A 144179-nucleotide genomic window follows, 5' to 3' on the forward strand; every position below is an offset into this window, starting at 1 on the left:
CCTTACATGGCAGGCGCCGCCGGCTGGAAGGACGATGGTGCACGCTGCGGGGGTAGGCGGAGGCTGAAGCGGCGCAGCGTGCCAGGTTCCAAGATGGCGGATTTACCACTTCCGGTTCCGCGTATCGTCACTTCCGCCCGCCGGAAATAAGAAGCAGCGGCGTTCCTCGCGTCTCTGCACTCGTGCAGGACGCATTATGGACACACAGTCAGCGGTGGGATCTGGAGTGAGCCAGGCGGCGACTCAAGATGATCCGAAGGGACAGGAGCCAAAACTGGATTCCAGTAAGGTATTCTTTCACTAACAAACGGTGGTTTATGTGATGCCTGTCTAGCAAACTTTGTCTAAAGCTGACTGTGGCTAGAGAAACTGATGGATAGTGATTAACTTGGTATTGAAAGTTTTATATCACTGTTTTTTATACCAGAGGGTTTGGAGCATTTGCCTATGAGGTTTATTTGGTTTTTGTGTTCCAGGCAACTGCAACTGCAACTTCAGCTTCAGCATCTTCAGCTACTGAGGGCTCGTTTCCACTATTGCGGTGCAGAATCGCCTGGATTCCACCGCTGTTGAAATTCCATGAATTAGCATGCGGATGCGAATTTTTGCGCGTTTTTTGCCGCGAATTCGCATGCGAATTCGCATAGGTGAGGGTATATGCGAAATTAACCATGTCACTGCCTGTTTGAATTACATTGGTACCTATGCGAATTCGCATGAAAATTCGCATACCATAGCCGCATGCGAATTTCCTATTAAATACATTAGCGGCAATTCGCATGCATTCCACTCGCAGGCGAATTCGTTGGCTCTTTTGTGCGTTTTTTTACCGCTGAAAAAAACGCACCTCAACAACGCTACAGTGGAAACAGGCCCATCCACTTGCATTACATGTGCGAATCTGCATGTGTTGGACGCATGCAGATTCGCGATAGTGGAAACGAGCCCTGAAGCACCAGAAGCTGCTAGGCCTAAAAAGCGCTGTCCCTCCTGTAATATAAAACTGCCAGTGCCTTGGAGCAAATTATTATGCCAAGCATGCGCAACCAGAGTATTAAATGAAGAATCAGCAGTTGCTTATAAGGATTTCCTTAGGATGGTCCGAAAGGAAATGACTGAATCAATGAAAGTTTTCAGGGAATCTATGTCTGCACAGACAGTAGTTAACCAGCCACCTATTGTAATTACTCAGGTACCCAGTGGATCTGGAACAGTGTTTCCATCCAACCCAGGGTCGCAAACACTGTTACAGCAACCTATGATTATTGATCAAGCTGTATCGGCTTCAAAGGATATCGCACAGCCATCAGTTATACCTCAGACAGGTGATCAACCTGGGGGGATTTCAAATCCTATTGAGGATTCGATTCCATCTGGAACGATTCGTAAAAAAGCTACTACTAAAACAGATTGTCCAGTGTTGTCAGATTCAGAACCCGATAAATATTCAGATGAAATTTCTGAGTGTGATTCAGAAGAGGAGCAGTCTGACAAAGATCAAGACAAACCATCTAAATTTTAGATTTTCGGCCAACGAAACAGATGAGCTTTTAAAAGCTATTTATGATTCATTGGGACTTAAAGATGACTCTCCCTCATCCATGTCCACTCACGATGCCTTGTATGCAGGGATGGAAGGAGATAAACCAATGGTATTTCCAGTTCATCCATCAACAAAACAGCTGATTGATAGCCAGTGGAAAAATCCTGATAGAAAAGTTTTTCTGTCTAGGGGTTTTAAGAGGAGGTTTCCATTTGCCGATGATGACTGCAAACAATGGGATAAATGTCCTAAATTGGATGCAGCCTTTTCGCAAGTGCAAAAAGAAAACGAATTATCCTTTGAGGATCTGGGGTTTCTAAAGGATCAATCAGACAAGAAGGCAGAATTCGCACTAAAAAAGACATGGTCAGCGATCTGTGCGAACTTCCGCCCTGCTGCTGCCACTACATGTGTAGGACGTACATTAGACATGTGGATGCATCAAGTGATGCGTCACATTAAAATGGGGTCCAGTAAGGAAATTATCCTTAATTCTTTCACTGTTATGTTTAAAGCTATAAATTTCATTATTGATGCGGCAACGGAATCAATCCGGTTAACCGCTAGAGCAGCAGCTTTGTCCAACGTAGCTAGGCGTAATATTTGGATTAAGACCTGGGAAGGTAGTAATGTGTCCAAAAATAAATTGTGTACCATTCCTTTTACGGGGGACCTACTATTTGGGCCACAACTTGATGAAATATTAGAAAGGTCCTCGGATAAAAAGAAAGGATTTCCCAAGAAAAGTCAGTTCAGACAGGGAAAGAAGTTTTTTCGTAGAAACCGACAAGGGAATAGACCGAAGCCACAAAATAAGCGTAAGCCATGGTCCTTCTCAAGGGAACAGAACAAACCAAACGCCTTGTTTGGGAGTTCAGACCCATCTTCAAAAAGACAACAGTGACAACGAACTCGCGGTGGGGGGAAGGCTGGCCCTTTTTTATCAGCAATGGCAGGAATTTGCAACAAGTCCTTTTATCCTCAATCTAATCGAGATAGGATATCACATTGTGTTCCATCAAAGACCCCCAGCGAGATTTATAATTACGAAGGAATTTCAAGCAGCCGAAGAACAAAGGGCCATAAATTCCATTCTGCAAGACATGCTAGTAAGAAAGGTAGTCACTTTGGTACCGATCCTGGAGCAGGGCAGAGGATTTTACTCAAAAATCTTTCTGGTAAGGAAACCGTCAGGAAATTTCCGTCTGATATTAAATCTCAAACCCTTGAATCCATTCATAAAACATCAGAAATTCAGAATGGAGTCGATTTTTTTCTCTGAGAAACCTTTTGACAGCCAATTGTTTCATGATCAGCATCGACCTCAAAGATGCATATTGGCATGTCCCAATCGAGAGGAAATCTCAAAGATTTCTCAGGTTTGCGGTGAGGGAAGTCACGGGAGTGACTCATTATCAGTTCCGCTGCCTCCCGTTTGGCATAAAATCCGCTCCACGAATCTTCACCAAAGTGATTCTCGAAGTAGTAGCAGACTTACACAAGAAAGGGATTATGATTGTCCCATACTTGGACGACCTGTTAATATTTGCAGAATCGAGACAGATCCTGTTAAACCACAAACAGATAGTATTAGAATCCCTCCAGCAATCAGGTTGGATAATAAGTCTGGACAAATCACAGCTAGAACCCACTCAAAGGATACTGTTTTTGGGTTTTTTGATAGACTCGATTCAACAAAAGATGTTTCTTCCAGAGACAAAAATTTTGAAAATTGTTCAAGTCCAGAATTTCAGAAAACTGGAGAGAATTTCAATCCGAGATGCAATGAGACTTCTGGGACTGTTGAATTCAGTGGCTCCAGCGGTACAATGGGCAATGAAGCATGCTCGACTGATGCAAGCTTGGATCCTAAACAACTGGAACAAATCAATCCAGTTTTTGGATCAAACAATATTGATACCAGAGTCAGTGAAGGAGGACCTGGCATGGTGGACAATGCCCCAAACATTAATACTAGGAAAGTCGTGGAATTTTCCAACTCAACTGATCTTAACTACAGATGCAAGTATGTCAGGTTGGGGGGGCCATGTGCAGGATTTCAGGGTACAGGGTCTCTGGCAACATCATATGGAAGGTCAGTCTTCAAATTACAGGGAGTTGATGGCAGTAAAACTAGCGCTAGTAGCGACAAGACACATTGTAAATTCAAAACATGTGCAAATAAGAACAGACAATTCCACAGTGGTGGCGTACATAAATCGTCAAGGTGGAACGAAGTCTCGGAAACTAATGACTCTGGCACTAGAAATACTAGATTTAGCAGAAAGAGATCTCTTGTCACTTACAGCAATTCATCTGAAAGGGTCTTTGAATACGCTAGCAGATCTTCTCAGTCGCAAACAACTGTCAAACATGGATTGGGAATTGAATTTGGAAGTGTATCAGTGGATAATGACAATTTGGGGCAATCCTGTGATAGACTTGTTCGCCAACAGGGAAAACACCAAATGTCACCAGTTTTTTTCCCTGAATGCCAGAGACGATCCAACAGCGATCGACGCCCTTGCTCAGACATGGGATTTCAAACTAGCTTTTGCATTCCCACCTCTGAACATTCTACCGCTAGTGCTGAGAAAGATAGCGGTGTCCAAATCTACAATGATTCTTATTGCGCCAAATTGGCCAAGAAGGTCATGGTATCCTCTGCTTCTCAGGTTGAAGATAGCGGAACCATTACTACTTCCTTGTCTAGAGAAGTTAGTGTCAGTTCAGGGTCAAGTTGTTCCTCAACTAGACAAATGGAAGCTAACAGCCTGGCTACTGAAGAACTAATTCTTAAGAGCTATGGACTTTCAGATAAGGTAGTAGACACTTTAATTAAAAGTCGTAAAAAGAATACAAGGTCGATATATATGAAATACTGGAAAACCTTTAATCCGTGGAAAGAACAGACGGGATTTAAATCAAACGAAATTGCTACAGTATTAGAATTTCTCCAGAGTGGAGTGGACAAAAAATTGGCCTTGAGCACAATTAGAGTCCAGATTTCAGCGCTGTCGGTGTTTTTAGACAGGCAATTATCTGTACACCCTTTAATTTCTCGTTTTGTTAGGTCAATTGAGAGAAATAGACCGATTTGTATTAAGCCATTTCCAAAATGGGACTTGTCATTAGTTCTAAAAGCCCTGACGAAGCAACCGTTTCAGACTTCAGGAGATAATGAGTTACGTTTGCTCACTTTTAAAACGGTATTCTTAGTAGCAATTACGTCCGCAAGAAGGGTCAGTGAATTGGAAGCATTATCGCGCAAAGAGCCTTACTGTATTTTTTACGAAGACAGGGTAGTATTGAGAACCAGTTCAGAATTTATTCCGAAAGTAGGAGACATTTTTTACCGTTCTCAAGAAATAATATTACCGACTTTCTATCCAAAACCATCAAACGATAAACAGAAAGAATGGCATTTATTAGATGTGAGACAAGTCTTATTGGACTATTTACAACGAGTAAAAGACATCAGGAAAACCGAAGGATTGTTCGTTAACTTCACAGGCAAATTAATAGGGCAAAGGGCTTCAAAGAGAACTATAGCTAACTGGATTAAATTATGCATTTTGGAAGCCTACAAGATTATGGAGGTGACACCTCCTAAAGATCTTAAAGCGCATTCCACTAGGGGGACAGCGACAACTTGGGCCTTCAGAGCTGGTGCTTCTCCGGTGGAAATCTGTAAAGCGGCAACGTGGAAGAATTTGGGAACGTTTATGCGACACTACAGATTGGATCATATATCATCATCTGACCAGGACTTCGGTAGAAAAGTCTTACAGGCGGTCAGCCCACCCTGAGGTTAGTGTTGTTTCTTGATCATCATCTCGATGTATACCTGTCCTGGAGGGTTAATGGAAAAAACTAAACATTAGCTTACCTGGTAATTTTATTTTAGGTAACCCTCCAGGACAGGTGGGGTAACCCACCCTGTACATTGATAACTGTATAAGTATGTATAATCTATAAATTATATATGTGTAGAACATAGATATATATAAATGTCTTATGATACACTGAGTTTGTAGTTAGGTGTTTGGTAGTTGAGACCTGTTTGGTTATTTTCTTTATCTAATACTGCCGACCACCTGATGGATTTTTTTATTTATAGAGAGGCTTGTGGATGTTTCCTGTTTCCTGGGAGGGGCCAAGTCTCAATGTATACCTGTCCTGGAGGGTTACCTAAAATAAAATTACCAGGTAAGCTAATGTTTAGTTTTCTAAGCAAAAAACACTCAAAATAGCCCTATAAATCGCTCAGCGCTTGCGATAGCGCTGGCAATTTATGTGAACAAGGCTTAAGTCCTCATTTACATTAGGCAACGCATATGGCCGTGCGTTCGGGACGCAAGCGCACCTGATCACACGCCATACGCGTTGCCATGTTGCTGATCCCAATTATGACAGTGAATGGGATCAGCGATGCGCTTTGCCAAAAATGTATGCAGCAGTGCGATTAATGTCTTATTCACTCTACGGCCTGGTGCACACCAAAAAACGCTAGCAGATCCGCAAAATGCTAGCAGATTTTGAAACGCTTTTTTTTTCTTTTTCTGTAGCGTTTCAGCTAGCATTTTGCGGTTTTGTGAAGCGTTTTTGGTGTAGTAGATTTCATGTATTGTTACAGTAAAGCTGTTACTGAACAGCTACTGTAACAAAAAAACGCCTGGCAAACCGCTCTGAAGTGCCGTTTTTCAGAGCGGTTTGCGTTTTCCTATACTTAACATTGAGGCAGAAACGCATCCGCAATCCAAAATCTGCAGCAGCCCGGGAGTATGCGTTTCTGCAAAACGCCTCCCGCTCTGGTGTGCACCAGCCCATTGAAATACATTACCCTAGCGGATCCGCACCCGCAAGCGGATCGCAAAACGCAACAGAACCGCTCTGGTGTGCACTAGGCCTAAAAGAGCTTTTTTAAGTGCTAGTGATTTTTGAAAAGATCTTGCTAATGCAATGTTATAGGGGATTTTTACAAAATCACATCGCTCCAGTGAGAACACACACATTGGATAACTTTAGCAAGAGCTTTTAAAATCACAAAGCGCTTAGAAAAGCTCTCATAGTGTGAACCAGCCCTAAGTTTGCAAGCTGCGGCTGGGTCGGGATCTTCTGTGTGGGCTCGTGATCGCACTCCTGTAACTGTAAGCGCTCTGTGCTTGAGCCGTTTGTTGTGAACTGGGTAAACGCGGTGCGGACCTACAGGAGTGCGGTCACGAGGGGCGTGCCCACGCATGTGCAGGAGATCCCGACCCTGCCGCAGGTTCTGCTGCTAGAGGGCACAGTGGCGGCGGGGGCACTGATACACTTCTAGGGATTGGAAGAAGCCCCAGGTAAGTCAAACTTTTTTCTTTATTTTCTGACCTCATCTATCTATTATGCAGCCACTAGAAAGTCAATGAGATGCAAATTTATTGTACAGTACATTGTATGCAGCTTGGAATTGAGACAATCAAAATTAGTAAGGAGTGCTTTTAATTGTCGAAATTAGCCAGCCATGAGCCAGAATTATGTACATCTTATTGACCATCTGTAGACGCCACTAGGATTGGTCAATTGAATGCTAATAATTCCGAACTGATGCAAATTATTGTGGGGGAGTGAGGGGAGAGAGACTGCATGGACTTTCTGCATAGAGCAACCTGAAAGGATACCCGAAGTCAGGGTCGGACTGGGACACTAAGGGCCCACCAAGGAAGTTTCAGCCTGGGGCCCCCCCCCCCGATCCCCTCCTCCTCGCCACCCCCCCCCCCCCCCCATTTTGGGCTCACATACACATGTACTCTAGAAATTTTGCATGAGTTTATGGTAGGGAAAAGATTGTGAGCACTTCTGAGGACAGTCTCCAATAGGGATATGTCCACATGCGGCGCGCGCAGCGCGCCGCAGCGAAAGTAAATGGGTGTCACCACGCACTGGAACATCGGCGTGGTCACGATGAGTCATGGGCAGACTTAAAAAAAAAAAAAAAAAACACAACATAAGTAGCGGTGTTATTCACAGAGATTAGGTCCGACCAGATACATTTTAGATAAAATATTCAAGTAGTTACATGCCTCATGATAATTCATCAAGTAGTCAAATCGCAGCAGATTTTCCGACAAAATGCAATCAGATTGGCGGCAGATACCCCCCAAAATGCAATCAGGTTGGTGCCAGATACCCCCCCCAAAAGTGGGCAGCAGTGACCAGAAAATCGTAATGTGGGCAGCAGACACCTGAAAATCGCAATGTGGGCAGCAGTGACCAGAAAATCGTACTGTGGGCAGCAGACACCAGAAAATCGTAATGTGGGCAGCAGACACCTGAAAATCGTAATGTGGGCAGCAGACACCAGAAAATCGCAATGTAGGCAGCAGTGACCAGAAAATCGTAATGTGGGGAGCAGACACCTGAAAATCGTAATGTGGGCAGCAGTCACCAGAAAATCGCAATGTGGACAGCAGTCACCTGAAAATCGTAATGTGGGCAGCAGACACCTGAAAATCGCAATGTGGGCAGCAGACACCTGAAAATCGTAATGTGGGCAGCAGACACCTGAAAATCGCAATGTGGGCAGCAGTGACCAGAAAATCGTACTGTGGGCAGCAGACACCAGAAAATCGTAATGTGGGCAGCAGACACCTGAAAATCGCAATGTGGGCAGCAGTCACCAGAAAAGCGTAATGTGGGCAGCAGACACCTGAAAATCGTAATGTGGGCAGCAGACACCAGAAAATCGCAATGTAGGCAGCAGTGACCAGAAAATCGTAATGTGGGGAGCAGACACCTGAAAATCGTAATGTGGGCAGCAGTCACCAGAAAATCGCAATGTGGACAGCAGTCACCTGAAAATCGTAATGTGGGCAGCAGACACCTGAAAATCGTAATGTGGGCAGCAGACACCGGAAAATCGTAATGTGGGCAGCAGACACCGGAAAATCGTAATGTGGGCAGCAGACACCTGAAAATCGTAATGTGGGCAGCAGACACCTGAAAATCGTAATGTGGGCAGCAGACACCTGAAAATCGCAATGTGGGCAGCAGACACCTGAAAATCGCAATGTGGGCAGCAGACACCAGAAAATCCTAATGTGGGCAGCAGTGACCAGAAAATCCTAATGTGGGCAGCAGTGACCAGAAAATCGTAATGTGGGCAGCAGTGACCAGAAACCCCCCTCCCTCACCTAGGGGCCCCCCCTCCAGAATTGCAGCCAGCGGCAAATAATCACTTACCAGCATGACGGAGATGAGATCCGTAGCTCTGCGTGCCGCTGGCTGGTCTGCTCTCTGCTTCCTGAACTGACTGTCCAATCACGCTCTCGCAGTACTTCCTGCGAGAGCGTGATTGGACAGTCAGTTCAGGAACCAGAGCAGACCAGCCAGCGGCACGCAGAGCTACGGATCTCATCTCCGTAACTCATGCCGTTAAGTGATTCTTCCCCGCTGGCTGCAATTCTGGAGAGGGGGGGGAGCGCGGAAGGGGGGCCCCTAGGTGAGGGAGGGGGGGGGAGGCTTCCGCCCCTCCCCGCCGATCTGTGCACAATGTCCCCCCTTCCTGCGCTTAGCCCCCCTCCTTTTTAGCACTGGGGCCCCCAGGAGGCGGGACGGCCGGGGCCCACCGATGGGACCATCGGTGGTTCGGTGGGCCTGTCCGAGGCTGCCCGAAGTGACATGTGACATGATGAGATATACATGTGTATGTGCAGTGCCTAGCACACAAATAACTATGCTGTGTTCCTTTTTTTTTCTTTCTCTGCGTGAAAGAGTTAAATATCAGGTATGTAAGTGGCTGACTCAGTCCTGACTGAGGGCTGGGGCACACCGAGCGGCTTTTCGAGCGTTTTTGCAGCCGCTTGCGGCTGCGGATACGCTAGGGTAATGTATTTCAATGGGGGTGTGCACACCACAGCGGGAGGCGTTTTGCAGAAACGAATCCTCCCGGGGTGAGGCATTTTTTGCATTGCGGAGGGGTTTCTGCCTCAATGTTAAGTATAGGAAAAACGCAAACCGCTCTGAAAAACGGCAGATCAGAGCGGTTTGCCAGGCGGTTTTGTTACAGAAGCTGTTCAGTACCAGCTTTACTGTAACAATATATGAAATATGTTGCACTGAAATCCGCAGCAGCAATCCGCAAAACGCCTCATAAAAATAAAAGCGTATAAAAATCTGCTAGCATTTTGCGGATCTGCTAGCGGGTTTTGGTGTGCATCGGGCCTCAGACAGGAGCTGACTACAGTGTGACCCTCACTGATGAGAAATTCCAACTGTAAAACACTTTCCTAGCATAAAATGGCTTCTGAGAACAAGAAAGCGATAAAAAGGGGAAAATCTTATCAGTGAGGGTCACACTGTAGTCACTTCCTGTCTGAGTCAGCCACCTACATACCTGATATTTAACTCTTTCAGGCAGAGAAAGAAAAAAAAAAAGGAACACAGCATAGTTATTTGTGTGCTAGGCACTGTACATACACATGTCTATCTCATCATGTCACATGTCAGTTCGGGTATCCTTTAACTCTGCTTCAACCTACTACCTGTATGGTCCAGAGGTCCTTCTTCAATAACTATATTAACATTTAAACAAATGAAATTTGCAATAATTTTAAATGTATAACTTAAAGCTATGGGCTTGCTATAAACCAGTGGTTCTGGATGCTTGCTTGGCTTAACAAGGGCGAAAAGGGATAATTTGCATATTTAGTAGTAGTGCATTGTGGGTAACCACAAATGTTCATTTATAACTGAATTATTGCAAATTTCCTTCTGTTTTAAGAAGGCAATTACAACAAGCTTTGCTTTTTTAGTAGGAGGGCTTTTTGGTTCCTTTTATCCCCCTATACATTCCTAGTAGTTTGGGTCACCCTGAGCTGCTTGGTTACTCTGTTAAACAAATAATCGATTGACTTCCTGATCAGAAATCGATATTGGAACCGGAATCAACCTGCACAGGCTTTGTCAACCCTTTCAAGGAAAAAATGCCTCAGATAAGTTATAAGTAGGCTTAGTACTATATGCTCCCATGTCTCATTGTGTCACATGTTAGTTCAGGCACCCTTTAAGGACTTTAACCTGGCCCTTCACCCAACTCTTATGGTGCGTACACACATGCGACTATAGTCGTTTGTAACGATCGTTCCCCGATCTTTACCAACGACGATCGTTACAAAAAACGAACCAACGACTATTAAGGCAAACGACGAACGAGGCAAATCGCTACAAAACAAAGTTCTGTCTTGGCGGATTTTTACCACCGACGATCGTTTGCAAAAGTAGTACATCGTTGGAAACGATCGTTCGTACTAGGCTTGACATGCGCATTTCACTATTTCTCCATGGAACTTCTCATTTTTATGCGCAGGCGCAATAGTTGCTTTCTGTGATGTAACGTTCGTTCTAACGATCAGATCGTTACACACATTTTAAAACTACCTTTACTTAGGTCGTTCTTTCATCAATTAAAAGTTCGTTCGTCGTTCTTAACGAACGATCGTTGTCGCATGTGTGTACGTAGCATTAGGCTGGGACCCACTAGAGCGGTTTTTGAGCGTTAAGGGATCTCTTTTAATCGCTAGCGATTTCCCTAAATGCTCTCCTAATGTAAATGGATGGGGCAGATTCCACTAGAACGATTGCGATTGGGCAAATCGCAATCACAGGACATGCAGCATTTTGGAAGAGTTTCCATTCCAATGTATTGTATAGGAGCAGGGAAATCGCTCCCAAAATCGCTTGCAAAGTGCTACCACAAATCACTAGCGATATCGCTTTTTTTTTTTTTTTTTTTTTTTAATGGGTCCCAGGCCTTAACCATAGGCAAACATTTTAAAGTGGACCTGAACTCAGCTCTTCCTCTCTACTCTAAAAGATAAGCAACAGCATAATAACCTTTAAAGAAAAAACAGTTTTGTTACAGCTGATACAAAACCTAAAACAAATCTGCAGTGTTTTTACTTCCTGCTTTCATGGAAACAGACAACATTGTTAACATCCTGTGCTTTCAAATGAGCTTATCTGCCAAGGCAATCAGCTGACACGGGGAGAGATCAAATAACAACTTGTGATTAGACACAGATGAGGGGGAATTAGACAGGCTTAAATACATACAGGGTGCATATCTCTGTTTTCCATCTGTCCTGTGCAAGCGTTCAGCTCAACTTTAACCTACTGTAAGGACTAAAATCTAGACCTGTAACTGAGCTAGGGGAGCAGTACTTTTATTAAACAGGGACAGTACCGTATGTGCAGAGACAATGCTAAGAGCTCAGTGGCAGTTTTGTATCTGTTTCCATAACCGTATTTGCACATAGACATTTGTTTTTATTGCTATGAGAAGTATCTGTTCAACTGGTACCTCTTTCAGCAAGATATGCAAATTTCACAAATGCGTTCCTGATATGAAATTGGGCACACAGCTGCTGTTTGAATAGCTTGCTTGCAGAAGTGTTCCTATTCTCTGAATTGTGGAAAAAGCTCAAGGTAAATAATGTGCAAAGTTTTGATTTAAAAAGAAAGGGGGGCAGGAAAGTATTTTATAATACAGCGCTCTGTCAGAACGGAAAACACTTCCTCCCTCCTTTGCCTCGATAGCAAACATCATCCACTGACTCGCCGGGACACTGTGTGCATATGGAAGTGCGACCTCATAATAATATTGTGCGGGTATAACTTAGCAGAACGAATGGCCTGTTACTGCGGCGGCCACGGGTGGGGGAGCCAGGGAATAGCCTGCAATGCTGTTATACACCTGGCGTCACCTGTCACCATGGACTGTTCCAGTACCCCGTCGCCGTCATTGTGTCCTCAGGGCACACTGTTACACACACATGTTGAAAAAAAATTACAGCACAGAAAAAAATATATGCTGATTTCTGTATTTACATTTATTTTACATTGATTAAAGATGTTTTCTCAAAAATTGAATCTTTGATGGAATTCCTTTAAGCAATTCGGCCAGCGGCACCATTATCCTCTATGGCAGAGGTTCCCCGCGCGAAACTAGGGATTTGACCCGATTTCTGCTATAGTGGAAATGGGCCCTTGCGCCTCGTTCACTTTGCGTTCCGGTTGCGTTGGGCATTTTTTGACACTTTTTTTTTTTTTTGTTTTTTTTCACTTGCTGGCAATTTCTGTGAGTTGGGCAGTTTTGGTAAGCACTTTTGTAAATGTTTTTTGCAGAGTGATTCCGTTTTCACTCAGGAAGTGAACTCTTTGATCCAGAAAAGAATAAATACAATTTATTCTTAAATGCTCACGCAATCGCTGCACAAAAGATTTTGTGAACATTTTGCGTTTTCCTATACTTTCCATGCAGGCGGAACCGCTTTAAAAATGGTCCATGCAGCGCTTCTCTGAGGGGATCGGAAACAAACCGCTCAGATGTGAACTCTCATAGAGAATCATTGCACAAGTGCATTCAGGGCGATTTGGAAAAATCGCCAGCACTTAAAAAAAAAAAAAAAACTCCAAAAGCACCTCCAGTGTGACCGAGCCCTAACACACACTTTCTGCTGTTGCTGAAGGAACACTTTGTCCCAGTGCACACCAAAACAGCTAGCAGATCTGCAAAATGCTAGCGGTTTTGGGAGCAGATTTCAGAGCGATTTCTAGGCATGTTTAGAGCAGATTTCTAAACATGCCTAGCGGTTTTGGCTGCGTTTTTGTGTAGCAATTACACAAATTGTTACAGTAAAAGCTGTACCGAACAGCTTCTGTAAAAAAAAAACGCCTGGCAAACCGCTCTGAAGTAGCGTTCAGAGCGGTTTACGTTTTTCCTATCCTTTACATTGAGGCAGAAACGCTTCTGCAAACCGCAAACGTGCAGCAGGAGGCACGTTTGCGAGTTTGCTACAATCCTCAAACCGCCGGTGTGCACCATCTCATTGAGATACATTAACTGAGCGGTTTGACAGGCGGATGCGGCCGGCGGTTCGCATCAAAAACCGCTCAGTGTGCACTGGGCCTATCTCTTGTTTTTGTTTTAATGCAGAGGCTAGCCTAGTACTTCTGCCACCAGTCTTGTGTGATCGTTTATTTGTCTCACACATGAAGTTGATACACAAATCAGCTCAACCCACACACCCTTGGTATTGGCCAATAGGGATAATTTGGCATCCTCAAGCCAAATATTCAACCCTTTGCTGCTGCACTTGCCGACAAGCTATGTGCTCAGTCCAGTGGCTGTAGCTCTCTGGACTGAGCACATCGCTTGTTGGCGAGTGCAGTGGCAAAGTGTCATGTGAGACTGCATTTGATGCTATTGACAGACCTGTTTGTCCTGAAGGTTGGCTGACTGCATCAATAAAAGTTAATGAAAACTGAGGAAGTCCCAGCCTTGTTGTAGTACATATGAAGTCAGATTTATTTATTTATTTTATCACCTTGAGGGCTCGTTTCCACTATTGCGGTGCGGAATTGCCTGGATTCCACCGCTGATGAAATCGCATGCGGATGCGATTCCCCATGCGGTTTTGCCGCGAATTCGCATGAGAATTCGCATAGGTGAGGGTATATGCGATTTTAACCATGTCACTGCCTGTGTGAATTTACATTGGTACCTATGCGAATTTGCGGCAAAAAAAATGCATGCGATTTCCCTATTAAATACATTGTGTGCGATTCACCTGCATTCCACACGCAGGCGAATTCTGCGGCTCTTTTGTGCGTTTTTCACCGCTGAAAAAAATGCACAACAACGCTACAGTGGAAACAGGCCCATCCACTTGCATTACATGTGCGAATCCGCATGCGTTGGACGCATGCGGATTCGCGATTGTAGAAACGAGCCCTGAGTGAAAATTTTCAATAGTGAACAGAAAAATATCAGTAAAATTTTATAAGCAAATTTCAAGTTTCCATCTTCATGTAGTCGGTGAAGTCAGATTTTTTTAGGTAGAATGACAATGCTTTTTCAGTTTTCCTGTACTTCCATGTCATAGCACTCTGCCCTTTTAATAAATGCAAGAATTTAAAGGGCAATTATTAAAAACTACAATATTCAAATACTCTATGGGTGTCTTGTATAATCAACTTTACTTTCGTATGTGACTATCTTCTCTGACAACATGTAACTTTAAAAGGTGAACAGGGCAGTTTCTAGGCTAAAGTGCACCCAGGGCGAGGGTGTAAAAATCCTTTCCCCCACCTGTGGAGCCAGGTATAGGTTAGCAGGTCTAGTTGCCACTAGTATAATTAGACAGCTATAGGTCCTCCTAGTATAGGTTAGCTAGGTAGGTGCCTCCAGTATAGGGTAGCCCGTATAGTTGCCACCAGTATAGGTTAGATAGGTAGGTGCCCTAAGTACTGGTTCGGGGTCATGCTGGCGCTGTGGTGCTGGCCTTGCCGACTTAGTGTATTTTAGGATGCGCTACCTCGTTGGCGAGGACAAGCCCCCAAAGATCATTGGTTGGCATGTTGCTATTTTACTATCGGAAAGCTATGAGCCCACTGACGCAGTTGTGTACACTTTTCAGTTACATATCAATGTTAGAGATGCAGAAAAGCGAACAGAAGTAGATACAACTGCGTTAGTGGGCTTAGGCCCTTATCACTGGCGTAACAATAGGGGATGCAGCCCCTTTCCCCGCGGGGGGCCCTCAGGTCCGTTTTGGGGGGCTGGAGGGGTCGCAGCACGACAGGAAAGCATGGCCGCATATCGGTGGGGACGGGGGACAGTTCCCCCCCCCCCCCCCCCCTCACTTCAGGCTCTCCTCTCTGTGCTCCCCTCCAGCATCTATCATCAGTGGCATCAGGTGGGCAGCAGCTGCACATACCTCCATTGCGGAGGTCTCTGATCTTTCAGTGCTTCACGCTACTTCCTGTTTAAGTGACCCCTCCAGCCCCATAATACGGACCTGGGGGTCCCATTTTTGCAGGGGGGCCCAGTGATTTCTAGTTGTGCCCCTGGCCCTTATAATTAAATGGAAGCACACTGAACCACCCTCGCCCTTATATCTGTCACGCATGCTATTGATGCGGATAGCGGCGCAGCCGCCGCTTCCGCATCTGACATCGCGGCAGCTCTCGCTGCAGCGTCTCCGGGCCTCCCGGTGTCAGGGAGGTCTGGTCTGCTGGGGGATGTTGGGAAGCGTCAGGCTCGCGCGCGCGGATTGCCAGCGTATTTATTGTCTTTGGAGATGTTAGCTGACCTGGTGGTCAGCTGACAGCTGCCTGCCCGATCCTGCATTCTGATTTGTTGGGCTTCTGGTTATTTCCTCAAAAATTTAAGCCCAAAAACCTCACTGTCTAGTCCAATCCACTGACAGCCATACCATGTAAGGAACAATAATCTCTAGGGACTAGGATCATCTATCCAAGGACAATCTATTCACAAATAAAAGAGAAAGTAGTCCCCTAGGGGGACTACTTTCTCTTTTGGTCGGGCTTCTGCGGCGCCGTTTGGATTATCCATAGTATATCAGGACCTGCCTGTCATTTGCTCTTTGTCTGTTGTTGCAAAAACTTCACAGTGATAGCTCTCAGACCTTAGTCAGATCCTGGTGTGTTTGAACCGGCAGGACGCCGGGGATTCACACATAGCTTAGGAATATCATTATTATTGTGGTATTGATTATTTTCTGTGTATGACCGTTTGCCTGAACCTCTGATTACTCTCTGCCTGCTGATTCTGTACCATACCAATCTGATCTGTTGCCGACCCTCTGCCTGAATATCGACCCTGATTTCTGCCTTACAATTCTGTACCTCTGCCAATCTGATCTGTTGCCGACCGTTGCCTGTTTACCGACTCCGATTTCTGTTTGACGATTCTGTACCTCTGATTGACCGATCTGTTACCGACTTTGCCTGTACGACTACTCTCTGTGATTGATAACCCCTGTCACTTTGGGCTATCACTCACCAGTCCTCTGGGTTATTACTGTGCACCCAAATACGTGTAATCACACATTTGAATAAATTGACTATTGTTCTGATAGAGCTCATTCTGGTCATCCGATACGTCACTGTTTGTTACAATATCCTTGTAAAAAAAAAAATATATATAGATAATGGAAGTTTCTTAAATAAGATCTCCATACAAAAAATAATCTGTCAGCGCTGCTGTAATGAAAAGTTATATTTACCTACGGAGTCTTGTCCCACGAAGCCGCGCCGAACACCCCACATCACTAAACTTCTGAGCTATTTACTTCATTAAATTGCTGGGTGTTTTTCTCGGAGGAGAGAGGGGAGGCGGGGCCAATCGGTGGAAGTGTAATGGAAGTGTAATGATGCGGGGTCTTAGGCGTGGCTTTGTGGAACAAGACTCCAGAGGTAAATATAACTTTTCATTACAGCAGCCCTGACGGATTTTTATTTTTTGTATGGAGGTCCTCTTTAAAGTGAACCTAAAGCCTACCAAAAAAAATGAGATTAACTCACCTGGGGCTTCCCTCAGCCCCCTGCAGCCGATCATTGCCCTCGCAGCTCCGGTCCGATGCTTCTGGACCCGCCGGCGACGACTTCTGGTTTGGCCGTCACTGGCCGACAGGCATGGGAACGCGAGTGATAGTTCGCGTTCCCAGCCTGTATATCGCCCCCTATGCTGCTATTGCGGGCAGGAGGTCGCAATAGCAGCATAGGGGGCGATATACAGGCTGGGAACGGGAAGAATCACTCGCGTTACCATGCCTGTCGGCCGGTGACGGCCAAACCGGAAGTGTTCGCCGGCGGGTCCTGGAGCGTCAGAGCGGGGCTGCGAGGGCACCGATCGGCTGCAGGGGGCTGAGGGAAGCCCCAGGTGAGTTAATCTCATTTTTTTTTGGTAGGCTTTAGGTTCATTTTAACTCTTCCTGTACTGGAAACATTATGAGACTCTCTTTTCTTTGCTACTTTTCTATTTCTTAGCTGTACTACACGTACAATTCATTACGTTTATTTTCACTTCAGATTCTCTGTAAAAGGAACTCAAGGTGAGGGGATATGGAGGCTGCTATATTTATTTCCTTTTAAACTATACCAGTTGCCTGGCAGTCCTCCTGATCCTGCGTTTCTAATGCTTTTAGCCATAGACTCTAAACAAGCATGCAGCAGATCAGGTACTCTGACTCGGGTTTTACTAGATTAGATATATGCTTGTTTCAAGATTTTGACACACACTATGTATGCCAGAAGATTAGCAGGGCTGCCAGGTAACTGGCATTGTTTCAAAGGAAATAAATATGGCAGCCTTCATATCCCTCTCATCTCGGATTCAACAATTTTGGTTATGAAAGTTACAGTTAGTGGCGTACCTACCATAATTCTGCAGGTGCTCACAGCATCGGATGTCGCCATGGCTAGAGTTGCTGCTTTGGGGCTCAGTCACTGTTCTTTCACCTAAGACCTTTTTTTCAATCATTTGGGCAACATTCAGGAAAATAACAGCAGGCAGTTTAGGGGACTATACTACTTCCTGCACTAGATGTAGCACCCCACCCACTTCCTGTCCCATGGGCAATGTGTCTCCTTGCTCTCTACACACAGCCTGCAGTGAGTGAATGTGCAGAGCAGCAGGGTGAGTAGAGAGAATGATTGCTGTGCTGCAGTAGGGACACATTAGCAGGGGGAGGTGGCAGGACGTGTTTAGTGCTTCAGAAGTTGCCTGTCATTAGTAGACATGTGCACTGGCTGCTGTAATACCAGAGTGCCCAAGGAATGGATCTAGACCAAGTTGCGCCTGGGGCAAGGTCAGGTTCTGGCGCCTAAACTGACATTCCCCATCCAAATCTTGCTGCCTTTTTAAGAATTCAACAAACTGCGCCTGGGGCAAGATACTCGCCTGACTCCTCCCCCCCCCCCCCCATCCGTCCCTGCAGACTTTGAGGTTTGCCTGGTCAGGTTTTACTGGAAAGCCTTAGTAATAGAGCTGATCGCTCTGGCCAAATAATCTGCAGAGGAGGGATTTCCACTGTCTATTATTATTGCTCTAGTCTAGAGGCAGGTACATGGCCAGGTCAGATGTTTGAGGCACAGTGTGTCATAGCACTAGTGTAAATTCAAATGCCTACTAACATAGCACATTTAAATGCATGGTATGTGTATTAAGCAACAACAGGAACCAAGTGCTGTGTGTCATAAAAGCATTGCAGCAAGTATATGCTTGCAGTATGGCAGCAGCTTAATGCAAGGTCTATAAGAGTGACTCATGTCTGGGAACTCAAGACCTGCTGAAGCCTGCTTTTCATTGCCTATCCTGACAAGACCAAATAACAAGGCTGTAGATACACTCTGTGCTGAGGAGGGGTAGTCATATGTAAATTCACTGAGGCGTAATATTTGCTCTTACATCACTTTGCCATCTCTGGGTTTGCTTTTATAATCTATAAAAAAAAAATCACATTGTTGTGGTAGCAAATTGTAGAAACAATTTACATGTAGTCCTTTTCTAGTATAATTAAGTTCAGTAATATACAATATTCAGTAATAAAAACCTGATTAACAACTGATCAAAAAACAATTTTCAATGAAATTACTGTTAATATTAACTAAGGAATATGGTTAAAGCATAGCTCCCAACTGTCCCTCTTTCGGAGGGACAGTCCCTCTTTGAGAGCCCTGTCCCTCTGTCCCTCTCTCTTCCTCATTTGTCCCTCTTTCAGGACTTTGTCCCTCTTTGTATGTAAATATATATATTTCTCTACTGAAAAATGTGTTTGACTCTAAACTTTATTCCCATCCTTTAAATTAATATATTTCTAATTTTAAAATGTTAATATGAAGGAAAAATGAACCAGGATAGAGAGGACCAGTGTTGTTTGAATTCTAAAACCACATATTTTTCTTATGACATCTTTATGGTATGTGTGATTAGGGGGTGTCACGGGGGCGTGATCATGGGTGTGGCAGGGGTGTGGCTTTTAAGTTTCCCTCTTTCTCATCTCAAAAAATTGGGCGGTATGGTTAAAGGTGTTGAAAAATGTAGACAGGAAGTAGAGACACTGCAGATTTATTGCAAAGTTTGCATCCTCTGTAACAAAGAAGTGTTTTTCTTTAAAGGTTATTATATTGTTGATTATCTTTTAGAGCAGAAAGGAAGTTCTGAGTTCAGGTCCACTTTAATATGAGTTAACTGTTTTAGTACATTACTTCATGTTATGTGTGTCTTACAGCTGTAAGCTGCACTAGGATTTCTTTTGGCATGGTTAACACACAGATGTAAAACCTCCTACGTCCCCTTAGGTCCCAGTAAATCAGTAATTGACTGTCAAAGACACTATATAAATGTTAACCAATATATCATATACATCTCTACAGGGCCTATAAACCATATGTAAACATTAGTATTTATAAAAGGACTATCTTTGGCCCTTGTCACAGATTGATTTCACTTGTGGCTGCATTTTCTAGCTAATGATATAAGCAATAAATGCTGCATTTTTTGGACAGCACATGGTGTAATCATAGACGGCAAGTGTGCAATATTTACAATGCCAGCAATTACATAAACCTTTGAAGCCATTGTACCTAATAATAAAGTAGTACAAAGAACCACATGGTTTTGGAATATGTATCAACTCATAGTAAACCAGCCAGGAGTCCTCTCTTAGGCCCAGTGCACACCAAAACCGTTAGCAGATCGTCAAACGCTAGCGGTTTTGGGAGCAGAGAGATGATATTTGCCGGGTGCACACGAGCGGATTTTGTATGCGATCCGCCGGCCGCCTCAGCATCCGCATGGCTAATGTATCTCTATGGGCTGGTGCACATCGGCGGTTTGAGGTTTTAAGCAAACCGCAAACGTGCAGCAAGAGGCACGTTTGCGGCTTGCTAAAAACCTCAAACCGCTGGTGTGCACCAGCCCATAGAGATACATTAGCCACGCTGATTTTCAAGCGGATGCGGCCGGCGGATCCGCCCAGTGTGCACTGTGCCTTAGGCCTGGAACCTACTAAGGCGATTTTTGGCAGCATTTTGGGACCGCCAGTGATTCTCAAAAACACTTTGCTAATGAAAAGGAGTGGGGGGAACCCATTATTGCGATTGCAAGTTGGGGCAATCGCAATCACAGGACATGTAGCATTTTGAGCCCTCAATGCAAAGTATGTAAATGCTACAAAAATTGCTATTCAAAGCGTTTTTTGCAGTGCTTTGGGGGCTGAGTGATTACGATTTTAATAAACTTAATTATACTTACCTGATCTCTGTATTTCCTTCTTCTGTCCATGGCCCCGCCCCCATAAAGGAAGAGTTCACAGGTGCTTCTCTGATTGGTCATAGAGAACCACCTATGACCACCTTTAGGGGGCGGAGCTATGGATGGACGTTGGACTCCTGGTAAGTATAATAGTTTTTGCAAAAAAAATATGCGAATTGCTAATTAGATGCTCTGTACAGTTTACCGTACAGCACTTCCAAGAGTCGGGGAATCGCTATTGCAATTCCCCTGAGAATCTCTACACACAGCACTGCGGCAATTTTAAAGCACTGCAGCGATTTTTTTAGTGGCTTCCTGTCACTGCTTGGGTCTGTGTGTTTAAGTTTCTTTTTACTGAAGCCCATGGTATTTGCCAAGTCCCATCTAAAGTTTCATGATACCATATTTATGATTATATGTAAAATAAATGTATGTGGAAGCTAATAAAGAAGTGGATAAAATAGTGTAACTAGCCTGGCTGAAGAGGAAACAACACATTACTTAACAAGCAGAATCTGAAGATATTATGATTATGGTCATCTACCAAGGCAACTGAAGTGAACATCATTTCTCAGTCGCTTTTTAAGAAGAGATCAGATTTCATTTGTCAAAATGACAGATGAACGATCGTTCTAAACTGACACCGTTTAACTATCTTTTAAAGAAAAAGGAGTAACGACGGTTACAGATGGTTGATGTACAACGATGCTCATTCATGTTGAAAGATCGCCATGACATATCAAATCCGATCAATTCATTCAACTTCCCCCTGGTGTACAGATCTGTTTTTGTTGTTTGATTTTTTTTTTTGTTGCCCTTCGGGGATGAAATACAAAAGTGCAATCAGTGCATAGGTTTGTGCAATTGGGAAGACGGGAAGGAAGTGATACACCCAGAAAAAAGAGGAATTTGCTATTTGTGAATGAAGAGGAGAACCAGAATGATGCAATCTGAAGAGCCATAGATTCTAAAACTTCCATTAACTATTAGAAGAGGTAGATTGTAGCATGCAATTTACTTGCATATAGCACTTTTTTTTCCTTCCTCCTTTTTTATTTCCTTTATCTGGCATACCGTTATCTTGTTTAATTTTTTTTATTTTAATTATGAAGTTCATTGATTAATAACAGTATTAACTGACACACATTGCACAACGTTTTCCTATTCTGTAATACTTGATGGAACTTGTGATGGAGGTTCTATAGTTTTTAATTACATTTATCTCTGAATATGTTCATAATAAACTTTTATTTATGTTTTTGAAAATGATATACTTTGTGCAAAAGATTTTCAAGGGGTCCCTTTTTCTAGATCGCACTTTCTTGTTTCTGTTTCTTTGTGTAACTTTACTATTCTGTCACTTGATCTTAGTTCATTCGGTTATATTAGGTCAGGGACCAAAATGTGTTTTTCTGTGTATATAGGAATTAGGTAGACATGCATTCTAAATAGCAAAATGAAGTGGCCATGTGCCCCAGAGAAACAAAAATTAAGCAGCAGTGCACCTAGATACCAGCATTAGGTAGTCATTCTGCCCCCAGATAAAAGAATTGTGTAGTTACGTGCCTCCTGGAAGCAAGATTTCAGTTACCTTATGCCCTCCAAAACAGAATTAAATAGCCAGGTGCGCCCCTCTTCCCCCCCCCCCTCCCCATATAGAGATCAGTCATGATCTCTTACATTAACAAATTAAGTAGCCATGTCCCCCATATATCAGTACTAGCCATGTGTGCCCCTCCTGTTAGTAGTTATTCGGTAGCCATGTCAGCAATCCAGTCAGCAGTATTAGGTAGTCATGTGTGCCCTCCATACAGCAGTATTAGCCAGCTATGTAGCTCCCCACCACATAACTAAATTAGGTAGTTATGTGAACTCTCCAATATTAAAGAACAACTAAAGTGAGAAGAATATGGAGGCTGCCATTTATTTCCTTTTAAGCAATACCAGTTGCCTGGCAGCCCTGCTATTTGGCTGCAGTAGTGTCTGAATCACACCAGAAACAAGCATGCAGCTAATCTTGTCAGACCTGACTATGTCAGAAACACCTTATCTGCTGCATGCTTGTTCGGGGTCTATGGCCCTCCCCATTTTTGGCACGTCAGAATGGGCATACGCCGGACGATGTTCCTTCCGGCCTTGCTGTGATGGAGCGCAATTGCGCTCCAGTGACGTGCGTCTAGGCGTCTCCACGTCCTTACGCTGAGCGCGCACAGGGGAACACGCGGGGGGCGTGGCTGGGGACCGAGACAAGCACGGTCAGTATAAGAACGCCGTTATGGCGTCCTAGCAATATGCTCTTTGCTGCCCGCCTTTGATAAGGCCGTTAGGAAACGGCGAAACATGTTAGGCTATCTCACAGCGAGCTAGCTCCGCCATTCTGCCATCGGGGACTCTCCTTCCACCACCATACCTGGACATTGCCACGCTAGTCAGATTGGTAACTATATCAACTGCATGCATGAACTATTAATTCAGGGCTGGACTGTCAATTTAAAACCTTGGAACCTTATATCATTGTGCAAGAATCAGCTTTATCACTGCATCAATGTTCTTGGCTGCTGTTGAACATTTATTATTGGTGGATTCCTAGCATAGGAACTTCTGCTGATACCTGCTGCTTGCCCTTGCATTGCTTTTTGCACCGTGCTGCAGATGCTGATGTTGTCATTGTGCTCCATGTCATGCTGTGCATATAGGAATCCTTCAGATGTTTGAAGCTTTACCATCAACTAACCGCATGTTGACAGCTTGCTCGCTTCACTAACCACCTTTCCATCCTTGCCCCTGCGAGTGGGGGGTAGAGGGTTATGGACACTTAACAGCATGATCAATTCCTAATATCCTATCCAAGGTTTATTTGAATCATCATTGTCCATTGTTGCCATAATAGCCCCTGCGAGTGGGGGGGCACAGCTGCATGAATTGTGTGAATTTTGACATCAAAACCCAAAATGGAAGAAATTATTCATTATGCCCTCATGCATGCCTTCCTTACCAGCTAAATATCCAGTCAAAAGGATCTTTTGATTTTTTGATTTTGTCTGGGGACTGCAGCCCCATAGTCATTATAGGGATTCAGAGTCTTTAGTGGCATTTTTGGCAGAGATGTAACATATTTTAATAATTTATATATGATGATGTTATGTATAGATTTAGTCTTAGGATTTTTGTATTCATTCACTAATAAAGTTATTTATTGATTTTCATGCACCGAAGAGCCAATCCTCTTTTTTTGTTGCTTTTTATATTCATTGTTGGCAGGATGCATGAAAAGTTTTGTCTTAAATTGATAATCATTATTATTTAGTTCATTGTCCCTTATCAACTCTAGGTTCCTTTTTGAGTAATTTATACTATATATAGGCTGAAAGTATTAGAGGCAGAGGATCAGCAGGACAGCCAGGCAACTGGTATTGTTTAAAAGGAAAAAAATATTCAGGTCCCTGGCACACTGTATCATACCTGGTACACGTGTCCAAAGGTTGCCCACCTCTGGAAGAGAGTCCATTCTCTGATCAACTCACGAACGAACGATTTTGAAACTAAAAGGAAATAAATATGGCAGTCTCCATATCCCTCTTACATACGTTGTCCTTTATGTAGTAGTTGTGCCCCTCCCCCCAAAGCAGTGTAAACAGTTAAGTAACAGTGGTGCATGGTTAAATTCACCCACCTGTCTTGCTGACACTCTTTGGCCTTCTGTGTCTCCCCACTGGTATGTAAAGATAGACATTACATGCCAGCTTGTCATGTGAGCAAAGTCACGGTTGTAGGGAGACATGGCGGAGGGACATGCTTACTGGAGAAGGATGAAGGTTCACATCAACCAGACAGGTGAGCAGCTTACCTTTCCAGCATGCACTGCTTGCTACTCTGCATTTCTAGCACAGGCCTCCTTTAGTGTTCTGCAGCAGGGCTGCCTGATCATGGGTCAGGCCTAAAATGCCCAAGGCAATTGCCTTGGTTGCCATGTAGGTTATTTGGCCCTACTTCTAAGAAGTTCTAGTTTCCTGACTAATGCTGATTCTCTATTGTTTTTTTTTTCACTTCCCTGGAACATGCATGCATATCAGAATAGAATAGAGTTCAGTTATTTTAAAAATAATTCTAGCCAGAGGGTCAGCATTAGAGCCGGGGAGTTAACATTATCTATTAGAAGAAGGTCAAGATGGCTGCCTCCATAGCTCTCTAATGACAGTTGTTCCTAAATTCCCTCCTTCATAAACAAATGCCAATGCCATTGCTGTTCTGGTTGCATCTCCTGATGAATGAGGGTGTGGATTTACCTTGGCTGAGCCAGGACTTGCCTGTGTCATCATGACAAATATATACTTGCAGAATGACTTGTTTTATCCTTTTAGTCATCCCTCCTTTATTACGGGGCACGTTGGCATCAAAATGGAAAATCCATGCCCAACTGGATAGTCCAGATGCTGACAAGCATAGAAAAATATTCATGCTCTATAAGTAGATATTTAGTTTAATGTAGTCATTATAGCATTATAAACAGTGTAATTTGGAGTCCTCTGAACTAGATGAGTCAGGTGTTCACTATTACTAGTAAGTCTTCCATCATGCTAACATAGCTGATTACGTAGGTCATTTAATTGGGGTGGTCACACAATCTAACAGCCTTCTAGTAAGTGCATAATGCAGAGGTGTACAGTACAGAATGCTTCAGCTATGCCTGTGAAAACAAACAAAACTTATATATGGTAGATTAGAACAAGCAGCAATATAGTTACATTATACTGTACATTACCTGCTCGCCTTCCCCTTACATCCCATTCACATTTACCATAGCCTAACCCCCCAGGTCCCACATACACTTCTCTCGGAAGAACAACCTCTTACCTCTCACCCCCCCCCCCCCCCCCCCCACACACACACACACACACACTACTTATGCCAGTGCCTGCTGATAATCCGTCAACCTGTAAATGGATGCAGACTCTGGAAGAAATAGTAGCATACATCTAAATGTATGTTCAGATTGTCATCAGAATGAGAGAAGGGTAACCAGTGGATGAAACCTCAGGGACTGGGATGAAAAAAAAGAAACAGAACACCAGGTGCACCAAATAGTGTAGTATTTTCAGGTAATGGGATAATAAATGAGACAAATACTACTTACAAAACTGGGTTGCTGATGGCAAAAGTAGGCATAGTCACAACAGGTCGTGGGGGCAAATAATGAGTATAACTTTAAGTAGCTGACCCAGTGTTTATGTGCCACTATCCCACTATACCAGGTTGCTCTTATAGGTTACATGTCAGCTTTGTTGCCTCATATCCCACTTTGGGGTCAATTCATAAAAGGCTGTGCGATTAAAAAAATCTGGTTAGAAAAATACCACATTCTGTATTTTAGACTTTTTTGTGCTAATTCATAAACATTTTCACAGCTGATAGAAGTGTAGTGATTTACCGAAGTAAACTGTAGGTAACATCAGAAGAGTAGCTGCCTGAGTTGTTACATTGCTGTTCTCCGTGCACAGACATTACAATAAAAGAGGCATCCCAACTTCCCTTTAGATGTGCTGGTTTTGTTATACTGCCTCTGCTTGCTCTGAATCTGTTTATTAGTCTTTCTTAACAATCTATTTAATTGACACAGCTTAGAAGAACTTCAAGAAACTCTATGCATGCCAGGCTTTGTGATGTTCACCTCCAGCTCCTACACATCATAAAAACAGGAACCCAAGAGATTGAACAGCCACACACAGTCTAAGGTATTCAGGGGAAGCCTGGCTTGTTCCGATTGCTCTGCTGCTCCGGGTTGAAGGAGGAAGTGTTTGTAGTCACGTGATGCGTGTGAACCGCATCGTGGGAGGCGCCAGAGACAGACGAAGAAGACGTCAGACAGGTAAGCTTGACCCCCCCCCCCCGCCGCCCACCCGCACAGGTTTACTGGGAGATATCCGAATAGCAACTATCCGGGTGTCTCCCGGATCCGGATTTGAGCAGAGCTAATTCTAAACTTTATGAATTGACATTTACCGACGTGTTGAGGTAATTACTGCACAAATCGTTAATTTACCTCACTGCTCGGTAATTTCAGCTTTTCATTCAGTAACAGCCTTTATGAATTGACATTTTCCTAAGTGCTCGGTAAAGTCAGCTGTTTTCTGCATTACCGAATGCGTTAATGCTTTATGAATTGACCCCAATATCAAACTTCCTCTTAAAGTGAACCTCTGGACTAAAAATCTACTCAGCAGAACTGAAAAGGCTTGGTGTTTCTTTAACAGTTTCACAGCATCAGAACTTTGTTTTTCTTACCAAGGCATAATTTTTAGCTGCATTTTTATCTAAGCTCCACCCATCAAAGAAAAAAAGCCCGGGCTTTTTTCCCCTGATGCTGTGCAGATCATGATGGGATATCCTATGTTGTTGTTCACGTTGCCTAGCAACTGGGAGAGGTGCTCAGGACACAGGACAGTTGGAACTGTGTCTCATGCTCCCTGTTACCTCCTTTCAACCAAAAAGATGGCTGCCATCATGAAATCAAACATTTGCCTGTTCTTTTAAAACAGTGTGGGTAAGAGATTATATTACCTATCTATTTTAATTAACATAACTAATGCAACTTAATGACAGTATGTTTGTTTAGGCTGGAGTTCCTCTTTAAGGGAAAACACTTGCAAAAATAGAAACAACCAAAATACTCAGATATACGTAGAAAGTTACAAATCAGACAATTATATTCACAAAACCCCTGTAAACTTTGTGTGAAGGCATAATGTTTCTGGCCTTTTCTGCAAATTACATAAAGTGTTATGTAATAATAATGGCAGTATTTGTATAGCGCCTTTCTCCTGTCGGACTCAAAGCGCTTGCGAGGCAGCCACTAGAGCGCACTCAGTAGGCAGTAGCAGTGTTAAGGAGACTTGCCCAAGAAACTCCTTACTGAAATAGGTGCTGGCTTACTGAACAGGCAGAGCCAGGATTTGAACTCAGGTCTCCTGTGTCAGAGGCAGAGCCCTTAACCATTACACTATCCAGCCACCATGTAATTTGTGTAATCACATTATACATGCAACACCTGTGTTGCTTGGGTAACACTGGAAATATTGAGAACCTCCATGTAATGATCAGTGTCAGCACACAGAGAGAATCTGATTATTGGTGATCTGCAGTATCACCAAGAATACAGATTATACCTGATTATTGATGATCTGCAGAATCACTGATAATCCAAGTATAACTAACCTCTGGACACCTTTATAGTGTGAGTGTTTGGTGCAACAGTAATGACTTTGAGTAAGACCACCCGAGGCGCAGGTGGTCTTTGGCAGTATGGAGGATACCGCCTTTTGGGAAGTGCAAAAACCTTCCAGCAGCCTGAGACCTCCAAAGGGGTGGAGTCCCAGGCTGAAAGGAGGAAGGACCTGTGAGTGAGTGACACCTGAAAGGTGGATGTCACTAGCAGGTCTGGAGACTATCTCTTAAGGCGAGAGATAGCTCTCAAGGTCGGGCAAGCCAGGTCGGCAACACACGGACAGGCAAGGTAAAGAGACAGAAGGCTGATTCGGTATCCAGAGGCAGGCAGGGTTTGGCAACAGATAATCAGATATGCGTAGGTACTGAATCAGAAAGCAGAGGGATAGTCAGGAATGCAATAGGTCATAACAGATATCAAAACAATGCCTAGTCTTGGGTGTGAGGTCCGTGGTCTCTACACCCTGGAACTAGTCTGGAGTATAATATGATGGTACAGAGTATCCCTAGACGTGGGTGTGAGGTCCGTGGTCTCGACACCCTGGAACTAGTCTGGAGTATAACACAATGATAACACAGAGTCCCTAATCTTGGGTGTGAGGTCCGTGGTCTCAACACCCTGGAACTAGTCTGAAGTATAACACAATAATACACAGAAGTAATCTGGCTCAGTGTGAATTCCCAGGTCCTCCTGGTTCTAACACACTGTAGGATCTAAGGTCTGAGTGCTTCCACGTAAGTGTTCGCAACGGCAGACAACTTGAGACTGACCAGCAGTGACTATATATAGAGTGGCGCTCTCCCCGGCGCCACCCATGAGCGATCAACCAATAGCCACTTGCTTTGAGGTCAGCTGACCAACCTGGTCAGCTGATCCCTCCTCGTTTGTCATAAAGGTTCTGCCTCTCAGCGCGCGAGCGCGTATTCCTCAACCTGTGTGAACTAACAGACCCAGCCACACCAGACGCATGCTGCTGCGTGCAAACCGCCGCGCTGGACGCGGAATCAGCCGCTTTGCCGGCAGTACACGCGGCGGCTTTTCCGCGTTTTATCACACTCCAGTATGTTACATATTGAGTCATAAAATGTCTTTCTCACTGTGGCACTGTTCTTTAATAGGTTTATCATTGCTGATGTTCTTCATTCACCAGGTAATAGGTTTTACCAAATGATTGGAGTTGTCATTTTTTTTTAGTGGAGGTTAAATCCCTCTTTGATAAAGCAGAATATGTCTGGTACCAGATTTCTGACAAGTTGCCTCTCGCACAGTAATGAAAGCGCTAACCTTACACGGGTTTGTGGTTATAGTAGTGTTTTTATATAGTAAGAACAGAAAATGCACCTCAACTTATAATTACTTGTTAATTCTGGCCAAGACTGACTTTGGCATTAAAACAGAATGTGAATTCACTAATCCGTGACCGAACAAGATTCTATACTAAGACCGAGGCCAATTAGTGAAACAGATGTCACAATGGATTATGTAATCTGTATACGATCACCAAAAGCAATGCCAACAATGTACCTGGAATGACAGTAATGTTACTTGCATATGGATTTAAATATATAGAATGCTGGAGCTAATGACTTATACTGCACAGGGGAAATCCTGATTACATAACCAAAGTGCATGTAAATTAACAGGCTTTGCGTAGTTTGTAAGGCTTGGATGTCCAAATACGGACAAGAAAGCAAATACCTGTATGCAAAAACAAAGGTTTAGATAGAAGCAATCTCAATTATCATTCTAGGTTCCTCTTGAGTGTACTTACCTTATTTGGCAGGAAATGCAGCATAAACGATGACTGAGCTGTGCAGTAATAATTTGATAGTTTTCAATTTTTATATTGTTCAGCTTCCTATTTTGTTTTCCTAAAAGCACTTTCATGAAACTGTAGTTTTAATAAACTACCTAGCTACCGCTAGAGGTTGCAGTTGTAAGTTAGTAGAGAAGCCCTGTACGAAATGATGGTCTGGTAAAGCTAGTGGACAACAGACTCTTGCCTGCGGAGGACTCCCAGGTTGCTTTCTCCAGTATTGTCTTGCTGTTGACTGATGGAACACAAGTGGTTGCTATGGGAGACTTCATAATGCCAGCAGTTAGGCAATACTGAGGATCGGCTAAGGTGGGGACTAGTGGTGGACACACAATTTGAGAGGAAAGCCAACTTTGGTGCATTCAATCTGAAGTGATGTTTTGGACAGTCAGAGTATACGCGTAACCTGTAGCTGGTGCAACAGGGATGCATACTGTTTCGATCTCAGTATGGTGGGCCTCTAGAATAAAGCTTAAATACCATTCCAGGGTTGGAGGCCCATCTTAATGTTGGATGTATAGTGGCCCGTGTGCAGGCAGAAGGGGTTGGGTGCTACTCATGCAGGTGGTCACTCTGGATGGAATAGCAATGTTTTTTTTTTTTTTTTTTTTTTTTTTTTTTTTTAATGAAAGCAGTTGCCTCTTCTACTGAACCCTTTTACAAGAATTATAACGGGTGTCAGAAGACTCCCCAGGGTGTGTAAAGCTCTTATGATGTTAGAAATAATAAATGGTCTTAAATCAGATGAGAAATGAATTATAAATATTATAACTATATTATGCTTTTTCAGGTCAATAAAATAGTGTCTGTTTAAGAGAAACGCCATAGACTTGGATCGCCAATTTATAGAAGGATCGGATAAGGCCCATGAAACGTCATTTGTGTCCAATAAATAACTTTTTATAATCTGTTCCTCATCTGAGGTAAGAACATGTATTATTCCTAATAGCTTTTATCCCTGGGCACCTTCTCTCACCCATTCTACAGTCTATCATGTAGAATAAGGGTAATCCCCTGTGATATTATCCAGGTTTTTTTTGTTGGAGAGCGACCGACTACATCGTAGAGAAAAACTTAGATTTATCCATGTGGAGATGGAATTCTCTATAAACTTTCTATTGTGGTTGCATTTATTAACCCACATTTGTAAAAGGGATGGTCAGTGAGTTGCAAATCATTTTGAGTTGATGCAAGGTTATGCACATTTTGTAATCAAGTTTATGCAGCTCATCGGGATTTAATTGGTTAATTTTCAAGCTGCATACATTTGCATACAACATTTGCATAATGCTGAATCAACTAGGTAGTATTTGCATCTCATTGACTATCCCTATTTGTAAGTAGCATGCTTATTGCTCCTGATTGCATTCTCTTTTAAATACTACACTATACTGGCGCTCCTGTCTTTTTTCTTTTTTGTGTTTTTTTTCTCCTCCTGTCCAGAGCCCCTTACCGCATACAGTCTACTCTTCTACAAGAATGCCTGTTTTGTTATTCCAGGAATTCTGTGCCGAGCCTTAAACTTTCTTGTGGAGTCAAAAAAAGTCAAACTCATATTCCTATTCCTTAGAGCTGTCCTTTATTACCCTAATGTTTTCATTTTTTTTTATCCTGTAATTGGTTAGCGACAGCCCTTTATCACAGGTTGACTGCATAAGTTCTCACCTATGTATACCAATATTACCATCTATCCTCGAATATAAGTCGACTCCAATATTAGACCCTCTTAGGCTGGAGTTAATGGTTAAAGTTAATGGTTGCACAAGGTGTGTGGTGTGTGTGTGTGTGTGTGTGTGTGGTGTGTGTGTGTGTGTGTGTTTAAAGCATGCTGATCGCTGCGGCTCGCTTTTCAAAGGTTGAGAGAGAGATGGTCCCAGATAATATTATGCAGCTGTAATGTAAAAAACATACAAATGAAACCACTACTAAAACAAATATCCAGAATGATATAATTTATAATTAAAACATTTATTCATAATTAAAATGTTTGTTGTACAAAAAAGTTCACAATAGATATGACAGTGCTATTTCACACTGTGGATCAGTCTGAGAAATGACATTCTATTTTATAAATAATAAATAAAATGTATTAGCGTGGCCATTTGGTTAATTACTTAAGATACTAGAAAGAAATGAAAAAGGATCCCCATTTACATTAGAATATAATTTCATTAACCTAATAGAGTTGGGCCGAACGGTTCGCCTGCGAACGGTTCCATGCGAACTTCCGTGGTTCGCGTTCGCGTCCCGCAGGCGAACTTTTGCGGAAGTTCGGTTCGCCCCATAATGCACCATGAGGGTCAACTTTGACCCTCTACATCACAGTCAGCAGGCCCAGTGTAGCCAATTAGGCTACACTAGCCCCTGGAGCCACTCCCCCCCCCCTACTAAAAGGCAGGCAGCGGCGACCATTACGGTCACTCGTGTGCCTGCATTAGTGAGAGTAGGGCGAGCTGCTGCACACTCTCTCTCATAGGGAAAGATTAGTTAGGCTTAGCTTGTCCCTGGCTGCATACCTGTTCTGTGAACCCACCACTGCATACCTGTACTGTGAACCCACCACTGCATACCTGTTCTGTGAACCCACCACTGCATACCTGTTCTGTGAACCCACCACTGCATACCTGTTCTGTGAACCCACCACTGCATACCTGTTCTGTGAACCCACCACTGCATACCTGTACTGTGAACCCACCACTGCATACCTGTTCTATGAACCCACCACTGCATACCTGTTCTGTGAACCCACCACTGCATACCTGTTCTGTGAACCCACCACTGCATACCTGTTCTGTAAACTCACCACTGCATACCTGTTCTGTGAACCCACCACTGCATACCTGTTCTGTGAACCCACCACTGCATACCTGTTCTGTGAACCCACCACTGCATACCTGTTCTGTGAACCCACCACTGCATACCTGTACTGTGAACCCGCCACTGCATACCTGTTCTGTTCAGTGAACCCGCCACTGTATACCTGTTCTGTTCAGTGAACAGTTTGGTGTGTCAGTGTGAAGCAGTACCTTTATTACACAACCTGATGTATACACATGCAAGATGTTTTAAAGCACTTTAGGCCTGTCATTTAGCATTCAATATGATTTCTGCCCTTAAAACGCTGCTTTGCGTCAAATCCAGATTTTTCCCGGGGACTTTTGGCGTGTATCCCACTCCGCCATGCCCCCCTCCAGGTGTTAGACCCCTTGAAACATCTTTTCCATCACTTTTGTGGCCAGCATAATTTTTTTTTTTTCAAAGTTCGCATCCCCATTGAAGTCTATTGCGGTTCGCGAACTTTAACGCGAACCGAACCTTTCGCGAAAGTTCGCGAACCCGGTTCGCGAACCTAAAATCGGAGGTTCGGCCCAACTCTATAACCTAATTCTATACGCTATCCAGAGTGGTGGGGGTCATAATCCCATGCGGGATGCCCTCCCTATGAACAGGACTGTAGGACTCATTCAGTTCTTTTATGGCAAGTTCTCCAATAATGTCTATATGACAGTAACCTGTAGCAACCAGTCAGGCAGAGGAGGGACTCCTAATGCAACGATTTCCTGCAGCAGGCACTTTACTGACCTGTTGGAGTGGACAGTATAGTCCACAAAACACGTTGTATAATGTGCTGAAATAATTTTATATTTTTGCGACAAGGCTCACATCTTTGCCAAAGGTAAACTAATGCTTAAAGGACCACTATTGCGAAAATCGTAACATTTAAAATACTAGTAACCGCATACAAATAAGAAGTATGGTCTTTGGGTTTTTTTCAGAGTAAAATGAGCCATAAATTACTTTTCCCCTATGTTTCTGTCACAGTAGGTAGTAGAAATCTGACAGAACTTACAGGTTTTGGCCTAGTCCATCTCTTCATGGGGAGTTCTTAGCAAGACACTCTTTATAAAGACACTCCCTGAAAAGGATTTATACAAATATGCTGGTTAGCCTCACTGCTCGCTGCACATCTTTTTTTGGCAGTTGGACGGAGTGACTGCCATTCACTAAGTGCTTCTGAAAATAAGTAAAATCCTGAGAATCCCCCATGAGGAGATAGGCTAGTCCAAAACCTCTCGATAATGTCAGATTTTTACTACTTACTGTAAGTGACAGCAACACAGGAGAAAAGTAATTTATGGCTCATTTTACTCTGGACTAGGAAGCAAACTTCTTATGTGTATGTTTACAAGTATTTTACATTTTACGATTTTCGCGATAGTGGTCCTTTAAGCTCCTTATTTAGTTTATATTTGAACGCTTTTATTTTTTCAGATCTTCTGCAGTTTCAGTTTGTGACTCAGTAAAACAGCTTATTTAGTCTAACAACTCAAATCGGATTGGCCACTCTGGGATAGAGCACTGTGCATATCGGCATTGATTTCTTAACTGTTGCTTGAACTGGTAGTGTCACATTTTGTTATGGGAATACCGTACTATGTAGTATATAAAGATAAGTGAGTTGATTGAAAAATGTTCTTATACAAATGAAGTTACTTATATTAATTATACTTAGTACAGACTTTTGACTGTTTGCACAAAAATGAGTTCTGGAATAGTGCTAGCAGCAGACTATGTTCTTTTCATAAGTCCTCTTTTCAGATTAATTTCGTATTATTTAGTGGTAAACAAGGTATCATTTTCTGTCAGGCTTCAGTAATGTTGCTCAAGTGTAGCAGAATTCATGAACAAGCAAGAGATCATTTTGATCAGATGATAGATTTGCAAGGCTCTGAGTTCCTGGTCATGATGTTTGCTAAACCAGGAAGTGGTCACAGCCAATCAGAACATTACAAGTTGATCAGGTAATCGAAGTAACCGTATGATTCTCTGTAAACTCTGCTACACATGAGCAACATTAGCTATCAGTTTATGCAGTTATAGTGCAGGGGTGGCACACCGTAACCAAAGTATGGGTGCTGCAACCTGTGGGCACCGCGTCCAAGTACCCAAGGTCATTTAGATAAAGCAAAAAGTCCAGGTCAGCACACCAATTCAAGATGCAGAATGCTTCAATTTATTGCCTCATAAGCACATGGATATGACAATTGTTTCGGGCCACGGCGGGTCCCCTTCCTCAGATAGTGCAGCGATAGGTTTGTTTGCACTATCTGAGGAAGGGGACCAGCCGTGGCCCCGAAACAATGGTCATATCCATGTGCTTATGAGGCAATAAATTGAAGCATTCTGCATCTTGAATTGGTGTGCTGACCTGGACTTTTTGCTTTAGCTATCAGTTTAGTGGCATAGAATAGCAGCATAGGTGGGGAAGGATAACACAGTGAGGTGACTTATGGTGCTATTTGGTCATCCCCTTAATAAAAAGACAATGCAATAGCTACCCTCATTCAGGTTAATCAGTAAAATGGGGTCATTTCTGCTTACCTTGGTTAAAAAGTAACCATGAAAAAGTAATTTCATGCAATAAAATTTCACCAAATCCACCTGTGACGTATGCGAAATCGTGACACCACCTTCATATCCCACATTGATTTTCAAATATGATTTTCTTTTCTGTTCTTCTTACAGTACACCGTATTGGTATTGCCATCTGCATCCATCGTTCACCGCTGCACCAATGCAAAAGTGGCAGTAAAGCAATGGAAGCAGATAATCCGATGGCATTTTGCAACAGAAAATAGCAGCACAAGAAAAAAAAATAGAAGTAAATTGTCACACTATGGGGTCATTCATAAAAATCTTGTTGGGAAAATACCGCATTCGGTATTTTAGACTTTTGTGTGCTAATTCATAAAAATCTTTACAGTTGCGATAGAAATGCTGTATTTTCCCGAACCAGGCTTGCGGTAACATGAGAAGCTGCCTGAGTTGATAAATTTTCTCCGTGCAGAGACAGCGTTACAATAAAAGAGGCATCCCCAACTTCCCTTTAGATGTGCATTTTTTTTATACTGCCTCTGTTTGCCTTGAATCTGTGCTGAATCTGTCTATTAGTCTTTCTAAACAATCTATTTAATTGCCACAGCTAAGAAGAATTTAAAGAAATGTTACACATGCAGGCTTTCTGATGTGAAATATATCTGAAACAGGTACCCAAGAGGTTAAAAAACACAGCCTGGGGTATTCTGGGAAGCCCTTTTTTCCACCCTCGCTGCTGCTGCCTGGGAGATGTGTCCCCATTAACTTTGCTGTTATCGCTCTCTTATCACCTTTTCAAAACAGACGGTAATGGCACGGAGAATACCGCCTGCTCTAATCTTTATGAATCTACATTTATTGACATTTACTGACATGTGTTGAGGAGGTAATTTACCTCACTGCTCAGGAATTTCAGCTTTTCATGTGGTAACAGCTTTTATGAATTGACATTTTGCTAAGTGTTCGGTAAAGTCACCTGTTTTGAGCATTACCGCATGCGGGAATGCTTTATGAATTGACCCCTAAATTTTAATTAATAAAAAAAAATTTTTGTTTTTGTTTTTTTGGGGATATGGTGTATTTTGATACTTTTAATTACTTTTAACCCTTTGTGGACTTTAGGAAAAAGGTAAAAAAAATCGCCCTGTAAATAGATGATGCCAGACTGGCAACTGAGAAAAAAGTAAATGGAGAACTAGTTCCTGACAACACATAATCCAATGTTTTTATGCACTCCTCTGCTTTGAAGCATGAACTGGACGTTAAAGGCATGCTAGAAACTGCATCTGTAACAATAATGAATATTTTTAGTATTTGGTGAGAACTAAGTGGAGGATCCCACCTACTGAACGATCCCCTACGTGACTGCACCTGTTTCCTTTTGCAAAGGCTGGCAATGCCCAATAATGCACAGGTTTACTTGAACTATTAATTGGTATTACTCTGTACGGTCTGTGAAATGTCTTAATTATATAAAGATAAATAGAAAGACTGTACTGTACATATTTTGTAGGTCGTATCTTCCTGTACCTCATATAACATCAGCCCTAATTCACTTCTGGGTGGATGGTACCAAGGCATATATTGTAATGTTTTGCCTAATACATAGTTGTTGGGTGGCAGAAAAGTTCTTGTTGCCCACAGTGTTTAGGCAGGTTATTCCACGCATTCTCTGTTTCAGCAATTTTTCTCTTCATTCACAAGGCTTAGATGGATTAACATTCAATTGAGTCGTCCATTAGTTGCATGAGTGAGCCAGGAGTGATAATCTCACTGCCCAATGGTGGATGACCATTCAGTTCCCCGTCAGGTTCTGACACTACTTCCTCATTCACTTCTACCACAATAGGCAGTCGGGGTAGTTGTGGAGGTTCAGGCCACATTCCTGAACTATCCTGGCTCTCTGGTACCTCCCGGCTAGCATCAGTGGCTGAGTCACTGATTGGCTGATGACAGCTGCTGTTGTCCTCAGCTGTAGGAGGCTTCAGATGAGTCACGTTCACTTCCTCATTGACTACCAGTGCTTGGGTAACCCCCACTTTTTTTGTTTGAAGCTCCGCTGCTGTGGTTCCATCTTGGCGGGGAGTACATGGCGATTTGTTCAGAGGCTCAGCTACAGAAAATGAAAGGTTTGTGATTGATGGAGGAAATAAATAAAATGCTTCCACATCCAAAACAAACCAGTGCAAGGTTCATTTAGTATTTCATACATTGCATTCAATAGGTATAAACTACAAAGGAATGCATTGTAAAATATATTGCTTTCATTTTAAACAGGGAAGTGTTATAAATGGATCTGGGATGATCTGCTTTGTAAGCGCAGGAGGAGTATTTACCTGCCAGTTCCAGTCTATTTCTGCATGGAGAGCTTCCCAGGCACTGGTTCCCTGGTGAAATCACAGCCACAGCCGGTGTCCTTTTCTGCTGTTTGCTGGCATTGGCATCTGTCTTGCCTGACTCTTTGCTTTTGCTCCCCCTGCCAGGTGACACCCCCTTATCTTGCCCTTGGCCAGGCTTCTCATCCTCAGGGCCCTCACTGTAGGCTGCATTTTGGTAGCATTGCTCTTCCCCCTGAGGCAAAGATTTGCTGGGGTTAACCTGTCAAGATTAAACAACAAAATGTTCATTTAAATTTCTCATTTGCAGACCTACTTTGTATCACTGTTAGGTGAACCCGAGGAGAATGTGATATGGAGGCTGCCATATTTGTTTTCTTTTTTACAATACCAGTTGCCTGGCAGCCCTGCTGATCTATTTGGCTGTAGTAGTGTCAAATCTTGTCAATTCTGACAATAATGTCAGAAAAACCTGATCTCCTGCATGCTTGTTCAGGGTCTGTAGCTAAAAGTAGTAGAGGTAGAGGATCAGCAGGACAGCCAGGCAACTGGTATTGCTTAAAAGGAAATAAATATGGCGACCTCCATATAACTCTCGCCTCAGGTTCACTTCAACATACATGGCTATTTCTGACCACATGTATTGTAAAATACTGCATTTTTTTTATTTTTATTCCTGGCACATTTTTTCCCTCCACATTTAACTGTTTAAAGAGAATCTGAAGTGGAATTAAAAATAAAAAAAACATATACTCACTTAAGGAGAGGGAAGGCTCTGGGTCCTATAGAGCCTTCCCGGTCTCTTCACGGTGCCCGCGTTACCTCGCAGGCTCCTTCGTTAGTTTCCAACTGATCAGTCGAAGACTGCTTCTCTCTTCCACTTCTGGTGGGCTTTGGGAGTTTTTGGAATCTCTCGAGCTCCATACTGCTGAGCGCCCTCTCTCATTGTTTGCAGCACAGAGCCTGCCCGTCTCTGGGAGCCTGAGTGCTCCCAAAGCCTCCCGCGGCGGGAGATTTGAACTGGGGATCCAGCGCTGGTACGCGGGGAAGGTGAGGAGAATGGGAAGGCTCTAAAGGACCCAGAGCCTTCCTTCTGCTTAGGTATGTTTTTTTGGTTTTTTCCCTTTTCCCTAAAACTTTCCTATGTATTGTTGGTGCAACCATAAACTGACACTGTTTATTTTAACCCTTTGACAGTGATTGATTAGATGGATCTCTGTAAGTGTCATTGGGTTTAATGCACTAACTAGAATTAATATTGCCATGTAGAGACAGCGCACAGCAATATTACTGGTACTACTTCAGTACTGTTCCGCAAGTTAAGCTATTAGCGAGACCCACGGTAATTCGAGCACTGGTACGGTAAAGTGTGTTACTAACGCACGTTACCAACGCAACGCTTGAGGTACTCTAGTCCCGCGGGTCGCTTTAATAGCGTAATTCCCAGTATGCTGCTGCAGTAGTACCAGTAATATTGCTGTGTGTTGTCTCCTCACAGCAATATTACTGCTAGTCAGTGCATCACACCCTTTGACAGCTATTGCCAAGATGCATCTCATAGTGGAGCTCAAAGGGTTAAAACATGCTTATGAAAGCATAAAACAAAACAAAAAAAAATTGAAAATTGGAAAATCCTAATCCTAAATCCTAACCACTGTTGGTATGAACAGACATACTTTACATGAATGACATTAAATACAGTACACAATGACTAAGAGATATAGTTTAGGGTGTCTTTAATTCAGTCTGTAATGTAATTTTTCTTGCCATAAGAAAAATGTCACAAGTGCATTTTGGGAACTTGGGAACAAAAGAGTTCAACAGAAACCCAGCTTTTAGAGTGTGTTTCTGTTAACACTGTTCTTATGTTTTTTGTATTGATACTGTTAATATCACTTAACATTTGCAAATTGTGTTTCCTCCCCACCAATACTCACCTGTTGGAACCACTTTAATCTCTTTGTTGCAGCATTAGAGAGAATAGATATAAATTAGCATTCACACAAAGTACTGAGAACAAAGAGACAGTTTTGGCCATTAGATTGCCTAAACCTTTGTAATTCTTATAATTTGAAGCACAGTAGTGTTGACAGACACAAAAGAAAACCGAGCACAGTTATCAGCTACAAAACTCCTTCCTGCATTCAAAAGCTCAACCATAGTTGCTCTGGATAAATGCACCACTCTTGTTTGCAACTTCCAGCTGCCAAAGGAGATTTAGATTCCCAGATACAAATAAAATGCCAACTGACCCACAGACATGGCAATCTATGGCATGACAAGATCATTTGGACAATACAAAGATTAGATACTGTTTTCAGTAGATGCAGTGACCAGGGGAGGGTTCTTTATTATTTGCCAGCAATCCTGTAGACATTCACCGATTTTATTTTATTTTTATTTTATTTTTTTGTCTGATAAGAATCACCCTAGTTGACTGAGTTTTTCAAAAAATATTACTCATTTGTTATGAACTGAAGAGGCTTTAGGCCCGGTTCACATTAGCGGTGGCCGTCCGGAATCGCCGTGCCGGAGCCGGACCGCTTGCAGAACGGACGGAACGGACGCACGGCAATAGCAATGAAAGCCTATGCGTCCGTTCACATGCGTCCGTTCTGCCGAAGCTGGACCGGATCGGATCCGGACTCCGGCGTCCGTTCCAACATGCGCTATTTTTTGGTCCGGCTCCTCCGGCAGCCGTATCCGGAGCGGAGCCGGACTGCACCATCCGGCCAATACAAAGCAATGAGAGCCGGAGAGCGCACAACACACTGGCTACAAAAACCGGACGTTCTACCCCACTTCCTATGCATTTTGGATGGGGACCACATGGGCCCAGCGTTCAAAGAGTGGGGCAGCAGCGATTTCATGCTGGAGCTCGTTTTGGCAGCAACATGTCTGATGTCTGATAACGAGGAGGCGAACAACAGGAAGGAGAGAATTCCCAGTTTTACGAGTAAAAAATGCCTGGATCCATGGTCCCAACTGCAGTCTCTGTATCCACGGATGGTCTCCACACGTCCACCTGTCTCCAACAATGACCCCAGACCCTTCTGCTGACCTCCCAGACCCCAGGTATTAACAGGATGGTATCTCCTTAAGAAACCGGATCTGGACCGCAACCGTGTTCACACCGCACGGAAACCGGATGCAAACGGACCGGATCCGGACCGGATCCGGATAGGAACCGTGCGGATCAGGTCCGGTCCGGCTCCGGTGCGGTCCGGACATCCGGTGCGGTTTTGACAAAACCGCAAGTGTGAACGGGGCCTTACTGGGGTTAAGATATGTCCACAAGCTGGTCTAAATTTGGCCAAAGCCACAGTTATAGACTGTCTGAGCCGAGAATCTAGCATGGAGTAATGGAGCCCCCTGACTTTGACACCAATGACCCCCAAGCGCATTGTTCTCCACCTCACCCTTCCCACCAGAAGCAGCTCTGTCATGCATCGTCCCTCTTCTAGGATAGCAAGGCATCTGTATAGCACTAAGCTCTGAACTGTCACCAGTCCATGCAGGCCACAGTAGCTGTATGTGTGTACGAGGCTTGAAAGTGCTTTCAAGCATTTAATTTCTGTGCACACCTTAAAGCTGAACTCCAGGCACCAATGCTAAAGTCCAATTTTTCTTTTCAATAAACCCTAACCTACACACACACCTTGTTAACCTTAGGATGTAACTTCCCCATACACCAAAACATCCTCCATATTTATGATGGGGCTCAACTTCTCCGGGGTCATGTTGTTCCAGTCGCTAAGTACAGTGGGTTGCAAAATTATTCGGCCCCCTTGAAGTTTTCCACATTTCGTCATATTACTGCCACAAACATGAATCAATTTTATTGGAATTCCACATGAAAGACCAACACAAAGTGGTGTACACATGAGAAGTGGAACCAAAATCATACATGTTTCCAAACATTTTTTTTACAAATAAATAACTGCAAAGTGGTGTGTGCATAATTATTCGGCCACTTTTGATCTGAGTGCAGTCAGTTGCCTATAGACATTGCCTGATGAGTGCTAATGACTAAATAGAGTGCGCCTGTGAGGGCCTCAGAGGTTGTCTAAGAGAATATTGGGAGCAACAACACCGTGAAGTCCAAAGAACACACAAGACAGGTCAGGGATCAAGTTATTGAGACATTTAAAGCAAGATAAGACTACAAAAAGATTTCCAAAGCCTTGAACATCCCACAGAGCACTGTTCAAGCGATCATTCAGAAATGGAAGGAGTATGGCACAACTGTACACCGACCAAGACAAGGCCATCCACCTAAACTCACAGGCCGAACAAGGAGAGCGCTGATCAGAAATGCAGTCAAGAGGCCCATTGTGACTCTGGACGAGCTGCAGAGATCTACAGCTCAGGTGGGAGACTCTGTCCATAGGACAACTATTAGTCATGCACTGTACAAAGTTGGCCTTTATGGAAGAGTGGCAAGAAGAAAGGCATTGTTAACAGAAAGCATAAGAAGTCCTGTTTGCAGTTTGCCACAAGCCATGTGGGGGACACAGCAACCATGTGGAAGAAGGTGCTCTGGTCAGATGAGACCAAAATGGAACTTTTTGGCCAAAATTCATAACCCTATGTGTGGCAGAAAATTAACACTGCACATCACTCTGAACACACCATCCCCACTGTCAAATATGGTGGTGGCAGCATCATGCTCGGGGGGTGCATCTCTTCAGCAGGGACAGGGAAGCTGGTCAGAGTTGATGGGAAGATGGATGGGGCCAAATACAGGGCAAACTTGGAAGAAAACCTCTTGGAGACTGCAAAAGACTTGAGACTGGGGCGGAGGTTCACCTTCCAGCAGGACAATGACCCTAAACATAAAGCCAGGGCAACAATGGAATGGTTTAAAACTAAATATATCTATGTGTTAGAATGGCCCAGTCAAAGTCCAGATCTAAATCCAGTCGAGAATCTGTGGCAAGATCTGAAAACTGCTGTTCACAAACGCTGTCCATCTAATCTGACTGAGCTGGAGCTGTTTTGCAAAGAAGAGTGGGCAAGAATTTCAGTCTCTAGATGTGCAAAGCTGGTAGAGACATACCCTAAAAGACTGGCAGCTGTAATTGCAGCAAAAGGTGGTTCTATAAAGTATTGACTCAGGGGGCCGAATAATGACGCACACCCCACTTTGCTGTTATTTATTTGTAAAAAATGTTTTGAATGCTGTATGATTTTCTATCCACTTCTCACATGTACACCACTTTGTATTGGTCTTTCACGTGGAATTCCAATAAAATTGATGCATGTTTGTGGCAGTAATGTGACAAAATGTGGAAAACTTCAAGGGGGCCGAATACTTTTGCAACCCACTGTATTTAGCCAATGGATATGGATCAGATTGTGCCATCCTGACACCATCCTCTCTTCCATACTATTTAGCCATGCTCCTCGCCAATCGATACAATATATATTTTTGATATTATTGGCATGTGTACCATGCCCCCCCTGGTAGAAGAGACTTGGCTGCTATGTCGATGGGGCAGCACTCCTCCATAAATCGTACAGCGCAATGAAAGAAGATTTTATGATTATATTATTGATATAATTCAGACATCACAACTATAAATGTAAACACAAGCCATAAACAATTAAAATACCAGCCAGAGAACAGTAACAATCAATAACAGTTCAGACAGAAAGGCCTAGTGCACACCAGAGTGGTTCTGCTGCGGTTTGCGATCCGCTTGCGGGTGCGGATCCGCTAGGGTAATGTATTTCAATGGGCCGGTGCACACCAGAGCGGGAGGCGTTTTGCAGAAACTCATACTCCCGGGCTGCTGCAGATTTTGGATTGCGGATGCGTTTCTGCCTCAATGTTAAGTATAGGAAAAACGCAAACCGCTCTGAAAAACGGTACTTCAGAGCGGTTTGCCAGGCGTTTTTTGTTACAGTAGCTGTTCAGTAACAGCTTTACTGTAACAATACATGAAATCTACTACACCAAAAACGCTTCACAAAACCGCAAAATGCTAGCTGAAACGCTGCAGAAAAAGCGTTTCAAGCTGCGTTTCAAAATCTGCTAGAGTACAACAGAGTAACCAAGCAGCTCAGGGTGACCCAAACTACTAGGAATGTATAGGGGGATGAAAGGAACCAAAAAGCCCTCCTACTAAAAAAGCAAAGCTTGGTGTAATTGCCTTCTTAAAACAGAAGGAAATTTGCAATAATTCAGTTATAAATGAACATTTGTGGTTACCCACAATGCACACCTACTAAATATGCAAATTATCCCTTTTCGCCCTTGTTAATGTGGGTTTGGTATGGCTGTGTAAAACTTAAAGCTATAGGCTTGCTATAAACCAGCGGTTCTGGATGCTTGCTTGGCTTAACAAGGGCGGAAAGGGATAATTTGCATATTTAGTAGGTGTGCATTGTAGGGAACCACAAATGTTCATTTATAACTGAATTGTTGCAAATTTCCTTCTGTTTTAAGAAGGCAATTACACCAAAATCTGCTAGCATTTTGCCAAAGTCTGTTATTTTCAAGTCTGTCAGGACACAGTTGCCAAATAAAAAAAAATGGACTGGTTAAATCTAGCCATAGACTGTGTCCAGACTACACTGTGGACTTGAGTGTTAAAATGTAGTCCTATTGAGTGTCCCTCATTTTGTGGTCCACAGTGTAGTGGTGCATATTGATTGTCGTGCTTGCAGTGTCTGGATAGTGTACTGGTTAAGGGCTCTGCCTCTGACACAGGAGACCAGGGTTTGAATCTCGGCCCATCCTGTTCAGTAAGCCAGCACCTATTTCAGTAGGAGACCTTGGGCAAGCTCTGGTGCTTGAGTCCTCCAGGAGAAAAAGCACAATATAAATGTTCTGTGTCTGCCAGTACCAGATTCTACTGGGCCCTGCCACACATGTATAGTACATCATGTGATTATTGTTACATATACCACATTATTATTATAAACCATATACCACATTATTATAAAGTGCAGACATTGTCCTGACAATGTTATACATTGGGGAAACAAACACTAGGAAAGAGACTCAATCAAACACTAGGAAAGAGACTACACAGTGGAGCACAAAAGTAGAGACACCCCAGTAGGACAGCATTTTAACAACTCTATGTACAAAACATGAGAATTACCATTTTAAGGACACATTTCAAATCTGGGAAGGAAAAGCAGACATTTGAACACAAATTTATGAAAAGTTTTCCAGACCCTAGGAAAAGACCTTAGATAGAGACCCTAGAGAACAATCTGAATATAAAACCTGGATTTGTGGCAAGTCCTGACAGACTTCAAAATAACACAAACTCTCTGCCTGACTTCTTCACATACGCCAATCTGTTAGTTACTGTTACTGTTCTTTGGCTGATAGTTCAGTTGCTTATTGATTGTAGAAAAATGTAAACACTGAGGGCCATCCAGTGTTTACATTTTTCTAGGATACGATTTGCTGGGTGAGCCCTCCTCTTTCTGAGTAGTGCTGGTGTTGCAGGTCTGCTCGCATTCATTACAATTACATGCTTATTGATTGTGTTTGCCTGTATTTTCAAATTCCCTCATGGTTGACAGGCATAAGCAGTGATGAGGTAATTTTACATTTCAAAGAAGGTAAGATTCTGTGTGAGTAAATAACATGGCGTCAGATTGCTGAGCGGGCCTAAAAAATTATATACAGTGGAGGAAATAATTTGACCCCTCACTGATTTTGTAAGTTTGTCCAATGACAAAGAAATGAAAAGTCTCAGAACAGTATCATTTGAATGGTAGGTTTATTTTAATAGTGGCAGATAGCACATCCAAAGGAAAATCGAAAAAATAACCTTAAATAAAGGATAGCAACTGATTTGTATTTCATTGAGTGAAATACGTTTTTGAACCCCTACCAACCATTAAGAGTTCTGGCTCCCACAGAGTGGTTAGACACTTCTACTCAATTAGTCACCCTCATTAAGGACACCTGTCTTAACTAGTCACCTGTATAAAAGACACCTGTCCACAGAATCAATCAATCAAGCAGACTCCAAACTCTCCAACATGGGAAAGACCAAAGAGCTGTCCAAGGATGTCAGAGACAAAATTGTAGACCTGCACAAGGCTGGAATGGGCTACAAAACCATTAGCAAGAAGCTGGGAGAGAAGGTGACAACTGTTGGTGCGATTTTTCGAAAATGGAAGGAGCACAAAATGACCATCAATCGACCTCGCTCTGGGGCTCCACGCAAGATCTCACCTCGTGTGGTGTCAATGGTTCTGAGAAAGGTGAAAAAGCATCCTAGAACTACACGGGAGGAGTTAATGAATGACCTCAAATTAGCAGGGACCACAGTCACCCAAAAAACCATTGGAAACACATTACACCGCAATGGATAAAAATCCTGCAGGGTTCGCAAGGTCCCCCTGCTCAAGAAGGCACATGTGCAGGCCCGTCTGAAGTTTGCCAATGAACACCTGAATGATTCTGTGAGTGACTGGGAGAAGGTGCTGTGGTCTGATGAGACCAAAATAGAGCTCTTTGGCATTAACTCAACTCGCTGTGTTTGGAGGAAGAAAAATGCTGCCTATGACCCCCAAAGACCATCCCCACTGTCAAGCATGGGGGTGGAAACATTTTGCTTTTGGGGTGTTTTTCTGCTAAGGGCACAGGACAACTTAATCGCATTAACGGGAAAATGGACGGAGCCATGTATCGTGAAATCCTAAACGACAACATCCTTCCCTCTGCCAGGAAACTGAAAATGGGTCGTGGATGGGTGTTCCAGCACGACAATGACCCAAAACATACAGCAAAGGCAACAAAGGAGTGGCTCAAGAAGAAGCACATTAAGGTCATGGAGTGGCCTAGTTAGTCTCCGGACCTTAATCCAATAGAAAACCTATGGAGGGAGCTCAAGCTCAGAGTTGCACAGAGACAGCCTCGAAACCTTAGGGATTTAGAGATGATCTGCAAAGAGGAGTGGACCAACATTCCTCCCAAAATGTGTGCAAACTTGGTCATCAATTACAAGAAACGTTTGACCTCTGTGCTTGCAAACAAGGGTTTTTCCACTAAGTATTAACCTCCCTGGCGTTCTATTAAGATCGCCAGGGCGGCTGCGGGAGGGTTTTTTTTAAAGTAAAAAAAAACTGTTTCATGCAGCCAACTGAAAGTTGGCTGCATGAAAGCCCACTAGAGGGCGCTCCGGAAGCGTCATTCTGATCGCCTCCGGCGACCAGAATAAACAAGGAAGGCCGCAATGAGCAGCCTTCCTTGTTTTGCTTACATCGTCGCCATAGCGTTGAGCGGAGTGACGTCATGGACGTCAGCCGCCTCCGATCCAGCCCTTAGCGCTGGCCGGAACTTTTGTTCCGGCTGCGCAGGGTTCGGGCGGCTGGGGGGACCCTCTTTCGCCGCTGCTCGCGGCGGATCGCCGCAGAGCGGCGGCGATCAGGCAGCACATGCGGCTGGCAAAGTGCCGGCTGCGTGTGCTGCTTTTTATTTTGCAAAAATCGGCCCAGCAGGGCCTGAGCGGCGACCCCCGGCGGTGATGGACGGATATATTCGTCCATACCGCTGAGGAGGTTAAGTCTTTTATTGTTAGAGGGTTCAAAAACTTATTTCACTCAATGAAATGCAAATCAGTTGCTATCTTTTTTTTAAGGTTATTTTTTCAATTTTCCTTTTGATGTGCTATCTGCCACTGTTAAAATAAACCTACCATTGAAATGATACTGTTCTGAGACTTTTCATTTATTTGTCATTGGACAAACTTACAAAATCAGTGAGGGGTCAAATAATTATTTCCTCCACTGTATAAGCCTGTGTATGTAACATCCACTTTTGTATGGTTCTGATTCAGTTCTGTATCCTGCTTAAAGAGAACCCGAGGTGGGTTTGAAGAATATTATCTGCATACAGAGGCTAGATCAGCCTATACAGCCCAGCCTCTGTTGCTATCCCAAACCCCACTAAGGTCCCCCTGCACCCTGCAATCCCTCATAAATCACAGCCGTGCTGTGAGGCTGTGTTTACATCTGTAGTGTCAGTCTCAGCTGCTCCCCCGCCTCCTGCATAGCTCCGGTCCCTTCCCCCGTCCCTTCCCTCCAATCAGCAGGGAGAGAAGGGATGCAGGCGGGGACTGGAGTTCTGCAGGAGGGGGGGAGAGCAGCAGACTGACACTATAGAGATAAACACAGCCAGCTCTGACAAGCTGTTTGTCAGCAGCATGGCTGTGATTTATGAGGGATTGCAGAGTGCAGGGGGAGCTTAGGGGGGTTTGGGATAGCAACAGAGGCTGGGCTGTATAGGCAGATCCAGCCTCTGTATGCAGATAATATTCTTCAAACCCACCTCGGGTTCTCTTTAAATAAGAAACTTAAGGTTTTGAAAGTTTGCTAGAAAACCATGTACAGTTAACCATTAAAGGTATTACCTCAATCAACCTTTTTGTTTTGATTATACTGAAACTGAATGTAAAACTGTAAATATACATCAAAATAAAGCAATTCCTACATATCTTAAACATCTGGTTAGTCAAATTGGATATACAGTAGATGTCTTCTATGTTGGGTTCAGGTTAATAAAACTATGCTTTCATACCACAGTAGGATGCTTTTCTGTGACAAGGGATGTTTGACTCATCTGTTGCTGATGCTGTCGATGATTCCTCACTATCCGTATTAATAGTAACAGAAGCAACCCAAACAATAATCCAAGAACTCCAACTCCTGCAGCGATTATGGGGAGGTCTGGCATGGTGAACATGGCTCTTGGTTCGGATGGATCTCGGGGCGCTGAAGAATACAATAATTAGATATTTTGATAAGGATATTGTTGACTTTATCTTTTACATTAACAGGCAACCTTCAGAAAACTGACCAACATATGGCGGAAGGATGGAGATCAACTAAAACTGGCTATACACCACTCAAGCAGGTAAACAAATGATATCTCCTTAATATTACTTGTTTAGTACTTACAATTATATTAGTAAAGATGAGTTTATGAGTTCTGTGAGACTCTGAATTTCACGTTTCTGATCATAATCCGGTACTTCCGAGTTAAAATACATACGTCAGAAATTGCTTATTTCTGAATCTCATTAATATTGAGTACTTTATGTACAGTTTTTAAGAAAATGGAGTTTAAAGTTGGCCCTATTGGATCATAAACAGATTATTTTATTCAAAACTTTGAATTGATGCCTAGATCAAGAATCTATAGCTTTCATCTATCGTAAAGCTACCATACTTGATTGATTTAATTTATCAGTCTAAACTACTTGTGAATCAAATTTGTATAGCATCAGACTATGCAAACCAGGAACCAATATTTTATAAATTAAAGGTGGCCATACACTTCTAGATTTACAGCAGATTCTATCATCAGATAGATTTCTGTCAGATGCCTGTGAAGTCGAATCTGACAGGAATCTATCTGATGTGTGCCACACACTAGGAACAGATTTCCAATAGATTTCAGAATTAAATCTACTGGAAATCTATTGAAAATCGATCTAAATGCATTGTTAGACCATTAGATCCAATGCAACTTGGATCAATCGATTTGGTCGAACGATCGATTTGATCTATCTGACAGGATGGAAGATCTAGGTCGATCTGCTGCTGGCAGCAGATCGACCTAGATCTTCCATCCTGTCAGATCAAATCAATCAATCGATCGAAGGCTGAAATCGACCAGTGTATGGGCCCCTTAAAGTAAATCTTTCTTCTCGTACTTCCACTGCTGCTCCTCTCTCTCATGCTCTTCATTGGCTACCAATTAACCAGAGGATCCAATTCAAACTCTTAACCCTAACCTACAAAGCTCTCCATAGTCTCTCCCCCCTGTACATCTCCTCACTCGTTTCCAGATACCAACCCAATCACAATCTCAGATCTGCAAATGACTTACTTTTGTCCTTCTCTAGAATTACCTCCTCGCAGTCACGTATACAAGATTTTGCATTTGCTTCACCCTTACTCTGGAATGCCCTCCCATAACACATCCGTCACTCTCCAACCTTTGATATCTTTAAAACTTACTTTCTCTAACAAGCATATGCTCTACCTTAGGCCATTCCACTCCTACTAGATATCATAAAAACACACTGGCTCTAGGTATGATTATTGTATACTACCATGCCTCTTCTTTCCCCCTATTCCTATAGATTGTAAGCTTGCAAGGGCAGGGCTCTGTCACCTTTTGTGTATTGGAATATGCTATACATTTTATTCATCGTGTTACTTTTGTCACTGTAAATACTTGTGCTGTATTTTGTAACAATTCTGTATTTTGTACCAACTCTGTATTTTGCATATAGGTGTATACAATTGTCTGCATTATTATTTACCCCATTTGTTTCTTACTTTGTACAGCTCCACAGAATATGTTGCTACTTTATAAATCAATAATAATAAATTATGGGGATGCAAATGAGACCAAAAGTAGTTATATTAGACCCTGCTCCCAATTTTCTTTTGACATGTTCCCACAATTGGCCCTGACACACAGCAAATGCGGTTAGGATAGCTTATTAGCGTGTATGGGGACATTTAATACGACTAAAGCTTAATCAAGGAAACTGGAAAATCCTTCACACTGAAATTAGGAAAATTGCCTACCTGCCTGGCCATGAGCCAAAACTTTCACTGTCACTGTGCAGTTTGCTGTTTCTCCAGATTCCTCATCTCTTGCAATAATCTATGGATAACAGAAGAAATGACATTTAAGTGGATGCTGGTGAGTTAGTACAATTCTTGTGTAAATTAAATACAAAAATATGCCAGACAAATACGGTAAAATGACAAAGAAAAAAATGTCTTTGGTTATGGTAGAGACATTAAACTATGACTATAGTAGGGATTAGAGTGTGAGCTCTTCTTAGGGACAGTTGGGGATATGAATTGTAAAGAAAAAATAAAACTAGGGTTTTCTGTACAAATCTTAATTTTTTTATAAAAAAAAAATGGGAAAATCGTATTTTTGTACTGTACTTTGTTTAGCGATCTTAAGACTATACAATCAAATTGTATCATTTTTGCCAGGATAAGCTCCAAAACAGAATGTGAGCTGGATATCTTCTATTAATAACATCTACTGTATACAAATGCATTAAAGGGAAAGGTCCTAGATTATTAAAAAATCTACTTACCTGGGGCTTCCTCCAGCCCCTGGAAGCTGCCCTGTGCCCTAGTCGCAGCTTCGGTCCCCTCAGGTGCTGATGCCGACCTCGCCAGAGCAGTACAGTCCGGATGACGTCAGTGTGACTCTGTGAGTCTCGAGCTGGAGTGCAGGAGGCATTTTGTAGCAGAGGAAACCCCGGATCACTGGCCGGGAGCCGAGCTGCAGCGAGGGCACAGGAGGGCTCCAAGGGGCTAGAGGAAGCCCGAGGTAAGTAGATTTTTTATTTTTATTCACCTCGGACCTTCACGTTAAGGCGGGCATACACAGTAATTTCTCAGGCCAATTTGATCACTTTCATTAAATCTGCCAGATATCTATTGCCCCAACATATATCAAACTGATTAATGACCTCAAATCAATAAAAATCAGTCAGGAAGAATCAATCGGCTTACCCTATCAGGTCATTACAGATCTGTGTATGCCCAGCTTTGCAAAGTATAAAGATATGTACACACCTGTTACTAAAGTTGCCTGAGGTGAAATCGCTGGCCCAGGCTATACAGACGTGAGGCAGCTGTGTAGCTAACAATGCACCATGTTGCTATGGAGAGAGGGGGGCAGAGTGGCGCTTGTGTGACGTCATTAGGGAAGCGGTGTGCACAAGGGGATTGGCCATCGCAGGCGGTGAGTTTATGCGCTGGACGGATTGCTCAGGGGTCGCAAGCCTCTCTACACATGCCTGATTATCTAATAACAACCACTTCAGCCAACTTTTGTTAAGCGGGTGTACGAGGTTTAACAACTTATTAACCATGATGCTTGCCTTGCTATTAGAAACAATAAACTTAATGCCCTCATAAATTTGCCAAAGCTTTTCTGCTGTATGCATGGTTGTCCCTTAGTAAAGTGATCTGCCAAATGTTGTGGCGGCTTGGACATATAGCTACACAAGCATGCTCTTGTTCTTCTCGGCGGTGTATTTGCACAGCTGTACATTTGTTTCTGTAGATGTAAAGCGTACCTTTAGGGGATAGTTTTCAGATGCTTGCAGCTGGTTTGCTTTGGCTATAAGCAGACCACTTTGTGTTAAGTGGAATAGTTGGCTATGATTTGACTGTGAGACCAAAGTAAGATGGATCCGAGGATTGGTTCCCTGAAAACGATAAAAACGAAATATAACTGCAGGGAGGAAACAAAAATAAAAGAGCTTCTAAATACTAAATTACAGTAAAATATATAATAATATATTGACCCTGACTTACTAGGACAGGATATCACTGGGCAGCATAAGTGACCCTGCACACCTGTCCTGCATTTTTTTTATAAGTGCCTGAAGGGGCCAGATATCCCAGCATGCACAGTGGGCATATGGCTAGAGGTTCCACTGTTGGGGGGAGGCATTTTATATTTTTCAATATAATGTGTAAGTTTAGACATTTTACTAAGTCACTATTAAAGGTACATCTGCTGGATTCCCAGTTCGCATCCCAGCCAAGACAACATCTGCAAAGAGTTTGTATGTTATCCCCATGTCTGAGTGGGTTTCCTCCAGGCACTCAAATTTCCTCCCACATCCCAAAAACATACAGATAAGTTAATTGACTTCCCACTAAATTCCCCCTAGACTACGATACATACATTACACAATACATACATAGCCATATAACTATGGTAGGGATTAGATTGAGAGCCCCTCTGAGGGACAGTTAAGTGGCAACACCATGTACACTGTACAGCGCTGCAAATGATGTTGTCGCTGTATAAATAATAATTATATATTTGTGTGGACAACCCATAATTTACACATATAGCTCAGATGTTTCTAATTCAGCAAAACTAAACAGATATAGGTGGACATACACTGATAGATTTGCAGCAGATTCGACCATCAGATAGATTTCTGTCAGATGCCTGTCAGGTCAAATCTCATAGGAATCTGTCTGATGTGTGCCACACAGTAGGAACAGATTTCCAATAGATTTCAGAATGAAATATATTGGAAATCTATTGACAATCGATCTAAATGCATTGTTGCACCATTAGATCCAATGCAACTCTATGGGCCATTGATCTGCTGCCAGCAGCAGATCGACCTAGATTTTCCATCCTGTCAGATAGATCAAATCAATCGAAATCAGCCGCAAATCAATCAATTCATCAATGGCTGAAATAGACCAGTGTATGGGCCCCTTAAGTGTGCCCAGTTTACCAGTTGTATGACAAAGGCATAGCTTTGGGTTGGACTGTCTGGTCCCCATAGGCACCTATAATTCAAATTCAGTCTTTGTACCTGCTATTATATGGTGAAGGTTGCTGCAAGGTCAGTGAATTTTCAGTTGTGGGGGCTACAGTCTCATGCATTCCCATAGTCAGACTTTTTGAATTTAGGACAGACTGGCTTTTTGCCATGTGGATAAAATCCATTATTAATAAACTCAGGCCAGGTGTGTAGGATCACCTATATCCTTTTATAAGGTTAATCATCATAGGGATACGTTCACAAAAGTATAATAACCATGTGCAGATTGCACAATATCGGGATTTATATAATTTCCAATGTAAATTGCGCAAATCGCAGTAAACTTAACATGCTATGTTTGCTCCAATCACATTTACCATTCCTTTGTGAATTTATAATAATAATTGCAGTATTTGTATAGCGCCTTTCTCCTGTCGGACTCAAAGTGCTTGCGATGCAGCCACTGGAGCGCACTCAGTAGGCAGTAACAGTGTTAAGGAGACTTGCCCAAGAAACTCCTTACTGAATAGGTGCTGGCTTACTGAACAGGCAGAGCCGAGATTTGAACCCAGGTCTCCTGTGTCAGAGGCAGAGCCCTTAACTATCCAGCCACTGTTTACCCCATTTACCCCATAGAACCTTACTAAATCAGGCTTAGATTCTTCATATAAAGTAAGTTCCATCTAGAGTTCTCAAGAAGGAAATGGGTTTTATACCTCGTGCATAATAAAGTAGAATACAGTGCTGTGAGTTACAAAGGTACTAACCTTGAAGCAGGTGATTTGGGTATGGGAATTGGCAAGAATGTAATAGATGCCTGTAGAAAGTATCGGGCACCCAGGTGGAAAGTTGGGCACCCGATGCGTTACTAGTAACCGATTGGCTACTAAATATTAAGTAGAGTAGGAAGAGAGGACCAAACCCATTAGTGGTCGTTACAGTTGGGGGGGGGGGGAGGGGGGGTTAGGTTTAGGCACCAGGAGGGGAGGGTTGAAGTGAGAAAGGGTGTCGGGTAAATGCATAGTAAGATACTGGTAATGTAAATTACAGATATTCTTAATGGCAGCACTACCCGGCGGCCAACTTATGCAGTGGTGCCGCAGTGAGTGCACAGCTAACCTTTCAATCACCCTGTCAATGTTCCAAACCAAAAACACAAGCTAATTGTGTGAATTCAGCAGTAAAAAAAATAATAATAGATATAATATATGTAGACTTACATTTGGAAAATCTCCATCCGAGGGCGAAATGGAAAGCACACGTCCACTGTAAGTGCCGACAAGAGCTGCAGGATTGTTATCTTCCTGCACAAACCCATAGTACTGCGTGTCTCCAAACCTTGGCGCATACTTGTTGGCTTCCAGTAAATGAACTTGTACCTCGGCTAATGAATATTTTCTAGAGTCGCCCACCTGAGAAGCCTGTAATAAACACATGAGGTAAGCTTCAATACAGTGATACTTGACATGCACTGGCACTTGGCCTGATCCCCACCACCCCGTAGAGAGAGTACGCCAAGTGCGATGGGGAATCAGGGCAGTTTGCATGGTCAGCATCTACTGCTCTAGGCTGTTCAACCTCTTTGTGACCATGTAAAATTGCATAGCAATGAGAGGCTGAATGGCCCAAAGCATACAGCAGTGATGCATAAGTGAAGAAGAGATTCAATAGCTGGAACCGTGCATAACTGTATGTCCTTTGTATTAGCTGTCTATTGTTTATATTATCTGCATACCAATAGAATGTGTCTGCCATAGGCAATATCTGTATACTATTATCAGCTCCCTGTTGTTGGTAATATAGACCCTGGGACCCCATGCAAGTTGTACTTGCCACTGCAAACCAACTCTGCTCAAGTCTTTTGTAAACTAGGCACTCTAGTAGTATGGAAGAAAATATATTGGATGTAGCCAGTTTGTAAGAAAAGGTCCATGGAGAGCTTCTTCAGTATTGAAAGGACAATTGTTCCATAGTTGATGGAAAAATACCAGTGGATAGGGAAAGGCTAAAGAGTTCAGTCAGTGCAGGGATCAGGGTGGAGTAGTAAGTCTGTGAGGACTGGGTTGAATATGCCAGTGGTGGTGGAATAAAATGAGATGAGAGAGGTGACTTCATCAAAGTTAACAAGCCTGAAGTACAAAGTTTAGAGACGAAAAGCTATTTTTTTTTTTCCCATAAATGGTATCATCCTAATTCCAAACTTCTTTACCACAATGCAATGAAACAAGCCTTTCCTTGAACTTGCAAGGCTTGTGTGTAAAACCAGCAGGTGGAGCACCAAAGAAATATCACATTTTACTTTGTAATATTTACATTTTCCTGGTTAATAATATTGTTTAGTACTACGCCTACATAATGAATAAGGTGACGATGGAAAGAAACACCATACTTTGCTCTTTTGAAGAAACTAAGGTCATTTCATGAAAGACCAAGCAACTGCTGTTTTAACTTTACATTTTATATCCTACTCCATGATTAATGCAAGAGAACTGGCTCACCATAACTTTCAGATTAAAGGTGGTTGGGGCAAGTTTGCTCTCCAAGGTGTGAACTAGGGATATGGATCCAGTTACATTATCAATCAGGAACTTGTCACTATCAGGACCTGCAAGAAGAAGAACAACAGGAATGTTCTGTAACATGAGCAAGAGTTACTGAGATTTGACAATGGAGATGAATGCTGAAGCTATGTACAGATGCCAGAATCATCTGGAAAAAATAGCATCTGCCATGTAGGATCGCTAAACGCCCAACAAGAACAGCTGCTATTGTGTTCCGTCTTACCCCTCCTGCATACACTGAAACAGAGCAACTGTGCCAATTTGGGCACCCGGTAAAGCTAGTAGAATATAAGTATGCTTAACAATATTCTACTACTATTATGCACTGGCTATTGCCGACAGTAGAATATCAGTAATTTTACTGATATTCTATTATCACTTTACCTAACCTTCTCACGCTAACCCTCCCCCTACCTACTTCTAACAATAACCTACCCTCCGCTGTTATCTGCGCTGCAATCACTGCCTATAAAATGTGTCTCTGCCAATCTGTACCACCTCCCACCGATATTACTTGTTGGAAAATGTATACAGCGCCCAAATTATACACTGGACACTGCTATAGCCACAGTTTAAGGACAACTATCAATTAACATGTTTTTTTTAAACTTGGAAGGGAATAGCTTGTTTAGATGTTCCTAAGCATTGCTGTATATCTCCCCCTGCTTATCTCTTCCTTTAATGTTATCAAATCCCTTTCATGGAGTAGCGTCAGCCCAGGCATGGGACCAGTGAATCATGAGGGGAGGGAGAATCCCTTTCCCTACATCTGTTAACCCTGTGTGCTATATATTTAGCAGATGATCTGTCTCACTAGCTTAAGGTGCCCATACACTAACTCAAATTCCCGCCAATATACAGCAGATTCGATCACTGTGATCAATTCTGCTGTGAAATCGATAACACAAACGATGACCAATCAACCAACTGCCATTCAACATTGATCGATTCAGTCGATCGGTTCCGACGGAAAATTTTGCTAGATTGCCGGCAGGTCGGGGGTGCATTGCTAGCGATGTTCGATTTGGCATCGACCAATGCAGCATATCGGCAACAATATCACCTGTCCAGCCGGCTTCCGGGATCCGTCCAGTCACACTTCTTCCGGGTGGCCTTCTTCTCCATGTCTTCTTCACTTCCTTTCGCATCCTGTGACAAGCTGAAGTTCAAACAGCACAGCACCCTCTACTGTTTAAACTTCCGCTTGCCACAGGATGAGACAGGAAGTGAAGAGAACATGGAGGACGCCGAAAAAAGTGTGACTGAACGGATCCCAGGGACTTGCGCCGGCGGACAGGTAATATTATTGCTGCTGGCCGGGGGAGCAGGGGGGGCAAGGGAGGTGACAGTGGTGGCTTCACAGGTTTTGAATCGATTTCATGCTGAAATCGATTCAAATCTGTGTGCGGTGTATGGCAGCCAATAGATTCCTCTGTGATCAGATCAGAGAGGGATCTGTATGTTGGTCGATCTGGTGGCAATCAGTCAGTATATGGCAGCCTTTATATTGCAGCTGTAGTTTTGCCTCTGTAAATACCTAATTCAGAGAGACCAAACTCAGGCTTTGAGGGTTGGCTGTCTGAGGAGAATAATGCACTGATATGTGCAGAGCTAGCAAGCTGAAATGTATCTATCTGCAGCATAAATAAGCATTATCTTTTGTGTGTGAAACCTGATATCAAGGCTGCATTTTCACACTAAGGCCCCGTTCACATCACAAACGCGGACGGCCACGCATGCGGACCGCAACGCGTACGAACGCACGCCATCCGCGTTTGTGTGCGTTGCGTGGCTGATCTCATCACTGAAAAGTGAATGGGACAGCCACGTGTTTTTACAAAAAATGCGTGCAGCATGCATTCCCGGACCGCACAGGTCCGTAACGCATGCAGTGTGAACATCAGACAGTGCACTCTATGCACTGTCTGATGTCGTGCGTGTCTGTCTCCTGCACGTGTTTCCAAAACGCGGCTGGAAACGCGTGCAGTGTGAACGGGGCCTAAAGTGTTTTTTGCTGTACTCTGTAGTCTTCTGAGAGATGCAGAGACCAGCACTGGCTGTATTGTCACTTTTCTCACAAAGCATTGACTCTCCTTTGCTAATAAATCATTCCAATGCAGGTAAAACATACACACAATGAATTACAGCTTTTACCTCTGATATGAAAAGTGAGCAAATGCTTACACAACTACTTAGACATAATTTGTACGCAAATGCTTACATAGCTAATTAAACATAATTTTACATTGTAATTTTGTAACACTTGGTTATCTTTTAACATTGCAGTCTATGTGATGCCCAAATTAACAGATGCACTTATCCACTTTGTCACCCCCCCTCCTTCTCTCCATAGAATAGAACAGAACACTTATATCACCCTTTTCTCCTGATGGACTCAAAGCGCCAGAACTGCAGCCACTAGGACGCGCTCTATTTGCAGTAGCAGTAAAACCTATTGCACTGAAACAATTAACAGCCATGTTCTAATCTTTTGAAGTCTAGATTCAGAAGCCTAAGGTCCTGTTTCCACTACACGCAGATTGGATGCAGAATGGATGCAGAAAAACGGACTCCAATGAATGCCTATGGGAAAATCTGCATCAGAAAAATCGTGTTTCATGGAAACAGGCCCATGGGCATTCATTGGAGTCAGTTTTTCTGCATCCAATCTGCGTGTAGTGGAAACAGGCCCTTAAGCTGTATATTGTACTAATTGTAAACTGAGGCTATCAGATTGCAAAATTAGCTTAAAAAAGGCTCATGTAATTCAAATTGTAATCCAAGCTACAAGAACCTGTTTTGTTTCGCTATAGTTCACCTGAGAGAAGGGAGTATGAGATTGGAGCCATGATTCCTTTGTCACCATCTTCCGCAAATAAGGGTCCAGGAGAGAAGACAAGAGGCCCTGTCTGACCATAAGACAAAAATAATCTTTCAGATAAATTCATATTCAGAATCGACTTCACCATCATCTTCTAATGTTGTCTTATAAAGACAAAAGCAGAACATTCACCATTTACAGAAAGTACCCACAAACACTCACTGGCTCCTCTCCTGTTGTAATGTTCACCAAATATGTGGGACTGACACAAACATCGAGACCATCATGTGACATGTAGTGGCATGGTAGAAACTGTGGATACTGGTCATCTCCATCCAGTACAGTGACTCGTACTCTGGCTGTGGTGCGTTGGCGTTCCCGGGTTGTCATTTCCTATTGAAAACACAAATGGGATCATTTGCTGTGCATTGCAAGCTGCTTCAACAATCTCATCTTAAAGGCACCAGCTTTAACATTGTGGTTATCAATGTTGTATAGTGCTTACATGTCACACAACCAATAATTAACAGACTATTATTATTATTATTTAGAATTTATATAGCCTTGACATCTTCCACAGCACTGTACACAGTATATTGTCTGATCTGATATGACCTTGGTAAGACTGAAAAATTCTAATAACTCAATGGCAGAGTTTTTAAATTAATACAATCTGCCAGGATAGTGTACTGGTTAAAGGACACCCGAGGCGAAAATAAAGTAATGAAATAAACAATTGTATATTCCTTCTCCTAAAAATGACTTTTTAAGAAACTCCACAGTTTTATTTTATATTTAAATCTGCTTTTTAAGTTTTAACTGTTTTATTGTTTTTACTCAATGACACATTCATTGAAGTATGCCAGAGCTAAAATCTATGAACTATTGACCCTTTTATCTCTTTCCTGCTCTCAGAAGCCATTTTCTGCTAGGATAGTGTTTTATAGTTGGTATTTCTTATCAGTGAGGGTCACTCTGTAGTCACTTCCTGTCTGAGTCAGCACTCAGTCAGCCACTTACATACCTGATATTTAACTCTTTCAGGCAGAGAAAAAAAAAGGAACACATTATGGTTATTTGTGTGCTTGGCACTGTACATACCCATGTCTATCTCATCATGTCACATGTCACCTCAGGTATCTTTTAAGGGCTCTGCCTCTGACACAGGAGACCAGGGTTCGAATCTTGGCTCTTCCTGTTCACTAAATCAGCACCTATTCAGTAAGGAGACCTTTGTCAAGACTCCCTAACACTGCTACTGCTTACTGAGTGTGCTCTAGTGACTGTAACTCTGGCTTTAGGGCATGCTAACCTAAATACAGCCCTTGTTCCCATAGTTGCATTTCTGCAAAGGCCACATATGCCATGGGAGTGGGGTAGTGTTCCATAAATTGTGTAAATGGAATTGGGGAAAATGCAAATTATCTAAGATAGCTATATATTTATGAATGAGGCTATTTGAGAGGTGGGGGTACTGCGTCTGGAATGGGGGCTGCTGTATATGCATGTTGGACATAGAGAAGTGGGAATCTCATGCACAGAAACAGGGTTTTGTCAACAGTTTGTCTAGAGGGGCAAAAAGTGTTCAAATCTGTCCTTGGATATGCGGTACCTACTGGAGATGTCTTAGCAAATCAGGCTCAATATTTTACAATAACAAACACATCACTCTTGTGGTAGCTGCAGATTTGATGTCTGCAGAGCGGGCTTCCTAAAAATCGGCAACTTAATAATAAGCTTGTTAGTCTCTCAAACATTCCTAACTATGGGAGGAAAAGTGTGATCCGCTGCTGATCACCTGTAGTTACCGGGAGCTGGAGAAATGGAGGCCAGGCATAGCCACAATCTAGCTATGATTAAGGAGCTAGTCAGGGGCAAACGCAGGATTTTTAAGGGGGGGGTTCCTGAAAGGTCCAGAAGCACGTATGTCCCGACTGCTTCCGAATACAGGTGGCTCCATACTGCCCATGCACAAAAGTGTGCTGGCGTATTACGGAGCTGCCTATCTTTGGAAGTACTCAAGGACACTAGTGTTTCTGAGGGCTTCTGGTAGCAGCAAATGTGAACGGGGTACAGCGCTGGAACAACTCCCCAAGAGAGGAACAGGAGATAGACTTAGTTTGGACAATTCAGTGGAATATGCTACATAGTTTCACATAGCGCAAGCGATACCCATATGATGCAGGGATATATGCATCTGCGGAAGATGTCGGCGCTATATAAATACTAAATAATAATATTTTGCCTCACCAGGATTGCACTTTTATTTAGCTTTCCTGTAAGACAAGAACACACAGTCAGCTCTAGGGGAAGAGGGAAACAACGGTGAATGAGGGAGGGCTGGTGCACACCAAGAGTGCTTCTGAGCGTTTTTCAAATCAACAGTGATTTGAAAAGCGCTTGGCTAATGTTACCCTATGTGGGTGTTCCCACAGCAGCGTTGTGATTTTTTCAAAATCGCAGGTATACTGCATGTAGCATGTTTTTGAGCAATTCATTCAAAAATCGCTCTGAAAATCACTTCACAAAATCACACTCACAAATTGCTAGCGATTGCTATTGTCATTTTGGCGTTGCACTAGCCCAGAGAGAGGAGTGGAGAAATTGAGAATAGCCTGAGATGGAGCAGAGAACTTGTCTGTATTGCAGTCCCACATCAGACAGGCTACTTGCCTGTAATCGGACTCCTGTCCCTGTCACACAAGTCAGAAAGAAGCCCTCCTGGAGTCTAGGGACTGTCAAAAACTTTTCAGCTTGTTATCCACACCTTATCCACACATGCAGTCATTATAACAATGGGGAGAGACCAGACAGATGTTTGCCCACAGACCCTGAGTCCAGGCAAGCTCTGCATCATGCTGTGCATATTTACCAGTTTGCCTGCACTCTAATTTCATCATGTCTGACACTTCTGTGCTGTGGAGAGTCCAGGACTCCATAATCAACATTCTCTCACTGCAGGCTGCATCTTCTTGTGAGGGTTGTGAGGGAAGCTCGGCTGCCTCTCTCATTCTATTAGCTGGAGGGAGGCACCAGAAGTAAGAAGGGAGGGAGAATGAGGCTGTTTATATTATGCGGGCTTCCCTGGCTCAAAACACAGCTCAGTGCAGGGGGGAGGTTCCAGACACCCGGAATAGCCCCCTGAGTTCGCCAGTGCTAGTTGCGCTCCGATACACGTGAGCTGTGTAAATGCCATGTGCAATAAAGATTGGACATTTTATCTACTACACCGGTAGAGTGGAGTTGCTTTTCTATATCAGTATTCCTAACTATTGTAAGGAAGAAAAAAATATAGAGAGAGAAAATATACACTAAAGGGCTGAGACACACCAGCAAAGCTTCCCAAACGCAAGAGGTTTCAAAAGCTCTTCCCAATGTAATGCTATGGGTTTTTTTACAAAACCTCATTGCTCCAGTGTGCACAGACACATAGGATAACATTAGCAGGAGGTTTCAAATACTCAAAACGCTCAGAAAAACTCCTCTGGTGTGCACCAGGCCTAAGTGATCTCTAAAATTTTAATACGGATGCTATTTGGATTGTTGTTGTGTTCTGTTTTCAATTCACAAATGTGTACATTGTAAGATTTGGGTGACAAAAGTACTGTGTAATTAGAGTACATTGCTGTGTTGAAAATGGTGTCTGCTGTGTTTTTCTCATATTCCGATAGGCACAGTGGTAAAATGTCACCCTATACATTGCATCCAGGTCTGCTAAGAGGATAGGACCCATATATGGTAAGATCAGGATGTTAAGCTGAAAGCTCAAGGGTGATAGGAGGAGAAGGCTATAATGACCCGGTCAAAACCAAAGTATAACTCAGAATGAGCAGTAGTGTCAAATGGTTTATGGGAAATACTATTAGAAGAGATTAAAGTTAAATGTGATTACTGACAGCGTGAGGGGACGCTTCTTGCAAGGATTATTCTCTAACACTTACGTCTAGCTACAAGAATGGGTACATCTGTCTTCACTTACTGCATTCACCAAAGTAAAATCCACTTAAGAGACATTTAAAAAGCGCTTACAGTGAATCAACCTCAGAGAGAGCCTGCACAGTATAGAATATGCAGATACCATGCCAGTATGTTTTGCAAGACAGAATACTGCTATCGGTGTTGCCACTATAGCTTGATGGATAGAAGCAGAATACAATATAGTCATCCTGTATCTTATAAGAGGGTGAAGGGGGGTGGAGGTGGTAGGTCTGCCTGCCTTGGGGCCCTAGGTCTGCATTCCGAACACGCTGTAACCAGCGCAGGAGATTTGGGCACAGCGCAGGAGACTTGGGCGCAGCCGGCGCCACCATATGCCGTAATAGGAATTACGGCTCTAGCAGGCACAGGGAGTAACTTCAGCGCCGTCAGAAGATGGAGCTGAAGTTACTTTTAAAACATAATAATTTTGCTCTGGATGCCCATGTTATTTCTTGTTCTATATATGCAATTGTTCTCCATTTTGATTTTTGCCATTCTTTTGACTTGCATTGTATCTTGCTGTAATGAGTTACGATAAAAAACTAAATTATTTTAAAAAATAGGGTAGAATGCTACTTGTACAGTAACAGCACAGACAGACAATATGCCAAATAGTAACAGATTAACTGTACTGATGCCTAGAACAAGGAGTCAGTGGCCCTGCCCCTAATTTACTAAGGCAGCGCTTTGCACATTGCAGTCCCTTGCCTTAGTACTACCGCAATCATCTAAGCAATAAGGGCTTGATTCACAAAGTTAAGAACAACCTAGGAGCACTATGCCTGCTACGCGCGGTCGTGCAGTGTAGTGCAGGAAGGCACTTCCTTAGTTACGCACCTTGCTTACATAGCAACGCGTGCTCCTTTAAATGCCCGCCGCTGCTGTGAAGTATTGCGACCACAATACTTCACTAGCATGGCCCACTACTATGTTAATTAACATAATTACAATGTTAATTACATAGTAACTAGGCAGCCGTGCTTGTGAAGTATCTCGGTCACAATACTTCACAGCGGTGGCTGTTATTTAAAGGAGCATGTGTTGCTATGTTAGCAACGCACATAACTAAGGAAGGCACGCTACGCTGAACAACTGTGCGTAGCAGGCATAGCGCTCCTAGGTTGTTTTTAACTTGTGACTCAAGCCCTAGGTGAGCAGCAGTGGACGCTCACAAGTGTCGCTCCATTAAAAAAAAAAGGGGAAACCGCATGTGTGTGCTATTTTTGAAAAAAAAAATAGAAATCCCAACCACAAGACCCATTAGCCACCACTTGTACCATGCAGGCCGATATAACCCTCCAGCTTGGAGCTTCATTCCTTGAACAATACCAGCCCGCATGGTCCATACAGTTGGGTGCTCTCTGCATAAGGAAGCTAGAAAGGTGTGTACAGTAAAGTTTCCCTCCTGCTTTGCAGAATAACCTTGACTGTTGCTATCCATGAGCATAGGGTTGGGATGAGTCATTTGTCAATAAAGTTGGGGTTCCTTTCCCCTTCATATGCTATGGGCAATGTGCGCTGTATCGCTTAGGGTGGGACAGACCCATGTCAGCGGACACCAATATCTGTGGTTTGTACCAACCTGCACACTGCACATATGTGGGAGCCTTGGAAAGTAATAGAGTACCCATTTCAACCCAGAAAATTGCCAAAAGAACAGGCAGGATAACAGTGCTACACCAATCAGGGCAATTCTCCAGCTTTATTGGCAGGAGAGTATATAGCCAGGCAAACACACTATAAATGCATTGGTGCAGGAGCCTCTCCTGCTGTTAAGGAGGTAAGTGCTGTGCCATTGCATTGCCAAAGCTATGTAAGTACATATGATTAAACAGGGCTTAGGTGGCAGACGTGGACCGCCTCAGACAAGAAAATAAGGTGTGTACATGAGCCCCCCCCCCCCCCCCCCCAACATCGCCTAAAGGTCCGACATACCAGATTACCAGATCTTTAGCAACGTTTCACTGACCCTTTAACGCATTGTTCTACTCAACCTGCCCACTGGAAGCTAATGGCAAACAATTTTGAATAGTTCCAGACCAAGTTTGCAGGTTCATGTTCTTTTAAGTCCTCCAGCTGAGGACACACTTAATAAATCATGGCCATGGTGTCAGAAGCACTGGGTAGAAGGTATATGGATGGAAGTGACAATATAGTCTATACTACAACTTATAGAATTCTGTTTCAAAATGACCTATGGGATAAACAAACAAATTAGAGATTAAATGGACAGCATAGTTCCTCTGAAAACGTATCAAAGTATTTATGCCTGGTATGGCTTGGAGGGGGATCGGTGTGGCGGCCTCCGTGTGCCTCTCACTGCAGTTCTCCTTTGGGCAGCCTGGTGGTTCTGTTGCGTTGAGCATTGGTGGTACGTTTTGCGGTGGCTTCACTTGCTGCTGTGGTGGTGCAGTGCTTGGGGTGATGCACTGACGTGTCCACCGTGCAGTGCGGTCTGGGTTCGATTCCCAGCTATGGTATGATATATGCTGGCTTTTGGAGGAGTGTAGTTCCCTGCCGGAGGACGCCCTCCTCCCGGAGGGAGGAGGGAATGGGTTGGAGGGTTGGAGGGTTGGAGGGTTGGAGGGTGAGTAAGGGCTTCCTAGCGGAGTGTGTGGCAGCTGTTCCGTGGCTAATTAGTGTAGGTAGGCAAATGGTATAAAGGACCTTGCTTGGAGGAGGGAGGGAGGGTAGGTCCTCGAGCAGTGAAGTGTATTTCACTCAATTAGGTGACTCCAGGCATTAGAGCTTTTGAAACATGTTTTCTATCATTTTTGCAGTGTATAGAATTTTTTAAAACTTTGAAAGTTCGCCTCCCCATTGAAGTCTATTGCGGTTCGCGAACTTTTTCGCGAACCGAACCTTTCGCGGAGGTTCGCGAACAGGGTTCGCGAACCGAAAATCGGAGGTTCGGCCCAACTCTACCCACAGCCGAACTCTGGTCCCCTACCTCTCGTGTCCCTACCTCTCCCTCTAGATTGTAAGCCTTTGGGCAGGGTCCTCACTCCTTTTGTGTCCTACCTGATCATGCACCTCTATTACTGTGCACCCATGCTATGCATTTGAGTGAACCTAACTTGCCTAACTCCATGCTCCCATCCAGTGACTGACTAAGCATTACCTTGTACTCATACTGTGCTGTGTGATCTGGTTTTCTTGTATTCCTGTATTGTCATTTTGCTGTTTGTCACCCCTAAATATTGTCTGTAACCTAAATTAATGTCCAGCGCTGCGTAATATGTTGGCGCTTTATAAATACAACAAATAAATAAATAAATAAATAAATGCCTTATGAAGTATTTAGATATAAAGCGGCCTTCGGTACAGGAGGTATACCGTAATCACTGTGAAATGGAGACTCACCACAGCATGAATGACGACCTCTAGTTCCTGAGTGCTCTCATAATCCAGGGGACGGGATAACAATACTTTGCCATTGTTAGGGAGATCCATGTGAAAGTATCTGTAGTCACCCTACAAAGAAAGTATTAGGTCAGAAATAGTGGACGTTATAGCTGAATAAAGTGCTAGCTTTAGCAATGAGTTGCATGCTTGCATGCAAAAAATACAAATTAAAGAGGTCTAAAAAAATTAAACTGCAAGCCAGTAGTCATTATTTTATAGTATTTCTCACCAAATTATGTTCATGTATTTCAGCCCTGACAGTTATGTTTGATGAGCACTAGTATAGCCTTGTCTCCCCAACATCATCATCCCTTTACCCCAGTATAGCCATGTCTATGTTCCCCAACTGCACCGTCATCCCTACCCCAATATGCACACACCTTTCCCCTGCCTCTGCACACAGATGGCAATTGGCAAACAGGTTTGGATACATTGAATGTATGCACAGTTAGTGGAATAGATTGTAGAGACACTATAAAAACAGTATGTATATTATGCTGTAGAGTTCGTTGCTGCTCTAGGATGGCTGCCTCATTTTGTAGCTTTTGGGTCGCCGGTTGCATTCACAGTGGGACGTAATGGTCGCATGTTATAAAGTCTTATAACTCAGCTTACAGCACTGCAATGATAATCCTGTAGGCCATTCACAGTGCGACATTAAAGCCGCGTAAAAAAAATGTTGCGCTGTGGTAACTCACTGCTTGCAGTGCGTTACCTTTCAACGCAGACACGTTGCGACTTTAAAGTGAACCTCGGGTCTAAAAATCTACTCAGCAGAACTGAAAAGGCTTGGTGTTTCTTTAACAGTTTTACAGCATCAAAACTTTGTTTTTCTTACCAAAGCATCATTTTTAGCTGCATTTTTAGCTAAGCTCCACCCATCAAAGAAAACTGCCCGAGCTTTTTTCCCCTGATGCTGTGCAAAGCATGATGGGATTTCCTATGTTGTTATTCACGCTGCCTAGCAACTGGGAGGGGTTATCAGCACACAGGACAGTTGGAACTGTGTCTCATGCTCTGAGGCTGTCACCTCCTTTCAACCAAAAAGATGGCTGCCCTCATGAAATCAAACATTTGCCTGTTCTTTTAAAACAGGGTGGGTAAGAGATTATATAACCTATCAATTTTAATTAACATAACTAATGTAACTTAATGACAGTATGTTTGCTTAGGCTGAAGCTCCTCTTTAACGTTGCATTAAAACGCAACGTCCCACTGTGAATACAGCCTTACTCAGTATATTAGACACGATTATCTTTTCTGTTCACAGAGCAGGGAATCGGTGACTGAGCATTAAAGCTGCTGAAGTTACATTGTGTACTAAGAACTGTGATTAGTTATCTGATGAGTGATGAGACTTCTGCTGTTCACTTCCTTTTTTGCTTTAAACAAAAGCAGATGTGTTATTTTCTAAGAAATGTAACACAGTCATTCAGGAAATGGCACGCTATTTCACACAACCTTTTTTTATTCTTAGTATATCCTGTGGAGTAGCATTAAAGCCCAATTTTAGTTGTGTTTTTTTTTTTTTAATTAGTTACTAGTATGAAAACAGGTTATAAAGGTTTAGGGGGTTTATTGCTGTCTTTGCTCCCACTAAACACTCTTTTTGCTTCAGGGCCCTTCTAACTTGGGTATTATTTAGTAAAGTAACTTTTCAGTACAATGTTCCTAGCAATCATGCATAATACCCTGGGAAGTTTGTTTACAGAAACATACTGGTAAGTTAAATGATGCCCTCCAAAATTGGCTTACTGTGGTAGGGAATAGACTGGAAGCCCCTGTGAAGGACAGTTAGTGACGAGAAATGTGCTATGTACTCTGTAAAGTGTTGTGCAAATACATAATACATAATATACATAATACATAATAATACATAATGGGAAATACACTGTTTACCAAAGCATATGACTGTATTATCTTCTACTAAACATCAGCTTCACTACTATAGCAATGAGCTCAGCAATTTGAACCTCGCATGGGCAAGTGGGCAAGCAAAGGAAGCCATTTTGCAAGCAACATTGGGACATAAGCAGGAAAGACTGTAAAGCTTTCATGGGCAGAGAGCACACAGCAATATGCCCTAGGGATGGCCGTGAGATCATTTCAAGTTGATGCAGGACTATGCAAATTTTGTATGCAGATTGAAAAGGGACTGATCGAATTCTACTCAGCATGATCTGACTGCTTCATAATATAGGAAGAGGGCTGCTACACATACACTCACCCAGCAATGGGAGCAGGGAGTCCAGACCAGCATCAATTGTACACAAGAAAATCCCGCTGCACCATGGAGTAAGGTGAAAAAATCGATGTTTAAAAAATATGTCATATGTTACCCATGTGTCTAGTGTTTCCAAACACTTTTTATATACTCATAAGGGAGACATGTCTAGCTTTACATTTTGTGGAATCGAACGCATTATACGTCCACCCAGAGGTGGAGATATCCTTAAACTACTTTTGAGAAGAGAGGCTTTTTGGATCTGGAAACTGGGCACACGTGCCCCCTTGGGTTTAAATGCAAAATCAGATGTCAGTATGTTTTATTGAGGTTTTTTTTTTTCCTCATTATTTGTATGATTGCTCTATGACAATACAATATACATAGGGAGTGTTGCTCTAAATGACAATCCAGAATTTATAATAAGATGGTGTCATTACTATTCTTGATATGCAGACTTTTTTTATCTGGTGTATGTTTTTACTATGTGTATGTACATTTTTAACAGTTATTTTGTGTATGCTATTGATTCAATACTTCACAGTTTTACCAAAAAGTATGTACCTTTAAGACTCAGGGGCACACCCATAGGGAGTGTCTACCTGTCTCTATATATACCATGTGATACATTTATGTGTGAGCTATGATTAAGGAGCCATTCTTGCTCCGATACGCGTGAGCCTTTTACCTGTATACTGTGATGCTGGACTTGGAATAAAGAATTTTCTATTTTTTCACCTTACTCCATGGTGCAGCGGGATTTTCTTGTGTACATCTGACTGCTTCATGTTCAAGCTGCATAAATTTGCATACAAAATTTGCATAACGCTGCTTCAACTTGCAATTATTTGCATCTCCTTGACCATCCCTAATACCCATGTTATTCTTCTTATGTATGGGGGGAGGGGGGATGTCTTCAGTCTACAATTAGTTAAATGAATGGTTTTACTTAAATTAAGTAAGTTTTTAAATTAAGTGTTTTGTATTACAACTTGATAATTAATTTTGCTTTAGGTCTGCATTCAATCATATAAACTTATGGTGAACACGTATTTGTGTACATATGCAACACTAATTTACAGGGGAAGTTCAGTGTTCCCTTATGGAAAATTATACGCAGCAGCCCATACTCACCATAGTTCGGTCCATTACATACATTACAGCATCTCCATCCCGATCTACAGCCTTCGCTGTAAACACTAAAGAATCTACCTCTGCCAACTGTTCAAAGAAATGAAAAAAAAAAAATCATATTTCAGGTCTTTTAGCTTCAAAAATCAGATTTTGACAGGAGAAAAATGAAAGTGTAATCTATGAGCTCCTAAACTAGGTGAATAATGTTCTACTAGATACAGGAGCACAGATCTGTACTAAATATACTATTTTAATTAATACAATTTTAATAAAATGATTAATCAAAAAATTTGCATATCATGTAGAAAATGGAGATTCTTCTGATAGCTGGTGATGATGCATTCAATGCCATGCAATCGTTCATGTGGAAGTGGATGACTGGCCATGTATACCCAAGGAGTAGCAACTAAATCCTAATGGGAGTCATTTCTCAGTGACAAGGTTCATTTTCAGCCCCTCAATGATATTTGTCTACTCCAGCAATACTTTCAATAGTTTTTAAGTTCTGTTTTAGTCTGCCTGTAAGGAACGCCGGAAGTGAGAGGAATATAGAGGCTGATATATTTATTTCCTTTTAAAGAGTGCAAATTGCCTGGTTGTCCTGCTGATCCTTTTCCTCTAATACTTTTTTTACCTTAGACCATAGATCTGCAGATCAGATGTTTCTGACTGAAGTCTGAATGGATTAGCTGAATGCTCGTCTCTGGTGTGTAATTCAATAATACAATACAATAACATTTGTAAAGCATTTTTCTCCCATAGGACTCAAAGCGCATAGTTGTGTCTCAGATCAATACAGGGTTGCAGGCTGGACTGTGTTACAGAGGAGACTACTCCAGCCATAGAGATCAGCAGAACTGGCAGGCAACTGCCAGTTTAACTAGAAGTTTAACTATGGTTTAACTTCTTGCCGACCGTGTCACGCCGATGGGTGTGGACGCCGCGGCAGCCCCAGGACCGCCTAACGTCGTTTGGCGTAAGGTCCTTGGGGCGTGGTTTGCAGGAGATTGTGCGCAACCTGCTTGGATGGCGTAGCAACGGCGATCGCCACTAGGAGACTGTTAGACACTGTCTAATTACCGTGTACAGCGCTGCGATCTAAGGCAGCGCTGTACTGGGGACAGCCGCGTGACAGTTTTGGGTTTGGGTGGACTTTAAATGAACACGGTGTTCATTAAGTTATCACAGCATTTTTTGTTACAGTGAATAAACACTTATTCAAAGGTTATAGCTTGTACTGTAACCTTTACTGCCAGGCTGATTTCACCTTTTAATAACCCAGCTAGTCACAACAATGATTAACAATTTACTGTAAGTGGTACATTACTCTTTCAATCATTATACTTCTAACATTAGAAGTGTTCCTTTCTGATGCCAGCCATCCAATGCAACACGTCAGGAATTATTATAACCTTTTATGACGTTGGTCTGAAATAAGTACCACTAGGGATCAGCAAAAAAATATTCTAAATTTCAAAAAGTTTCACACAAGAGACAGAAGTTAGGACTTGCAGATTACTGAGCCATAAACACAACTGCTGGTTAACTGGCTCTTCTGCGATCTGCCAATCCCCAATTCTGTCTCCTGGGTGGAGCTAATTAGTTCATAACAGGACTTTTAGATCAGGACAACCATCTCCAAAGAGGGGTTGAGCCTTTAATAACATTGATCTCCAATATACAATGCAGTTTTAACATCTTCGCCTAGGTGTAGTCGATGCACTCATCCAGCCAACCTCAGCAATTAACATCTGCATAATGATTTGCAATTTGGCTGGAGTCTTTGTTGCCTGAAATAAGTGTATTATCTATACATATAACTAACTATCTGGTTATTTTCTTTACATCATTTGAACAGAATGAAGTCACTTTTTACAAGTGGTAGCAGTAGAGTGTTGTATCGTGTTAGCCATCAGAAAAAGCAAGAAGTTTTCCATCTGATGAAGGAACCATAGCCAAAAGCTTACTCTTATATATTTTTTAATTGGACAATAAATGGTATCATTCTGATTTAAAACTTCTTGCTTTTACAAGTGAAAAACCATCTTCTATAATAAAATAAAAAAAAAGTTCAAACTACCTATATACTTGTTCCAGGAGCATGAGATACAAGACATGATAGCCAGATGAACAGAGGGATGAGTGGAAAATTCTCCTAATATGCAGGTCTTCACTGACCTTCTCAATAAAAGCTACTAGCTGCTGATCAGTTAGCTAACTAATTGGCAGCTAGTGACTTATTTGCTGGCATGGTTTCCACTTCTTGGATAAGTGATGATTTGCAAGTAACAAATCTGACCATCATTATTATCCAGACTGTAAGGGGGCAGGGAATGGTCCAAATTTTCTTTGATAATTACAGCCAAGAAACTAGCAGACATGGACTAGATCTTAGCCTCCATTCCACTCTGACAGGTGTGTTTTTCAATAAGTAATCAAATTTATATTGTAGATTTTGGTCACCTCACTGATGTTGTGTGCTGACAATGATTCCTCTAAAAACATTGGTTTATTGTCATTTTCATTCAGGACTTGGACTATTATCCTGTAGTTGACCTGAAAATGAGAGAGAGAGAGAGAGAGAGAGAGAGAGGGAGAGAGAGAAAAAAGAAAAGGTTAGTTAAAAGAGAGGCAGAAGGACAATGAACAACATCTGGGTGTGTCTGATCATTAATATTATAGTCCACTTATGCAGTTAGGCAATCTGTGATACGGGTAAAAGTGACATTTACCCAGTTGGTGATAGAAAGGTAAATGCCATCCAAATGATGGAGAAGGTCTGACCTTAAACACAATGCAGTGTAATATGGCTCATATTGTTACAATAATACCAAAAATCAAAATATGTCAGTCTTTACACAACCAAACGAAACATGTATAGAGAACAAAATATGTTTTATGCATTTTCACTCCCTGATTTTGCATGTTAGGGGACATTATAGACCTGAAAACCAGGAAGGGAAAGTGTCTCCTCTTCCTAATCTCATGTCCAAAAAATGGTTACTGCAAAATGATCCCCGTGACTTCCATTTGCAGCTTCTCCTCTGCTTAAATCTATACAAAACAAAAGATTGGAATCTGAATAATTGCAAATACCTTCTGTTTTAAGAAGGCAAACTTTTGTTTTGCATAACATTTTGGTCCTTGGAGCGCACCATGAGCTTACTGGGTAATCTGTAACTCTTAAATCTATACAAACAGTGCCACAGCCCCATCAAGTTCCCATCTCCAGCATATATCATGCTGACTGACTGGCTAGCTAGCTGGCATGTGAGGAATGTTCTGAGAGCTGTGTTCACCTGGCTGAAAAAAGAATCTCCCAGTAATTCAGAGACCATATCATTACTGGTCAGTCATATTTAATGTGAGCACAATGGTTAACATTGACGCAATCCCACAGTTTCTCCAGCATCCATAGATTTCTCTGACTGAAACTTGTCACAAACCACTGCATAAAGTGCAGGTACAAGGCTAGACCAAGATAGTGATTATTTTATCTAATGGATATCCATCTAAAGGGGCCCATACACGGGTCCATTTTAGCCATCGATCGATCGATTTATGGTCGATTTCAATCGATTTCGATGGATTTTATCTATCTGACAGGATGGAAGATCTAGGTCAGGCATGAGCAAACTCGGCCCTCCAGCTGTTATGGAACTACATGTCCCACAAGGCATTTGCCTTTATGAGTCATGACTGTGGCTGTCAGACTCCTGCAATGCATTGTGGGACTTGTAGTTCCGTAACAGCTGGAAGGCCAAGTTTGCCCATGCCTGATCTAGGTCGATCTGCTGCTGGTAGCAGATCCATGGTCCATTGAGTTGCATTGGATCTAATAGTCCAATAATGCATTTAGATAGATTTCCAATAGATTTCATTCTGAAATCTATTGGAAATCTATTGCTAGTATGTGGCACACATCAGATAGATTCCTGTCAGATTCCACTTGACAGGCATCTGACAGAAATCTATCTGATGGTCGAATCTGCTGCAAATTTATAAGTGTATGGCCACTTTAAAGAAAATCTGTAACGAAAAAACGTCCCCTGGGGTGTACTCACCTCAGGTGGGGGAAGCCTGCGGATCCTATTGAGGCTTCCCCCATCCTCCTCAGTTTCACGGTGGCGGCGAAAATCCTCCTGGAGCGGCGGCGATGTAAATATTTACCTCCGTGGCTCCAGCGCATTATCTGCTCTTCCCACGGAGATAGGCAGAAATAGCCGATCTCCGTCGAGCCGCTCTACTGCGCAGGCGCAAGTCTCCTGTGCCTGCCCAGTAGAGCGGACCCGACGGAGATCGGCTGTTTTCGCCTATCTCCGTCAAAAGAGCTGAAACAGCGCCCCCGCTGGAACCTGGAAAGGTAAATATTGAACAGGCAGTCGGATTTGTTGCACCGGCTTTGAAGGGCTGCAGCGAGACCCCCGTGGGACAGAGGAAGACGGAGGAAGCCTCATTAGGATCCTGATGCTTCCCCCTCCCGAGGTGAGTACCCCTAGGGGATGTTTTTCTCATTACAGTGTCTCTTTAACTGTTTCTCTGTTTTAAAATACCTTTTCTAAATACAACAGCATATCCTATTGCAGCCTATTTTACAAATGGTACCTGTCTAGCTTCATGTTCAGATTTCCACACTGAAAAGAATGCTAAAATGTCTTCTATTGATGCCGCTAGAAACGCCTCAGAAATCAAAAAAATGCTGCAGCCCCCGAGTTTGCGTTTGTGGAAAAAATTTACCTCTCTGGTGAACACCGTCCCATTCACTTTCATTAGCCAAGCGGTTTTCCCCCTGCAAGCATTTTAAAAAACGCTCCAGAACCGCTCTGGGGTGCACCAGCCCTAATACTGTACATGCATTATGTTGTAGTTTTATTTAAGGTAGCCATGCACACAAAGATTTTTGCCCAATGGTCCCTAAGGATTAATTCCACTCAGAAAATACATTCTGAGAGGACTTGATTCCATCTGTACACTGCAGAACTATTTTCACAGATTCCAGCAGGGAATCTATTGACAGTCGATCGAACTGCAGAGTTGCACTGTTTGATGCAGTGAAACATCAAGAGCCACTGATCGACTGCTGCTTCTGCCCCGCCCCGATCCACCTAACTCTTCCATCTGGTCCGATCAATATTTCCAATGTATTTTAGGCCAAAATTTTTGTGGCATTGATTCCCAGCAGATTAAATCAAATTGACTGAATCGATATTGTCAAAAACCTGAGCGGTTCTTGCCTTTTTCATGATTGCTAACTCAGTAAAGGACCAGCCATTAAAGCGTTGCTATCATATAAATCCGTCATAGCTGGGTATGAACCCTCTATAACAGTAATTATAGATTGATGGTGTACCTTGAAATGAATCAGAGCACTCAGTATATGATTTTATATAAAAAAAAATTGTATTTGCTTATCATACAGCATATATACAAAATATGAACAGTTTGCTATGCAATGGGGAGAAAATGAAATGGTCGCGCATCTAACCAAGATGCACCTGATAGATACTCACTGCATAGGGCTAAAAAGCCTCTCAAAGGCACAAGTGTGCTCATTGCAGTGAAACAGGTGCATTAAGAACTAATGCATCTCACAATACAAACAATGTCAGTTCCTGGGGCGCCGCCCATGCTGCACCCCTTCCCCTTTATATGGCCTGCTGCTCCCAAGTCAACGTTGCTAGCATGTTCCCATAATGTTGGGTGTTTTTAAACTTAGATAGGGTGGGGACCCAGAGAGAAGGCTGCACGAGCCGTCCCTGCTAACATGCTCTGCAGCCTGGAACAGATGTCTCTCTCAATAAGAGAAGGGTAAGGTCCCCGGATAATGTGTAACGCATGGATTTGCTTCCATTGTTTGTATTGTAAGATTCATTAGTTCTTAATGCACCTGTTTCACTGCAATGAGCACACTTGTGCCTTTGAGAGGCTTTTTAGCCCTATGCAGTGAATATTTATCAGGTGCATCTTGGTTAGATGCGCGACCATTTCATTTTCTCCCCATTGCACAAAATATGAACAGTTCCAAGTAGTGTTTCCTTCTAACAGTATTCCATTTCATCAAGGCTTTATAGCCAAGCAATCATCAATCTTCTAAGCACATTCAAAAAAGAATATAACAGTTGTGTTATGTAGAATGAGATCAAAAGTAGTCTCATCTGTATTAATAGCTGTGTATCTAGTAGCTGTGTAAAACTTGTAGTAATCTTCTTAAAGGGGAACTGAAGAGAGAGGTATATGGAGGCTGTCATGTTTATTTCCTTTTAGACAATACCAGTTGCCTGGCAGCCCTGCTGATCCTCTGCCTCTAATACTATTAGCCATAGCCCCTGAACAAGCATGCAGCAGATCAGGTGTTTCAGTGGTTCAGACTTATAAGTCTGATCTGACAAGACTAGCTGCATGCTTGTTTCTGGTTTTAATCAGATACTACTGCAGAGAAATAGACCAGCAGGGCTGCCAGGCAACTGGTATTGATTAAAAGGAAATAAACATGACAGTCTCCATATACCTCTCTCTTCAGTTCCCCTTTAAAGAAATGGCTTAAAAAATAGCTTCTAAAAAAACTTCTTGCTAACATCTTAACAAAACTTAATGCTGAAAAATTAATAAAGTAAATCAACAGAATATTAAGCATATTACCCCTTCTCTGTCATCTCTTCAGCATCTAGAACCACGTGTGGGAAGGTAGCTTCTGCCTCGTGTGTCTTCTCAGGAGATTGTTGGGGTTCTGCAAACTATGAGCTTTCAGCTCCTACTTTTATAGTGATTGGATGCAATATGGCTGCCTAATCTGGAATTTCCCTGAATCCCAGGTTCTAATTGGCTAAAACTTCCGTGTGCCAATGCTTTATCATGTTTTGAATACCTAAATCATAATATTATTGTTTAGAAATTCTGATTAGGTCATTTCTGACGCAGTTGATTAAAAATGGATGTCATCAACCATCTTGTCTGCTGGTTGACTTTTTTGCCCCAGACATCGAGACTAAACAATGTCATTCATGACGCATTTCTGATAATGTGTCCTTCTGCTAATTAGTTTGAAATGTGTCTGTTCTTTCCCAGACATAAGATTGGTCAGGTTGATACTAGGGCTTATTGAAACCTACAGGGCTTCTAATATACTTATTTAAATATAAAGCTTATTATATAATTCTTCTTAAAACAATTAATCATATAAGATATAACTGCACATTAAAATGTAATAATATAAAATCATGTTCTATATATTTGCCTTGCTTAAGAAGATATAAATATAATGTTTTCAACTGGCAGATGTCAGTATTTCATCATGTAAATAACAAGCAGTATTAATAATATTAATTATAAGACTATGAAACTGCCAGTTGACATAATTGTCCTAAATATGGGACAATAGAAAAAACCTATTGACATTCCAGAATTTTTGATAAGACCTCCTAACCCAAACATTCATGTGGAACGCTTCTAATGTGTTTTGAAACTTTCACTGCAGAATCCACCATTTACCTGTATGTCAAAGTAATAGATTCTATTATATAGGGTTTAACAATAATTATTTCTTTCTTTGGAAGGACTGTATTGATTATTAATATTTAGATTAATAATATTTATGTGTAATAACTGAGCTAATGTGTATATATATATATATATATATATATATATATATATATATATGTCTGCTGCAGTAATGCAAGTTTTAAACTTGTTTCCAGTCAGACGTTACACAGTACTCTTATCTTGACCTTGACATTTGAAAGATGCTTCTAACAAACAAGAACGTTTTGGCTTCTGAACTAAAATAATCCAATTATTAGTTTCACTGCCTGGAATATGCTGAGATGTCTCAGAGCAATATATTAAAGAAGTACTCTAACTTTACAGTTTACAATGAAATTTTGCATAGAACATTAAAACTTAAAACATACACATATGACAGCTTTTCCTACATAAATAAAACCGCTAGAATTCTGACAATATAAGTACGGCCTGCTTAACTCCCACCCAGGCGAAGAACTGTCAAGGTGGCCACACACCATACAATTTTTCACCAATTCGATAATTTTGATCAGTAGTCCCAAAAAATCGATAGCTTTTCTTTGTTTTCGATCGATAAATCCGATCGAATTTCCAATTTGTTTTTTATTTTTGGAGATTTTACATGTTGGAAATTTCAGACCAACTTTATCAAGAATTGTATGGTGTGTGATGGATTGTCAATTACTTAGTGTACAGTTCCAATCAATTTTTTTCTGAGCTTTCAATTATTTTATTCATGATTGGGGAAACATTGAACATAGATGTGTGGTACATGGGTCAGATTTTGTTCCAATCAGACAGAAAAAATGATTGCTATTCTTGAATTGAACAGATATTTAATAAAAATTGTATGGTGTGTTGCCACCTTGTGCTGAGATGGATTAAGATGTAATGGGGCCCTAGGCAAGGTACTAGATTTGGAGCCCCATTGTGGGTTTTTTGGTAAGCTTAAGTGGAGAGAGGTCAGAGAAGATGGCAGGTGGGCCCCTTGACACCCACTAGGCCCCAGGCACCTGCCTAGGTTGCCCGGTGGATAATCCTGCTCTGGCTTTGTGTGATTAATAACAGTTGCATTTTTCTATATGCCAGTGGCGTAGCTAAGAAGCTATGGGCCCCAGTGTCAGTTTAGCATTGCCCCCCAGCATGTTATAGATAGCAATTGATACGGCGCACCAAAACCAATCAAGGACAACCACAGTGTCAGAGGTGCAAGAAGGGGATGGGGAACAGTGTGTGAATGATCACTACTATTCAAAGCATCTATAGAAGTGAATATTATCAGCACAGGACCATTAAAGAGCTAATACTGTGTTTGAGGGGTGGAACCCTTGGGGCCCCTCTAGCCCAAGGGCCCTGATGCGGTCGCTACCCCTGCACCCCCTATTGCTACTCCACTGCTATATGCCTTGTACCATCCATGGAAGCCCACTGTTCCATCCCTTACATTGTAACATTGGGTGACTATATAATATGTAAAAAAGCAGAATGAGTCAGCAGTGTGGTATCTGCACTATAATGCCATTACTCAGTACCTCCCTGGCTTCAGGACATTATGTTTCACTAACACTAACAAATATAAACTGCAAATTTGTAATTCATTATTTAGTCAAATACTTCACAGTGACAAAAAAGCATAACAATGCAGTTCAACACAATAGGAATGTAGGAATGTACTGTATATGTAATGTGGAACAGCTTTGCTCTAAACAATGCTGGCATGCATACAAGTATTCAGAAATAATATATGGATGTGTTGGGTTACCGTGGTAAATCCTTCTTCAGAGCAGGATAAAGTGACCAGGAGAACTGAGGAGCTTAGAGCCTGCAAACAAAGTACAAGATTTTTACCAACATGTACCTGCATTAGTTCACTGATTCAATTATTTACTGTCATTAGAGATTGCTACTACAGCCAGACTAGTTCTTTACTCACTTGACAGACATTCTATTGGGCCAATCAACTAAACAGCTACAGGACGCGACAGGGCTCAGGGCAGGAGTAGAGGAGGCCTAAAGGAAGCGTGTAAGCCTCAGTATCCTATCGAGACTTCCCCTGTCCTCCTCCGCCCCTTGGTGTCTTGCTGAGTCCCTCCGAAAGCACAGCAGACTATTTGTGCTGTGGCGCAAGCCCAGTAGCACCTGCAATATTTACCTTCCCCCGGCTCTAGCGCAGGCGCTGTAGTGGCTCCCCAGTGGGTTAAGGCAGAAATAGCCAATCCCAATTGAGTCCGCTCTACTGTGCAGGCGACTTGCGCCTGCACAGTAGAGCGGACGCGACTGGGATTGGAAATTTTCGCCTGATACCGAGCCAGGAGACCCCGGAAAGGTAAATATTTACATGCTCACCGTTCGGAGCGAGACCACCATGGGACAGCGGAGGACAGGGGAAGCCTCGATAGGATCTTGAGGCTTCCCCATCCTAAGGTAAGTACCCCCAGGGGCACATTTTTCTGTTACAGGTTTTCTTTAAAGGGGCCATACATCAGGCGACTTGGCGGCCGATCAACCATCCGATTAGAATATTATAATTGGAATTGGATGAAAGTTGGCACCGCCAAGTGCATGCCCGACCGACAATGTGACCAATTTCATGCTACCTTTACTTGTCTATGTAGGTAGATCTCCTGTACACTTATGGGCTTGATTCCCTAACCGGCACTAACCGGTTAGTGTGCCTTATCACTTAGTGGGCACAAACTACAGCACTAACCTTATCTGAGGTTAGTGTGCCTTATCTGAGTTAGTGTGCCTTATCTGAACTTAGTGCCACTTAAGTAGCTTTTGTGCACACTAAAAGATGCACAAAGCTAAATCATGCACTGCACCGATCGCGCACTGCGACGATCACACCGCACCCGCTATACTGTACATGATGCGACCTTAAAGTGGATCCGAGATGAAAAACGAACTATAACAAGTAACTTGTCTATATATCTTATCTAAAGTTTAGATAGTTTACACAGCAAATCTAGCTGCAAACAGATTTAATAGAAAATGATTATTTCTTCCTGTGATACAATTACAGCAGCCATGTTGTTTGTAAACATTATACAGAGGCAGGCTTATCTGCACCATCAGCACTCAGACTGTGAAAAAAACCTAATCACCCCTCCTCCTCCTCCCTCCTCCCCTCTGCCTCTGAAATCAATGGCTAGTAACATCTCCTCCTCCCCCTGCCCAGACTGAGCTCCCATGAGCCCTTGCTACTGCCAAGGCTCTCTGAAAACCTGTGGGCGTGGTTTATTTAGTTTATAGGAAATTAGAGTATTAAAACAAAAACAAAAAAGTATTTAGCTTGAGGAATGCCCTATAAACAATAGGAAAGGAACACAATTATGCAATGTGTAAAAGTTCACCTCGGATCCACTTTAAAGTCGCTGTGCGTGGTGCAGTGCGTGATGTAGCTCTGTGCATCTTTTAGTGTGCACAAGGCTACTTAAGGGGCACTAAGTTCAGATAAGGCATACTAACTCAGATAAGGTACACTAACCCAGATAAGGCACACTAACCTCAGATAAGGCACACTAACTCAGATAAGGCACACTAACCCTCAAATAAGGCACACTAATCGGCTTAGCACCGGAAAACTCTTTTTTACTCCGGCTCTAACACTTTGCGCCTGTTAGTGAATCAAGCCCTTTGTGTCTAATATGAATATGTCACATATAGCCCAAGAAGGCTAATTTGCTGCTTTATAGCATCAGTTAGAGAGTGTTGGTTGAAGTAAGTGGATTATAAAATGTTGTTCTAAAAGTTCTTATAAAATGCCTAGGCATCACCTCCTTTCATTGGAACTTAAAGAGACTCCGTAACAAAAATTGCATCCTGTTTTTTATCATCCTACAAGTTCCAAAAGCTATTCTAATGTGTTCTGGCTTACTGCAGCACTTTGTACTATCACAGTCTCTGTAATAAATCAATGTATCTTTCCCCTGTCAGACTTGTCCGCCTGTGTCTGGAAGGCTGCCAAGTTCTTCAGTGTTGTGGTTCTGCTATGAACTCCCCCTTCCAGGCCCCTCTATGCACACTGCCTGTGTGTTATTTAGGATTAGAGCAGCTTCTCTCTTCTCTCTTATCTTTTACAAGCTGGATAAATCGTCCTCTGAGCTGGCTGGGCTTTCACATACTGAAGAATTACAGACAAGGGCAAAGCTGTTTGCAGGAAGAAACGAGCAGCCTGAAACTTCAGTGCATGAGAACAGGGGGAAAGAAACACACAAATGATCTCTGGAGATTCAAAAGGAAGGCTGTATACAGCCTGCTTGTGTATGGATGTATTTTCTATGTGTGGACATACTGTACATCAACCTACTTCCTGTTTTGGTGGCCATTTTGTTTGTTTATAAACAAACTTTTTAAAACTGTTTTTAACCACTTTTAATGCGGCGGGGAGCGGCGAAATTGTGACAGAGGGTAATAGGAGATGTCCCCTAATGCACTGGTATGTTTACTTTTGTGCGATTTTAACAATACAGATTCTCTTTAAGGAATTACTCAATGGAATGATAAAATATCTTCTAGCACTAAATATCTTCTAGGTGAACTTATCTTATTGCTCAAGCACAGAAAATAGTACAAACGTGCCACTTCCGTCCCAGAGATTTATTATAGTGATATGACAGTCTGTATTCATAGCAGCAGCAAACACTCAGATACAATTCAGGTGCAACAGCGGTGTGATACTATAACATAATTAGTATAACATATACTATATTCTGGAGACGTCACTTCCTGTGAAACTAGACCCTGCTGTCATGGAGACGGGAACGGCGTCCATCACACGTCCGAAGAGGTGGAACGCAATCCACCACTGTAACTATGGCAACATAGCCATCCTGCCCAACAGGGAAGCAGAATTTAGCGTCCCATATTCCATGCGCAATGTGCACGCAGCCACATTAGAGCCAAAGCCGATCGGCCACTGACAAACCAGTTGCTGCGTAAAACACACGCCCATTGCGAGAAATGGCCTTTCCGGTGTGAATAGGTGCCCTCTCCCCTATCCAATACAGCATAACTAACAGTGAAATTAAAGTTACAGTGTTAAAACATTAAATTAACTTAGAAAACAAGAATATTCCCCCAACCTCCACATCAATCGATCCTAGGTTACGGGTATCTACCGTAGCTTCAAGGCTGCGATCAAGAACTCATCTTTTTTACAGTTATTGACTATACATCCCACATTCATCTAGAGTTCACTAAGTTCAGACACCTTCTATCGGGGCTGCCGAAATTAATTCCTGGACTGCAAATTATTATCGCAGTACAGGGGAATCATCAAGTAAAAGTTATTATAAAATCTGAACAACCTCAAAACTATGGAAAATGTCTGGACCAATAGGACTAACCCTAAAGGCTCGTACACACGTCTGACTGAAGCCAACGACGGGTCCGTCGGCACCTCCCGCTGGGCGGGTTTTCAGCAGACAGTACAACGTGTGTGCAGTCTGTCGGCGGACTGATAAGGCTGTTTCTGAACGATCCGCCGGGCGGATCGTTCAGAAACAGCCTTATCAGTCCGCCGACAGACTGTACACACGCTGTACTGTCTGCTGAAAACCCACCCAGCGGGAGGTGCCAACGGACCCGTTGTTGGCTTCAGTCAGACGTGTGTACAAGCCTTAACTTATCTTATTGTTTCTTTGGATATACCAAAACATGGATAACTAAGGTATCTCAATCAGGACAAAAGTACTCCAAAACTAGGTGTAACAATTGCAGTTGATAGTGGAGTTGTAGCATATAAATAAAGGTTTAGTACTGCTGTATAGGAAGTACATTTTTATTTGCACTGACCGTAATCTCCTGAAGGTTTCTTTCTAGCGTATTATTTCTTTGTCAGTCATGTGAGTATGTTGTTACTCATCAAGCAGTCCCAGAAATAGGATTACATTCTGTCACTTAACATGATATTCTACTGTTGTTAATAATAAAACAAACAAAACAGATTTATACATTACAAGGATTTTTTTAAGTATTATTTCAGATGTCTTACTTTTTCTGTATCTGCAGAGACAGCATAATGGTTACTGAGTGTTTCAGTTTGCTCATTACTGCAGGTGATTACTCCAGAGTTGCAATGCTTCCTGCTATGTGCACCTACATAGTCTTGCCGGAATAGTGATGTTACAGGAGTATTAATAAGCAGGGCATACTTAAGAGGCTTCCCCAAAATGTGTAAATTCAGGGCTGAAAAAAAAATGCTGTCTGAGCTTACCAGCCTTCATGTCACAGAAGTAAATATACCATCTTATAGCTAGTGATGACTGTGCATATGAGAGTTTGAAGAAACAAGTGATCAGTGTGATGGGATTGTAAAGCTCTGATCTGCTGCTCACAATCATTTACTATAGCAGGAAGTTGTTATTATAAGCAGTGAGTTACTATAACGCAACATTTACAATGCGACATTAACGTCGCACTGTGAATGTTGCATAGGCTTAACATTACAGTGTGTTATCCTGCATTATAATGACTTTATAACGCAGGACAATAATGTCCCACTGTGAATGCGACCTTAAGCTCATGGTCTTACACATAATGTCCAACAATGGTCTGTCTTTAGACACATCAGCTCTTGGCTTTCATATACTCGTCTCCATAAGTAATTAGTGGTTTCCCGTACCTCTCTGTCCAATATTTTTCCAGATGATACATTGAGCCAGACATTCTTCCCTTCTAGGTAAAACCAGTCGGCGTCTGTACCACTGAGGCAGAGTTTAACGGTGCTGGTCACTACGTCCCCAAACATGCTGAGGTTAGCCACAAATGTCCCATTTGGGCTGTTCTCCAGGATCTCAGTGAAAATATCACTACCACCAGAACACTGATCCCCTAAACACAGGCAGGTACAGAAATAGTGTTAGAAAAAGTACCCATAGTAGTTACCACACCTTAGCATGCATTTTATTGTGAAACAAGATTTGGTTTCATTATATCCGTTATGTATACAACATTGACCATAAGAAGTAGCACTTTATAAAAACACATAGAACAGTTCATTCAAGGTTCTGACCAGTCATTTGTCTGCCTATCACAGTCATTAAACACACATGCTCAGCTACTTTAGGAGCATGTTAGTTGGATGAAAACATACAGACATCATTCTCTAGTGGGAAGTGAATCCAAGACTTCAGCACAGCAGGGCAAATGTCCTGTTCACATAACCACTCTGCTTCTACTTTCCATTGAAAAGAAATGAAACTGAAACTTTCTGGTTTTGCTTCTTGCTGCCTTATACATTACATAGAAGCTCTTCTTCCTTTTAAAATACAATGCTTCCTCTGCTGTAAAATTGTGAAATACATATGTCTCTGTGGCAAATTGGTAGCAGGGGCTCAAGTTTAGTAGTACTACTTTTTCTCACTGCCTAAATTATTAATAGTCAAATGATATTTTGGACATAGAAGATATGTATTATGACAACCAGTAATAATTGACTTCATGCAGTAGAGAGCTGTAATTTTGTATTCGGGAAGATACCATTCGATGGATCATGTCATCAAAGTACACATCAGTAAATGCTGTATCTATTGACTTATTCTATGGATTGATCAAAATAATGTACCAGATAAATGTCCCTACCTCCAATGTCTCTAACCAGCTGTAGGGAGCTGGCTGACCTGTCAGTTAGTGAGTCATATGCAATTTACTTTTTTTCCTACTTTTTCTCTTGGGAGATTTAATCTTCTGTTTAAAACAACTTTTTAGCGCTCTGCAATTGAAAACGTTTTTTTTCTTGCTTACTGGTGGCTTAACCACTTGAGGACCGCAGTGTTAACCCTCCTAAGGACCAGGCCCTTTTTATTGAAATTGGCCACTGCAGCTTTAAGGCCAAGCTGCAGTTCCGTACAACTCAGCACACAAGTGATTCCCCCCCCCCCTTTTCACCCCACCAACAGAGCTCTCTGTTGGTGGGGTCTGATCGCTCCCTCAGTGTTTTGTTTTTTTTAAATAAATATTTTTTGTATTATTTTTACACTATATTTTTTTCTTTCTTTTTTTTCCCCGCTCCCTCCCTCCCTCCATCTGTTTTCAGCTATCAGTAAACACTCTTATTGGTCTTGTCCTGTTTCTGTAGGACTTTAAATCTGCAGTTTCTAGTTTTCCCATCCCTGAGACTGTACATTGTGCATACTGTACCTGAAGTCATTTGAAAAGTAAGGCTAAGCATCAGTAATAGAATTTCTGATGGTGGAGGCATGGCCACAGTGTTCCGATGATCTCCAGCGCAAAGCTTGTAAGACCTGGCAATATAGAAGAAGATTAAAGTGAGGAGAAATGTGCGATAAATATCTGACTACAACAGCACACAGATCCAGGTCTGATACCTGTTATTTTGTCCTTGAAAGGCACCAGTGTGTACCCTTTGCAGACTCTCTAGCCATGATACTGAATGCTAGACAATTCAAAGCTAGACACGGCACATGTAATTTCCACCACAGAAGGCAATGGTAAGGAACTTGCATTTAGTGTTACAGTTGTGATTGAACCATTACTGCTTCTTACAATCCACATTTCATTCAGGTTTTTATCACTATGTCTACATTCAGGAGGATTTTCCTCAATTATTCAACCTATATTAAAGAAAAACCGTAACCAAGAATTGAATTTCATCCCAATCAGTAGCTGATACCCCCTTTCCCACGAGAAATCTTTTATTTTTTACAAACGGGTCATCAGGGACATCTGTAAGGCTGATATTGTGGTGACACCCCTCCCACAGTATGATGTCAGGACCATGGTTCTGACATCACACTGTGGGAGCCTGTTTGCATTGTGAGAAATAATAGCTGTTTCCAACTGAAAAAACAAGCAGCATCTCCTTCCACTGACATAACCTGCCCACAGTAAAAATGTCACCATGTGATAAATGTCAGAATGTAAATCAGGGAGAGGAAAGATTTTACAATAGGCAAACACTGACTAAATCATTTATACATAATTATTGTACAAATGAAGTACTTTTTTTATTACATTATTGTCACTGGAGTTCCTCCTTAAGTATGGTAAAGGCCTAGTTCAGCCACCTATGTTTTGTATAACTGGCTGTAACTACAATTTGTGGGACCACTCAAAAAAACTTGGATGGGGCTCCCCAACAGTCACACCCCATACCTCATGGTGAGCCCATGGCCAGGAGATCGATCTGCTGAGAATCATACAATGAGTGTGACCACCATAGCTTCCCCCACCCATAACATTGAAGGCTTAAAGTTTTCCTTTAACTATGGCTGAAATCTATCTGAATGTGTGTATACATGCACAATTACTGTCACCCATAGGGATCGCAACTCAATCCCTCACGAGACCTGGGCCAAGTTCTGTACAGATGGGTCACTAGCTTGGAGGCTAGCATGCACTGTGTTGCTATGAGGGGGAGATAAAGTGTGGCACATGACAGAGTGTCGAGAGTGGGAGAGTTAGAGAGGAGAACAATAGCCTTTGCCTGCGTTAGGACAAGATGACCCAGCAATCCAGATCTCTTGTTGATGTATCTGGAGCACTTTACACACTCTAGATTCTTACCTCCGCCAAGAACCATCTACCGTGTAGGCAAAGGAGTAGAGTGACAAAAGGTCACAACCCCAGTCAGGTTTTTATTGCCGTCTGTAACGATTGGTGTCAACAAGAACAGATTTTCTGATTATTGGTGATCTGCAGTATCACCAATAATACAGATGCTACACCTGATTATGTAGTGATCTGCAAAATCACCAATAATGTGAGTATAGCAAGACACAGGACAACCAGATGTAAAGATAGGTGTTTGGTGCAACAGTAACACAGCATATAATGATCTTAGAGTTGGGCCGAACTCCGATTTTAGGTTCGCGAACCGCAATAGACTTCAATGGGGAGGCGAACTTTGGAAAAAAAAAATTCTGCTGGCCACAAAAGTGATGGAAAAGATGTTTCAAGGGGTCTAACACCTGGAGAGGGGCATGGCGGAGTGGGATACACGCCAAAAGTCCCCGGGAAAAATCTGGATTTGACGCAAAGCAGCGTTTTAAGGGCAGAAATCACATTGAATGCTAAATGACAGGCCTAAAGTGCTTTAAAACATCTTGCATGTGTATACATTAATCAGGTAGTGTAATTAAGGTACTGCTTCACACTGACACACCAAACTCACCGTGTAACGCACCGCAAACAGCTGTTTGTGTAGTGACGGCCGTGCTGGACTGGTGCGCACCATGGCGAGAGTGCAGGTTTTGGTGGTTCACTGAACAGGTATACAGTGGCGGGTTCACTGAACAGAACAGGTATACAGTGGCGGGTTCACTGAACACAACAGGTATGCAGTGGTGGGTTCACTGAACAGGTATACAGTGGCGGGTTCACTGAACAGAACAGGTATACAGTGGCGGGTTCACTGAACACAACAGGTATGCAGTGGCGGGTTCACTGAACAGGTATACAGTGGCGGGTTCACTGAACAGAACAGGTATACAGTGGCGGGTTCACTGAACACAACAGGTATGCAGTGGCGGGTTCACTGAACAGGTATACAGTGGCGGGTTCACTGAACAGAACAGGTATACAGTGGCGGGTTCACTGAACACAACAGGTATGCAGTGGCGGGTTCACTGAACAGAACAGGTATACAGTGGCGGGTTCACTGAACACAACAGGTATGCAGTGGCGGGTCCACTGAACAGAACAGGTATGCAGTGGCGGGTTCACAGAACAGGTATGCAGTGGCAGGTTCACTGAACACAACAGGTATGCAGTGGCGGGTTCACTGAACAGGTATACAGTGGCGGGTCCACTGAACAGAACAGGTATTCAGTGGCGGGTTCACTGAACACAACAGGTATGCAGTGGTGGGTTCACTGAACAGGTATGCAGTGGTGGGTTCACAGAACAGGTATGCAGTGGTGGGTTTACAGAACAGGTATGCAGTGGCAGGTTCACTGAACAGGTATGCAGTGGTGGGTTCACTGAACAGGTATGCAGTGGTGGGTTCACTGAACAGGTATGCAGTGGTGGGTTCACAGTACAGGTATGCAGTGGTGGGTTCACAGAACAGGTATGCAGTGGCAGGTTCACTGAACAGGTATGCAGTGGGCTCACTGAACAGAACAGGTATGGTGGGCTCACTGAACAGAACAGGTATGCAGCCAGGAACAAGCTAAGCCTAACTAATCTTTCCCTATGAGAGACAGTCTGCAGCAGCTCGCCCTACTCTCACTAATGCAGGCACACGAGTGACCATAATGGCCGCCGCTGCCTGCCTTATATAAGGGGGGTGGGGCTCCAGGGGCTAGTGTAGCCTAATTGGCTACACTGGGCCTGCTGACTGTGATGTAGAGGGTCAAAGTTGGCCCTCCATGGTGCATTATGGGGCGAACCGAACTTCCGCAAACGTTCGCCTGCGGGACGCGAACGCGAACCACGGAAGTTCGCATGGAACCGTTCGCAGGCGAACCGTTCGGCCCAACTCTAGCATGATCACCTGTGGAGCGGGTGATCCCAGCTACACTGCAGCCGATGATCACCTGAGGAGCAGGAGATCAACACTGTACTGCAGCTCCTAATCACCTGAGGAACAGGTGATTGAGACTGTACTGCAGCTACGGTTAACCTGAGGAGCAGGTGCCTAAGACTTTACTGCAGCTACAGGTCACCTGAGGAGCAGGTGATTCAGACTGTACTCCAGCTACTGATCACCTTGAGGAGCAGGTGATTCAGACTGTACAGAGAATCCATCACCAGGGACTAGGCTCACTGGTGAGGGCAGGATAGTCAGACAAGCAGATTCGGCAACAAACGGAGAGATACGGTACAAAGACAGAAGGCTAAATCAGAGTAGTGTTCAGGCTGAGTCGGCAACAGGATCAGATAGGCAGAAGAACAGAATCAGTAGGCAGAAGAGTAGTCAAGGCTAGCAGAAGGTCATAAAAAATAATTCAATTCAATTAGTACTTTAGTTATCAACAGAATCTGAAGTGTGGATCCCCAGCTCCTGCTGGTTCTAGCACACTTTGGGATCTGACTAAGGTCTGAGTGCTAACACGTAGCATTTGCAACAGCAGACGCGGAGCAACAGACAGGCAGGTCCTATATATACTGAGAGCGCTCCACAGCGCCGCCCCAGTCACTCAGACAATCAGGAGCACTGCTGGAGTCAGCTGACCGGCCGATCAGCTGACTCCCCTTCTATTCGCATAAATGTCCTGTCGCCTGGCGCGCGCGTAGCCCTCAGTCTATGTGCAACTGAAGGACCAGGCAAAACTCCACCATGCAATTGCGCGGCGGATGCCGCCGGCTGAGACACGGAGACAGCCGCCATGCCGCTCACCGCTGCGGCGGCATCTCCGCTATCCATTACACCATCCCTCATGTCCTGTCAAAGTGAATGCCATGATTTGCACTAGAGTCCCAGAGAGGTTACCAAAATGGGAGAGAAGAATTCTGGCCAATAGAAACACAGCCAATGGCAACAATCTGATGCAAATGGTCCATAGCTATGCACTGTACATTCTTTTTCTGAAATGGTTTCTTGTGATATGCAAGCTACATCTGAACAATTTCAGTAGACAGTTATCTATTTAAAGAGTAAAGTGCCATAATCACCTCACATTCACTTCAAACTCCACAATAAAGATTAACTAAACTTAAACTTGGCTTATTACCATCAACAAGCTGGGAATATGAGCTTTTTGCACTGTTCTTAGCAACTTTTTAAATTCTATTTTCTGCTGCCCTGAATTTTATCGCAACAGACAAGCCAACATTGGAATTGTGTGGACTTCATACTATATCAGAGTGGTACCATGTGTCTGTATTGTACAGATGCCCTGTACCACTCCAGGGGATGTACTGCAGTCCATAGCAGGGTCTATACAAAAATACACAATATGTTTTAAAGGCGCACACTGATTCCTCTCACAACACAATAAAAATGGTGCGCTGTTGAAGTTTTCCACCAAAAAATGTTCACAGTCTCTGCGTTTAGCGCAACACACTTCTATGCAGCCTATTGCTGCGCTGTATTGTTACAATGTTCCCTTTATCTTGATTGCTGGTCCTTATAATTCACCACCACCACACCAAACTATTGGAATAGGACTCACCCTTTGCTTAGACCACTATAGGTCTATGTGATGCCTTGGGGTTATTCCCGGGCCACCGCCGACCTCTGCGACCTTATAAGCACCTTTTTTCTCTGCCTTCTTTCCACCTTTGATTTGTGGGTCTTTTTGCCTCCAAATAAAAACTGCCCATAGCATGATACCGTTTTAAAAAAGAGATATCTAAAATTTATTGCACTTACAAATTCCACGATAAAAACATCAGCATGAGTTTTTCTGGGCTCTCCCCCGTATCGGTGGCCTCCGGTGGGCTCTCCAATGTGTAAACTACCTCTCAGTCTCGACCGCCGCGCACTCAGTCATCCGTTTGTTCCGGCGTCTCCCCACCGCGGGACCCAGGAAATGGCGTGGAGTGTCTGAGTGGTGGGGAGACGCCGTAACGGAAGGACGACTAAGCGTGCGACAACAAAAACAATCTATTCCTTTTGTTAGCATGTTTTTCCTCCAGGCATTCCAGTATGATGGACATATGACTATGGTTGGGATTAGATTATGAGCTTCTCTGAGGGGCAGTTAGTGTGAAGACTATATGTTTGTGCCAGGGAAGATAGCAGCACTATACAAATACAAAATAAATTGTCTGCTGCGCTGCTGCAAAAAATGTCTGCTGCACAGTAGGTCAAATCTCAGGGTTGCAGACCTAGGCCCATATTCAATTCAAAAGTTTTCTCCTAGGTGATATTTTCACACCTAATCAATAAAATGGATTTTAAGGCACCAGCAAGAAAGAAAATACTCAGAATAAGTACTTGTTCACCTACTTTCTGGTACTTTTTCAATGACAGAGTGCTGAAACGTGGGTAAATGTCATACCGGCGCCGGTCAGTTCAGCGCAGGGCAAGTCGAATGACGGCTCTCCCTGCTGCCAGTAAACTCCCCGGAGGTGTTAAATACTATTTATCCTCCAAGCTGTTAGCAACTGGAGGGAGATGTACGGTAATTCGGGGTCTGTCGATCACCGGACACCCGAATTACTCTTACGCAGCATAGCATTGCTGCTATGACTGCGCCCAGCTTCGGCACTCGGTGCTGAGCGCCGGGCGCCAAAATGAACTGCTTCGCTGAAAAGTTATTTTAAATAGAAGATGATTTCATAGGAGAAAGCATTAGAGGATCAATGAACTGAATAAGGGCCTAAGATAGGAACTGAGCCAAGAACAACTTACATTTGTATTATTATTATTATTATTTTTTTATGAAATTTTTTTTTGTATCTTAAAAGTGAAAGGGGGCAAAGTAATTTGTTTTTCAAACTAAAAACAGGACCATGGTTTAAGGCTTGGTTCGCACATAAATCTGTATATTTCCGATCCCGTCTTGTGCGAGCAGGAAAAAAGGGCGCCGTCTGAGGGTGAACGAAAAGGGCGCCACCATAGACTAATGCAATTATCGTTAATACAGCGGAAAAAACAGAAAAAAGGGCGCCGCAAAACATTTTGTTAATAACATTACAACATCATACTTTTTGAGGTAGTTATCGTTTTAGAAGTTTAAAACGGTATAAATTTTGTCATATTATTTAGTTAATAAGTACAGATTTTACGTTTTCAAAGGTATTATCGTTAATATATGTAAAAGGGTGGTTAGGGTTAGGCGCCACTAGGGGAGTGGTTAGTTTTAGGCACCCCCAGGGGAGGGTTCTATGTGAGGGTAGGGTTGGGTTAAGCAGTATTGACCAAAAACGTAACAACATTTAACGTTAATATTTATTCGGTATTATTTCTTGTTTTTTTGTGCAACAGTAATTATCGTTAATAAAGCTTGACAACGATGGTTCTCGGTTGGCAAATTTCGTTAATACCTGGCACCAAATTTGTTAATAAGACGGGCTCTTTTTTCACGCACACCGTCCTGTCTTGTTAGTTTTTTTTGCATCAGTTTTCTATCAGTTTTACCTGACTGGATTGGGACTGTAAACCTTTTATATGTGAAAACACCCATAAAAAAACTAATACAAAGCGTCCAGGACTGGACTGGACCGGAAATGTACACCTTTTATGTGCGAACCATAGAAAAGTCATACAAAACTGATGCCAACTGTCAAAAACTGACAGGACTGGACACCTTCATGTGTATACCCTTAGGTCTAGAGCCCACTAAAGTGTTTTTTTGAGCATTTAGGGAGCGCTTTCAATCACTAGCGATTTCCCTAAATGCCCTGCCAATGTAAATAGATGGGGCAGATTCCACTAGAGTGATTGCAATTAAGGAAAACGCAATCGCAGGACATGTAGCATTTTGGGAGCATTTCCATTCTAATGAATTGTACAGGAGCAGGAAAATCGCTCTCAAAATTGCTTGCAAAACGCCATCACAAATCGCTAGCGATTGCAATAGCGCTTTGCGCTTTTCTGTGGGTTCCAGCCAGGCCTTAGTTTGCAGTGCAAGAGAGTAGCTGAACACTGTGCTATAACAGAATTTCTGGCTTATGTGGGCGAGCCATACTATATGCCTAGTCTATAGACAGACTCTCCATAGGTGTACAGTCTGCCTGCTGCATCTCTATGATTATCTCAGGAAGGCTGTCTGCAGATTGTTGCTGTCACTAATGACTTGTTATCCTTGGGATTAGCATCTTCAAAGCTGTAGACCTGTCACCCCCCTCCTCTCTGGTGACTGAGTGTGACACACAGGAACCCAGAGTGTGTGGCAAGATCATCTCTACACCAGCCCTGCACATGCTATAAAGGAATAGCCAAGGGAATTTTCAGGAAACCTGAGAGTTTGCCGGTTTGAATGGCAAAGCTCATAATGTGCAAATTAGAAAATATGTGATGAAAGCGTTCCTGAAAAGTTATTCTTCACATTAGCCAGTGAGCAACATACTGAATGCACAAAACACATTTTAACGAAGGTAGAGGAAAATAAATTGTCTGTATAACATATAAGATAAATCCGCTCCCACATTTCACCGTGTTTCAGCACCACCTTCTATATATTCCTGGTCAAACAAAATAGTTACAGCTATGACATTTTATAAACTAGCATATATGATTAAATCGTAATTGTCCACAATTACTGGCATATTACAAATGAGTTGCAAGAGATATTAGCATATCTTATTACATCTCCTTCATTAATTATCATCAATAATTACTTTGCTTCTTTGAAGACTCCTCTGTCAAACTCAAGGATCCCCACTATACCTCCTTAACCTCTTGAGGACCGCGGTCTTAAACCCCCCTAGTGACCAGGCCATTTTTTACAAAATAGGCCACTGCAGCTTTAAGGGCTCGCTGCAGGGCCGCCCAACTCAGCACACAAGGGATCCCCCCCCCCCTTTTCTGCCCACCAACACAGCTCTCTGTTGGTGGGCTCTGATCCCTCCTGCCTTGTTTATTTATTTTTTTATATTTATCGTCATTTTTTTTTCATACATTTTCCTATTTTTAGTTTATTTTTTCAATCCCCCCTCCCTCCCCCACCAGCCAATCAGCATGATCAGCTGTCATAAGCTTCAGCCTATGACAATGGGTCACTTCCCTGCCTCCAGAGGGGACAGCTGTGTCACACAGCTGTCCCCAGTGCAGTGCTGCCTTATATGAATAATCAATACAATATTTAAAAAAAAAAAGTTTTTGTGTTGCAGTGTGCAATATGATGAAGTCCTCAAGCCATTTTTGTGTTGGACAAAGTATGGGTGGGCTGAAACATCTGTCAGGTTTATTGTTGCCTTTGGCCAGTTACTAAGATTTCCACCTTCTTCCATTTCCAATTATCAGGGAGGACCTGGACAGCAACCAAAACATTAAAGAAAGGGAAGACTTTTTTTTTTATTGCCATTGGTACCCCCTATTGAAAGGTATTCACCTTACAGCCTGACACCGCACATGAAGTGGGAAAATTGTCTGTTCAAATCCAGACAGCAGTTTCCTTTAGGATGGGTTCACATTGAAGACTAACTTGTGTACGCATCCACGATTTGGCAGGCAAAATCTCGTGTTTTACTGCGATTGGCGCTTGTGATTCCCATTCAATAGGACGAGAATCAGTGCAATCGTCACCAAAGTGCTGCAAAAGCTGGCGATCAGCAAAGTGCAAAAGCGCCAAGTGTGAACCGGCCCTGAACCTCCATGCCCCCAAAAACAAACAACATTTTTGTCTGAGATTTTGTTTTTCGGCACATGGGCAGTTTGTATTTTGAAGGCTTTTGGAAGCAGTATACAGCCTACATTTACGCTTTAACTTATGAAGCATGTTTCATGTGGTCACTTTTGTCTTATGTCTGCCAATGGTGCCAATATACAGCTTTTCTTGCACTGCTATCTGCAGCAATGCCTGCCTGGTACAGTAAATACACAATAACTGCATCCCATATGCATTGTAAATACATCATATAGGCAAGCCTGTGCTTCCGGATATAGTGCTGTTCATGGAACATACAGACTTATGTGGTTGTGGACTAGTGATGGTTATGTCTAGGAGAACTCATGGAGAAGCATGTGATCAGTTTGGTCAGAAGATAGATATGTAAGTCTCTGATTTGTCAATTATCATCATGTGCTAAAGCAGGATGTGATCGCAGCCATTCAGAGCTTTCAAATCTATCAGCTGATCAAACAAATCACATGCTTCTCCATGAGTTTTCCTACACATGGCCGTTACTATTGTTGACTGATCAAACAATTTGCACTGGGATTTGTCAACAATTCTATGTCTGTGCTCAGCTGATCAGATGATCAAACAAATCACATGTTTATCCATGAGTTCTAGACATGACCATCAATATTGCCAATATTCCCTGAAATGTTTTTTTGTGCAGTGAGCTATGTTGGTCGGGTAAAAATTGATACTTCCTGGTCTGAATGAAGATTGGAATGGGAGGTGTCAACTGATGCCCAACTCTACACCATCTTAAGGGGCCCATACACCTAACGATTTTCCCGCCGATATATGGCAGATTCGATCACAGTGATCGAATCGGCTGTGAAATCGCGGCGCACACCGCTAACAGAACGATCGATTTCCGTTCGAAATCGATCGTTCCCGTCGATTCCCGTCGATCCGTCCGTGCGGAAGATTTCTCTCGATCGCTGGCGAGTCGGGAGTGCGTCGATAGCTGCGTTCGAATGCCCGACGACCGATGCAATACACCGGGTATAAATTATCTGTTCCGGCCGGCGCGAGTCCCCTGGTCCGCCGCTGTCTTCTTCTCCGCTCCAGGCTCCAGACCGTTCCTGCAGCTACAGAACTTCCTGTCCTGGCAGGAAGTTTAAACAGTAGAGCGCCCTATACTGTTTAAACTTCCCCTGGACAGGAAGTTCAGTAGCTGCAGGAACGGTCTGGAGCCCGGAGCGGAGAAGAAGACAGTGGCGGACCAGGGGACTCGCGCCAGCCGGAACAGGTAATGTATGCGGGGGGCGGCAGGGGCGGCAGCAGCGGCAGCTCCACAGATTGTGATCGGTTTCAGGCTGAAATCGATTCACAATCTGTTTGCAGTAAAGGTGGCCATACGATCCCTCTCTGATCAGATTCGATCAGAGAGGGATCTATCTGTTGGTCGAATCTGATGGCAAATCGACCAGTGTATGGCCACCTTAATTCTAGTAGGAGAACACATCAGATAAAATCTGATCAAAATCACTGTTCTGCATGGCTCTGTTCAGTGCAAAACAAAACCTCTGTATCCAATAGTCAGCCAATCTGACACAGATTCTCTGACTTTGTTCATGCTACAGCGTAACCAACATCCTATCGCACAGTGTGACTTTTCCTCTCTGTTGTGGCGCAATCCTGCTCTTGCTGGCTACACCCCGCAATGTGCCACTGTGAACCAAGCCTTATCTGTCCATATTGTCAGCATTTGTAAACTGATGCTGTTGCTTAAAGAGAACCTGACGTGAGAGGGATATGGAGGCTGCCATATTTATTTCCTTTTAAAGCAATACCAGTTTAGCCATAGTCCCTGAATTAGCATACAATTTAGATGTTTTTCAGGTGAGTAATTCCGACATTACAGATGCAAAATGGTCAGCAGGACTGCCAGGCAACTGGTATTGGTTAAAGTGATACTTAAGCCTAAGCAAAAAAGTCAGTTTTATTCACCTGGGGCTTCTACCAGCCCCCTGCAGCAACCCCGTGCCCTCGCAGTCACTCTCGGATCCTCCTGTCTCCCGATGCCAGCTACTTTCGTTTTGGGTCGACAGGCTTACTGCGCCTGGGCAGGCCTGGCAACGCGTCTCCTTCTACGCGTTCCCGTCGCAGGACGCTATTGCAGATGGGAACGCGTAGAGGGCTGCGCGTGGCCATGCCTGTTGGCAAAATTAAAGTAGCTGGTGGCGAGGGACAGGAGGTTCCATGAGTGACTGTGAGGGCACAGAACGGCTGCAGGGGACTGGTAGAAGCTCCAAGTGAGTAAAACTGTTTTTTTTTTTTTCTAGACTTAACCTGCTGAGCGGTCTGGACGAGCTCAGCTCGTCCAACACCGCCAGAGGCTGCCGCTCAGGCCCTGCTGGGCCGATTTCCACCAAATAAAAAGCAGCACACGCAGCCGGCACTTTGCCAGCCGCGTGTGCTGCCTGATCGCCGCTGCAGCGCGGCGATCCGCCGCGTGCAGCGGCGATCCGCCGCGTGCAGCGGCGAAAGAGGGTCCCCCCAGCCGCCCGAGCCCAGCGTAGCCGGAACAAACCGTTCCGGCCAGCGCTAAGGGCTGGATCGGAGGCGGCTGACGTCAGGACGTCGGCTGACGTCCATGACGTCACTCCGCTCGTCGCCATGGCGACGAGGGAAGCGAAACACGGAGGGCCGTTCATTGCGGCCTTACGTGTTATTCCTTGCCGCCGGAGGCGATCGGAAGATCGCCTCCGGAGCGCCCTCTAGTGGGCTTTCATGCAGCCAACTTTCAGTTGGCTGCATGAAATAGTTTTTTTTTAATTTAAAAAAAACCCTCCCGCAGCCACCCTGGCGATTTAATCAGAACGCCAGGGTGGTTAAGTGCCTCTTTAACCACATAAGGACCGGGCTTGTTTTCTTTGATGTGTGCGGCGTGGGCTCTCCAGCCCCCAGCACAGATCGTGTTGTAGCCAGGGCGACCAGACTTCCCCCCTTTTTTCCCCACTAGGGGGATGTCCTGCTGGGGGGGTCTGATCGCCGCCGGCTAACTGCGTGTAGCGGGGGGCTCCTCAAAGCCCCCCTCCGCAGCGATATTTCCCCTCTCTTTCTCTCCCACCCCTCCTTCCCATGGGCGGCACAGGACGGCGATCCGTCCTGCATCACCTCTGATAGGCTTCAGCCTATCAGATGCCGGCGATCCCCGGCCAATCAGCGCCATGCAACGTAAACACCGGGGATTTCTTCCCCGCGTGTTTACATTTAGCCTGCAAGCCGCGATCGGAGGCTCGCAGGCTGTTCACGGAGACACCCTCCGTGAACTGACATGGTTTCCATGTAAAACCACTTACGACCTGCCGCCTTAGGCGGTCGTTAAGTGGTTAAATGTAAGTAATATGGCAGCCTCTATATATGTCTCTTGATACAGGTTAATTTTAAGTGCAGGTACTACAAGCAGACTATAGTGCATTGTAATTACTATTTAATATAGCATCAAGATCTCCCTTGATGCGTTACAATAATGCTATACAAGCTCTATATTGTACTTGCCAGACCCTTTCCCTGTGCTCTGAAAATCTTCACAAATCTTCAGCTTCTGTAGAGATCCATATTTGTTACTGCTTTTACCAGAAAGCTGTAGCAGTATTTTTGGTGTGCTGATAGGAAGGTTTTTGTTGGGTAATTTAGTTAGCCATCATTTATACATGACAGGGTTGAGTTAAAAGATGAAGACATTTGATTGGATGTTGCACCACATAAAAGAAATGGAACGTGAAGTTTTTTAAACCCCTAAAAAGGAACTCTAGACAAATTAGAAAAATATTTTTTTACCTGAATATATGTATAATTAAAAGAAGATAGTGTTGCACCTCTGCTCATCTGTTGTGTATGTATTTTCCTGCAGAAGTTGCTAAGAAAATAAACATGGCCATACTTCCTATTTTTGCACGATCACTACAAGGAGTAACTGTGAGTGTACCCCTTCTATTACCACAGCATGGCCAGCAGAACTACTCCAACCAGCTAACAACCAGCATTCATCTAGCAGCTACAAGTCAACAATAAGCAATTGTGGTCATGTCGCCAGTAGATGGTTGGGAAGGAAGGCAACATAAATGCATTCCAGAAGCCCTACTGTTAGTATAGTGCAGTGCACTACAAAGATGCAGGCCCAGTCCGCCCATGATCGCAAAGTGAAGGGCGACTTCCTCAGGCGGCAAAATTCTGGGGGCAGCACCAGGCAGAAACAGGAAGTAAAGAGAGTGCCTGGCCAACCTATACTGGGGGCAACTGTACCTAGCTACCAATACTGGGGGCACCTATACCTGGCTACCTACCTATACTGAGGGAGTTTTTTGGGGGGGTTCAGTGCAACTATAACGTGTGGTGCTAGTTGGTGTTGTGTGATCATTCCAATTCGGGGGGGATGTGGGGGCACAACCTCACAAAGTTGCCTCAGGCAGCAAAAAGTATAGAACATGCCCTGCAAAGATGATGTCCACAAGAATATTCAGAACTATTTTAAGGTTGTTTTTTTTAAATGTTCTAAAGTGAACTGATCAGAGGAGTGTAAGGAATATGTATGGGGATCTTCAAGGAACTCAGCCTTCCTGTTAAACTGTGATTAGGGTTGATCATATTGCTTTGTGTGGACAACAGGGAGGCTAAAGCCCCAAGTAAGAAGTCCTTTGGAAATTATTATTAGTTTTATTTATAAAGCACTAGCATATTACACTGTGCTGTATAAAAACTAGGGGAAACATCACAACATTATACAATAGTACAGAGACAGGTCACATATTACAAGACAGCGAGTCAGTATACAATCTAAAGTGAGTAAAAGTGGCCCCTGGTGCCACTGACAACATTTTAAGAAATCCATTTGTAGAAAAGATTATTCTGAGTGACAATCATTAGGAGAATAGGAGTGTGTACATAGCTTTAGCTGGCAACCTGCATGTAAAGAGTAGCTTCCTATAAGCAAAGTAAGTATAGTGATAGTGTGTTCCAGTATGGTATGGAATGATGGTAGATGAGATTAGATAGGGAACAAAACAAGATTCAGCTTTCAGAGAGCTATTGGAAGGATGGACTAGATCCGTGGTGAATGGCCTGCCCTTTTATGGACAACATGAACAATGCATACAGAATGATTCCTACAAAACAGATTGCACTTTCTCTAGATTTGAGCTGTAAAGCAGAGATTTGCTGTGTTGTGGGTAGTGCACTGTGGAATATTCTGTTATACTGAGGATACTAGGTTTTGTAAATGATAATCCAATCTTTTTATGCTGTCCTTACGCTTTTATTAACATTAATGCATAGCAGCTTTATCCCATCATGTGTCTATAACATCTTTACCTGTGCCCTATCAGAGAATGTACAGCTTTTGCTGGCAGGGATGTGGGAATCATAGAGACAATATAGACTGCAATGTCATTGTGAACATAGTTACTACATTGTGCTACACTGACTCCTGATAGTATCAATCAAAACCTACTTTTTTTTAAGTGAAGCATATATTATCAAAGCATGCACAGTTGCAATACAAAAAGTACCCCCCCTTCTCTCTGTATGAAGATATGTATGTGCAGCTAACTGCACACATAACTCATCAGTTCCGGTTGTTGCAAATAAGCTCATTAGATACTTAACCTGCTCAGACGCTGATATTTTCTAATGTCCTGTGTGAGTGTGGTGGTTTCTCCGTAGTCCTGGCATGGCCCAGTGTGGCTACAGAGTTAATTTCCCCATGCTGGAATAGAGTTGACCTAGGCCTTTCTCCAGAGCTGCTGGCCTGGAAAGGGGAAACAGTGGAAAGGAGACTCCGAGCTCATCAGAGGGCTTATAGTAATACCAATGTGGGAGGGAAGAGCATCTGCTAGGTAGAGGAGGAGGGCACAGGCTACGTAGGATACGATGGATAAAGAGAATGTTAGAGAAAGTAAACTTTTAAGCCTACTGAAAAAAATGACTTAGAGGACATTGTGAATTTATATCATTGAACACATGGTTAATAAAATTCTGTTATGTGTGCTTCAGTCACAAGGCACTCCTGAAGCAAATCCAGGGGAAAGAAACAGAGTATATTTACAGTGGAAACACTGTGTCTAGATATTCAGTTATTTCACTGACTGGAGCAGAGGTAATAAGGCATACTGGCAAACTGGAGCTGAGATTAAACAGACTGATCTCTTAAGCTTCCTCATTGGTTTGTTAACCTGCTGAGCGGTCTGGACGAGCTCAGCTCGTCCAACACCGCCAGAGGCTGCCGCTCAGGCCCTGCTGGGCCGATTTCCACCAAATAAAAAGCAGCACACGCAGCCGGCACTTTGCCAGCCGCGTGTGCTGCCTGATCGCCGCTGCACCGCGGCGATCCGCCGCGTGCAGCGGCGAAAGAGGGTCCCCCCAGCCGCCCGAGCCCAGCGTAGCCGGAACAAACAGTTCCGGCCAGCGCTAAGGGCTGGATCGGAGGCGGCTGACGTCAGGATGTCGGCTGACGTCCATGACGTCACTCCGCTCGTCGCCATGGCGACGAGGGAAGCGAAACACGGAGGGCCGCTCATTGCGGCCTTCCGTGTTATTCCTTGCCGCCGGAGGCGATCGGAAGATCGCCTCCGGAGCGCCCTCTAGTGGGCTTTCATGCAGCCAACTTTCAGTTGGCTGCATGAAATAGTTTTTTTTTTATTTAAAAAAAACCCTCCCGCAGCCACCCTGGCGATTTAATCAGAACGCCAGGGTGCCATTCTTCATATTGTAAAACCAATAGCAAAACTTAACATTGAAGAGGATGGATTAACTCTTGACACTGGGGCACTTCCTCCTGACACCTTTATATACTTTATTATCATTTGCTCATTTTATATTGATAGGGTTTATTTCAGGGCGACTTTTAAAAACAAATTATCCTGAAAATATAATCTACCTCTTTGCAAAATATATGGCTTAGCCTTATAGAGATACTGTTTTTATAAGTACTTAAAGTATTTTTACTAGCACTAACAGACCTGTAAATTCTGTAATCAGCAAGTTTTTGCAGGCAGTGCAGACTGACTCAGCAATTCAGGATTCTGCTAGGAACCAGGCAAGCTAAAGTCACTTGAAGTAAGGAAAGCCACCAGGTTCCCACTTGGATTTTTTCCATAAAGTACTTTATTCCAACTTCCAATATCATGGCAGACTTGATAAAGGTCATTCCATCCAAAACTGTTGTGCATTTCTGCTATGATATTGGAATATAGCACTTTATGGCATCAAATCAGGTGGAGACCCGGTGACTTTGGATTGATGTTGACTCTTATGGATCTGGGTTTGACTGGCTGACTCCCTGGAAATAACTACTGGAGTTGCAGTGCAGAACAGCTAAAGCTAATTGAAGGCCAAGTCTGTGAGAATTGTGCTGCTGACATACCTGTAACGTTTGCGGAATTATCTCCGTGGTCAGCGCACAAGATGTGCGCTGACACTGCGGAAGTCCTCCACAAGCGTATAAAATGGCAGAACCCAGCTTGGTGCAATGCACTCGTAGAGGGAAATTCCCACCGGCAGATGAAGCCGTGGAGTGCAGAGGAACAATCCCTCTGCACTGCCACAGATGCCAGTTGGGAATCGTACGAATAGCAACAATGCAGGGCAAGATAGCCCTCAGAGAGAGAGAGTGAGCACAGAGACAGAATCTATGTGTGTCCACCAATCTAGTCGCTACCCGGCGACGGTGAACACACAACAGCGGAAACCAAGTGGGAACGCAATCGCAAGAGTGGCGATTGCCAACAGTGACACAAGACCGAGTAAGACAGAGCACAAGTGTAGCGAGAAAGACACAGTAAATAACAATGATCAGAACACCAAGGAAAATAACAAACGCACTCGCTAAGCGCGATCGCTGCACAATAACTGCAACAGAGACAAAACACGCCAACTCTAACTAACCAATGAATACAAAAATGAATAGAGAACGCGAACTGTTGCTAAACGGTTACCTCAGCGAGCCTACAGCAAGCGTTCGTTCCAGGCAAGGCTGATAGAAGGAGCAACCAGTAGCAACCGCAGCTCTGGCCTACACTCCCAGACAGAGTACAGAAGGAACCACCGCCTCTACCGCTAGGGCGGATGCGATTCAGACAGACAGACAGAAGGAGCAACCAGTAGTAACCGCTGCTCTGGCTTGCACCCCTAAGACAGAGTACAGAAGGAACCACCGCCTCTACCGTTAGGGCGAATCTGATCCCAACAGACAGAACGATTTCCTGTCGACTGCCGCTGGTGACAAGACAATCGCAACAGATAAGACAGAATAGGCAGTACAAATTAAACACAACCTGACTGCACTAAGTAGGAGTGCTAGGAGCACTCCCCAAGAATTAATTCCACTAAGATAATATTAGCAACAGAAGCAGAGGGCTGAACTCCAGGTAAGTTAGCAGGAACAAACCTCTATGACCAGCAGGGGATTCTGGGAGGAAATGGCATTTATACTGCAAGCCATCAAAGGAAGAAGCTAAGCAATTTGCATGACAAGTGGATGCAAATTCCTCACCAGCAGAGTAATTCTGAAACTTGCAGAGTGGAGACAGGTCTCTTTTCCAGGGACCTGCAGCACTCAGACCTAAGAAATGGTCAAAAAGCTGTCTGCTAGTGCAGACAGCAGAGCAGATCATTACAATACCAGAACTTCAGTTCCTACATCTACAAAGTTCTTCATTCTCCTTGATGGATTGTGCTACTGAAATACCAAATCCTGCTGTCCTGCTGTCTTATGGGTCACTTACCTGGAGTAAGCAACAAGGATAAAGAAAGAAAGAGAGAGATTAGAACACCTGAGCTATACACTGGTGTTTTACGTTATATTTGGTATCAACACTACCACAGGAAGTAACAACATTCATATTTCTTTCAGCATAGGTGTTCCTTACAGTTAATTATGTCCTGCCCCCCCCCCCCATCTGAATATGCAGATCAGCTGCAGCAGAGCACAATTACCTGGTCCATCACCAGGTCCTCTCCTTTTTTCCACTGTGCCTTTCTTATCACTGTGTGACAGCACACATAGGGCTTGATTCACAAAGCCGTGCTAACTCATAGCATGGTCGCACTTGCATTTTGTGCGCATTTGTTTCGCATGAAAACGTATGCATTTTCGCATGAAATTCGCGATTGCACACACGCGACCGTGCTGTGAGTTAGCACGGCTTTGTGAATCAAGCCCATAGACTCTTGATATCACATGGCATGCATATTAATATGTCGTCGGCGCCACCTCCTAGATTTCACCTCCTGAATCCAATCATTCAAGTGGCTTTCTGGTAGGCCCGATGCTAAGTGTGATTAAATACGTTAAAATACAGCTCTTTTACAGTGTTATTATTACTTCTCATATTGTTCTATGCATTTATATAGCTCTGCCCTCTTTTTGCACCGCTTTCTATAGGTTGTGACTTGAATTATTAATTATCAAAAATAAGGAGTTCCATTTACATTTGTCATTACTGATAGGACCAGAAGATAAATGTCCCTTGCTGGTAAGCTGGTAAACTAGCAACATTTCCCTATTCCTTATTGCCCTCTAAAGCCTAGCATATCCCACTGTACCCAATACTATTCCCCCCCTCCCACAACCCCCAAAACCTAGCATACCTTACCATCCTTCTCTTGGCGCTAAAACTGTCCAACTCTCTCTAACACTAAATACCCCCCTCCCCCAAATCTAACATGAATCCCCATCTGCCTATTAATATCCTCACCCTTTAAACCTGGTATAACCCCCCACCTCCTCCATCATCCGATGTCCATTCTTACCTAAAGTAGCACCTCAATACCTGTTATTAATCCTACCATCAATCTTACAAATACAAACATACAAAGGGCTGGTGCACACCAGAGGAGATTTTCTGAGCGTTTTGAGTTTATAAATCTGCTGCTAATGTTATCCTATGTTTCTGTGTACACTGGAGCAATGAGGTTTTGTAAAAAAAACCCATAGCATTACATTGGGAAGAGCTTTTAGAGGTTTCAAAAGCTCTTCCCAATGTAATGCTATGGTTTTTTTTTACAAAACCTCATTGATCCAGTGTGCACAGACACATAGGATAACATTAGCAGCAGATTTAAAAACTCAAAACGCTCAGAAAAACTCCTCTGGTGTGCACCAGGCCAAACTGCTCACCCTCAGCCATTCTATTCCTCCTCAGGAAGGTACACACAGTACAGAAATGCTGCCCCTGAAATCTCTGCGCCTGATGCAAATGTTTCACCTTGATACATGAGAGAACCAGCCCTGCATGTGACTTATTCTATGCAAGGGATATTTTTTTTCTTTTGGAAGCAGTAGAGTGTTGTACTGTGTTAGCCATCAGTAAAAGCAAGACATTTTGAATCAGGATGATACCATTTATTGGAATAAGTGTATCAAATATGAACATTGTATAATGGCACCATCCAATTTCTCCATCGTCAACTGCAAACTCCAGGGCCACTGCACATGTAAACATAGGTAAGAAGTAGTTCTAAAAGTGATGGGGCAAAATCACTAAAATAAATCACTGCATTATTGACAGGGATCTATTTAAAGTTCTTTTATCATATTTGATATAGACTAGGATTGAAACACAGGCATATGGCATGCATCACACTGGGAAGATTGAAAAATATTTTAAAGTAAGATCAGACATGCTCAGAAAGCAGACACTAAATGTAATTTGGAAAAGCTGTCCACAGAAAGCTCATCTATAAATAAGATGAGTTGTTTTGTGTCCAACACAGGAAACACTGATAAATATGTGTTAATTGACATGGAAGGACATTAAGCCACTACTCAGTGACACAGAATGAAGTACACCGGGCCTGTCACAGACAGCGCACTGCATTCTGTTGTGGAATGAATCCCTGATGTTCCTATACTGCAGAATAAGGAATTTCATTACCGTTTACCTGATTAAGTCCATCTGGCTCTTTGGGGATAGTATTTAAAGACCCTTGAGAGGAGGTATGAGCTCAGTATAGCAGAATGTGAGGGGGCGGGATATGTGCAAGTAGTTACAGGTCATTCTTTTATCTGTGTCTCATTCACACACAAGGAGCATGGGAATGTAGACAACACAAATACTTAACCAATATTAAACACAAATAAAGAAGCATTGACTTATGGTGCATAAAAGGCCGTGGCCATTCTTTATTGGTTCAACTAAAGCTTAAAAGAAAGAGGTCCAGATAACTTTATTAACTTGAATAAACGATAAATAATTAATAAATAATTAAACACTCCAGGATAGGTCCACCATTACAGTTCAGACCATTAGCATATGTTATTAAAACCGCAAGGACCCCACCCGACAGGCTAACAGCCTGTCCCACCACCCACAGCCCTTTCTATGCACCACTGCAGGCCGAAATTAAAAATATCATTGCCCACATCACTTAAATGCACTAAATCTTGCCTGTAAATACCTTGAGCATTACCTTCCAAATCCAGGTGACGGAAGGAAAAACCGCCAATGGAAGGCAGGAATTTTTCAAGCTTGTGGTTCAATCGCCTCCTAACCTTGTCAAAAGGGAGAAGGCTAGGAGACAATGACCAAGCTAAACGAGTAACCATTTCTGAGAACACTATGACTGTGTTGGGAGCTAGAAGGTGAAAAGCCTTGAGGTCATCTCTCATTTGAAAATAAAGATCCAAAGATTTCAGTTTTCCTTAATCATTTCCCCCCAAATGAACCACAAGGACATCAGGGGTTGGGAATTTTTCCAACATTTCAACTAAAACACCATTTAATTGATGCCAAAGCATTCCCCTAATTCCCTTCCAATGCACAGTATAAACATTAGGATCCAGATTCAGATTTTCTGTATAGCACCGCCTGAAGGCCCTTTTTTGTGCCCAGAATATATATGAATGTCCTATAATCCAAATCTCAGTCTTTAGACCTGAAAAAGAAAGCAAAATTAAGGACGAATGTATAATTTGAAAGTGTTCGATTTCCATCTCCCCAGTCTTTTGATCACAGACTCGCTCAAGCCTAATCTCGCAGCTTCAGTTGCTGCCCCAATTCTAAAGGAGTGTGAGGTGAATTTAGCATTCCCAAAGTCCGCGTGCAGCACGCACTTCCGTAAAACTGAGGTAAATTGGAAGTTAGTCAAAGCTGAACCATCTGAATGACACAGCAAAGTGCCCTCTGTAGAACCTCGCTCCTGCAAGAACACATATAAATTACGCACCGGACAAAGCTGACTGTCAGGCCATGAATTTAGCTCCAACCACTCCCCTCGACCTACTTGGTCCATTTTAGATTTTTGAATGAAAATACCTACTCTAGATTGCTCTAAGACCACATGTTTGTATTGTAATCCACCTACATCTGCCCTGCTCTTTGCAATGAGTTCGGATACCCGCAAAGCAGCAAAGAACATAAGGCAAAAGGCACATTTAAATAAACTGGTTTCGAAATTCGAAGAGCAAATGGAAGCGGTAGCTTCCCATAATGCTGTTAATACATTAATGGTTATAGGTTGTCTATTGTCAGGTGTGTGGGTAACCCGTCTATGTCCTTTCAATATTTGTCTAACTGAAAAGAAGGAGTTGCAGGCCGGGAGCCCACGTAATTTCAAAAAGAAGGAGATTCCTGCCAGAGATTTCGTGATGTGTGAATATGACATACCCTTCTGAATGGCACTTGCTGCGAACTGAATAATCATGTCCTCAGAGCATAACCACTCAGAGCGGCCCAAACCATTCGTAAAATTAACCCAATCTCGCCAAGCAATTGAATATGCCTGCCATGTTGTCTTGGAGACAGATTGCTGGATCCTGGCGCAGACTAACTCCAAAGCAGATCCCACAGGAAAGGCGGAACTAACTCTCCCACCAGTTCTGCCGATGGTGCCAAGGATCGGAATCTTGTCATCTGGAATCGTGACAAAGAGTCAGCGATATCGTTTTGTAAACCTGGCACATAACTGGCTTTTATCCAGACATTAAATTTTAAAGCATAGAGAACTAGCAGCCGCAAAAGTTTTACTACTAATGGAGATTTTGAGGACATGCAGTTCACGGCAAATACCACCCCTTTGTTGTCAGTTTGTACTACAATTCTCTTCCCTTCAAAATGGACTCCCCAGATAAATAAAGCTGCTAAAACAGGAAAAAGTTCCAAAAGAACTATATTCCCTGTCACCTCCTTTTGACACCAGGACAACGGCCACCGGGCATTGAACCATTTCCCTTGAAGAAAAGCCCCGCAGCCAATGCTGCCAGAAGCATCTGTGAAAAATTCTATATCAATATTAGTAACAAATTCGTCCTGCCAGATGGAACGGCCATTATAGCTGTTCAAAAACTCTGCCCAAACTAATAAATCCTCCTTTAACTCAGCAGACATTCTAATATGCGATCGGGGTGACTTTAAACCTCTGGATGCCCTTGATAATCTTTTAGAGAAAACCCTGCCCATGGGCATAATTCTGGTCGTGAAAGCTAAGCAGCCTAGCAAAGACTGCATTTCTTGGAGCAAGACCTTCTTTCTCCTCAGGAAAGTAAAGATTAGTGTCTTTAATTTATGAATTTTCTCATCAGGTAAACGGAACTCCATAAGAGTGGTATCGATTGTTATACCCAAGAATTCAAGAGTGGTACATGGGTGAACTGTTTTCTCATCAGCCAGCGGGATCTGAAAATGTTTACAGATTACTGAAAAGGTTATTAATAAATTGTGACAAACGTGTGATTCCCTAGGACCCATGAATAAGAAATCATCTAAATAATGAATCAGACTGGCTTGACCTGTAATTTCTTGCACTACCCACTCTAGAAGTCGAGAAGCTCTCAAAATAGCTACAAGATAGAGAGCATCCCATGGGTAAGCATTTATCAAAGTAGAATTTGTCTTCAAAATGAAAGCCTAGTGAGTTGAATGATTCTGGGTGAATTGGCAATAATCTGAAAGCGGATTTAATGTCCGCTTTTGCTAGTAAAGTGTGCCGACCCAATGGGCGGAGCAATTTTAAAGCATCGTCAAATGAGGTGTAAGAAACTGAGGTCAACTCCCTGCTGATTTCATCATTTAATGAGCTTCCAGTAGGAAACGATAAATGATGAATCATCCTATATTCACCTGGTTCTTTTTTAGGTACAATACCCAGTGGCGACAGACGGAAATTAACAAAAGGAGGTGACAAGAATGGGCCAGCTACTCTTCCAGCTGCTATTTCTTTAGCAATTTTTTCCCTTACTATATCTGTATGTAGAGAAATTGATTTTAAATTCTTTACTATGACACATCCTGGACCTGAAAATACTGGCAGTTTAAAACCATACCTAAAACCATCAATTAGTGTTTGCGCTTTCGCCCTGTCTGGATACATGTGCAGCCACGGGAGCATGTTTGTTATGCTCACTGGCGTAACTATTTTTAAGAAAAATCTCCTTGCCAGTAGATGTCGATGTGTTAGCTTTTTTAAAACACTTAGAAACTGGATGAGACCCGCCGCAGAAGCCACATTCGTGCCTGTACTTGCACGTGCCAGGCCATTTGCATTGAGCCTCATTAAAGGCAAAGCAAACACCACGTTTTAGACCAGTAGTACCTGAAGCAGATGGTTGTCTAAACGACGAAACTTTCTGTGGCATCATCAGGTTCAGCCAGAGTTCAGCATCCTTAGTACCCCATCCTGCCTCTGGGTAAACTGACAGTTTCTGCCTGAAAGCTTCGTCGTATTCAAACCACGCGAAACCGCCAAATGATTTGTAAGCTCCCAAAATAGAATTGAGGTACAAAAACATCTGCTGACACTTATCAGGAGATCGTTCACCAATAACGCTGGCATAGATGCAAAAAGCCTGCAACCAATTGCTGAACGATCTAGTGACGGGTCGACGCCGATCTTCCTCCGATTTCTCATCCTTTTTCTCGTGTTTTAAATGAGGTAGCAATGAAAGAATGTCTACGTAATCACCTTTCCATATCTTTTCTTTCACTGTTATAGATAGGTGAAAACCTAATGGAGAGAGCTTGACCGGCAAAGATTCTTTATAGGCAGCCTCAGGCACCCCTGGTTTACCAATTGGCAGAGCTGTTGGTGCCTGAGTAGCTGCAGTGACCATAGGAGATGTTAATACGACAGAGGGAGAGGGAGAAGAGGGGGAGGGCGGAGGGGGTGTTTGTGCTACCTCCCTACCTTCCCACACCCTGCCTGCAGACAAGGTAACATCATTAGACACAGGCTGAAGAGCAGACAACAATGCAGACAATAGAGCATTAACTGAAGAGGCATACATACCATCCCTGGGATTTGCGTGCGCAGGCTGGTGTCCAATCGTCGGGATGCTGGAAGCAGGTGTGCTGATGTGGGGCCCTCCGGCATGGAGCTGCGCAGCACAGCCAGCAGAAGCAGGAACCGGCGTTGCCCGTTGCCCGGGCAACCCTATACCCGCTCCACTAAGCTGTGCACGCACACTCCCACCACCAGAGAGGCCGCCTGAAGGTGTTGCAGGCTCCGGGCGGACAGTTCCGGCAGGCTGGGTCGAACGGCTGGGGGCACCCCGTGCATTCTCATTGGTCGGCGGCCAGAGCCGGCCAACGTCATGGCTGCTGGTCCCGCCCCCGGCTGGGGCTGACATCGCCGCTCCTCTGCTCCATTGAGAGAGCCCTTGGTGGCTCTCATTGGTCGGCGAAAGGAGCCGACCTGCATCACTGCCGCTGGCCACGCCCCCGACTGGGGCCGAAAGCGCCGCTCCTCCATCCGCAGAGAGAGCCCAGGAAGGCTCTCATTGGTCGGCGGGAAAGGTAGACTTCCGTCATCTCCGATGGCCACGCCCCCGGCTGGGGCCGACACCGCTACTCCTCCGCTCCACTGAGAGAGCATAGGATTGCTCTCATTGGTCGCTCCAGCGACAGGATACGCCTCTGGGGATTCCCTATAGGTCGCGCCAGTGACCACCGAAGGCCCCGCCTCCTCCACAGCGCGGTTGGTCGGCGCTGCCAGCAAGCCGGATGGCCCCGCCTCCAAGCCCCGCTGATTGGCCGCAATTGAATCACCAGCCGGGCGGGCCTCGATCAGGGGGGAATTCTCCGGCGCCAGACTAGGCAACGCCTCCAGACCTCCAGGACCGCAGAGAAACTCCGACTGGCAGGGGTGCAGAGCTGCCGGGCTGGCCGCACATGAGCTCCATGCAGGGCGGGCTTCCAGCACAGGATTCTTCGCCGCCGCTGCAGCTGAACTCCCGGCCGACCTCCTAGGTCGGACATGCGCCGATCCACTCCCCTTCTGCTTCCCGGACTTGCTTGCAGCTGTCGGGTACTTCTCCTTCCGCCTACTTGACATGCCGGATTCCGGAGAGCCTGGCCTTCTTCAATCTCTTCGCCGGCAACACCGCAGGTACTGTGCCTCTTCTTCCATCCTCTCTCTCTGCTTCAGCCAGCTGTAGGCACTGGGATAGTAGCTCCGATCCTCCCGGTTCTTCAGCTCGGGCCAACAACCTTGTGATATCCATTGTGGGGGACAGCTCCGTATTACAGCTCAGTACAAGCTCTGTATCACAGCTCTTGAGCTTGTCCCATCCACGCTGGAACCTAAGGCAAAGATTAGCTGCACAGCACCTACTTATATACCCTTAAGACCACCCTGATTGGCTGTCGCAACAAAGTTTAGGCCTAGCAACACCTGGCAGGTTCTACCTTACACCTCCTGCGACCAATCAGAACTCTGCCTACGAATCTCTTCCTTACTACCTAGGAGAAAATAGACAGCCAATCAGGGGGTTAGACACCTCAGCCATAGAAGCTATAGCAAAATCCTCATAGCAGTGTTACATGTCATTTATGACCTCAAAACTTGCCTCTAATTCCTATGGTTGCCACAATCCCATGAAGGGCCTGCTTTATTAATACGGCCCTGTACATTCCACATACAGCAATATAAATGTGCTTATAAAACAGTGAGTGATGACATAGCTCAGTGCGGTAATGATCTGAAAAACAGCATATAATAACTGCCACAGTAATGATACACAGTTCTGAAGATATATGATGAGGAATTGCACTACTTTTACACTAGAGAACAGCAATACAACTTATTGCCACTAGAGGTCACTGCTGCACAGTGAATTTACGCTCATTTTTTTTTTTACATGCTATGCTGATGTGTTAAAATGGGAGCAACTGTGTCCTAACCCCAAAACTAAACAAGCAGAAGAGGATTGTTGTTGTTTTCAACAGGTAGCAAGTTGCTACAAGCAACCAAAAAAGGACATGTTAGATGTTATCTTCTAACCTACAGTATACAAACAATATGGACCCTATTGAGCAAAACTGCAGTGTCTGTAAATTAGGCCCATGAAGCCACCATGACAACCCCTCCCACAACATAAGTGGCTACAACAATATCAGCTCTGGATAGGAAGCCAGTATTGGAAGGAGGATAGTAGTTTAGACCCCTCACAGTCCTGGGCCTAATGGCTGCTTTCCCACTAGTTATGCATCTGAATACAACCAAGCTACATTTTACATAACCATGTTTCTCTCTCATCCACCTCACTTACTCCTCACCGGTATGTAGGGACATACTGCTGTTGATATGTTCCCATGTGCTTTCGCAAGTCCACACAGGCAGTTAACTTTGACATTTTTAATTCAGTAACCCCAAATGCACTGTGGAGTTATGCTACAATGATGGTCACATTCCAGAGCTCTTGTGTTACTCTGTGTGTAGCTGCTGGCTTCTCATATGCTTGGAATAGATGTGTGACTGTTATCAGCTAACTTTTGTTACCTGTGTTTCTGCATTTATATTTCAGATTCTTTTACCTTTCCCGATGACGTCGGTTGTGATAATGAGGAAGAGGTAATATAGATTTACCACCATATAATACTAGTGTTGATCATCGAACAGTGCTCGGCACTGTTCATTATTCCCCGAACATTAGCGTGTGCTCGGCCGCGCTGTTCGGCCTCCTCCCCTCGCTTATTGGCGCCTTTGCAGGCAGCCAATAAGCAGCGACGATGCTTTTTCCACAGCTATGGTCACACGGCCTAGCTGGCTGTGACCATAGCTGTGATTGGCTGAGCGGGTCACGTGGTTCGGGTATATAAATACCCGAACGCGCGCTGGCTCCACCATTTGCATGGGGGTTTAGCTTGGGGTAGGTAGGAGACAGAGCTAGCAGTTAGGTGCCAGCACTGCCAGCCAGGCCAGCCACAGTGCCCCACCCTCACCACCACTGCCAACAGCAGCCACAGTGCCCCAGCCTCACCACTGCCAGGCATTGGCAGCAGCCACAGTGCCCCTGCCTCACCACTGCCAGCAGCCACTGTGCCCATTGTTTTTATTGCCAGGCCAGCCACAGTACACCTGCGACACCACTGCCAGCAGGCACAGTGCCCATCTTTTTTGTTGCCAGCCACAGTGCACCTGCCTCACCACTGCCAGCAGCCACCGTGCCCATCATATTTGGTCCCAGTTTCAGTGCCAGCTGGGAACAGTTGTGCCCATAAAAAAACACAGTTTATTGAATGTTACTGTTTATTGTTTAAAAAAAAACCCAGTACTTTCAGTGCCAGCTGGGAACAGTTGTGCCCATAAAAAACACACTTTATTGTATTTTACTGTTGCTTATTGTTTGAAATAAAAACAGTACTTTCAGTGCCAGCTGGGAATAGTTGTGCCCATGAAAAAACACGGTTTATTGAATTTTACTGTTGCTTATTGTTTAAAAAAAAAAAACAGTACTTTCAGTGCCAGCTGGGAACAGTTGTGCCCATAAAAAACACAGTTTATTGAATTTTACTGTTGCTTATTGTTGGAAAAAAAAAGTACTTTCAGTGCCAGCTGGGAACAGTTGTGCCCATAAAAAACACAGTTTATTGAATTTTACTGTTGCTTATTGTTTGAAAAAAAACCAGTACTTTCCGTGCCAGCTGGGAACAGTTGTACCCATAAAAAACACAGTTTATGGAATTTTACTGTTGCTTATTGTTGGAAAAAATTGGCCTTAAAGACAGTCTGAAGCGAGAATAAATCTCGCTTCAGACCTCATAGAACCACCGCTATCGCGCCGCTAAACGGGGGTCCCTTCACCCCCAAATCCCCTCGGTGCAGCGGGGGAGCACTTCCTGGTTGGGGCAGGGCTAACCGCCGCAGCCCTGCCCCACGCGCGTCTGTCAGCGCGTATCTCCGCCTCTCCCCCGCCCCTCTCAGTCTTCCTTCACTAGATAGATGCGAATGGAGGCAGGGCTGCAGCCGTTAGCCCTGCCTCGAAGAGCGACCAAGTCTGCGACCAAGTGTTGCAGTGGGGGGTTTGGGGGTGAAGGGACCCCCGTTTAGTGGCACGGTATCGGCGGTTTAGCAGGGGCACACATGCACCTGCTAACTATGAGCTCTGAAGCGAGATTTATTCTTGCTTCAGAGTCTCTTTAAGCGTGCAGTTTTTCCCCATACACGTATGCCTTTTTTTGGGAGTTTTATTTGTTTTATTGCCGGTCAAGTATAATTGGTGCACTGCTCTGCAAACATGAGTCCCTGCTTTTATTCTAAGCCTAAGATCTATGTGCAAATGACACCCCCCCCCCCCCACACACACACACTATTTTCAACCCATTTTGCAGAAGTTTCCCTCATTTTGCAAGTTTTTTCAGGCCATGCTCGGGTTCCCATTGACTTCAATTAGGCTCGGTGTTCGGCCGAATATCCCGAACATCCGGACCATGTTCGGCCGAGCAGACCCGAGCCCGCATATCTGGGTGTTCGATCAACACTGTATAATACAATTCATAAGTGTCAAACTCTCCTATAGCTAGCCTTCCCACAGATAACAGCTGGCTAGTGGCTAGATATGATTCGGCTACCTTCACAGCTGCAGTAACTCAACAAACATATGCAGAGTACAATCTTCAACCTAATAGGCATGTGGCTTAACTAGTATGCGTAATCTACATGAGAAATATATTCATTACATTGTATAAATCCCTACTAAATATGCAAGAATCCAAGCAGAGCAGATACTAAAGTGCACAGTGGAGTCATCTGCATGCAGGGACGCCACCAGAAATTTTTGGGCCCCATACTGGGCAAACTTAATGGGCCCCTCCTCACTCCCCTCTGCCCCCACACGGCAGATCTCATTGTTTGAAGGCCTATACACACTAATGTCCATTTGTCCGCTTTTCACACGCTCTTATGCATATTGAATATGCTCAGTTCATTAACCTTCTTGCCGATTATCCCGAGCTGAGTGTGGGGTAACCCGCGCAGGAGGATTGCTCAGGCCCCGCTGCGCCGATTTTCACAATTTTTTTATTACACGCAGCTAGCACTTTGCTAGCTGCGTGCATAAGTCGTTCGCCGCTGCTCGCCGCCGATTCGCCGCTACCCGCCGTGCCGCCCCCCCCCCCTGACCCCTTGCGCAGCCTGGCCAATCAGTGCCAGGCAGCGCTGAGGGGTGGACCGGAATTCCCTCTGACGTCCCCAACGTTCATGACGTCATCCTGCCCCGTCGCCATGGCGACGGGGGAAGCCCTGCAGGAAATCCCGTTCTCGACGGGATTTCCTGCTTGCGCAGATCGCCGGCGGCGATCGAAGAAGATAGGGGGACGCCGCTTGTCAGCGGCTATCATGTACCTAGCGCTAGGCTAGCTACATGATCTTAAAAAAAGAAAAAAAAATTTAAAGTGCTGCGCTGCCCCCTTGCCGCAGTAATTGGAACGGCAAGGAGGTTAAGACTGTAACTATGCTTGCACAGAATGTTCCCAGCTATGAGAGCACAGTGGAGGAGGTGTGCTGTCCAGAAAAATGCATGTGCAGTACCCCGCAACTCAGCTGGATTGTACAGACTTCACAGGAGCTCAACAGATCAAACCAGAAAGGTATCGAGGGAGGTGACCGACTACAGGGGGTTGGAAGGAGCCCCTGGTAAGTAAAAATCATTTTCTCCCCTTCCTCTCACTTTATTCACTAAATCAACTAAGGTAACTCCTGGATGAGCCTCTGTCACCACATTATTGGGCATTCAGAAGGACAGACACAGACTGCAGCTGGGACCTGTGTGTGGCACTGTTGACCCGGCCCCAGATTTACTCGCGCCCCATACAGTAGTCCCCTCTGTGATGCCCTGAAGGTGGCCCTGTCTGCATGTGTACTGACTGTGTCACCTGCCAAATCATTTATAGTTCTTCCACACTGGTGAGTAATTAAATTAGATACTTACCTCAGTAGAGGAAAGCCTCTGGATAGTCTAGTCTAGTGGGGTCCCCAATTGTTCTGTGGCCCACTGTTCCAGCTCAGGGTCCCTCCAAGCAATTTCAAAGGACTTGTTGAACATGCTTTTGTGGCCATGCAGCCATTCATGTATGAGTAGCAGAGTTAAGAGTCGCACACCATTCCCAAAGTGCTGGACCAAAGGAGTAGCAAATAGAACAATCCAGAGATCTGCATACTCAATAGTATAATCTGTTCTGTTAACTTGACAAAGGCAACCCACCATGGCCCCAAAACGGTTGTTGGTTTTGTGAATGGACTGTTGTCATGATTAACAGAGTTCACTGTATTCTCAGCAAATCCTCTTGCTTGCCAGCTATCCTGAATTGATCCTCAGCACCTCGGAATAAAAAGGACATATTTCATGGCTGCAGAAATTGAAGGAAAGGCAACTGTGTTTAACCACTTCCCGACCGCCCACTACACAGGGGCGGCGGGAAAGTGGAGCCCTGCAGGACGGCCTCACCCACAGAGGCGGCGGTCCATTTAAGGGCATGGGCGGAGCGATCGCGTCATCCGTGACGCGATCCTCCGCCGGCGCCTGTCACCGCTCGCTCGCCGCAACATCCCGCCGGCTATACGGAAGCGCCGGCGGGATGTTAACCCCGCGATCGCCGCATACAAAGTGTATAATACACTTTGTAATGTTTACAAAGTGTATTATACAGGCTGCCTCCTGCCCTGGTGGTCCCAGTGTCCGAGGGACCACCAGGGCAGGCTGCAGCCACCCTAGTCTGCACCCAAGCACACTGATTTCTCCCCCCCCCTGCCCCAGATCGCCCACAGCACCCATCAGACCCCCCCCCCTGCCCACCCCCCAGACCCCTGTTTGCACCCAATCACCCCCCTAATCACCCATCAATCACTCCCTGTCACTATCTGTCAACGCTATTTTTTTTTTATCCCCCCCCCCTGCTCCCTGCCCCCTCCTGATCACCCCCCACCCCTCAGATTCTCCCCAGACCCCCCCCCCCCCAGACCACCCCCCCCTGTTTACTGTATGCATCTATCCCCCTGATCACCTGTCAATCACCTGTCAATCACCCGTCAATCACCCATCAATCACCCGTCAATCACCCCCTGTCACTGCCACCCATCAATCAGCCCCTAACCTGCCCCTTGCGGGCAATCTGATCACCCCCCCACACCAATAGATCGCCCACAGATCCGACATCAGATCACCTCCCAAATCCATTGTTTACATCTATTCTCTCCTCTAAACACCCACTAATTACCCATCAATCACCCATCAATCACCCCCTATCACCACTTGTCACTTTTACCTATCAGATCAGACCCTAATCTGCCCCTTGCGGGCACCCAATCACCCGCCCACACGCTCAGATTGCCCTCTGACCCCCCCTTATCAATTCACCAGTGCATTAATTACATCTGTTCTTCCCTGTAATAACCCACTGATCACCTGTCAATCACCTGCCAATCACCTATCACCCATCAATCACCCCCTGTCACTGCCACCCATCAATCAGCCCCTAACCTGCCCCTTGCGGGCAATCTGATCACCCACCCACACCATTAGATCGCCCGCAAACCCGCCGTCAGATTACCTCCCAAATGTATCGTTTACATCTGTTATCTTCTCTAAACACCCACTAATTACCCATCAATCACCCCCTATCACCACCTGTCACTGTTACCTATCAGATCAGACCCTAATCTGCCCCTTGCGGGCACCCAATCACCCGCCCACACGCTCAGATTGCCCTCTGACCCCCCCTTATCAATTCACCAGTGCATTAATTACATCTGTTCTTCCCTGTAATAACCCACTGATCACCTGTCAATCACCTGCCAATCACCTATCACCCATCAATCACCCCCTGTCACCCCCTGTCACTGCCACCCATCAATCAGCCCCTAACCTGCCCCTTGCGGGCAATCTGATCACCCACCCACACCATTAGATCGCCCGCAAACCCGCCGTCAGATTACCTCCCAAATGTATCGTTTACATCTGTTATCTTCTCTAAACACCCACTAATTACCCATCAATCACCCCCTATCACCACCTGTCACTGTTACCTATCAGATCAGACCCTAATCTGCCCCTTGCGGGCACCCAATCACCCGCCCACACGCTCAGATTGCCCTCAGACCCCCCCCCCCCCTTATCAATTCGCCAGTGCATTAATTACATCTGTCCTTCCCTGTAATAACCCACTGATCACCTGTCAATCACCTGCCAATCACCTATCACCCATCAATCACCCCCTGTCACTGCCACCCAACAATCAGCCCCTAACCTGCCCCTTGCGGGCAATCTGATCACCCACCCACACCAATAGATCGCCCGCAGATCCGACATCAGATCACCACCCAAGCGCAGTGTTTCCATCTATTCTCTCCTCTAAACACCCACTAATTACCCATCAATCACCCATCAATCACTCCCTATCACCACCTGTCACTGTTACCTATCAGATCAGACCCTAATCTGCCCCTTGCGGGCACCCAATCGACCGCCTACACGCTCAGATTGCCCTCAGACCCCCCCTTATCAATTCGCCAGTGCAATATTTACATCTGTTCTCCCCTGTAATAACCCACTGATTACCTGTCAATCACCTATCAATCACCCATCAATCACCCCCTGTCACTGCCACCCATCAATCACCCCCTGTCACTGCCACCCATCAATCACCCGCTGTCACTGCCACCCATCAATCAGCCCCTAACCTGCCCCTTGCGGGCAAACTGATCACCCACTCACACCAATAGATCGCCCGCAGATCCGACATCAGATCACCACCCAAGCGCAGTGTTTCCATCTATTCTCTACCCTAAACACCCACTAATTACCCATCAATCACCCCCTGTCACTGCTACCTATCAGATTAGACCCCTATCTGCCCCTAGGGCACTCAATCACCCGCCCACACCCTCAGAATGCCCTCAGACCCCAGCCCTGATCACCTCGCCAGTGCATTGCTTGCATCCATTCCCCCCTCTAATCACACCTTGAGACACCCATCAATCACCTCCTGTCACCCCCTAGCACACCTACCCATCAGATCAGGCCCCAATTTGCCCCGTGTGGGCTCCTGATCACTCGGCCAAACCCTCAGACCCCCTTCCGATCACCTCCCCAGTGCATGGATTGCATCTATTTTCCCCTCTAACCACCCCCTGAGACACCCATCAATCACCTCCTGTCACCCCCCTAGCACTCCTATCCATCAGATCAGGCCCAATACAACCTGTCATCTAAAAGGCCACCCTGCTTATGACCGGTTCCACAAAATTCGCCCCCTCATAGACCACCTGTCATCAAAATTTGCAGATGCTTATACCCCTGAACAGTCATTTTGAGACATTTGGTTTCCAGACTACTCACGGTTTTGGGCCTGTAAAATGCCAGGGCGGTATAGGAACCCCACAAGTGACCCCATTTTAGAAAAAAAAGACACCCCAAGGTATTATGTTAGGTGTATGACGAGTTCATAGAAGATTTAATTTTTTGTCAAAAGTTAGCGGAAATTAATTTTTATTGGTTTTTTTTCACAAAGTGTCATTTTTCACTAACTTGTGACAAAAAATAAAATCTTCTATGAACTCGCCATACACCTAACGGAATACCTTGGGGTGTCTTCTTTCTAAAATGGGGTCACTTGTGGGGTTCCTATACTGCCCTGGCATTTTAGGGGCCCTAAACCGCGAGGAGTAGTCTAGAAAACAAATGCTTCAAAATGACCTGTGAATAGGACGTTGGGCCCCTTAGCGCACCTAGGCTGCAAAAAAGTGTCACACATGTGGTACCGCCGTACTCAGGAAAAGTAGTATAATGTGTTTTGGGGTGTATTTTTACACATACCCATGCTGGGTGGGAGAAATTTCTATGTAAATGGACAATTGTGTGTAAAAAAATCAAACAATTGTCATTTACAGAGATATTTCTCCCACTTAGCATGGGTATGTGTAAAAATACACCCCAAAACGCATTATACTACTTCTCCTGAGTACAGCGGTACCACATGTGTGGCACTTTTTTACACCCTAAGTACGCTAAGGGGCCCAAAGTCCAATGAGTACCTTTAGGATTTCACAGGTCATTTTGCGACATTTGGTTTCAAGACTACTCCTCACGGTTTAGGGCCCCTAAAATGCCAGGGCAGTATAGGAACCCCACAAATGACCCCATTCTAGAAAGAAGACACCCAAAGGTATTCCGTACGGAGTATGGTGAGTTCATAGAAGATTTTATTTTTTGTCACAAGTTAGCGGAAAATGACACTTTGTGAAAAAAAACTATTAAAATCAATTTCCGCTAACTTGTGACAAAAAAATAAAAACTTCTATGAACTCACCATACTCCTAACGGAATACCTTGGGGTGTCTTCTTTCTAAAATGGGGTCATTAGTGGGGTTCCTATACTGCCCTGGCATTTTAGGGGCCCTAAACCATGAGGAGTAGTCTTGAAACAAAAATGACCTGTGAAATCCTAAAGGTACTCATTGGACTTTGGGCCCCTTAGTGCAGTTAGGGTGCAAAAAAGTGCCACACATGTGGTATCGCCGTACTCGGGAGAAGTAGTACAATGTGTTTTGGGGTGTATTTTTACACATACCCATGCTGGGTGGGAGAAATACCTCTGTAAATGACAATCTTTTGATTTTTTTACACACAATTGTCCATTTACAGAGGTATTTCTCCCACCCAGCATGGGTATGTGTAAAAATACACCCCAAAACACATTGTACTACTTCTCCCGAGTATGGCGATACCACATGTGTGGCACTTTTTTGCACCCTAACTGCGCTAAAGGGCCCAAAGTCCAATGAGTACCTTTAGGATTTCACAGGTCATTTTGAGAAATTTCGTTTCAAGACTACTCCTCACGGTTTAGGGCCCCTAAAATGCCAGGGCAGTATAGGAACCCCACAAATGACCCCATTTTAGAAAGAAGACACCCCAAGGTATTCCGTTAGGAGTATGGTGAGTTCATAGAAGATTTTATTTTTTGTCAAAAGTTAGCGGAAATTGATTTTAATTGTGTTTTTTCACAAAGTGTCATTTTCCGCTAACTTGTGACAAAAAATAAAATCTTCTATGAACTCGCCATACTACTAACGGAATACCTTGGGGTGTCTTCTTTCTAAAATGGGGTCATTTGTGGGGTTCCTATACTGCCCTGGCATTTTAGGGGCCCTAAACCGTGAGGAGTAGTCTTGAAACGAAATTTCTCAAAATGACCTGTGAAATCCTAAAGGTACTCATTGGACTTTGGGCCCTTTAGCGCAGTTAGGGTGCAAAAAAGTGCCACACATGTGGTATCGCCGTACTCAGGAGAAGTAGTATAATGTGTTTTGTGGTGTATTTTTACACATACCCATGCTGAGTGGGAGAAATATCTCTGTAAATGGACAATTGTGTGTAAAAAAAATTAACAAATTGTCATTTACAGAGATATTTTTCCCACCCAGCATGGGTATGTGTAAAAATACACCCCAAAACACATTATACTACTTCTCCTGAGTACGGCAATACCACATGTGTGGCACTTTTTTGCAGCCTAACTGCGCTAAGGGGTCCAAAGTCCAGAATCAGAATCAGAATCATCTTTATTGTCGCCAAGCACACCAATTGGTGGGCCCGGAATTGCTTGTGGTTCACATGGCAAATGGCAGTTCAGTTACATATAACATTTAACACTCGGCAAACATGATCAAGGCAAAGCAAAACATACACACAACCGTATAGAGCAACACATTTAGAGTCTTGGGTTGCCCTGGGGGCTAGAGTGTCTCAGTGGTGGTGGTGGGGGGGGGGGGTCTTGAGTTCAGTGAGTTCAGCAGGTGAACTGCTTGGGGGAAGAAGGTGTTCATACGCCTAGTGGTTTTGGAGGGGATGGATCTGAACCGGCGTCCCAATGGAAGGGTCTCGAAGTAGTGTCTGCCCGGGTGGGAGGGGTCGAGTAGGATCTTGGTGGCCCTTGCCTTCATCCTCGTTGAGTAGAGGAGATCTAGTGGGGGCAGGTGGGCGCCGATGATCTTTTCTGCTGCGTTTATCACTCTGTGGAGTTTGTATTTATCCTTGGCAGTTGCTCCGGCATACCAGACTATGATGGAGCAGCAGAGGATGGATTCGATGGTCGAGGTGTAGAAGCTGGTCAGCAGTTCCCGTGACATGCCGAATTTCTTCAATTGGCGCAGGAAGAATAGCCTTTGCTGTGCTTTCTTCTGGGTTTTAGTAGTGTTCTGCTCCCATTTGAGGTCGCTTGTTAGGGTTGTGCCTAAGAACCGTACGCTTTGAACTCTGGAGACCTCAGACCCATCAATGAACACAGGGAGGGGGGCAGGGGGGAGTTTCCGGAAGTCCACGATCAGTTCTACTGTCTTTGCCGTGTTGAGAACAAGATTGTTGTCCCTGCACCAATCACAGATCCTCGCAATTTCATTTCTATAAGGGTCCTCCCCGTTTCTGTCGATGAGGCCGATAAGCGTGGTATCGTCAGCGAATTTAATAACTTTGACGGAGTCGGAGGTCGAGGTGCATTTGTTGGTATACAGGGAGAACAGGAGTGGGGACAGCACGCAGCCTTGCGGTGCACCGACATTGGTGGTTCTCTCGCTGGAGATGTGACTGCCGAGCTTGACCCGTTGGGTTCTGTTGGAGAGAAAGTCTTTAACCCACCTACAGAGGAGGGAGTCTATCCCGAGATGCACAAGGTTGTCAATCAGAATGTCCGGGCAGATGGTATTAAAGGCTGAGCTGAAGTCCAGGAAAAGGACTCTCGCATAGGCCCCTGGTCTGTCGAGGTGTTCCGAGATGTATGCTAGGCTGACATTGATGGCATCATCAACTGATCGGTTTTCCCTGTAGGCAAACTGGTGTGGTTCAAGGAGGGCGCTGGTGGAATGCTTCAGATGGGCCAGCACCAGCCTCTCGAATACCTTCATGATGATGGGGGTCAGGGCTACGGGTCTGAAGTTGTTGAGCTCCATGTTCCCAGGTTTTTTGGGGACTGGTATTATTGTGGACCTTTTGAAGCAGGAGGGGACCCCCCCCTCTGATAGGGATCTGTTGTAGAGAGAGGTGAGGACGGGGGCTAGTTGGTTTGCGCAGGTTCTCAGGCAGTGTGAGGACACCCCATCCGGGCCCGAGGCTTTTCTGGGATTAAGTCTGCGGAGGTGTCGTAGCACATCCTCCTCTTGCACTGTGGTCAGAGCGGGGGTGCCACTGGTCACTGGGGGGCCCCGGGCATCCTTTTCCGCGGATGCCGAGGGATCCGGTGCTGGCTGAGATGCTGGGGCCGTGGGGGATGCTGAGGCCGCGGGCTGCTTGGGTTGTAGATCAAATCTGCAGTAGAACTCATTGAGTTCCTCTACCAGTTGGGAGCTGGGGACTGCATGTTGAGGGGGGGGCTTAAAGTTCGTGGCTGCCCTTAGACCCTTCCAAACTTCCCGTGAGTTGTTTGACTGAAGGCTGAGGCCAACCTTGTTAGAGTAGGCCCTCTTTGCCGTTTTCAGTTCTCTATTCAGGGAGTTTCTGGCTTCTCTGAACTCTTCTGGGGTGCCCGTCTTGTGCGCCACCTCCTTGATTTTCCGTAGGCGTCGTAGGTTGCTGTTGAACCAGGGCTTTTCATTTGGGAAGACTTTGAAGGTTTTGGTCGGGATGCATGCGTCTTCGCAGAAGCGGATGTAGGAGAGGACATTTTCTGACCATTCCTCCAAGGTGGGTGCTTCCAGGACCGCCCAGTCGGTGCATTCCAAGCAGGCTTGCAGCCTCAGTTTTGCATCCGTGGTCCACTTTTTGACGGTTCTAGTGATGGGCTTTATCGTCTCAAGTTGCCTCCTGTAGGTGGGGATAAGGTGGATCACGCAGTGGTCTGAGTTCCCCAGGGGAGCGCCTCGGGAGGCCTTGTAGGCATTTCTGAGGGCCGTGTAGCACTTGTCCAGGGTGTTGTGGTTCCTGGTGGGGCAGGTGATGTTCTGCTGGAAGTGGGGCAGCTCCTGTCGCAGGTTTGCGCTGTTGAAGTCTCCTAAGATGATGATGAGGGCCTCAGGAAAAGCTGTTTCCCACCCCGAGATATAGTCGCTCAGTGTTCTCAGGGCATTCTTGGTGTTGGAATCCGGGGGGATGTAGACCCCTGCCAGAATGAAGGAGGAGAACTCCCTAGGTGAGTATCTGGGCCTGCAGTTGATGGCTAGGAGTTCGACATCTGGTGAGCAGAACGTGCTGAGGGGTGTTATGTTGGTGCACCAGTCGGAGTTTACGTAGAAACATATGCCGCCCCCTCTCATTTTCCCAGAGAGTTCTTGGTCCCGATCTGCCCGGAAGAGAAAGTAGCCTGGCATCTGTAAGGCATCATCTGGGATGTTTCCGTTGAGCCAGGTCTCCGTGAAGCAGAGCACTGGGGTGTTCCTGCTTAGCGAGAGTTTGTGGCCAAGCAGTAGGAGCAGTTCGTCCACCTTGTTTGGAAGAGAGCAAACGTTTGCTAGGAGTATGGCCGGTATAGGAGTGTGTAGTCCCCTTCTCTTCAGTCTCACCCGAGCCCCTGCCCTTCTCCCCCTGTGGCGACGTTTGTTTGGGGGGCCCCTGGCGCTGCCAGTCAGGTGCGCGATGTGGGCACTAACTAACTCCCATAGGGAAGAATCAGAGGGCCGGTCGCCGCAAGCAGGGGGCTCCCATTTCAGGATTTCAGTGCGGGATAGTAAGCGGGTGGGTTTATCGTCCCGTGGGGGCGGTTTCTCTGCGCTCATGCCTGAGATGGCAGTAGCTGGTGTAGTGTGGCCTGGGAAGCAGAGCGGGCAGCAGGCATGAGTTACTCAGGAGCGTACATACATAGGGAGCACACCTAGGGAGCAGCAGGCTTGGTGGGCTAATAGCGGGGTGCCATGGAGCGGGTGGAAGCAGGTACAAGGAGCAGACACAAAGAGCGATGCATTACAGTACTAGGAGTAAAGGATAAATAAGGTACCAGCAGTAAAGGGTAAATAAAGTTTTTGCATGGTCTCACCATTTCCTCTTATCCTGTCCTGGGCATCAGCGGCGCTGAGGGGTGTCCGGCAGGGCTGCAGGCCCTTGTTGTGGCCAGCAGCGGCCTACGAGCGTGGGGCCAGTGTCAGGCAGGGCAGCGGGGACTCCAGTGGTGGCGGCAGGCAACAGATCTGAGGTGAGCTGCGGCACAATGAGCACCTTTAGGCTTTACAGGGGTGCTTACAATTTAGCACCCCCCAAAATGTCAGGACAGTAAACACACCCCACAAATGATCCCATTTTGGAAAGTAGACCCTTCAAGGTATTCAGAGAGGGGCATGGTGAGTCCGTGGCAGATTTCATTTTTTTTTGTCGCAAGTTAGAAGAAATGGAAACTTTTTTTTTTTTTTTCCTCACAAAGTGTCATTTTCCGCTTACTTGTGACAAAAAATAATATCTTCTATGAACTCACTATGCCTCTCAGTGAATACTTTGGGATGTCTTCTTTCCAAAATGGGGTCATTTGGGGGGTATTTATACTATCCTGGAATTCTAGCCCCTCATGAAACATGACAAGGGGTCAGAAAAGTCAGAGATGCTTGAAAATGGGAAAATTCACTTTTGGCACCATAGTTTGTAAACGCTATAACTTTTACCCAAACCAATAAATATACACTGAATGGGTTTTTTTTTTATCAAAAACATGTTTGTCCACATTTTTCGCGCTGCATGTATACAGAAATTTTACTTTATTTGAAAAATGTCAGCACAGAAAGTTAAAAAAATCATTTTTTTGCCAAAATTCATGTCTTTTTTGATGAATATAATAAAAAGTAAAAATCGCAGGAGCAATCAAATAGCATCAAAAGAAAGCTTTATTAGTGACAAGAAAAGGAGCCAAAATTCATTTAGGTGGTAGGTTGTATGAGCGAGCAATAAACCGTGAAAGCTGCAGTGGTCTGAATGGAAAAAAAGTGGCCGGTCCTTAAGGGGTAGAAAGCCCTAGGTCCTCAAGTGGTTAAGATGTACTCCTTCAGCCTGGCCTGTAGTTGAAACACCTTAATTATTTCTTCATCCTTCCTTCGGGGCTCAGCACTTCATAGACTCATAAAACAGATTAAAAACCAAAAATAGTGTAGTACTGGAAATATGACCTTGTACAGGGAAATCCCTTCACCAACTTTACCACAGTGTTCACAAGTATACTGTACCACCACCTTTCAATGTATTGCTGACTGCTGTATGTCACCATATACATACAGGTAGTCCCCAGTTAACGAACGAGGTAAGGACTGTCGGATCATTTTTAACCTGAATCTGTTCTTAAGGTGGAACACTGTTTCATCTCTGTCCCTTGTGCCTCCAGTGTCCCACTCTGTGTCACCTCTGCCCCCTGTACCTGCTTATACAAGTTAAAAAGCCATTTTTTTAATTGAATTTTTTTTAAAATCAATTTTCTCATAAACTATAAGTCCAACTTGATTTTTTTATTTTTTTAATATTTGTTCTCACAGAATCACAGAATCCATGCCATTCGTATTGGCGGGTCGTTCATAAGTCAGGCGTTCGTAAGTCGGGGACTACCTCTGTATATATTTTCATTAAGCCAGAGACCACACATACTGCAGGGACAGCACATGGAGACCTGCCTGCATCTGCCTGTGAACTCGCTCATGTGACAGGTAGTGATGCTCAAATACCCCTTTTCAAAATTCGAGTTAGGTCGAATTCGAATAGTAAATTATTCGAGGTCAGTCGAATATTCGAGTCGAATAATTTTTACTATTCGATTCGACCTCGGACTTCGAGCTCACTATTCGAGTCGGTATTCGAGCTCACTATTCGAGCTGACTATTCGAATTGGCCTTAAATAGCTTCCAACACTTGTTTTGAGGGTGAATGATGCAAGAAACATCTTTTTTTCCAAGTAACAACAGCAAGTGATTATGTGGGGATGTTCCTTTAAAAAAAAATGTGGAAAGAGAAGTTGTGTCCTTAATTTTGTTCAGTAGTGTTACTGTATATACTTGTTCTTCTTCTTCTTTATCTTTCTTCTTCTTCTTCTAGATCTTCTTCTTCTATATCTTCTTCTTCTTCTTCTATATTGTCTTCTTCTTCTTCTTCTTCTTCTTCATCATCATCTTCTTCTTCTTCATCATCTTCTTCTTCTTCTTCTTCTTCATCATCTTCTTCTTCTTCTTCTTCATCATCTTCTTCTTCTTCTTCATCATCTTCTTCTTCATCTTCATCTTCTTCATCTTCTTCTTCTTCTTCATCTTCATCTTCTTCATCTTCTTCTTCTTCATCTTCTTCTTCATCTTCTTCTTCTTCTTCTTCTTCTTCTTCTTCTTCTTCTTCTTCTTCTTCTTCTTCTTCTTCTTCTTCTTCTTCTTCTTCTTCTTCTTCTTCTTCTTCTTCATCTTCTTCTTCTTCTTCTTCATCTTCTTCTTCTTCATCTTCTTCTTCTTCATCTTCTTCTTCTTCTTCATCTTCTTCTTCTTTTTCATCTTCTTCTTCATCATCTTCTTCATCTTCTTCTTCATCTTCTCCTTCTTTTTCAATATCGTCTTCTTCTTCTTCACGTATTTCTCTTTTCAATTTTTTTTTAAAGAAATGCAGCTATTTTTGAGCGTAACAAATAGCTGGTGGGCGCACGCATGTTGGAAGCGCCATTGTATGTGCTCCCTGGCAGTGGAAACACAAAGACAGCAGGAGGTAAATTCAGCAGCAGGAGGAGGAGGATGAGTGTGTGGCAGCAGGCAGTCAATGAGGCAGGCAGCTCGCCGTGACATAATAGCCCTGGTACCTAGCGGTGATACCAGGGCTGTAAATAAACACAACAGGAGGTCCCAGACAGCGGTCGTGCAGCCCACATTGTGTCCAATACACAACTGGGACAACACAGTTTTCAACCCGGGCACCTCAGAAAAATTAAACCTTTTTTTTTTTTTTTAATGGTTTGTTTGGTTTTGGTTTTGCAACCAATATAGCTATTGTTTGACGTAATAGCTGGTGGCAGAGTGGCAGCAGAAGGTAATTCTGTGTACCCTGGCAGTGGGAAACACAGACAGACAGCAACAGCAGCAGGAGGAATGGAGGAGTAATGTGAGCAGCTATTGTTTGACGTAATAGCTGGTGGCAGAGTGGCAGCAGAAGGTAAATCATCTGTGTAGTGTACCCTGGCAGTGGGAAACACAGACAGACAGCAGCAGCAGCAGCAGCAGCTGCAGGAGGAGGTATGGAGGAGTAGTGTGAGTGTGGCAGCAGGTAGGCAGCGTGACATAATAGCCCTGGTACCTAGCGGTGATACCAGGGCTGTAAATAAACACAACAGGAGGTCCCAGACAGCGGTCGTGCAGCCCACATTGTGTCCAATACACAACTGGGACAACACAGTTTTCAACCCGGGCACCTCAGAAAAATTAAACCTTTTTTTTTTTTAATGGTTTGTTTGGTTTTGGTTTTGCAACCAATATAGCTATTGTTTGACGTAATAGCTGGTGGCAGAGTGGCAGCAGAAGAAGGTAATTCTGTGTACCCTGGCAGTGGGAAACACAGACAGACAGCAGCAGCAGGAGGAGGAATGGAGGAGTAGGCGAGCAGCTATTGTTTGACGTAATAGCTGGTGGCAGAGTGGCAGCAGAAGAAGGTAAATCATCTGTGTACCCTGGCAGTGGGAAACACAGACAGACAGCAGCAGCAGCAGCAGCAGGAGGAGGTATGGAGGAGCAGTGTGAGTGTGGCAGCAGGTAGGCAGCGTGACATAATAGCCCTGGTACCTAGCGGTGATACCAGGGCTGTAAATAAACACAACAGGAGGTCCCAGACAGCGGTCGTGCAGCCCACATTGTGTCCAATACACAACTGGGACAACACAGTTTTCAACCCGGGCACCTCAGAAAAATTAAACCTTTTTTTTTTTAATGGTTTGTTTGGTTTTGGTTTTGCAACCAATATAGCTATTGTTTGACGTAATAGCTGGTGGCAGAGTGGCAGCAGAAGAAGGTAATTCTGTGTACCCTGGCAGTGGGAAACACAGACAGACAGCAGCAGCAGGAGGAGGAATGGAGGAGTAGGCGAGCAGCTATTGTTTGACGTAATAGCTGGTGGCAGAGTGGCAGCAGAAGAAGGTAATTCTGTGTACCCTGGCAGTGGGAAACACAGACAGACAGCAGAAGGGCAGTACACAGCAGCCCACTGTAGGTGTAAAATGTGTGGCTGCAGGCGACGTAATAGTCAAAGTGAACCAGGCTGGCTTAGTGAGCAGGAGCCAGGAGGTGGTAAAGGGTGGTAAGGCACATTAACGATGGTTCCGGCAGCCAGTTCATGTCCCCCTCTCGCCGACAACAGGGGCCAGGAACTCGCCTTCCACCCACGCCTGGTTCATCTTGAGAAACGTCAGTCTGTCCACAGACTTGTGAGACAGACGTGAGCGTTTCTCGGTGACCACGCCACCAGCTGCACTGAAGCAGCGCTCGGACAGCACGCTGGAAGGGGGGCAGGACAGCACTTCCAGGGCGTACTGCGCCAGCTCGCTCCAGATCTCCATGCGCTTGACCCAATACTCCATGGGATCAACAGGGGCATCGCTGTCAAGCCCGCTGTACGACCCCATGTAGTCAGCCACCATGCGGGTCAGGCGCTGGCTGTGACCGGAGGAGGATGCTGCTGCATGCATCTCCTCTCTAGTCACTGCTGCCGGAGCCTCTACAGTCCTGTAGAGCTCGTGGCTGAGAGACAGCAGGTCTGTGGGGCGCTTGCTGCTGCTGGATGCAGGCACCTGCTGCTGCCTCTGTGCTGGCTGCTGGACAGTGGGGGTGGAAGGCTGGGGGAAGGCTTCCTCCAAGCGCTCAACAAGGGCCTGCTGCAAGCTCCTTATTTGTTGCGCTGGGTCTCCTCCTGCAGGCGGCAGGAACTGACTCAACTTCCCCTTGAGGCGTGGGTCCAACATCATGCTGATCCAGATGTCCTCCCTCTGCTTCATCTGGATCACCCTGGGGTCCCTGCGCAGGCACGTCAGCATGTGCGCTGCCATTGGGAAGAGGCGGGCCACGTCTGCTGGCACATCGACGTCAGTGCTGTCCTCATCCTCCTCCTCTGCCGCCTCATCCTCTCTCCACCCCCGAACCAACTCAGCTGCGCTGTGCTGATCCCCCTCATCAGCAGCCAGGTCAGGGACCTCCACCAAGTCCTCCTCCTCCTCCCCCTCAGAGGTGGACTGCGCAGCTGGTTGCCGCTCCTGCTGGTCCAAGGCTGCCGCTCCCTGTTCCAGCAAAGCATCGAGGGCCCTGTTCAGCAGAGAAACCAGGGGCACCCACTCGCAGACCATAGCATGGTCCCTGCTCACCATGTTTGTGGCCTGCAGGAAGGGAGCCAGCACAAAGCACACCTGCTGCATGTGCCTCCAGTCATCATCGGGGATGATGGACGGGATGTTGCTGGTCTTGTCCCTTCTCTGAGCGGCGGAAACAGTGGCCAGGGCAAGGTACTGGTTGACAGCGTGCTTCTGTTCAACCAGACGCTCCAACATCGCCAGGGTGGAGTTCCAGCGAGTCGGAACGTCAAGGATCAGCCGATGGCGTGGCAGATCCAGCTCCTTTTGCACGTCTTCCAGGCTCGCACAGGCTGCAGCCGAGCGCCGGAAGTGACGCACAACATTCCTTGCCGTTTCCAGCAGTTCGCCCATCCCCTGGTAGGTGCGCAGGAACTTCTGCACCACCAGGTTCAGCACGTGGGCAAGACAGGGGATGTGGGTCAGGTTTCCCCTGTCTATTGCGGCAACCAGATTGGCCCCATTGTCGGCCACCACCTCTCCGACTCTGAGGCCTCTGGGGGTCAGCCAAATCCTCTCCTGCTCCTGGAGTTTGGCCAACACATGGGTTGCCGTCAGCTTGGTCTTCCCAAGGCTGACCAAGTGCAGCAGCGCTTGGCAGTGGCGGGCCTTCACGCTGCTGCTGAGGCGGGGGGTTTGGCCAGGTGTGCCGGAGGATGGCAGAGGATCGGAGGAACCTGCTGCAGTTCCCCTGACCCTGCGGGGTGGCACCACCCACTGTGTTGCTGCTGCTGCTGTGCCCGCTGCTGCTCTCCCATCCTCACCCCCTTCCACCAAGCTGACCCAGTGGACAGTGAAGGACAGGTAGCAGCCTGTCCCGAAGCGGCTGCTCCAGGAGTCCATGGTGACGTGGACCCTTTCACCAACCGCGTGCTCCAGCCCTCGCTCCACATTGGCCATCACAAAGCGGTGCAGTGCAGGAATGGCCTTGCGGGCAAAGAAGTGTCTGCTGGGGAGCTGCCAGTCTGGGGCTGCGCAAGCAAGCAGCGCACGAATGTCGCTCCCCTCCTGCACGAGCGTGTACGGCAGGAGTTGGGAGCACATGGCCCGTGCCAGCAAGCCGTTCAGCTGCCGCACGCGACGGCTGCTGGGAGGCAGAGCCCTAACCACCCCCTGGAAGGACTCGCTCAAAAGGCTCTGGCGTGGCCTTTTGCTGACACGGGAATCAGCAGACACAGCAGAGGAGGCCACTGAGGACTGGCTGCCAGAACAGGCCTCAGTGTCGGCGGCAGGAGTTGCAGAGGGGGGAGGAGCAGTGCGTTTCCGCACTCCTGCTGGTGCTGCTGGAGGAGCAGGAGGGCGGGTGGCTGCTGTTGCTGCTGCTGCTGCTGAAGGCTGTGCAGTGATGGGTGTGGTGCCACTGCCAGCACCAGATGCCTTCAGCCTCTGGAACTCCTCATGCTGGTGGAAATGTTTAGCCGCAAGGTGGTTGATGAGCGAGCTGGTGCAGAACTTTAAGGGGTCTGCACCTCTGCTCAACTTCCGCTGACAGTGGTTGCAAGTGGCGTACTTGCTGTACACAGTGGGCATGGTGAAATATCGCCAGATTGGTGACTTAAACATCCCCCTACGGCATGGAAGCGCTGCTGCCTGTCTCCCTGTGGTGGTTGGGGGGGGGGGCTTGGGTGCGGCTGGTGGTGGTACTGGCAGATGCTGCTGCTGCTGCTGCTGAGCCTGAGACACCAGCAGGCTGTGGGACCTGCCTACTGCTGCTGCCAATGCTTGCAATGATGCGCCTCCTTGCAAGGCCCACAAGAGCATCCTCCTCCTCCTCCTCAGAGCTGCTGAGGACGACATCCCCTGGAGGTGGTGGCACCCAGTCTCTGTCTGTCACCGGGTCATCATCATCCTCCCCCTCCTGAAACATGTCCTGCTGGGATGAGGACCCCCCAAACTCCTCTCCTGATGCATGGATGGGCTGCTTGACTGTCGCCACAGTCTTGCTGTCCAATCCCTCATCCCCCAAAGTGCCCATCAGCATCTCCTCCTCAAAATCGCCAACAACAGCAGACAATTGACTCATGATGCATGGGGTCAAAAGACTGCTGAATGACAGGTCGCCAACTGACGGTGAACTGGCCTCCTCCCCAGGCCCTGCTGGGCGGCTGCTGCGAACAGGGGTGGTGGTGGTGGTGGTGGTGGTGAGGGTGGAGGCCTCGGATGCAGAGCTGATGGCGGGCTGCTCATCCTCCGTCATGAGTTGCACCACAGTGTCTGCATCCTTTTCCTCAATGGGACGTTTCCGACCCGGCTGGAGGAAAATGGGAGCAGGTGCTACACGCTGCTGCTGCTGTGTCTCTGCAGCGTGAGTTGCAGATGCTCCTGCTGGGCGGCGCCCAAGGCGTCCACGGCCAGTGGCTATGGGAGGAATGTTAGCCACTGACGCTGCTGCTGCTGCGGAACTGTGCATGGTGGCGCGCCCGCGGCCGCGGCTTGCCACAATGCTGCTCCCTCTCCTCCTGATTCCCTTGCTGCCCTTGCCCTTGCCCAAACCGCGCTGGCTGCCACTTCCAGACATCTTCAATGTTTTGGGCGTATAGACAAAAGTTTTTTAAAAGGGCGGGTGAAAAGTGGGGTACTTTAATGAGGTGAGTTGGTTGGTTGGTGAGGTGACTGAGTGAGTGTCCCCTAGTACAGTAAGTAAGTAGTAACAGTCAGGAAGTACAACTAGCAGTTACAATAATCAGTAGTAATCACAAGTAAATTTAGTGTGTGTACACTCAGACAGTGAGTGCACGCACGCAGGAGCTAGTAGCCTATGAACACAGTGACTGAGTGTCCTAGACTCCTAGTACAGTAAGAGTAAGTAGTAACAGTAAGTAGAACTAACTAATTACAATAATCAATCAGCGATCAGAAGGAAATGGAGTGTGGGTGTGTGTACACTCAGACAGTGAGTGCACGCACGCAGGAGCTAGTAGCCTATGAACACAGTGACTGAGTGTCCTAGACTCCTAGTACAGTAAGAGTAAGTAGTAACAGTAAGTACAACTAACTAATTACGATAATCAATCAGCGATCAGAAGGAAATGGAGTGTGGGTGTGTGTACACTCAGACAGTGAGTGCACGCACGCAGGAGCTAGTAGCCTATGAACACAGTGACTGAGTGTCCTAGACTCCTAGTACAGTAAGAGTAAGTAGTAACACTAAGTAGAACTAACTAATTACAATAATCAATCAGCGATCAGAAGGAAATGGAGTGTGGGTGTGTGTACACTCAGACAGTGAGTGCACGCACGCAGGAGCTAGTAGCCTATATGAACAGTGACAGTGAGTGTCCCTACGGGTACAGTAAGAGTAAGTAGTAAGTAAGTACAACTAACTAACAATAATCTATCAGTAATCAGAAGGAAATAGAGTGTGTGTACACACAGACAGTGAGTGAGTGCACACACGCAGGAGCTAGCTAGTAGCCTATAAACAGTGACAGTCAGTGAGTGTCCTACTCCTAGTACAGTATAACTACAATACTATTAGTAAAGGACAGCAGAAATACTGGTATAGATGAGAGAAATAAACAGAGGACAGCTGCCCACAGAGGCAAGGCCCCCCTGAGGCCTAAACCTGTAAGCTTGCAGCAGCTGCCTGTCTCTAATGTAACACACAAGCTACTAACTAAAATACAATGTCTAAATAACTAACAACAATATAGGTGTGTATAGGAGGTGTATGTGAGCAAAAACGCTAGGTAAATGACCACAATAGAGCTCTTGCTAAGCCAAAGCACAAAGGAGCAACTCTCTCTCTGTACAAGTCTCAGGCAAGCACGGAGAAACGTAACATGGCGGCCGCTATTTATAGAGTAGGGGCTGGCCAGGGTCCCCCTCTGTGATTGGCTGCCGTCAGAGGGCCTGGGAGCCCTCTGATTGGCTCTAAGGACATCAATCTGGGCTATGACGCTATTCGAGCTCGGTACCGAGCTCGAATAGCGCCGGGTTGCTCGAATAGCTCGAATAGTGAATGGGCTATTCGAGTGTACTCGGATAGCCCATTCGAATAGCTCCAGCTATTCGGAGCTCGAATACCGAGCTCGAATAGCTGAAAAAGAGCTCGAATATTCGAGCTACTCGAATATTCGAGCTCTGCTGAGCACCACTGGTGACAGGCAGCTAGGCCGGTCTTTTGTGCACCATCCTTAACAGCTTTTACACCTCACAGGTTTTTTTTTTAGGGTTTACATATGCATCCACAATAGTTTTGACTAAATTGTTCAGGAAACATTCTGTTTGTATGAATTACACAAAACTATATCAGACCTAAAGATGAAATTTGGTTTTTACAGCTTGCAAGAAAACTGTGCAGTTAGTCGGTAAAGGTATTGTCTGTAATCTCTCTCTATGAACATGGCTATAGAGATTGCATACATAGAACATGAAAATAGTGCTAAGCTGGCTTGAGCCAATTAATGCAAATGTGTTGGAATCTTTCATCCCAAGATGTGAGGTGTGTTGTTGCCCGAAGGATCCTTTGGAAAGTTGCTAGGATACCTTGCATTCTCTTCTGGAAGTCTTAGCCCCCTGTTACACTGCACATGGTCTGTTGGGGCACCCCAAATCACCAAATGCCATTGCAGAAGTAGTGATAGCCATATCACACTAATCTTGTTGCAGCGATTCCCATTGCAGCATCGCAAGACTTGCAGTATGTTGTGCCCGGTAACCCCGTAAGTGAGGCTAGACTAGACTAGTGTTAGGTTTTTATTGCTAGACTAGTGTTAGGTCTTCCCCGAGGGGGTCCGTCAACGCTGTGGGGAAGTCTATTAGGTAATAATCTGTGCACACATTATCACTGAAGCTAACACCCCCGTTTGCCTGTAGTGAGTGCTAGGTGTGTAATATAGTCCAGTTATTGGAGCTCTGCACATCAATGCAGATAAATCATTCAGGTATAAGTTTGTTTGAAAGCGCTGCCATGTCTCCCGTTGTGCAAATGGAAAGTATGTCTCACTGATTTGGTTGCACCGCAGCAGTTACGTGCGGTGGAACTTGTCGAGGCCGTTGCAATGCAGTCATCTAACAATCGCACCGCAACAGTGTAAAACAGCCTTAAAGGAAACAAGCGGTCTTCTCCACTGCAGAACCCGACCTCGCCAGGTCGGGTTCCGGGTCAGCCTCTTCTGCGCTCCACGGCGCGGGTCACGTAGTCCGGCCGACGTCATCAGGACTGTACTGCGCAGGCGCAGTAGTTCTGCGTCTGCGCAGTACCGTCCTGATGACGTCGGCCAGACCACGTGACCCGCACGGTGGAGCGCAGAAGATGCCGACCCGGAACCCGACCTGGTGAGGTCGGGTTCTGCAGCGGATAAGACCGGGAGCCTCCGGAGCTGCGGCGAGGGCACAGGAGGGCTGCCACGGGCTGGAGGAAGACCCAGGTAAGTGGATCTTTTTTTTTTTTTATTTCCTTGGACACTTACTTTAAGGCTAAGGAATATTTTAAAGACTTCACTTGATCTTTTCTAAAGTGGGCAGGCGACTGCTTACATGGGTAATGGCCCATACTCACGGGCAGCAAATGTTGCCTGTCGCCAGCACACGAGAGCGTGTGGGCGACAGGCCGGCGACAGCTCCTCGCCAGGTCCCTCCGCGTACACACGCGGAAGAGGGACCAGCGGCATGATGGAAGCTGTCGCCGACGTTCCTCCTCCCCCCGCCGGAAGCTCGCCGGAAGCTCTGTGTACCTCAATGGAGGTTGCTGTCGCTAGTCCGCGTACTCACGCGGACTAGCGACAGCTGCGGCAGAGTTGCGGCGGTGACTGTCGCCAGGCGATTGAACTTTTCAATCGCCTGGCGACATCAGCGACGGGCGACAGTTCGGGGTGCGCACCCGTTGCGGGCGACAGTTCGGGGTGCGCGTGGCCCATACTCACGGGCGACCTGTCGCCACAACACGCGCGCGCCGCGTGTTGAGGCGACAAAAGTCCCTCGTGAGTATGGGCCATAAGGTTTGTTAGGTCTAATCAGTGGCACAGCTAAGGAGCTATGGGTCCCGGTGCGGGTTTTACATTGCCCCCCCCCCCCCCAGGCATTCTATACATAGCAATTGTTACGGCGCACCAAAACATGCCAAGGACAACCACAGTGTCAGAGGTGCAAGAAGGGGATGGGAAACAGCTTGTTAATTATTATTATCATTCAAAGCATCTATAGAAGTGATCATTACAAGCACCGGACCAATAAAGAGCTAATACTGCGGTTGAGGGAGGGCCCTGTCTGGTGCGATGCATTGCGCCAGAAGTGACGTTTTTGTCGCACAGGCCAATGCTGGGGAAACAGCGCGTTGGTGGGCAGCATGCTCGGCGAGGTGTGTGCGGCGAATCGGAAGTCATGTTAGTCTATGGCGATGCAGGGTTGTTTTTTTAAATTGCGTTGCGGCACGCATTTCCGGAAGCGTATTTTTTCAATACAGTTCTGCATAATTCATTTTTCAGCGCTAGAGAGCCTAACTTCCTGCTTGGCTTTCAGGCAGAAGGGGGATTCCCTGAATCCTTGAAGGTTGTTTTTAGCATTGCAGTGCGATGCGTTCATCTGATATCACTGGACTGCTAACGCAGCCGCACAGTGTGTAGCCGGCCTTATGCTTCAGACAAACAAGGGACACTTCTAAGAGATACTGCACAGCAGAGAACTTACAGCTGTATCACTTAATCCCTAATAATGGAGAGTAGAAATGAGCAAGCTAATAGGATTCTCAAAATCTAGCTCAAAACTTTATACAGATATAGTGAAGTATAACTGTTGCGCCTGCATCTAAGATGTGAAATGTTCTTAATTTTAACAACTAATCAATCTTTTCAGCCAATGCACACTAGTTACAGTTGTAACAAGCCAGTATACAGTAGGGGTCGAAATAATTCAAGAAGTTACCCAGGGGAATCCAAATAATTTTAACTCTTAGGAATAGATTTTTATTTGGAGTGTTCTTCCTTATTTTATGTAAAAACAAAATAAAGGACCACAGGGAATGTTTAACTCAGCAACTTGTATAACTGGTAAAAGTAGGGTGGATTTGTATTACATTTGGTGGATTTGTATGACAAAACTGACAGCTATGTTACCTGGTAAATCTAGTATTAAGATATATGTAACAGTGTTTCATGCCTGCAGCATCTCCACAGAAATAATGAATTGCTGTAGGTCTCTAATGAATCAGAAGATACAATATCATAGACTGTACGTATCTTTCCTTCAGGCATTAGTTTCAAGCTGATCCTTACAGCTTTTCTACCATCATACTGTCAGTACTCAAAGATATGTGCCAAAAGTGCTCCCATATATTAGAGTCTCTAAATCCCAGCTTCGTCTCAGGAGTAGCCTTGCAAAAAGGGCCTGAATTTTTACATTCTTTTTATAGGTCTCCATGCCATCCACATAATGGATGATGCCATTAACTCTACTCTCTGTATGTCTAGCCATGTAGTTCTGCCAATTCAGAAATGTCCACCAAGACCCCAATTTACAGAAAGGGAAGAGGCGCCCAAAGTGATAATAAAACTATGTTAAAAACAATAAAAGTAAAAAGTGAGGTGGCTTACCTCAAATAAGACAAATTCATATATTAAATGAATTTCTTTATGCATTGGCAACGCATTTCATGGGTCTCAGCCCACTTCCTTAGGCCAAATCAAGTGCCCATTATACCCCTCTGCAAATTATGCTTGCTCCCATGCTTTCTTGCACCCCCTGTGAAGCCATTATTCCCTCACCCCCCCCCCTCCCCGCCCCCCATTGCTTTTTGTTCTCTTGTGTGTCCCTGTTAGCCCCCAAATTATGTATTATGGCCATTATGTGTGCCTTCCCCATACTTCCTTGCTCCTCTATGTTCCCTTGCTGCTCTTTTTCCCACCCCCCTCCTTACCATTCATCTGCCTCGAGCATCTCCTCCTTTTACTATCCCCTTAATAGACAGAGCAGGGTAGAAAAGCAGCTTTCATAATTACCTGTGCTGGCACCTTAGTCCTTGCTGCTCCACCTGCCAAGTCATCTTAGGCAAGTGTATGTGATACCACGAAGACCGTGTGCACCAATACAGGTAACTATAGTAACCACTGCACCAGTTTGTTTTAGGATAGTGGGTGGACAATTCACCTACAGGTTTTGAGTTGGAGGAAACCCATGCCAAAAAAAGGGAAAATAGACAATCCCAAATGATACCCTGGCTGAGATTTGAGCCTGGAAATCAAGCTCCATACACACACTAGGCTGTGGTCAATGTAAAATGAGTGACCCCCAGCGGTTAGTGATGAACGAGCCAAGTCAGCATACATTTAAATTCAGCTGCAGCTCAACATCTGGAAGAGCAAAAATGAGGACCCGGAAGTGTGAAATTTGCAATAAACAACGATTATCATCTAACTGATCTGCCAGGAGAGATCGGTCTTCATGGATGATAAACACTTTCTTTTACTGTCGCTAGGACACTTTTTTTTTATTGGCTGGCCCCTTGTTTATTGCTCGTTTCTGAGAGATATCAGCCAAATTACAGAATGTATCAATGGTGCAGGTGGTTCCAGGAGCAAAACTGTCAACCAAGTGCTGTAAAAAAAAATCTCATGTTTCCTTCTATAATAACTCATTCAAAGTTATCTCAGAGACACTTCACTGCTCTCCTTTGAGCATTCACAGTGCTTAGTAACCACCTTTACTGTCCACAGATATCTCTCAAATCAAATTCCTGACTATGTGAGCAGCATTGCAGTTACAGTGCTAGCTACATATCCACCCTGCTGCTGGTTTAGCTTAGTCAATCCAGATCTACTTCTAACTTTTAATAACACCTTTGCTATTAATATGTTGTAGCAGCTGGACAGCTGTGAGCCCCACAGCAGTGGAAACATTTGGAGATGGATGGATATACACATGTGCTCACTGGCCAATGATTTTGTAGCAAGCTTGATAGAGAATAAATCATGTTGATCTGTATAATGTTTCAGAAACATCTGCGCCATCCTGCAGAATATACAGAATGTTTATACACTGGTAATGAAATATTTAAACATTACCTATTTAAAACAACAAGTCTATATGGATGTTTTATATACAGTAAAAGGACTCCTGGTAAATGTTCTACGTGCCTAGTCATAGCAGTTATAATACATGTCAACTTTTTTAAAATGCAATCCTCTAACGTTCCAGTCATTTTCTGCACACCATTTCATATTTAAAAATGTGTTGAGTGTGGAAGCACCTTCAGGGCTGAAACTACTATAGACCCAACCTGGGTAATCATCTAGGGCCAAAAGACCTTAGGCGTATCCAAGTCATGGATTGCAAAAGGTTGCAATAACTTTATTGTTAGAATAGTAAGTATTGTAAAGGGCCCCGTGTCCATTTTTGCTTAAAGAGACTCCGTAACAAAAAATTGCATCCTGTTTTTTATCATCCTACAAGTTCCAAAAGCTATTCTAATGTGTTCTGGCTTACTGCAGCACGTTCTACTATCACCATCTCTGTAATAAATCAACTTATCTCTCTCTTGTCAGACTTGTCAGCCTGTGTCTGGAAGGCTGCCAAGTTCTTCAGTGTTGTGGTTCTGTGATGCATCTCCCCCCTCCAGGCCCCTCTCTGCACACTGCCTGTGTATTATTTAGATTAGGGCAGCTTCTCTCTTCTCTCTTATCTTTTACAAGCTGGATAAATCCTCCTCTGAGCTGGCTGGGCTTTCACATACTGAGGAATTACATACAGGCAGAGCTGTCTGCACTCTGCAGGAAGAAACAGCCTAACACTTCAGTAGAAGATAGCTGCAGGGGGAAAGAAACACACAAATGATCTCTTGAGATTCAAAAGGAAGGGTGTATACAGCCTGCTTGTGTATGGATGTATTTTCTATGTGTGGACATACTGTACATCAACCTACTTCCTGTTTTGGTGGCCATTTTGTTTGTTTATAAACAAACTTTTTAAAACTGTTTTTAACCACTTTTAATGCGGCGAGGAGCGGCGAAATTGTGACAGAGGGTAATAGGAGATGTCCCCTAACGCACTGGTATGTTTACTTTTGTGCGATTTTAATAATACAGATTCTCTTTAAGGCCCCACTTTACCCAAAACTGTCCCTGAGCAAATGCCATGCATGCCAAAATAAAGAGCAGGGAAGGAAGTGATGTCATATTTAGAAGCCCTATAGTGGTGACAATGACAGTCCGTCATGTTTATTGGGAGTGCTTAGAGATGCAAAAAGGACAATTATGGGAGAAAAGGGAAGAAGATGGAAGAAAAAGATGCCTCCTCATTTCCCAAATAAGTGTTCCCTCCTCCCTCCAACATTTTATGTAAAGTTTCATGTAGGAGCATGTAGAGATGGTCAATAAGATGCTACCTCACAAAGTCCTGCAACTTCCACCTCCGTAACATCTGCAAGATCCGCCATTTCCTGACCTCTGCCACCACCAAACTCCTCATCCATGCCCTCATAATTTCCCGCCTTGACTACTTCAACCCCTTTCTGTCTGATCTCCCTATGACTCATATTGTCCCTCTGCAGTCTGTCATGAATGCGGCAGCCAGAATTATCTACTCCTCCCATGGCTCCACCACAGTGGCTCCCCTCTGTAAATCCCTCCACGGGCTTCCTATCCAGTCCAGAATCAGATTCAAGATACTGTGTCTGGCCTACAAACCTGTCCACAAAACCTGCTCAACCTACATTTCGAATCTTACCCAGAGGTACACACCTAGCCGCTCAATTGCCTCCAATGAACTTCGCCTGACTGCCCCCTGCATCACTCAATCCCATGCATGCCTCCTGGACTTCTAAAGAGCTGCTCCAACACTATGGAACTCCCTACCTACCCCCATTAGGGTCCTCCCTGCTTCAACATCTTCAAGAAGGCCCTCAAAACTCACCTTTTTATTCTGGCCTACTCCCCCTCACGAGTGCTTAAACCTGCAGCTGAACTCTGGTCCCCTACCTTTTGTGTCCCCACCTCCCCCTCTAGATTGTAAGCCTTCAGGCAGGGTCCTCCTCCTTATGCAGGGGCCCCAACCGCCCCGATTTCGGCGGGACGGTCCCGATTTTGGGGGTCCGCCCCGCTGTCCCGCGCTGCCCCCCCTGGTCCCGGCCGCTGGGGAGTGAGTGGGGAAAAAAAACGATCGAGGCACCAGCCCGGTATGCGGCATGGATAGCCGCCACCCGCCGCCATTACACTTCTCCCTCCCTCCCTCCCTCCTAATATGCCCCCAGTGTCCCCTTCTCCCCCGCAGAGTAAAATGGGCAGCGGAGCGGGCAGTAAGTCTTATCACTGCCTCTCCGCTGCGTACGGGGATCTCCTCTGATCTTCCTGCTTCCTGTGACGTCACAGGAAGCAGGAAGATCAGAGGAGATCCCCGTACACAGTGGAGAGGCAGTGATAAGACTTACTGCCCGCTCCCACCGCTGCCCATTTTACTCTGCGGGGGAGAAGGGGACACTGGGGGCATATTAGGAGGGAGGGAGGGAGGGAGAAGTGTAATGGCAGCGGGCGGCGGCTATCCATGCCGCATACCGGGCTGGTGCCTCGATCTCTCTCTGCCCGCCCACAGCCACCCTCACCCTCCTCCCCCCCACCCACTGGCACCCTCACCATCCTCCCCCCCACCCACTGGCACCCTCACAGCGCCTCCCCTTTGGGAGTAATTAATAATTGGGGGAAAAAAATTGTGTGGGGTGGGCGTGACTAGGGGGGTTGGGGGTGTGGCCAGGGGCGTGGCCTAAATGTCCCGTTTTTCAAAATCAAAATGTTGGGAGGTATGCTTATGTCTCCTACCTGTTCACACACATCCATTACCGTACACCCATCCTATGGATCTGATTGAACTCGACTTGCCTAATCTCCATGCTCCCATCCAGTGACTGACTAATTAAGCATTACCTTGCACTCATACTGTGCTGCTTGATCTGGTTTGCATGTATTCATGTATTGTCTTATTGCTGTATGTCACCCCTAAATATTGTCTGTAACCATAACCAATGTACAGCACTGCGTAATATGTTGGTGCTTTACAAATACAATAAATAAATCATACTTCCTCCAACTTGCATGCAAATTTAATTCACACTACATGCAGCTTAGTAGTGGACCAGCAGGGGCGTAGCAATAGGGGGTGCAGAGGTAGCGACCGCATCGGGGCCCTTGGGCCAGAGGGGCCCCAAAGGGCCCTCCCTTAACTACAGTATTATCTCTCTATTGGTCCTGTGATCATAATATTCACTTCTATAGATAATTTGAATAATGGTAATCATTAACAAACTGTTCCCCATCCCCTTCTTGTACCTCTGACACTGTAGTTGCCATTGGCAGGTTTTGGTGCGCTGTATCAATTGTTATGTATAGAGTGCTTGGGGGGCCCCATTGTAAAACTTGCATCGGGGCCCACAGCCCCTTAGCTACGCCACTGTGGACCAGGCAACATTTTCTGCAAGTACTTTTGTTTGGCCTAATCCTAGGATGCATGCAATTTGCATTGAATCTGCATGCTAGATGCAAAAATTAGAAGCTTATCTCTGGTGGCAGCTCCTGGAGAGGAGGTGCTGCGCAGGTGCATTTTGGGATCAACACTGAAATTAGTTTAGTTATTTTGTGAGTAAGGCAGGGGTCACACTTGTCGAAATTGAAAGCTTTTTGCTGCAATGCAAAAATACAAGTATTTTTTAAGAAATACTGTTCTAGGGATTGTACTTGGATTGCCAACGATTACCACTTACAGCACCAATAACAACTTTGGCTCACAGAGGTAAAGTAGAGACAATGTCAGTCTAAACTAAAGTAGGTATAAAGCACAGGGGATATTGACAGAAGAAAATGTTTGCATCACAAAACAATCGGACATCAGATCACACCTGTCAGGAATAATAGATTTAATCCATCTATCTGATGAGAAATTGCATGGTGTGTACCAGGCTTTACAGAATCCATCGTACTAGAGGAACTTTACAGAAATATAGTAGAAGGGTAAAACATGTAAATAAATACATTGCTAAGCGAGAAGTTAAAAAACGAAGATAGATCAAGAAACTATTGATACTTGCTGTGTAATTCATTTATGCTGTGGGGTCCACTGTAAGCCTGCAGGTCATCATGTTTACTACTGGTAGACATGAAATAAAACAGCACCAACTGCCATTACCTATAAACACACCTACTAACAATATGATAAGCCCCCCAGGAGTGGAAACATTTGGAGATGGATGGATATACAGACGTGCACGTCGGCCAATGATTTTATTGAAAGCTTGATAGAGAATAAATTATGTTGATCTGTATAATGTTTCAGAAACATCTGCACCATCCTGCAGAATATTCAGAATGTTTATACCCTGGTAATGGAATATTTAAACATTGCCTTTTAAAACTAACTAGTCTATATGGATGTTTTATATGCAGTAAAAGGACACCTGGAAAATGTTCTAAGTTCCTAGACAAAGCAGTTATAATAAATGTCAACTTATTTAAACTGTAATCCTCTATATATACAGTGGGGTGCGAAAGTTTGGGCAACCTTGTCAATCGTCATGATTTTCCTGTATAAATCGTTGGTTGTTACGATAAAAAATATCAGTTAAATATATCATATAGGAGACACACAGTGATATTTGAGACATGAAATAAAGTTTTTGGGATTTACAGAAAGTGTGCAATAATTATTTAAATAAAATTAGGCAGGTGCATACATTTGGGCACTGTTGTCATTTTATTGCTTCCAAAAGAAGAGGCTGTAATTTTTGCAAAAGGAGGATCTACTACAGGGGTCTCAAACTCGCGGCCCGTGGGCCATTTGCGGCCCTCGATACAATAATTTGTGGCCCTCGCCGGCAAAAGCTTCCTTATAGTTCGCTTCAGTGCTCCCAAGTAATCCGCCGCATCCTCGCCGCTAAACGAGGGCTGAAGAGCCCCCAAATCGCCCAGGGGGCAATCTGCCGGCATTTCCTGGAAGGGGCAGAGCTTTCAGCTTCAGCTCTGCCCCTCCTGACGTAAATCGCCGCGCGGATCGCAGCCTCTCCCCGCCCTCTCTGTAAAGGAAGAGTGAGAGGGGCGGGCAGAGGCGGCGATGCACCGCGATTGTGAAATTCCTTATGCGGCCCAGCCTCATCCTGACATTGCCTCCTGCGGCCCCCAGGTAAATTGAGTTTGAGACCCCTGATCTACTAAATATTGATTTCATTTCTTTTTTTGTGGTGCACAAATGTATGCACCTGCCTAATTTTATTTAAACAATTATTGCACACCAGTGGTGCTCAGCAGAGCTCGAATATTCGAGTAGCTCGAATATTCGAGCTCTTTTTCAGCTATTCGAGCTCGAATACCGAGCTCGAATAGCTGCAGCTACTCGAATGGGCTATTCGAGTTAACTCGAATAGCCCATTCACTATTCGAGCTATTCGAGCTAACAGCGCTATTCGAGCTCGAATACCGAGCTCGAATAGCGTCATAGCCCAGATTGATGTCCTTAGAGCCAATCAGAGGGCTCCCAGGCCCTCTGACGGCAGCCAATCACAGAGGGGGACCCTGGCCAGCCCCTACCCTATAAATAGCGACCGCCATGTTCCGTTTTTCCGTCCTTGCCTGACTTTGTTTAGAGAGAGATCTGCTCCTTTGTGCTTTGGCTTAGCAAGAGCTTTATTGTGGTCAACTACCTAGCGTTTTTGCTCACATACACCTCCTATACACACTTATATTGTTGTTAGTTAGATAGACATTGTATTTTAGTTAGTAGCTTGTGTGTTACATAGAGACAGACACAGCTGCTGCAGGCAAGCTTACACTGCTTTAGGCCTCAGGGCCTTGCCTGTGTGGGCAGCTGTCCTCCTGTGACTGTCCTCTGTTAGTTTATTATACCAGTGTTTCTGCTGTCCTACCTTTACTACTAAGTGATTGTATTTTGTAGTAACTGTACTAGGACACTCACTGTCACAGTTTGTTCATAGCTCCTGCGTGTGTGCGTGCACAGTACACACACACACTCTATTTCCTTCTGATTACTATTGATTATTGTAATTTCTAGTTGTACTTACTAACTACTTACTACTAGGGACACTCAGTCACTGTTCATAGGCTAGCTCCTGCGCTGCGTGTGTGTGTGCGTGCACTGTCAGTACACACACTCTATTTCCTTCTGATTACTACTGATTATTGTAATTTCTAGTTGTACACTTACTTAGTACTTACTACTAGGGACACTCAGTCACTGTTCA

General features: G+C 44.5%; 1 protein-coding gene across 3 annotated transcripts; it reads right to left on the minus strand.

The window, feature by feature from the left end:
* Positions 1-34905: 34905 nt before the first annotated feature.
* LOC137563468 (cadherin-related family member 5-like) lies at positions 34906-99344 on the minus strand. 3 transcript variants are annotated; one of them, XM_068275931.1, is made up of 17 exons: positions 99156-99344; positions 84496-84599; positions 82979-83187; positions 78113-78172; positions 71296-71388; positions 68833-68919; positions 65433-65543; positions 58314-58484; positions 58089-58179; positions 55208-55314; positions 53930-54130; positions 51492-51623; positions 49969-50047; positions 47945-48138; positions 39330-39350; positions 37393-37654; positions 34906-37169 (listed from the first exon to the last, which is right to left on the minus strand). In XM_068275931.1, exons 2-17 carry the CDS (start codon positions 84554-84556, stop codon positions 36772-36774), a joined length of 2277 nt encoding a protein of 758 aa, XP_068132032.1. In that variant the 5' UTR covers positions 84557-84599; positions 99156-99344; the 3' UTR covers positions 34906-36771. The 3 variants fall into 3 exon arrangements, with proteins under 3 accessions (XP_068132032.1, XP_068132034.1, XP_068132033.1); XM_068275933.1 differs by lacking the exon at positions 39330-39350 and having other exon boundaries at positions 37393-37627; XM_068275932.1 differs by lacking the exon at positions 39330-39350.
* Positions 99345-144179: the final 44835 nt, after the last annotated feature.

Source organism: Hyperolius riggenbachi, chromosome 3, assembly GCF_040937935.1.
Source record: "Hyperolius riggenbachi isolate aHypRig1 chromosome 3, aHypRig1.pri, whole genome shotgun sequence".
Lineage (NCBI taxonomy): Eukaryota > Metazoa > Chordata > Amphibia > Anura > Hyperoliidae > Hyperolius > Hyperolius riggenbachi.

What these genes read in the sequence shown, in the direction of transcription:
- LOC137563468 (XM_068275931.1), bottom strand. Translation starts at nt 84,556, where the DNA reads ATGCCTCCACCATCAGAAATTCTATTACTGATGCTTAGCCTTACTTTT. An exon ending in GAAAAATATTGGACAGAGAG is followed by an intron (nt 78,173 to 82,978) that starts GTACGGGAAACC and finishes CTTTGTTTGCAG; the next exon opens with GCTCTAAGCTCCTCAGTTCT. An exon ending in AGGTCGTCATTCATGCTGTG is followed by an intron (nt 58,485 to 65,432) that starts GTGAGTCTCCAT and finishes TGTTTTCAATAG; the next exon opens with GAAATGACAACCCGGGAACG.